We start from the raw sequence: 144,179 nt of genomic DNA on the forward strand, positions 1-144,179 counted from the left end.
TCTCCCCCATGTTCTGTCCCTGTCACTGTTTCACCCCCCCCCCTTCCCGTGTTCTATCCCAGTCACTGTTTCAACCCCCGTGTTCTATCCCACTGTGTCACGCTTCCACCCCCAGCACCCCCTGTGTTCTGTCCCAGTCACTGTGTGATCATGCACAGATTCTGCCAAAAACCTTCTATTCATACTGGGAGGGCTGGATTCCCCTCCATACTTTCTGCTGCCGCTATAGTGCATTATCTAAGTAGGTAAGCACGCACAAAGGTGTGATATATTTTACAGACAGTCGGGATGCCGGCGGTCACATGACTGACCACGGCATCCCGACAATGAGAATGCCGACAGGGGACAGGGTAATTGTTTTACTCCTCCCCTGTCCCCTACCCTAACCCACCTGGGGTGGCAGCTAGGGCTAATAGTCAGGGGGTTGCGGCTACAGCTAACCCCCCTCTAGTGCCTAAACATAACCCCTATCCCTAGCAGTGACCCCGATACCCATGGGGATATCGGCGGTCGGTGTTCTGGCGGCGGGATTCCGAGTGGTGTCTGCATCCTGCGCATTGCTAACCGTATCCCTGGCACAATCCCTCATTCTTTAAGTGGATAGTGTTATACACCTCTACTTCCCAATTATCCCCCTCCCTCACACCTGAGTAGTTGCCCTTCCCTACACTCACACTTTTTCCTCACTTTCATCCTCTAACATTTTGGTTGCTTGTAAAGAAATAATGACATGACACTTCTATTTGGAAAATCAGTTGTTTTAATTTTTTAATTAATTTAAAATCAGTTGTTGTTTTTTTTTTCATTAATTGAAAATCAGATGTTTCTTTTTTATAATTTTTTGAAAATCCGTTGTTTTGGTTTTTTTTTTTTACATTTTTTTGATTAGTAGAGTAAATCGTTGTTTTTAATCATTTATTTTTCGTTTTTTAATTACTGGAGTCTCCTCTGTAAAAGGATATTTTCTCTTCCTCGAAGGAGCTTGTATGGTGCTTGATGCCTGCGATTCCTCTCTAAGATACAAGTACTGTAGCTGTAAGTATTTGGCAAAGCATTCACCCTACTAAATACATTAGTATAGCATTTACCTAAACTAGAACGGGAGCCACACATCACAGCCAGTGCCACTGAGCACCCGCAGTGTTTAGTGTGCGTGTCACTGATAACTGTGCAACAAATCAGCATCTTCAGTAGTAACATTTCTCCTTCACCAAGGCACAGCCTAAATACTCTAGAAAGTCCGTTTTATCATACGTTCACAGCATGTTCGAAATGGGAATTAAATACGCTTTAATGCTATACAGTATGTCAAAAGATAATGGGCCTTATTCAGTAAGGCCCGCAGATTACGGTAAACCGCAAACGAGTGATTTTTGGCAATCTGCACATGCGCTGCGGCTGCACAGCACATGTGTAACACCTCACAGTGCGATTGCATCCCTGAAGGATGCGATTGTGTTGTGATTGACAGCAGCGGCTGTTGTGGAGGCATGATCCAGACAACGGAGGCGCGTCTAGACTGTTTTTAGGGAGGATACTTGACATCACATGCCGCCGTTCCAAGGAGAAAGATGGCGGTGGTGCGACTGCATATTTAGGGGGACATCCTTAAATTCCAGTACAGCAATGCGATCGCAAGTACATTGTGATCGCAATACTGGGCAGGACTCTGCATGCTGTGCAACCTTGCCCTGTGCTGGGCGGCCCCCAGCATGCAATCGTACTCAGTAGCAGATTCTGCCCTTTTTCACCCCAAAAATTGCATGTCATTATTGTCCAATTAATAATAATAAAAAACTTCTAAGTGCTCAATTAGCTATTCAGGGGGTGTCGCAGGGGTTCAGAACCAAGGGGGTAATTCAGACCTGATTGTAGCAGCAAATTTGTTAGCAGTTGGGCAAAACCATTGGGGTCATTCCGAGTTGATTGCTCGCTAGCAACTTTTTGCAGCGCTGCGATCAGGTTAAAACTCAGCTAAATTCCGGGGGCGTGGCCACGGCAGCACAGGAGTAGGAAGCAGATCCCGGGAGCTCCCTGGATTAAACATCCTCCTGTAATATCCTGGCCCCTTTGGTGTGCCTGAATACCCTGCTTTTCTTCCCTACGCTGCAGGGCACCGGCAGGCGATTTCCCCGCTCTCCCCGGGGTCTGTACGGCCGAGGAGACATACTTCCGGATTTGCGGCCTATACCTCCTCCGCATCCCCGGCCTCAATTTTGGAGATTCCCGGCCGTGCTGTGCACGGGGCCTCAGAGACGGGCCGCTGTCGCTGCTGGACGCCGCGGGGCAGTGTGGGGACGACGGCTGGTCACCCTCCTACTTGTGGGCTGCAGATCGGAGCCCTGACCCTTCGGAACGTACCCAGCAAATCCTGGAGGGAAGAAAAGGGCACTGTGTGTGGCGGCCATTTCGTGGATAGCTGCATGTACGGCCCCACTGCTCTGGACTGCTGCTTCCAGTCATAGAGGGAACACTCTCACTTAAAGGCTGCCTGATATGTAACTGGTGAGTGACTTCTACCTCCTGGGATCAAATTACACTTTGACTTCAGTTGCTGTCTTATTTTACATACTAAATAACTGCATCGCTCCTGCTCTCACCTATATTCTGGGACGCTGCCAGTACTTTCTTTTACATTTGCCTACTACTTTGGAGACCAGCTGCGGATGTGTTTCTGCTTATTACAACCCTAAAATTCACTCATTGCTGAAGTCTCCTTCTACGCTTTTGACCTGAGATTATACCGGAGTGTCTGTTACTACCTATTGTCCGTCATGGTTCGGGACGGCCAGCGCACGGCTGCGGCGAAGCTGGAGAAATTTGCCAGACAACCTAACCCACTAAACCAACGGGCCTCGCAGGCCGCTTCGCAGGGGGCCTCTCCGTCCCACTCCTACTCCCCATCTGCAACAGCTGCTGAATCCCCTAACACACCCGCAGCTCCATCTCTTCAACAAGTGCTGGAGGCAATAGCTGGATCGGAACAGCGTCTTTCAGATAAGATGGAGAAAGTGCAGAGTGATCTCTCACTGCTTCGGCAGGACGTCCAGCGCATACGAGAGAGAGTGGGAGAGGCAGAAACCCGTGTCTCGAATCTGGAGGATATGTGCGGTCCTATGAAACAATCTATTTCCACGGTAACCCAGCAAGTAACATCCCTTCAATCCAAATTACTAGACATGGAGGGTCGGCTGCGTAGAAATAATGTGCGATTTGTGGGCCTGCCGGAGAAGGAGGAGGGTTCCCAGCCTGAGGTCTTCCTGGAGTCATGGCTTAAGGAACTGTACGGCGCTGAATCCTTCACGGCACAGTTTACGGTGGAGCGTGCACACCGGATACCATCTCGTCCTCTACCTCCTGGCGCCCCTCCGCGCACCTTCATCGCCAAATTTCTGCATTATAAGGACCGTGACTCGGTCCTCTGGTTGGGACGCACAAAAGGCCCCCTTACCAGAAACGGGGTTACCGTGTCTGCTTTTCCTGATTTTTCCGCGGAAGTCCAGAAGGATCGAGCCCAGTTTATGCCTATCAAGAGGCGCCTCAGAGACCTGAACGTCTCCTACTCTATGCTATTCCCCTCCCGACTCCGGGTGGTAGCGGACGGGGAAACCAAATTCTTCAATTCCCCTAGAGAGGCGGCCCAATGGCTGGACAGATATGCTCCGGGAGCGCGCCAGATGGCCCCGGATTGAGGCCCTGCACTGTCAGGTTCGGTTTTGCTTGTGTCCCCGGAGGGGGCGCTAGTGGGTCAGTGGAGGTAGGATGGAAGAAGTGAGGAGGCTGGATTGGGTTTCTGCGCATCAGCGCAATGGTGTTTTATTAACATAAAAGTTCACACAATATGGCAGCAGAATAACGTGCAGGAATAAACAAATAAAAGTATGCAATGGAAATGGTGCAGCTTGGAAGCTGAGAGTCTATGGAGGAAATGGTAATGATGGATAAGTTCACTGGTGTGAGAACCAGAATGGTTTAAAACGTGGAGCCAGCAGAGATGGTATTAAATGTGTAGCAAACCTGGTAGCAGATGCAGGAGACTCAGGTGGAAGTTCACAGAGCAGTTCATTAAACTCCGGCAGCTAGCAAGCTGCTTCACAGGTGAGGTGATGGAATGCACCTGGAGAGAGTCTCTACTGCAGAGGCTGAAGCACACTGCGGTTGTAGTTATGTGTGGAGCCAAATACCAATGCAGGGGTTGCTGATGCTTGTAGTTCCACGGAGATGTAGGAAGGTAACCAGGAACACGGAGGATCCAGGAAGGTAACCAGGAACACGGAGGAATCCAGGCACATGGGTCGCAGGAGTGACACAAAGTTCAGGACAACCACAGGCTCACCCTGCAGCTCCTGATATACCCCCTGGTGTGCAGACATTGGTTGGAGTGGGAAAAGGAGGTGCGGCCAAGCTCCGGATTGGCCGCCGTACTCTGACCGATGGAGACTGTCATGGCGGCGCCCATGCCGCGGCCCGGCGGGAACGCGGCGTGCTCACACGCCCGCTGTTACAGGAGCGTTCCTAGGCCCAGGATGACGTCTGGCGGCAGAGGAGCGGACGACAGCAGAACGCAGGGACCCCGGACGGAGTCCGCACCAACGGACAGATGTGGCTGTGGTGAGTCGATTCCTGACAGTACCCCCTCCTTTATGGGTGGGCACTGAACACCCACGTGGCTTGGAAGGATGAGTTCTGTGGAAGACACGGACCAACCTTGGAGCATGGACATCTAACGAATTCACCCAACTTCTCTCCTCAGGACCATAACCGGACCAGTCGATAAGGTATTGTAGACGACCGTACCGGCAACGGGAATCCAGAATCTTCTCAATCTCGAACTCCACGCCCCGCTGAGTTCGCACTTTGGGGCCGACTGGAAGAGCTCTTTGGAAGCGATTCAGGACTAACGGTCTGAGGAGAGAGACATGAAAGGCATTAGGTATTCGTAGAGAAGGTGGTAACTTGAGCTTGTAGGCCACAGGACTGATGACTCTTTCGATGGAAAAGGGACCGATGAAACGTGGTGCAAATTTCATCGACGGGACTCTAAGACGGAGGTTCCGGGTGGAAAGCCAAACCTTGTCACCAGGTTTCAGGCTAGGAACTGCACGTCTTTTGCGGTCAGCAAAGAACTTATACCGGCTAGAAGCCTTCTTGAGAGAAGCATGAATCTTCCTCCAGGTTGAAGAGAACTGACTCAAGACAGCAGTGGCAGCAGGAACATCAATGTGAGGAAGTTCTTGAAAATCTGGAACACGGGGATGTTGTCCATATACAGCAAAGAACGGAGTTGTTTCTGTAGCAGTATGGTAGCGGAAATTGTGGGCAAATTCAGCCCATGGGAGCAGATCCAACCAGTCATCTTGAGAAGACGAAACATAAAGTCTTAAAAAGTTTTCTAACTCTTGGTTTACCCTCTCCGTCTGCCCATTCGTCTGAGGGTGGTAGGCTGACGAAAACTTGAGATTGACTTGCATGGCAGAACAAAGGGCTCTCCAAAATCTTGCCACAAACTGAACTCCACGGTCAGATATAATTTCAGTGGGTAGTCCATGTAAGCGGAAAATCTCCCGTAGGAAGATTTGGGCAAGCTTCGGTGCGGAAGGAAGACCCTGGAGTGGTACAAAATGGGCCATTTTGGTAAACCTGTCAACCACAACCCAGATGGTATTGAATCCTTGAGAAGAGGGAAGGTCAGAGATGAAATCCATGGACAAATGTGACCAGGGACGGCTGGGAACAGATAATGGTTGTAACTGACCTGCTGGAGATTGTCGAGGAGTCTTGTGCTGCGCACACTTCGGGCAGGATGCCACGAAATCTTTGATGTCAACTTTCATCTTCGGCCACCAGTATGTCTCAGAGAGGAACTTGAAAGTTTTCAGGACACCAGGATGCCCAGTAAATTTGGACTGATGAGCCCAAGACAGCAACTTGGAACGGAGTTCTGGGGAAACAAAAGTCTTACCAGGAGGTGGAGCAGGAGAAACTTGAGACGAAGCAAATACCACTGGACTCAGGATGGAATGCGGAACCGAGTCGGACGTCTCCTCTTCGGACTCCATAGATCGGGATAAAGCGTCTGCCTTGATATTCTGAGAACCTGGGCGGAAATGAAGCTTAAAGTTAAAACGAGAGAAGAACATAGCCCACCGGGACTGGCGAGGATTGAGGCACTGGGCTGCCTTCAAATAAAGCAGATTTTTATGATCCGTATAGATGTTGAACGGAAATTTGGCCCCTTCCAGGAGATACCTCCATTCCTCAAGGGCCAGCTTGATCGCCAGTAGTTCTTGATCTCCAATAGAATAGTTAGCTTCTGCAGGGAGGAATTTACGAGAATAAAATCCACAAGGGTGAATCTTCCCATCAGTTCCCTTCTGGGAGAGAACAGCTCCAACTCCTACTGTGGAGGCATCCACCTCCAACTCGAATGGCTTGTTTACATCCGGCTGAGACAGAACTGGAGCAGACATAAAGGCCAGCTTGATCTTTTGAAATGCCACTAAAGCTACTTCTGACCAGTTGGAATGATCTGCCCCTTTCCGAGTTAAGTTAGTAATAGGAGCGATGAGAGTTGAAAATCCTCGGATAAACTTCCTATAATAATTGGTGAATCCCAGGAATCGCTGAATAGACTTGAGACTACTTGGAATGGACCAATTGGCAATGGCTTCCAACTTTGTCGGGTCCATCTGGAGATCCGATCCGGAAATTATATACCCCAGGAAGGGTATGGAGGGAACTTCGAAGGTACACTTGGATAATTTGCCGTAGAGACGGTTCTCACGAAGACGTCGGAGGACCTCACGGACTTGCAGACGATGAGAAGAGAGATCTTGGGAGAAGATGAGGATATCATCCAGGTAAACTACGAGGTATTTGTACAGAACGTCACGGAAGATTTCGTTAACAAAGTGCTGGAACACTGCTGGGGCATTGCTCAACCCGAATGGCATTACCAGGTACTCGTAATGACCATCTCGAGTATTAAAAGCTGTCTTCCATTCGTCACCACTACGGATTCTGATGAGGTTGTAGGCACCGCGGAGATCTAACTTGGTGAAGATGCGGGCTCCCTTAACTCTATCAAACAATTCAGTGATGAGTGGTAATGGATAACTGTTTGTGATGGTAATGTCATTGAGACTCCGGTAGTCAATGCATGGACGTAATCCTCCATCCTTTTTTTTAACAAAGAAGAAGCCCGCACCAGCGGGTGAAGATGAGGGACGGATAAATCCTTTCTGTAAGTTCTCCCTGATGTAGTCGCTCATCGCCTCAGTTTCAGGAACGGATAACGGATAGGTACGCCCCCTTGGTGGTTTCTTGCCGGGAATGAGGTCAATGGGGCAATCCCACTCTCTATGGGACGGCAGAACATCAGCGGCCTTTTCACTGAAGACGTCAGAGAAATCTTGGTAAGCCGCAGGAAGATTTGACTGGGTTTTGACTTCAGAAGACTTGATAGGACAAACTTGGGCTAAGCAGGACTGGCGACAATGTGACCCCCAGGAAGTGAGTTGTAACGTAGACCAATCAATCTGCGGATTATGTAGTTGGAGCCAGGGCATTCCCAACACGATCTCCTGGGTTGCCTGAGGAATAACTAAAAACTTTATTAATTCAGAATGCAGGAACCCGACTCCCAGAACCACTGGTCTGGTTTGGTGAGAGATATTCCCCTTGGAGATTCGGCTACCATCTACTGCAGTGATGTAGACTGGATATGAGAGTTCGCAGATGGGCAAACGAAACTTATCTACCGCAGCTTGAGTGATGAAGTTTCCTGCGGCTCCACAGTCCACCAACGCAGATGCAGACTGAAGACCATCTGTAGTCTCTAAAGTCACAGGAAGAATGAGGTCTTGGTTTGAAGGAGCTTGTCTAGAAGATCCCAACTTGACTCCTCCTTTACAAGTCAGGATCTGGCGTTTCCCGAACGCACTGTACAAGAATTGATCTGGTGACCTGCAGCCGCACAATAAAGACACAGTCTCTCACGGAGTCTTCTTGACCGCTCCTCAGGAGTTAAGCGGGACCTATTAACTTGCATAGGCTCATCAGAAGGTGGAGGCTGAAATTGTACTGAAGGTACAATTCTTGACTTGCGCGGCTCACTACGAGCACGCTCACTGTTGCGTTCGCGGATGCGAGAGTCCAACTTGATACATAGAGAAATCAGTTCAGGCAATTGCTCAGGGACATCGCGGGTTGCCAGTTCATCCTTGATCCGATCTGAAAATCCATGCCAGAAGGCTGCTACCAAGGCTTGATTATTCCACTGAATCTCTGCGGCTAACGTCTGGAACTGGATGACATATTGTCCCATACTCTGGGTACCTTGACGAAGCTGAATAAGGTCTGCAGAGGCTGATGTTGCACGACCTGGCTCGTCAAAGATACGTCTGAAGGTTGACACGAATTCAGCGTAGTTGTTCATCAGAGGGTCAGCACGTTCCCACAGAGGAGACACCCAACTCAAGGCAGAACCAGAGAGCAGTGAGATAATGTAGGCAACCTTGGATCTTGACGTGGGGAAATTGTGTGATAATAATTCAAACTGGATTTCACATTGGTTAAGGAACCCGCGACATAACTTCGGACTGCCATCATATTTGCTAGGCACGGGTAGGTGCAAGCGTGACACTGGAGCTGATGCAGCCGGCGTAGAAGAACTCACAGCACTTGCAGGTGCTGGGGTAACTGGAACTGGAGTAGCAAGTACACTAGGCAGGGTTTGCTGTAGTGTATCAATCCGGGAGGACATCCCTTGCAGAAACTGGAACATCTGCTGCTGCACAGCCTCTTGACCATCCAAACGGGAGACCAGATTTTGTAAGGCCCCTGACCCCACACTCTGACCACCGTCCGAGTCCATCGGTCCTGAACTTACTGTCAGGTTCGGTTTTGCTTGTGTCCCCGGAGGGGGCGCTAGTGGGTCAGTGGAGGTAGGATGGAAGAAGTGAGGAGGCTGGATTGGGTTTCTGCGCATCAGCGCAATGGTGTTTTATTAACATAAAAGTTCACACAATATGGCAGCAGAATAACGTGCAGGAATAAACAAATAAAAGTATGCAATGGAAATGGTGCAGCTTGGAAGCTGAGAGTCTATGGAGGAAATGGTAATGATGGATAAGTTCACTGGTGTGAGAACCAGAATGGTTTAAAACGTGGAGCCAGCAGAGATGGTATTAAATGTGTAGCAAACCTGGTAGCAGATGCAGGAGACTCAGGTGGAAGTTCACAGAGCAGTTCGTTAAACTCCGGCAGCTAGCAAGCTGCTTCACAGGTGAGGTGATGGAATGCACCTGGAGAGAGTCTCTACTGCAGAGGCTGAAGCACACTGCGGTTGTAGTTAGGTGTGGAGCCAAATACCAATGCAGGGGTTGCTGATGCTTGTAGTTCCACGGAGATGTAGGAAGGTAACCAGGAACACAGAGGAACGGGTAGGTAACCAGGAACACGGAGGATCCAGGAAGGTAACCAGGAACACGGAGGAATCCAGGCACATGGGTCGCAGGAGTGACACAAAGTTCAGGACAACCACAGGCTCACCCTGCAGCTCCTGATATACCCCCTGGTGTGCAGACATTGGTTGGAGTGGGAAAAGGAGGTGCGGCCAAGCTCCGGATTGGCCGCCGTACTCTGACCGATGGAGACTGGCCCGGCGGGAACGCGGCGTGCTCACACGCCCGCTGTTACAGGAGCGTTCCTAGGCCCAGGATGACGTCTGGCGGCAGAGGAGCGGACGACAGCAGAACGCAGGGACCCCGGACGGAGTCCGCACCGACGGACAGATGTGGCTGTGGTGAGTCGATTCCTGACATGCACTGTCTAATGATCGGTTGGGACCACCAGAGGCATCTACCCATTGTCCAGGGAGCCCCCCCTTGGCTTTGGTGGCTCAGGACTTTTCTTTTCTTTCTCTTGATCGCTTGACTTTGGTTAAGGGTTTTGTTTAGTATTTAGCCCTTGAGAGATAGAAACGGTAGTTTGGGATTTAAGTATGCCGAAGTTAGGGGTGGTATACGGGGAGGGGGGGAGAGTTCAGCGAACAGCTTGTTGCTGTGCCTTACACAAGTTTTTTTCTTTCTATAGTTTGTTATTTTTCTCATGCTTAAATTTGTTTTGGAGTACATTCATTTTGATGTGGGAAGTATGTCTGATGCATTGGATACTGTCGATTAAGAATCAGGGATTGAGTAGTATAGCACTGTTATTACCCTCACTAACAATTTCCAGGAATATTTGCTGGACTGTATCTTTAGGTTACTACATAGAATATTACCAGATCTATGGCTAATTTGAAATTTCTGACATGGAATGTTCGAAGTTTAAATAATAAGATAAAGCGTTCCTTAGTATTAACTACACTTCGGAAATATGGCCCGGATGTTGCATGTCTCTGCGAGACTCACTTGGAGGGGAATAGGTTACTGTCACTTAGAAGACCCTGGGTGGGCTGGGCCTATCACGCTTCTCACTCCTCTTCCTCCAGGGGTGTGTCAATCCTGATAAAGAAATCGGTCCAATTTGAGCTGGTATCGGTCAAGACTGACAAATACAGTCGATTTGTGTTCCTTGAATGTAGACTAAGTTCCCAACCCTACTACATACTGGCGGTTTATATCCCCCCCCCCCCCCCCCCCCATTCTCGTACGATGTACTACAGCAAGCCGCTTCATTCATAGCCTCCTCTCCGGACACCCCGGTAATCTGCTTGGGTGACTTTAACAATGTCATGAATTTAGCTTTAGACAGATGGCGCTCTCCGCAGGCTGCTGGGGTCCGCTCTAGTCCTACTAAATTTGCTGATTTTCTGAATAATTTGCAGTGGGTGGATGTGTGGAGAGCTCGGCACCCTACGACTAGACAGTTTTCATGCTTCTCTGGCACGCATGGTTCGTTCTCCAGGATCGATCTGACCCTACTCTCCCCCGTTCTTCTCCCTAGGGTGGTTGACGTCCAGTACGAGGCCCGGGGTATATCTGATCACTCCCCTATGGTGTTGACTCTCGCTATGGTGAGCCAGAGGGGTCAATCTTATTGGAAACTGCATCCTTCCTGGCTGCTGCAAATAGGTGACTGCTCTGACCAGGTGACTCAGTGGGAGGGATACTTTACTGACAATGTAGGCTCGGCCCCCGGAACAGTGGTTTGGGATTCATTTAAGGCATTCCTAAGGGGAACGTATATTAGACGTATTTCTGCCCTCAAAATGTCCTGCAGGGAGAGAGAGCGAGCCCTTGAGAGTGACGCCAGGGATTTGGAATCTAGATACTTGGTGGAAGGCACCCCTGCGCTAAAGGTACGCTGGCTGGCGGCCCAGTCGGCATGGGTGGCTCATCTGTCTGATAAAAACTCGCACTCGCTTCTATTTCAGGCTACTAATATTTACATGCAGGGCGATAGGCCAGGTGGCCTGTTGGCTCGATTGGTGCACAGTGACCGCCCAGGTTCTACAATTGCTCAGATGACCGGTAGCGATGGCGCCCTTGTGAACACCACGCCGGAAATTGCGCAGCTATTCCGCTCCTACTATGCTGAGGTCTACAGTTCACAACTGGTAGACTCGACATCAGACCTCTCCGCTTATTTAAGTAATATTCCCCTACCCACACTCCCCCCGGAGGCCTCTGAGATGCTGGAGGCACCCTTAACTCTGGAAGAGGTAACGGCGGCTATTGGCTTGTCTCCCGGCGGCAAGGCACCGGGCTATGACGGCATCCCCTCAGAGGTATACAAGACCCACATTGATTTCTTCGGTCCTAGGCTTCATGCCCTGTATTCTGATATTTTTGTTAATGATCAACTTCCCCCCTCTATGGCGGAGGCGATTATTATAGTGATCCCGAAGCCCGGAAAAGACCCTAGATCCCCAGAATCCTATAGACCGATATAATTGATTCCCACTGACGCTAAGATCCTGGCAAAGATTTTAGCAGTTCGACTCAACACCGTAATTACTTCCATTATCCACTCCGACCAGACCGGCTTTATGCCAGGGATGTCCACTTCTATTAACCTACGTAGATTATATACCATTTTACAAATCCCATATGACTTCCCCTCTGACTCGGTAGTGGTCTCACTGGATGCCGCCAAGGCATTTGACAGTATCGAGTGGTCCTATCTATGGGAGGTCATGACAGCTATGGGTTTCGGGCCTAATTTTATAAAATGGATTAAATTGCTTTATCAGCACCCGACTGCCAGGATCTCAGTGAATGGCTATTTCTCTCCCTCGTTCCGCCTGTTTCGCGGGACCAGGCAGGGATGTCCTCTGTCCCCAACCTTGTTTGCCCTGGCCATCGAACCCTTGGCCTGTCTAATAAGGTCCCACCCAGGCGTGGTGGGCATTCATACCGGCCCTCGTGAGGATAGGATTGCCCTTTACGATGACGACATGCTGTTGTTTCTGCAGGATTACACCAGGTCTATGCCTACAGTGTTGCAATTGATTGAGGAGTTCGGTGTATATTCAGGCCTTCATATTAACTGGTCTAAGTCCTCTATTATGCCTGTGATTGCCCCCCCCCCCCTGCTGCTCCTAAAATCTCCCTACCGCTATGTTGGACGGCGAAATTTAAATATCTTGGGATTCAGGTAACCAATGACCCCTCTGACTTTACACCTTTGAACCTTGATCCGATCATGCAACAAATTACTCGTAAATCCAAGACTTGGTGTAAGCTTCCATTGACTGTATCTGGCAGGGTCAGCCTCGTAAAAATGATAATACTACCTAAGATTCTATATGTGGTTCTGCAATCCCCTGTATATATTCATCCATCCTTCTTTAGAAAATTGAATAGTGTCCTGTCTTCTTTAATATGGGCTAGCAAACGTCCTAGAATACAACTGAACACTCTCACCAGGCTGCGCAGCGACGGAGGTCTTGCCTTGCCAAACTTTCAGATGTACTACTATGCCGCTCAGCTGTCTCATATTAGTGCATGGGTGCAGGATACTGGCGTCACTTCTCTACACTGGGTATTTGTCCAATGCTACTTCCCCGACTTATCCCCCCTGCAGGTGTTGCTGAGTGGGAGCTTGGCCCGGTTCCTCCCTCCTCTTATATACCAAGCCATGAAGGTGTGGCAGGCACTAAAAATTCTTTTGAGGGGCGTGGCTTGGATGCTGTCCTGCACAGTCATACTGAACTGGAGCTCCTGCACATAAAGGCTTTAAATTAGCCACAATCTATTCAAATTAGCCTCCACTGGCTCCTAATTTCCCTCAGCGAGCTGATATCTGCAGTGAATACCCCGGAGAGGCCTCCCGCACCGCTGAGAGACGATTTAAGCTAGTACGAGATTGGGGCCTACGGGACTTCCAGAAGCCGGGGCCTCGAGTTTGAAGTCGACCCGACGTCGAGCTCCGGGACTCACCCGCGGCCGCGGCGGGACCCGGCGGACCTCCTGTGGACACCCCACACATCCCCTGGCCGGCAGACACCCTCCCCAGACTCCCAGGTACCTGTAGTGGGCCGACAGCTCTCTCCCTGTGCCTGCAATAGCAAGGGGAAGAAGAGTCTCTGCCCTGATTACTCTGGCGGCGGCCATCTTGGAAAGCCTATCACAGCTTCTGACATAACATGCATGCAGTATAGTTAAGAAGCAGAGCTGCACTAACCTCTCAGTACACACACCCTGTATGCTGTATGTCTGCAAGTACCCTCTACCACTGCCACCAGTGCTGCGGGCCGCTACGGGGTCACGGTAAATAACTTGATCCCAGAGGCCCTGTTGGAGAAGCTGGCGCCGCCATATTGGTTGTGGGCTATATGCCCACTCAGCTCCCTATAAGTGCTGGGCTACCTCAAAACCATCCTGCCACACACCATTAAAGTGTAATTGCACAGAGACTGGATATATTAGTGCAGCCACTGTCCTTCATCCCCTGTCTCTGCATACTGACGTTGCTTTCATTTGCTGAGTGAAACACAGTCAGCTTTACCTCTCCATACCATTGCTGGGACTGGATCTCCCTCTTGTGGCGAACTCTTGAATTGCACCCCTCTCCTCAGTTTTTCTTATATTGCATTGCACTTTTGGAAATTAGGCAAGGAGTACACCAAGATGGATGTCCGATACGCCGACACTCTCCAGCTACGATACTCAACCCTTCACACTATGGAGCTCGGGCTTTAAACCATAATGATCTGATCAAGCCACGCTGGGGGGAACGCGTGATATGACACCCATACCTATACGTGGATACTCAGTTCGACGATAACCCCCTCTGATCACGCCTAGCATCGTGCCTCATGCCGGGCAGACGGTCTGCCAAGAAAAGGTCATCCGCCTCAACCACCTCATCCTGTACCAAGGCCTTTCAGACGCTATTCCGACCGCCGATAACTGTCACAACCTCAGCCACCCCTTCTTCGCCCTCCTTGCCGTCCAGAGTCATGGCGGGCAAGACAGTTGGGGAGCAACCTGCTCTCCCTCCGCCATCTTCTCCTGTGGGGGAGTCCTCGGACCTATCTACCATTCTCTCTGCACTGCGGTCCCTGCCTACCCGCCAAGACCTGCAGCAAGAGCTTCAATCTATGGAACAACGAATACAGGATTCTATTCAGACCCGTCTCTCTTCCTTACAATCGGACATCACGCAAGTTGCAGAGAGAGTAGTAACACTAGAAGGTTGCTCTGAAAAGACGGATACAAAAATTTCTGATCTCCATGATCTCATCTCTCGGCAGTCGTGTTCTCTGGTAGCCATGGGTCGGCGACTCGATGACGTAGACAACAGAGGTCGCCGGAATAACCTACGAATACGGGGTTTATCTGAGGACGTCACGCCCCAAAATCTTGAGTCTGCCCTAGCCAAAATATTTAATGAACTTTTGGAGATGGATTCTGAATACCAGATGGTGTTTGACAGAGCACATCGGGCTTTACGCCCTAGGGGAGCGCCGACGGAACGACCCCGAGACGTAATCTGCAGACTCCACTACTTTCAAGAGAAGGAGGAGATTCTCAGAGCAGCCAGACGGGCACCGAACATTACTTTTGAGGGCCAGAGGATACAAATCTTCCCGGACATTTCGTGGTCTACCTTACAGCAGAGGCGTATACTCCGCCCCATCACAGATGAACTCAAAAGTCGTAACATCAAATTCCGGTGGGGTTTTCCAATATCTATCCAGGTGACCTATAAAGGATCCCTTTATGTTCTGCAGGAATATGAAGGCGTCAAGGACTTTTGCTTAGCTTTGGATATCCCGGCCCCGAGCCTCCCTAACTGGCTAGACCCGTTTGAACTCTCACTAGCTCCACCACCCCAAAGGGAACGGTGGCAAAAAGTCCACAATCCTCGAAGGCGGCGACGGCGGAACGATACGTCCAGAGAACCCCCATCTGTGCCTGATGATGCGGGTACCACAGATGGCACGGGGTGATGGAGACGGACAGAAATTCCGGCTATAAATCACAAAGACACGTGACTATTAGAGATGTTTACTAAGTGATGATATGTTGTATGTTGTTTTCTCTTCTACGATGTTCTTTCAATGCAGGTTGAATGGTCTACTCTGGTGACTGCTTCAGTACTCGACTGCCATTCATGGATGCCTACGTACTGATACCTCCTGCCAAATTACATACCTAGGTCTCTGTGTTTGTTTCCTGGTTTCTAGGTTGTCACCCTTATACTAGACTAACACTCCCTGTTACGTTGTCCTGCCTCCATGTACCTACTGCCATACGGGGTTTTTGCAGTTTACTGATTTAGTTTCTCCCTTGCTAGAACTGTTATATCCACTGAACAATTTTGAACAGTATTGTTTATACCTCAATGTTACCTGTAGGGGTGTATCCCGGTTCCCCCCAGACCCCCCCTTGCTCTGCTATACATTTGTAGATCATGGGCCGTTGCTGGTCTCCCATGACTAACGATGCAGAGTATTGCTGTTGCATTGACAGCTGTTTTCTTTATCTCTTTTTGTCTATGTCACTCCCCTCCCCCCCCCCCCCTCTTGTGTTCTCCTACTCCTCTCCCCTTACTCAGACAAGGTGTACTGGGCGGCTGCTCTTTTAGTAAGGCTATATGGGTCCCACAGCGAATTAGCAAAGCTGGTACTCGCGAATATTAGATCTCTATGGCTACTTTAAAGTTAATATCGTTTAACGTAAAAGGCCTCAATATCCCCGAGAAGAGGTCCCGGCTCCTACACTCTTTACACACCGACAAGGCAGACGTGGTGTTCCTTCAGGAGACGCACTTTAAAAAGGGTGCCTCCCCGAAGCTGCACTCTCGTCATTTTCCTCAGGGGTATTACAATGATTTCTCTGGGGCTAAGGCTAAGGGAGTTGCAATACTGTTTGCCAAACATATTAGACTACATGACGTGTTAGAAATCCCTATTGGAGACGGGAGGGGTCTGATGGTGAAGGCTACCATCGCTGACCAAATTTTTACATTTGTTAACCTTTATCTTCCTAATCTGGGTCAGATTCGCTTTGTGAGGGAGGCTTTGGAGTTGATAGAGCAGTCTCTGGCGGGAGTAATAGTGGTAGGAGGCGACCTCAACTGGGCGTTGGAGCCTCTTCTAGATACTTCAACAGGAGCACCAAGATCCTCTAGGAATGATATTAGACGCTTTAAGTCAATCTTACATGACTTTCAGTTAATAGACACCTGGCGCCTGCTCCATCCCAAAGATAGGGACTACACGTTTTACTCCCACCCACACAACTCATACACCCGTATTGATTATCTCTTTGTAGACCATAACTCCCTCGATATTCTAGTTGATGCCACAATAGGTCAAATAGTCGGCTCTGACCATGCCCCAACTACAGTTACCCTGTCCTTGCGCTGCCCCCCCCCGCGTCAGTGGCGCTGGCGCTTTAACGAACATTTCCTCAGAGACCCAGACTGCCGGGCCCAACTGGACAGTGCCATTGAGGACTATATAGCTCTTAACATGACTAGTGAAGTCTCCCCAGTGACAATATGGGAAGCCCATAAATGTGTGATTAGGGGCAAATGCATCCAACTAGGCTCCCTCCTTAAGAAACAAAAAAATGAATGTCGGGAAGCGCTACTTGCTAAAATTAAACGGTTAGAACTTATTCATAAATCCACACTGACCTCAGACGTGTTAGCAGAACTGCAAGACGCTCGACAATCTCTTAACGGCTTGCTGGATGAGGGCACCCGTAGGGCGTTCCGCTGCTGTCGACACAAGTTCCACAGATGGGGTAATAAACCCGGGAAACTTCTTGCCCGCGCCCTCCGTGCCCAAAGATCCCTGACTTATATCAGAGAGATTAAGGACTCCTCTGGTGTCCCCCATGCTTCTGACGGTAAGATGGCTGAGATCTTTCAGTCGTATTATACGAAACTCTACAATCTGACGTCTCAGCGCTCCCATTGCGAGCAGTCATTACATGGGAAGGCAGTGGAGGATTACCTAGAAGAGATTAAATTCCCGTCCCTCTCCCCTGCTATAGTTGAGGCCCTTGACGTCCCTTTTACAGCTGACGAATTGCAGTCCGCTCTGAAGTCCTCCCCGTCTGGAAAAAGCCCGGGCCCCGACGGTTTTCCCATATCCTATTACAAAGCATTTCAGGATAAACTTCTCCCCCTCCTGCTCCATACATGCAACACTATCTCTCCACAGGCCCCCTTTTCCAACCAGTCCCTGGAGGCCCATGTCACGGTCATCCCTAAAGATGGAAAAGACCCATCATTGCCATCCAGCTACAGGCCAATCTCCCTCCTTAACGTCGACCTTAAATTATATGCTAAACTCTTAGCGAACCGCCTATGTCAGCTGCTTCCAACAGTAATACACCCGGACCAGGTTGGTTTCGTACGTGGCAGAGAAGCGAGAGACAACACCATACGAGTGATTGACTTGATTGCCCATGCGAACACCGCTAAGGTTCCCATGATGCTTCTCTCCATAGATGCTGAGAAAGCCTTTGACCGAATCGACTGGGTCTTTATGGAGGTCGCGCTGCGCCGGCTGGGCATGGGAGAGATGTTCTTGCAAAAAATCTTGGCACTATATCGAGCACCCTCAGCACGAGTGCGGGTAAACGGAATACTCTCTGACCCGATAACCATCTCCAATGGGACTAGACAGGGATGCCCGCTGTCGCCATTGATATATGTTATCTGCATGGAGGCTCTGGCTAGAGCCATTAGGCAGAACCCGGATATCACTGGCCTGAAGGTGGGAAACGAACATAAACTTGCATTATTCGCGGACGACCTTCTGGCGATCGTCACAAATCCTGCTGTTTCCCTGTCTGAGCTTATGAAAGAATTTGCACGCTTCGGAGCATTGTCCAATTTCAAGATTAACCATGCTAAATCAACGGCCCTTAGTATCTCCCTCACCACAGACTTAGTTTCGTCCCTAAAGATTACATTCCCATTTGCCTGGCACCCCTCACATATTAAATACTTAGGCATTCTGATCCCCTCCTCCCTCTCGAACACTGTCGCTCTGAACCACATTCCTTTACTGCGAAAACTGCGTAAGGAAATGTCGCAGTGGCTCCAACAGAAGTTCTCCTGGCTAGGCCGTATGAACATTGTGAAAATGAATGTCCTGCCACGACTGCTTTATCTTTTTCAGACTATCCCCTTAAAGCTCCCCCATCAGTTCTTGGCAAATGCGCACAAGGCGATCAGCCATTTTGTTTGGAACGGCAGAAAACCCAGGTTTAAACACTGCTACCTATTTTTAAGGAAAGCTCAGGGGGGCCAACAACTGCCCATGGTCTCGGCGTACTATCAGGCTACAATTTTGAACAGGGTCCTAGATTGGTCACGGCCTGGTGCCGGCTCTAAGCAGTGGGTTGACTTGGAGAAACGGTCCTCGGGTCTACACTTACAGGCAGTACCCTGGCTTGGAACCATTGGCCGCTCCTCACATCTGACGGTTGGGCCCACCTTGGTTCTATGGAGAACACTGAGATTTAAAATGGGCCTTTCCTCATCAACTTCCTTGCTTCTCCCGCTCCTTGACAACCCGCTGTTTGGACCAGGTATGGGTGGTGGTGTGGCCGCTAGGTGGAATAGGGTAGGCTTGACTAGAATTACACATTTACTCTCTGGAGGGAAGATCAAAGCTTTCAATGACATTAGGGAGGGAACTGATATTCCTGCGACTGACTTCTGGTTTTATCTTCAAGCTCGCCATTTCATTTTATCTCACAGGACAGCTGCTGCATTGACTGGTAGTCTTACCCCTTTTGAAACAATGTGCTCCCAATCTTCAGAACCCTCACATGTCGTGTCTGGTATTTATAAGATATTACTACAGGGTCGCTATCCTGGCGACCCCGCTTTCTGCGCAAAATGGGACGCAGATCTCAGACCCAGAGGGATACACATCAATTGGCAGAAGCACTATGAAGTTATGTCCCGTTGCTCCACAAGCTTAGAAGTTATTGAAACACAGTATAAAGTGCTTACTAGATGGTATCGCTGTCCCTCCCTTCTACATAAGTTTTATCCCTCAGTATCCCCCTTATGTTGGAGATGTGGAAAAGAATATGGCACCCTTCTTCATATATGGTGGGACTGTCCCCTGATCACTACCTTCTGGAACCAAATAATCCAAATATCCTCCAAGATCTTGGGGTTTCAGGTGCCTACTGGAATTGACTTCTGGCTGCTCTCCCACACTACACTTCCACTGGCAAAGTATAAACACTCCCTTCTCAAACACCTCAATAACGCAGCAAGAGCTGTGGTACCAGTCCATTGGAAGTCCCGGGCCCCCCCTCAAATATGGGAATGGTTTCAGCGCATAGAATTTTATAGATCAATGGAAGATATTTTTCATTCAGTCCTTGACTCACGTGCCGATTATGTCGCCACGTGGTTCTCTTGGATGGAGTTTAAATCTACCTCTACTTACAAAGACCAGATCCCACTAGATTCAACATGATGCCGCTTATATGTGTAACTCGCTTTACTATGTGGAACCCAAACTAATATCCAATTTAGATTGATTAGCTCGCTCACCCCCCCCACCCCCCTGATTCTGTTCCCATTTCCCCCCTCTAACCTCTGTCTTGTTTTTTGTGTAGATTTTGGATGTTGTATATTTTACAGATATATTAACCCATGTATTTCTGCACTACACGTCTAGTTGTACTTTTGATAACGTCCTTACTTTCTCTGTAAAACCAAAATAAAGAATATATAAAAAAAATTCTTTTGAAATTTGATGGATTGGACCCGGACACCCCCCTCTGGTATTCTAAATGGCTCCCTGAACTGTATGCGCTCGAGGGGAGGGAAGTTTGGGCCCCTAAATCAGTGATTTCCATAAATCACCTTTATACGGATAATACGCTCAAATCCTTCCAACAACTAAAAGATGAGTTTAATTTGCCTAACTCCTATTTTTTTAGATACCTCCAGCTCAGACATGCCTTGCAGTCCCAATTCACCAATTCCCCCCCTAAAATTATACCATTTCCCATTAAGACCTTTGTAAGTATGCTGGGTCGAGTTAAGATGATTTCCCATGCTTATGGTTATCTACTCGCCAAACTCCATATAGATCCTTTGACACGTCTCCGTGTCAAATGGGAGCAGGATCTGGGCCCCATAGATGAAGAGAACTGGGCCCTTGCTTTGGAAACTCCGTGCACGGTTACCAAATCCATCAGGTATCAACAGATACAATACTTCCTTTTGCATAGAATATATATGACCCCGGCCAGACTGGCCAAATTCGGGACGGGTCGTGTGGGTGACTGCCCTAAGTGTGGGATGACTGCAGGTACTTTTTGGCACCTCATTTGGGATTGTCCGGTGTTGCGGGCTTTCTGGGCGGGGGTCGGATCGATTCTGGGGAACACAGGGGTGGACGAGGCCATGCTTACTCCGCAATTTTGCATCCTGGGAATGGGTAGCTCTGACTTTGTGTCTGGTCCAGAGGGCCTATATGCTCGCAACATATGTGCAATGGCGAAGGTGAGCATTGCGAGGCTATGGATGGCCCCTAAGGGCCCTACACTCCCCGCTCTTAAGGCACTAATAAACGACACTGTTTTTAAGGAACGATACATTTATATGAAACACAATGCCTCCGCTAAATTTGAAAGAATTTGGTCTCCATGGCTGGAATCCATATACTCCGTCCCAGACCCTACAACTTAATGGTGATAGGGTTACTAACAGGTCCTGGATTTGCCAAGTTATGATCTTCTGGGGCCATAGGCTTCCCTCTCACCCAATGGGTTGTGAATGAGAGAGTGGCTCTGTGCCCATCTGGACAGGGTAGGATTTAGAGTGCTAGTATCCCCCAATGCGTCCTCTTCCCCATAATGTTTTTTGTCTCTTTGTTTTTTTATTTTTTTTATTTCTGGGGTTCTCTGTGTTTGGTTTCTGATTGTTTTCTTCTCTTTTAAAGGGTTTTACTCGGACGGGTTGTCCGTAAGTGTTATATTTGAGGGGGGGGGGAAACAAAACAAAAGTATAATGTGATTTCATGAATACTAGAGTGTACGGATAATGCAAAATAATGGTATATATAACTGTACATTCCTATGCGCCTATGAGCAAATGACATAGTTTGAAAATAAGTCGAAAGTGAATGCTGTTCCCCGATGAGGACATGTCATTACGTGTTTAATGTGTTCCTGTTATGCAATGTCTGTATGCAAACTACTCTCCTTCGAAATAAAAATACTTTATTTAAAAAAAAAAAACTCAGCTAAATTCCGCATGCATATGAACCGCAATGCGCAGGCGCATCATGCGGGTACACAGAGGATTTGTGCTGGGCGATGGATTTAACGAAGAATCCATTCGCACAGCCTATCGCAAGGTGATTGACAGAAAGAGGGCGTTCATTGGTGTCAACTGACCATTTTCTGGGAGTGTTTGGAAAAACGCAGGCGTGTCCAAGCGTTTGCAGGGCGGGTGTGTGACGTCAATTCCAGGACCAAAAAGTCTGAAGTGATCGCAGCGGCTGAGTAAGTCCAGAGCTGCTCAAAAACTGCAAAAAACTTTTTTGTGCCGTCGGCTGCAAAAGCGTTTGCACACTTGCAAAGCGAAAATACACTCCCCCCATAGGCGACGACTATCTGATCGCAGTGCTGCAAAAAATTGCTAGCGAGCGATCAACTCGGAATGACCCCCTATGTGCACTGCATGGGGGGCAGATTTAACATGTGCAGAGACAGTTAAGGGCCCCATACACTTATACGACATGACGGTCCATCATGTCGTATAAAATTTCATCCAACCTCCCGGCAGCCTCCCCGCTGGTAAGATAGTATTAGATATATCGTATGCAGTTTTTTTTGCATACGATGTATCTCTTACTATCCTATCTATTTACTGCGGGATCCGACATATCACGAGTGCAGCACTCATGATATGTCGGATCTAGGGGGATCTGATCCAATACCCACGGGAAAGCGCATCGAATTGGGGGAAAAGCACCCCGAAAATGCCCGATTTCACCCAATATATTGGGCCGAAATCGGGCATAATCGGCCTAGTGTATGGGGCCCTTTAGATTTGGGTGTGGTGTGTTTAAACTGAAATCTAAATTGCAGTGTAAAGGGCCCCATATATCTGAGGCTGAAGTCGGATGCAGTTCCCCTGAACTCCCCCGGAACATTCTCGGGAATGATCCCATACAATTTTGTACTTTTCTGCTATTTTTGCATAAGATATATCGCATGCGATTGATGAAGCCGCTATAAATTGCATATGATATCTCGTATGGCATACAATTTTACCATAAGATATATCTGATTGGCTGAATTAGAGGGCTAGGTGGGCTGGGAGTGTCCTGAGAATGCCAGTCAAACTTCCCTGTGATATATCACATGCACAAAAAACGCACTTTTTCCATCCAATTCCGATATATCATTAGTGCAGCAACAACAACCTAGGGGCTCCAATCTGATGCTCACGGGGCCGCGCAGTGGATCGGATTGGATGTAAAACACTTACAATTTGACACCCAAAAGGTCGAAATTGCATGAAATTGTGCAAAATCGTTGTAGTGTATGGGGCCCTTAAAAATAAAGCAGGCAGTATTTACTCTGCACAGAAACAGAATAACCCGCCCCTTCCCACCCAGTGACCGCCTCTGCCTGTCAATCAGGCAGAGGCGATCGCAGGGCTAAGAAAGCCGTCAGCTGTCTGGCATGCGCCGCATGCGCAGTTCATACCTGATCGCTGCTGTGCGACCACTAAACAAATTAGAGGCACTTACAAAACCAGGGAGTAGCAGGCTAACCAGGTTTACCACAGTCTGTCTCCCTGCTACACATTTTAGAGTAGTCTCCTTCCACAAGCAATATAGAATACTCTACTCTAGTCATACTGATCATCTTTGTACCAGATGTGTCCTTTATAACAATGCAACCCAACTAGTTACAAATAAACACAATACGTACATTAAGCTAAAGCCTACAGTATGATGGTCTATTAAGCAGCAGTGAGCAGTAATGTATAGCTTTTACCTGACTTTCTGTCCTTGTGGCTCATCCACAGATTTAGGCATTTTTCTATGCTACAAATAGATAATGTAAGTTAGCATTTCATATACAGCCTTAGGGACACTTAAGAAACACTGTGCTGAATACAATGACTGAATTAGTTTATCCGCCACAAGACCAAAATTATTACCTGCATGCCCATCAGGGAACTATTGGAGCTGGAGATGATGTTGTGCGATCTCCGGAATGCCTCAATGAATCGTGGCAACAATCTATCAGTAGCAGAAAGAATATTAATTAATTACCAAAAACAAAGTTCATAATGACTGAGCTAAGAAACACCTGTGGCTGATCACTGGACTTCAGCACAGTATATGCTGCTAGTAACAAGAACCAAATAATATGTATAAATATATATATATATATATATATATATATACTGCATATATAAAACTATACATAGCAAATAACTCCCCTCCCCCCCATGGCTCTCATTGATCATTTAGCTTAGAGGTAGGGCTGTAACACACTACCCAGTTTTCCCTGGATGGCAAAAAGCCTTTTTGCCATCCGGCAGAGTCTTTCACACACAACGGCTTTGAGCCGTGTGTAATGCTGTGCGTATGCGCAGCAGCAGACATGGCTTTAAAAAAAAAAACGTTGTGTGTGAAAGCTCCCCTTCACACACGCGGTTCTCTGCCTTCAAAGACGGCACGGCCCCGGCACGGCAGCCGGACCTTCCAGTGGATATTTCCGGCTGCAACCCGGCAGCCGGGCCGGGTCCGTGCAGTGTGAAAGGACCCTACCCCTCACACTGTTAATTACAATACCGGCACAGGAAAAAGCCATCCGGCTTTATCCCGCCGGCGCGTGTGTTACAGCTCGTATAGTGTTCTGTTTTGCACCACAGTTTGGCTTCAGACTAATGGAAGTATATAGAATGCACAGCACTGCTGCACTCTCTGGTACAGTTACCAACAAGAAAAGGGACTGTGGTCGTCCGCACAGGATTAGTAGCCGATTACCGTTGTATATATGATAGTTATTCAGCCCATATGTTCATGAATATTACTATATAGATGGGCTACCACTTATACTCTTAAATGTTACATACTAGGACCAGAAAAGGAAAAAGAAACATTTGCTGTGTGGTAGTGTACCAGGGGTATTTACATGAGAATTAAATAGTTGTTAAAATTAAAATGTCTTCATTAGTGTCAAGTTTAAAAAAAATGCCAGCGGCCCTATGAAAATTCTAAAGCAAAAACAAATCAAAATAAATAAATAAGTAAAAAAATGATATAAGATATTAAAAAAAAAGCTATGTACTTAACTGCTGTCAGTAAATACAGAAGGACCAGTCATATCTTAATATGTAACTTACACATGTTCACATAATAAGGAAAAGGAACATACAACATATATCATTGATTGAGTAAAACTATGAAGGTTCAAGTTGGCATTTACTGAATTACCTCCCATCAGACCTGCCCATATGTCCCTTTCATCATGCTCTTCAGATGTCCCCTCATGCACCCATCCATACCTGCCCACATGTTCCTAAGACCTACCCACGTGACATTCATGTGCCCCTCTGATTTCCCTACATGCCCCTTAGACCTCCAGACATGCCTCTTACGTGCCCCTCCATCCTCAACATAACATGCTCCTCAGACTTCCCCACATGCCCCATACATGCATGGACATAAAATGAAAGAGACCACCACACACTCACCTGAGGCTCTCAAATGCAGAGGGTCCCCTCTGCATGGGCCGACTTAATTTTTGGCGCAGATCTTGTGGCTGCCTTAATTTCTGGCGCAGATCTTGTGGCCAAATTAATTTCTGCCGCAGATCTTGTGGCCGACTTAATTTCTGGCGCAGATCTTGTGGCCAACTTAATTTCTGGCGCAGATCTTGTGGGCCGTGAACCATTCCCCCTGCAGGGGGCTCAAGTGTGCTCACACCATTGTGTGGCTGTGAGGGAGATTTGGGGTACTCAGCGCTGGCTCCCTCTGCACAATGTGCATATCCAGCTCTGCGCTTTCTCCATTTCCCCATGCTGTACTCCTTGTCTAGGAGAAGCACAGGACAGGAGGGGTTAATATAAGTTTAGCAGGATCTCGTGTAGCTACAATCAAAGCTGCTGCCAGCACCTTCCTATCTGTCCAACGAAAGACAAGATACACTGGAACAGGCAAGGCATCATGTCCCATAAGCATTATGATGTCACAGCAGCCTCCAACTGTCATTATGGCATCTGCAGGCCATGGTGTGCTGTTGCTGTGATGTGTGAAATTCAGTTTAAAATGTCTTATACATCCAGTATTAAAGTCGTTTTACAATATAGCAGCTTGATGCCAGTTACGGCATTGTTACATTGTATCACATACAATTACACAATAGTGTTCCTAAGGGGTGTATTCAGTAAGTGTCGGAAGCTGCCGTCTTGTCGGAAAGACGGCAGCTTCCGACAGTGTTAGATCGAAAGGGGTTCCGACCTATTCAATGCCTGCTGATTTTTCCTGACAAGTCGGGAATTCCCGACTTGTCGGAAACCACGTGGATTGGCGGAATATCCGTGGATCCACAAGCTTTTGTCGGAAATGCGGCCAAATCCGCAAAAGAGACAGCGGGCGGGTGAGGAGAATGGAAGAGGAGATGGAGCAGGACGTGAGACAGATGAGGAGGAGACGGGTTGTGACCTACAGTGCCGGAACCTCGCATGCTGGAGCCGGGTGGAAGTGCCGTGAAGTCTGGCAGCGGCGCCCCATCCTCCTGCTACGCTGCTGCATAGGTGTTCCCTGCTCTCCCCACTGGAGACGCCTGTGAATATGTCCTTTCCGACAATGTTATTTCGACTTTTAAAAAATTCGGATTGGCATTATCAAGAATGGGCAAATCCGACGTTGGCCGTTCATTGAATCGAATTTGGCCGTTCATTGAATACTGCTTTGCCGGATCCTTTCCAACAATGCTTGTCGGAAAGGATCCGACAAGCATTGAATATACCCCTTAGTATCACACACATAATCATACATCAGTGTTACATGGTATCACATACACATTTAACATCGGTGTTACACATTATTATCAAAGTACAGTCATTTTATTATTTACCAAAATAGGGATTGTGATGAAGTGCATCAGCATATTATACATAGTTGTGGATTGTTTTCAAAGGTTTAATTTTATCATTTGCCGTTTAGCGTATATTCAATGTTATAGAAAATACATTTACTTTTAAAATAATTTATACCAACATTAGGGGCCTACGTCAGACCTGATCATAGCAGCAAAGGTTGTTCTCTAATGGGCAAAACCATGTGCACTGCAGTGGGGCAGATATAACATGTGCAGAGAAATTGAGATTTGGGTGAGTTATTTTGTTTCTGTGCAGGGTAAATACTGTCTGCTTTATTTTTACACTGCAACTTAGATTTCTATTTAAACACACCCCACCCAAATCTAACTCTCTCTGCACATGTTATATTTGCCCTACCTACAGTGCACATGGGGGGTCATTCCGAGTTGTTCGCTCGGTAAAAATCTTCGCATCGCAGTGATTTTCTGCTTAATGCGCATGCGCAATGTCCGCACTGCGACTGCGCCAAGTAAATTTGCTATGCACTTAGGAATTTTACTCACGGCTTTTTTATCGTTCTGGCGATGGTAATGTGATTGACAGGAAATGGGTGTTACTGGGCGGAAACAGGCCGTTTTATGGGCGTGTGGGAAAAAACGCTACCGTTTCCGGAAAAAACGCAGGAGTGGCCGGAGAAACGGAGGAGTGTCTGGGCGAACGCTGGGTGTGTTTGTGACGTCAAACCAGGAACGACAAGCACTGAAATGATCGCAGATGCCGAGTAAGTCTGGAGCTACTCAGAAACTGCTACGAGGTGTGTAATCGCAATATTGCGAATACATCGTTCGCAATTTTAAGATGCTAAGATTCACTCCCAGTAGGCGGCGGCTTAGCATGAGCAAATCTGCTAAAATTCACTTGCGAGCGAACAACTCGGAATGACCCCCATGATTTTGCACTTTAGAGAACAATTTTGCTGCTGCGATCAGGTCTGAATTAGGCCCTAGGTCTTTTAGCAATAGGCTTTCCCATAGATTAGTTTTCTCACTTGGCAAGGTGCCATCATTTTTGTATATTAAATTATAGCTTTAGTTTTACACACGCTAGCCAGTATGTAAAAGTAAAGTTAAAAATCTTTTTCATCATTTTCTTAGAAAGATGAAATGTGTGTGTCAGGTGCCGCGCGTCTGTGTGTGTGTGTGTGTGTCAGGTGCCGCTCGTGTACGTACGAGTGTGTGTGTTAGGTGCCACACGGGTGTGTCAGGTGCCGTGCGTGTTTGTCTGGTGTTGCACGTCTACATATGTGTGTGTGTGTGTGTGTGTCAGAAGCCACTCATGTACTCATGTGTGTGTCAGGTGCTGCGTGTGTACATGTGTGTGTCAGGTGCCACGCGTGTACGTACGTGTGTGTGTCAGGTGCCACATACATACGTACGTACGTACGTACGTATGTGTGTGTGTCAGGAGCCACGCGTGTACGTACTTGTATGTCAGGTGTCGCTCATGTGCGTACGTACTTGTTGTGTCAGGAGCCACGCATGTACATACTTGTGTGTGTGTGTGTGTGTGTGTGTCAGGTGCCACGCGTGTGTGTGTGTCAGGTACATGTGTGTGTTAGGTGCTGCGCGTGTACGTACCTGTGTGTGTCAGGTGCCGCGCGTGTACGTACGTGTGTGTGTCAGGTACCACGCGTCTACGTACATGTGTGTGTCAGGTGGCGCGTGTACGTACGTGTGTGTGTCAGGTGCCGCGCGCGTACTTACGTGTGTGTGTGTCAGGTGCCGCGCGTGTACGTACGTACGTGTGTGTGTGTGTGTGTCAGGAGCCACGCTTGAAACGTACTTGTGTGTGTGTGTGTATGTGAGGAGCCACGCTTGTATGTATGTGTGTGTGTGTCAGGTGACGCGTGCGTACGTACACGTGTGTGTCAAGTTCCGCACGTGTACGTACACATATGTGTGTCAGGTGTCACGCATGTACGTAGACGTGTGTTTCATGTGTCGTGTGTGTATGTACACGTGTGTATGTGTCAGGTGTCGTGCGTCTACGCACATGTGTGTTCCTGTATGTGTGTGTGACTGTCACGTGCTGCACGTGTATATGTGTGTGTCAAGTGCTGCGCATGTATATGTGTGTGAGTGGCAGGTGCTGCGCATGTGTGTGTGAAATTGCAGGTGCTGCGCGTGTATGTGTTTGTTAGGTGCTGTGAGTGTATATGACTGTGTTTCAGGTGCTGTGTGTGTTAAATGCCACGTGTATATATGTGTGTCAGGTGCTGCATGTGTATGTGTGTGTGTGTCAGGTGCTGCATGTGTATATGTGTTTCAGGCGCTGCATGTGTATATTAGTGTGTCAGATGTTGCGCGTGTATGTGTGTGTGTCAGGTGTTACAAGTCTACAGTATGTGTGTGTGTCATGTGCTGCGCGTGTATGTGACAGGTGTTGTATGTGTTAGGTGCTGCGCATGTATATGAGTGTGTGTCAGGTGCTGTGAGTGTCAAGTGTTGCGAGTGTATATGTGTGTGAGTGTCAGGTGCTGCGAGTGTATGTGTGTGTTAGGTGCTGTGCGTGTATATGCGTGTGTGTTAAACGCCATGTGTGTGTGTGTGTGTGTATCAGTTGCTGCATGTGTATATTAGTGTGTCTGATGTTGTGCTTGTGTGCATATATGTGTGTCAGTGCTGCCTCTGTTTGTCAACTGTTGCACGTGTATATGTGTGTCAGGTGCTGCATGTGTGTTGCCCCATGTTATCCCCCTACACACATACCGAGCATTCTGGATCTGCTCTCACTCCTGAGGAGCGCTGTCTTCCACAGATGCTGGAAGGTTGTCTTTTGCTGGAAGAGTTCTTTGACGACTCCTGTCAGCATGCATTGCTTGTCTGACTGCAGGTCAGTGGTTCCCCTCACACCCCTATATAAAAAAAAATATATTTTATATATATATATATATATATATATATATACCAAACAGAAGAGGCGGCACTCGAAGTCAGTAAACAAACGTGAAGTGTATTGTCATAAGAGCGTTGACGTTTCGGGGACGTGCTCCCCTTCCTCAGAACAATTTAACAATGTGCAAAAACAGAAATAAATACCCACTTACCCCATGGGCCTCCCCCACCGCCGTACGTCCCCTGTCACGATCTCCCGCACACTCCGGTGTGTCTTCCTCGTTTCCGGCGGAGGGGCGGAAGTGACATCGTCCGGCCTGGCGTGGTCACCATGGCAACCTGTTGTCATGGTACTGCGCTGGACTCTCGCGATGCCTCCTGCTCCCTCCCGCCTACTCGAAATGTCACAGCTTTACTGGTTCTATTACTCGCAGAATTGAATTCATTGACCCACGTGACAGCGGTATTAACCAAACTGAATTTCTGTTTTTTGCTGGACTTGAGCAGCCTATTTCTATCCTGTGCTACAGCTTTTTTTCTGGCATTCCCCAACAGTGAGGATGGATATCCCCGCTGTCTAAACTTCTCCTCCATCTCGTCTAACTGTTTATCCCTCTCATCCTCGTTACTATTCACCCTACACACTCTTAAGAACTGTGAGTAGGGTAAACCTTTCAGAGTGGGGACCAGGTGAAAACTGTCATGGCACAGGAGAGTATTGCCATGATTTTTAATACTAAATATAGCTGAGTGGTTATATGCTTATTTTACACTATACCTGTTCTTAAGTTTGTTTTGTCAGAACAGCCTAACTGATATTGCACATGTTTTATTTAATGTGTTTAACTAAATGTTTGTATTTTTATGTTTATTTACACAGCGTCACCCTGGTTACGAGCCGAGCCCCCGCTGTGACATTTCGAGTAGGCGGGAGGGAGCAGGAGGCATCGCGAGAGTCCAGCGCAGTACCATGACAACAGGTTGCCATGGTGACCACGCCAGGCCGGACGATGTCACTTCCGCCCCTCCGCCGGAAACGAGGAAGACACACCGGAGTGTGCGGGAGATCGTGACAGGGGACGTACGGCGGTGGGGGAGGCCCATGGGGTAAGTGGGTATTTATTTCTGTTTTTGCACATTGTTAAATTGTTCTGAGGAAGGGGAGCACGTCCCCGAAACGTCAACGCTCTTATGACAATACACTTCACGTTTGTTTACTGACTTCGAGTGCCGCCTCTTCTGTTTGGTATTATCCTGGGGGAATCCCCCGGTGGGAAGGCACAGGAGCAAGTATTTCGTTGTTGAGCTGTCTCAGCGGAGTGCCGGAGTCACCATCTTTGTGTATATATATATATATATATATATATATATATATATATATATATAATAATAATTTACTTACCGATAATTCTATTTCTCATAGTCTGTAGTGGATGCTGGGGACTCCGTAAGGACCATGGGGAATAGCGGCTCCGCAGGAGACTGGGCACATCTAAAGAAAGCTTTAGGACTAACTGGTGTGCACTGGCTCCTCCCCCTATGACCCTCCTCCAAGCCTCAGTTAGGATACTGTGCCCGGACGAGCGTACACAATAAGGAAGGATCTTGAATCCCGGGTAAGACTCATACCAGCCACACCAATCACACTGTATAACTTGTGATCTGAACCCAGTTAACAGTATGATAACAGAGGAGCCTCTGAAAAGATGGCTCCCAACAATAATAACCCGATTTTTGTAACAATAACTATGTACAAGTATTGCAGACAATCCGCACTTGGGATGGGCGCCCAGCATCCACTACGGACTATGAGAAATAGAATTATCGGTAAGTAAATTCTTATTTTCTCTAACGTCCTAAGTGGATGCTGGGGACTCCGTAAGGACCATGGGGATTATACCAAAGCTCCCAAACGGGCGGGAGAGTGCGGATGACTCTGCAGCACCGAATGAGAGAACTCCAGGTCCTCCTCAGCCAGGGTATCAAATTTGTAGAATTTGGCAAACGTGTTTGCCCCTGACCAAGTAGCTGCTCGGCAAAGTTGTAAAGCCGAGACCCCTCGGGCAGCCGCCCAAGATGAGCCCACTTTCCTTGTGGAACGGGCTTTTACAGATTTTAGCTGTGGCAGGCCTGCCACAGAATGTGCAAGCTGAATTGTACTACAAATCCAACGAGCAATAGTCTGCTTAGAAGCAGGAGCACCCAGCTTGTTGGGTGCATACAGGATAAACAGCGAGTCAGATTTCCTGACTCCAGCCGTCCTGGAAACATATTTTCAGGGCCCTGACAACATCCAGCAACTTGGATTCCTCCAAGTCCCTAGTAGCCGCAGGCACCACAATAGGTTGGTTCAGGTGAAAACGCTGGAACCACCTTAGGGAGGAACTGAGGATGAGTCCTCAATTCCGCCCTGTTCGAATGGAAAATCAGATAAGGGCTTTTACAGGATAAAGCCGCCAATTCTGACACGCGCCTGGCCCAGGCCAGGGCCAACAGCATGACCACTTTCCATGTGAGATATTTTAACTCCACAGATTTAAGTGGTTCAAACCAATGTGACTTTTGGAACCCAAACTACATTGAGATCCCAAATTGCCACTGGAGGCACAAAAGGAGGCTGTATATGCAGTACCCCTTTTACAAACGTCTAAACTTCAGGGACTGAAGCTAGTTCTTTTTTGGAAGAAAATTGACAGGGCCGAAATCTGAACCTTAATGGACCCCAATTTCAGGCCCATAGACACTCCTGTTTGCAGGAAATGTAGGAATCGACCCAGTTGAATTTCCTCCGTCTGGCCTTACTGGCCTCGCACTACGCAACATATTTTCGCCAATTGCGGTGATAATGTTTTTGCGGTTACATCCTTCCTGGCTTTAGATCAGGATATGGATGACTTCATCCGGAATGCCTTTTTTCCTTCAGGATCCGGTGTTCAACCGGCATGCCGTCAAAAGCAGCCGCGGTAAGTCTTGGAACAGACAGGGTCCTTGCTGGAGCAGGTCCCTTCTTAGAGGTAGAGGCCCCGAATCCTCCGTGAGCATCTCTTGAAGTTCCGGTTACCAAGTCCTTCTTGGCCAATCCGGAGCCACGAATATAGTGCTTTCTCCTCTCCATCTTATCAATCTCAGTACCTTGGGTATGAGAGGCAGAGGAGGGAACACATACACTGACTGGTACACCCACGGTGTTACCAGAGCGTCTACAACTATTGCCTGAGGGTCTCTTGACCTGGCGCAATACCTGTCGAGTTTTTTAATCATGTGGACGACTTCTGGGTGAAGTCCCCACTCTCCCGGGTGGAGGTCGTGCTGAGGAAGTCTGCTTCCCAGTTGTCCACTCCCGGAATGAATACTGTTGACAGTGCTATCACATGATTTTCCGCCCAGCGAAGAATCCCTGCAGCTTCTGCCATTGCCCTCCTGCTTCTTGTGCCACCCTGTCTGTTTACGTGGGTGACTGCCATGATGTTGTCCGACTGGATCAACACCGGCTGACCTTGAAGCAGAGGTCTTGCTAAGCTTAGAGCATTGTAAATGGCCCTTAGCTTCAGGATATTTATGTGAAGTGATGTATCCAGGCTTGACCCTAAGCCCTGGATATTCCTTCCCTGTGTGACTGCTCCCCAGCCTCGCAGGCTGGCATCCGTGGTCACCAGGACCCAGTCCTGAATGCCGAATCTGCGGCCCTCTAGAAGATGAGCACTCTGCAACCACCACAGGATGGATACCCTTGTCCTTGGTGACAGGGTTATCCGCTGATGCATCTGAAAATGCGACCCGGACCATTTGTCCAGTAGGTTCCACTGGAAAGTTCTTGCGTGGAATCTAACGAATGGGATTGCTTCGTAGGAAGCCACCATTTTTACCCAGAACCCTTGTGCATTGATGCACTGAGACTTGGTTCGGTTTTAGGAGGTTCCTGACTAGCTCGGATAACTCCCTGGCTTTCTCTTCCGGGAGAAACACCTTTTTTCTGGACTGTGTCCAGGAAACAGAAGACAAGTCGTCGGAACCAGCTGCGATTTTGGAATATTGAGAATCCAATCGTGCTGCCGCAACACTACCTGAGATAGTGCTACACCGACTTCCAACTGTTCCCTGGATCTTACCCTTATCAGGGAATCGTCCAAGTAAGGGATAACTAAAATTCCCTTCCTTCGAAGGGATATCATTTCGGCCATTACCTTGGTAAAGACCCGGGGTGCCGTGGACCATCCCTACGGCAGCGTCTGAACTGATAGTGACAGTTCTGTACCATAACCTGAGGTACCCTTGGTGAGAAGGGTAAATTTTGACATGAAGGTAAGCATCCTTGATGTCCCGAGACATCATGTAGTCCCCTTCTTCCAGGTTCGCAATCACTGCTCTGAGTGACTCAATCTTGAATTTGAACCTCTGTATGTAAGTGTTCAAAGATTTTAGATTTTAGATTTAGAATCGGTCTCACCGAGCCGTCTGGCTTCGGTACCACAATAGTGTGGAATAATACCCCGTTCCCTGTTGCAGGAGGGGTACCTTGATTATCACCTGCTGGGAATACAGCTTGTGAATGGCTCCCAAAACTGCCTCCCTGTCAGAGGGAGACGTCGGTAAAGCCGACTTTTGGAAACGGCGAGGGGGAGACGTCTCGAATTCCAATATGTACCCTTGAGATATTACCTGAAGGATCCAGGGGTCTACTTGCGAGTGAGCCCACTGCGCACTGAAATTAATTGAGAACGGGCCCCCACCGTGCCTGAGCTTGTAAGGCCCTAGCGTCATACTGAGGGCTTGGCAGAGGCGGGAAAGGGTTTTCTGTTCCTGGGAACTGGCTAATCTCTTCAGCCTTTTTCCTCTCCCTCTGTCACGAGCAGAAAAGAGGAACCTTTTGTCCGCTTGCCAACAAAGGACTGCGCCTGATAATACGGCGTCTTATTTTGAGAGGCGACCTGGGGTACAAACGTGGATTTCCCAGTTGTTGCCGTGGCCACCAGGTCTAAAAGACCGACCCCAAATGTCCCCTTTCAAAGGCAATACTTCCAAACGCCGTTTGGAATCCGCATCACCTGACCATTTTACTGGTAGAATTGGACAACGCACTTATTCTTGATGCCAGTCGGCAATATTCCGCTGTGCATCATGCATATATAGAAATGCATCTTTTAAATGCTCTATAGGCAATAATATACTATCCTTATCTAGGATATCAATATTTCCAGTCAGGGAATCCGACCATGCCAACCCAGCACTGCACCTCCAGGCTGAGGCGATTGCTGGTCGCAGTATAACACCAGTATGTGTGTGAATACATTTTTGGATACCCTCCTGCTTTCTATCAGCAGGATCCTTAAGGGCGACCATCTCATGAGAGGGTAGAGCCCTTGTTCTTACAAGCGTGTGAGCGCCTTATCCCCCCTAGGGGGTGTTTCCCAACGCACCCTAACCTCTGGCGGGAAAGGGTATACAGCCAATACTTTTTAAGAAATTATCAATTGTTATCGGGGGGAAACCCACGCATCATCACACACCTCATTTTATTTCTCAAATTCAGGAAAACTACAGGTAGTTTTTCCCTCACCCTTTTTGGTGGTACTCGTATTATCAGAAATGTATAAAACATTTTCCATTGTCTCAATCATGTAACGTGTGGCCCTACTGGAAATCACGGTTGTCTCTTCACCGTCGACACAGGAGTCAGTATCCGTGTCGGCGTCTGTATCTGCCATCTGAGGTAACGGGCGCTTTAGAGCCCCTGACGGCCTATGAGACGTCTGGACAGGCACAAGCTGAGTAGCCGGCTGTCTCATGTCAACCACTGTTTTTTTTTTTTTTTTTTTATACAGAGCTGACACTGTCACGTAATTTTCAACAGTACATCCACTCAGGTGTCGACCCCCTAGGTGGTGACATCACTGTTACAGACACTCTGCTCCGTCTCCACATCATTTTTCTCCTCATACATGTCGACACAAACGTACCGACACACAGCACACACACAGGGAATGCTCTGATAGAGGACAGGACCCCACTAGCCCTTTGGGGAGACAGAGGGAGAGTATGCCAGCACACACCAGAGCGCTATATATATATATATATACAGGGATAACCTTATATAAGTGTTTTTCCCCTTATAGCTGCTGTATGTTTTAATACTGCGCCTAATTAGTGCCCCCCTCTCTTTTTTTAACCCTTTCTGTAGTGTAGTGACTGCAGGGAAGAGCCAGGGAGCTTCCCTCCAACTGAGCTGTGAGGGAAAATGGCGCCAGTGTGCTGAGGAGATAGGCTCCGCCCCCTTTTCGGCGGCCTTATCTCCTGTTTTTCTGTATATTCTGGCAGGGGTTAAATGCATCCATATAGCCCAGGAGCTATATGTGATGTATTTTTTGCCATGTAAGGTATTTTTATCATGTTTTATTGCGTCTCAGGGCGCCCCCCCCAGCGCCCTGCACCCTCAGTGACCGGAGTATGAAGTGTGCTGAGAGCAATGGCGCACAGCTGCAGTGCTGTGCGCTACCTTATTGAAGACAGGAACGTCTTCTGCCGCCGATTTTTCCGGACCTCTTCGCTCTTCTGGCTCTGTAAGGGGGCCGGCGGCGCGGCTCCGGGACCCATCCAGGCTGGGCCTGTGATCGTCCCTCTGGAGCTAATGTCCAGTAGCCAAGAAGCCCAATCCACTCTGCACGCAGGTGAGTTCGCTTCTTCTCCCCTTAGTCCCTCGATGCAGTGAGCCTGTTGCCAGCAGGTCTCACTGAAAATAACAAACCTAAACTAAAACTTTCACTAAGAAGCTCAGGAGAGCCCCTAGTGTGCACCCTTCTCGTCGGGCACAGAAATCTAACTGAGGCTTGGAGGAGGGTCATAGGGGGAGGAGCCAGTGCACACCAGTTAGTCCTAAAGCTTTCTTTAGATGTGCCCAGTCTCCTGCGGAGCCGCTATTCCCCATGGTCCTTACGGAGTCCCCAGCATCCACTTAGGACGTTAGAGAAATATATATTGTGGAAAGCGACATTCAGGGCACAGGGGACTGTACTGAAGGGAACAACAAGCAAGGCGCACAGGACTGGACGGGGGATCGACACTCAGGGCACAGGGGACTATACGGGCAGACGACACAAAGGGCGCAGGGGACTATACAGGGGGGCAACACACAGGGTGCAGGGGACTGTTAGGGAAGGGTGACACGCAAGGTGTAGGGGACTGTACGGGGGCAACATGTAGGGTGCAGGGACTTACGGGGGGACGACACGCAGAGGACTGTAAGGGTGGGGGCGTTCTGCAGGGTGCAGGGGACTGTATAGGGGGGGCAACACGTGCGACACTGGGGACTGTATGGGGGGGTGACACGCAGGACGCAGGGGACTGTATAGGGGTGACATGCAGGGCACTGTGCAATGGAGCAACACGCAGGGTGCAGGGGATTGTACGGGGTGCGACACGCAGGTGCAGGGGACAGTACCGGGTGTAAGCGACACACCGGGTGCAGGGGACTGTACTGAATGGGTCGACACGCAGGGTGCAGGGGCCTGTACAGTAAAGGCAACATGTAGGGTACTGTAAGTGGGACAACATGCAGGGCGCAGAGGACTGTACGGGGGGGGCGACAGGCTGGGTGCAGGTGACTATACAAGTGGAGGGGCAACACGCACGGGAATCTACAGGGGTAAGGCGACATGCAGGATGCAGGGGACTGTACGGGGGTGTGTGTGACTTGAAGGGCGCAGGGGACAGTACTGAAGGGGCGACATGCAGGGGGAGCGGCATGCAGGATGCAGGGGAATGTGCAGGGGGTGACACGCAGGGGCTGTACATGGGGCAACATGGAGGGCGCAGGGGATCTTACAGGGAATAGGAAAGGCAGGGAACATGGGGACTATACGGGGGAGGTGACATGCAGAGCACAGGGGACTGTTCGGGAGTTGACACACAGGGCTCAGGGTAATGTAGGGGGGGGGGGGGGGGTAACATGCATGGCACAGGGGACAGTACCAGAGGATAGCAACACGCAGTGTGCAGGGGACTGTACTGAAGAGGGCGACACGCAGAGTGCAAGGGACTGTACTGAAGGGGGCGACACGCAGGGTGCAGGTGACTGACTGTACAGTGGTGGGCAACACGCAGGGGACTGTATGCGCAGGGGATTTTACCATCGGAAAGCGACATGCAGGGCACAGGACTGGGTGAAAGCGACACGCATGGCGCAGTGGACTCTACGGGGGCAACAAGCAGGGTACAGAGTACTATATGGGGGGGGGGGCAACACGCTGGGGACTGTCCAGGGGTAGGGTGACAGTCAGGACGCAGGGGACTGTATGTGTAGGGGGTGTGGCACGCAGGGGGCAGTGCCGGGAAAGCGATGCGCAGGGCATAGGATATGGTGGGGTAGAGTGGTGGTGGAGCAGGGTAGCGAGCACACAGCACAGGGGAGGTGCGGGGGAGCCAGGCACACAGAACAGGGGGGAGCGGGGGATCCGAGCACACAGCACGGGGGTGGAGCGAGGGGGGTTGGAGCGGAGGTGCCGAGCACACAGCACACGGTGGGGGCGGTGGAGCTGTTGTGCCAGTCACACAGCACGGGGGGGCGGAACAGGGGAGCCGAGCACACAGCACGGGGTGGGGGGGTGGAGCAGAGAAGCCGAGCACACAGCATGGGGGTCTGGAGCGGAGGAGCCAGGCACACAGCACGGGGGGGAGTGGGGGAGCAGAGAACACAGCACAGGGGGAGGAGCGGGGGAGCTGGGCACACAGAACAGTGGGGGGGGGTAGAGTGGGGAAGTCGGGCACACAGCATGGGGGGGAGCGAGGCACACAGAACGGAGTGGGGGAGCCGGGCACAATGAACGGAGGGGGGTACCGGGCACATAGCACGGGGGAGGCGTGGGGGAGCCAGGCACACAGCACGGGGAGGAGCAGGGGATAAAAAAGAACACCGCACAGGGGGAGGAGCGGGGGTGCCGGGTACACAGAACAGGAAGGAGCGGAGGAGCAAAGAACACCGCACAGGGGGAGGAGCGGGACAGTCGGGCACACAGAACGGGGGGAGTTGGGGGGTTGCGGGGGAGCCGGGCACACAGCATGGGGGGAGGAGCAGGGAAGCAAGGCACAGCACAGGGGGAGGAGTGTGGGAGCTGGGCACACAGCACGGGGGAGGAGCCGGGCACACAGCACGGGGGAGGTGCGGGGGAGCCGGGCACACAGAACGGGGGGGGTTGCGGGGGAGCCGGGCACACAGCATGGGGGGAGGAGCAGGGAAGCAAGGCACAGCACAGGGGGAGGAGTGTGGGAGCTGGGCACACAGCACGGGGGAGGAGCCGGGCACACAGCACGGGGGAGGTGCGGGGGAGCCGGGCACACAGAACGGGGGGGGAGCCGGGCAGACAAAACGGGAAGGGGGGGGAGCCGGGCACACACAACAGGGTGGGAGCCAGGCACGCAGAACTGGGGGGGAGCCCGGCACACAGAACTGGGGGGGATTGAGGGAGCCAGTCACACATCACGGGGGGAGGAGCGGGGGAGCCAGGCACACAGCACAGGGGGAGGAGTGGGGGAGCCAGGCACACAGCACGGAGGGGGGAGCCAGGCACACAGAAAGGAAGGAGGAGCGGGGGAGCCGGGTACACAGCGCGGGGGAGCAAGGCACACAGAACGGAGGGAGGAGCGGGGGAGCCGGGCACACAGCACAGGGGGAGCCAGGTACACAGCGGGAGGGGGGGGGGGTTAGCCGAGCACACAGGGGGAGAGCCGGGCACACAGAATGGGGGGGGAGCCAGGCACACAGCATGGGGGGAGGAGTGGGGGAGCCAGGCCCACAGCACGGCGGGAGGAGTGGGGGAACCAGGCACACAGCACGGAGGGGGGGGCTAGACACACAGAACTGAGGGAGGAGTGGGGGAGCCGGGTACACAGCGCGGGGGAGCCAGGCACACAGAATGGAGGGAGGAGCGGGGGAGCCAGGCACACAGCACGGGGGGAGCCGGGCACACAGCACGGGGGGAGCTGGGCACACAGTGGGAGGGTGGGGGTACACAGTGCAGGGCAGTCAGAACTCACCCAGCGCTGCACTGGGGGGGATGTCTCCTGATGCTTGATCTTAATTTGACCTCTACCCTGAGTTATGCCTTCCCAAAAATCCCTCCATAGACTTCATTGGAAAACGGTCCAAAAAAGCCATACAGGAAGTAGCAGAAAAAAACTGATCGTTTAAACTTTAGATTGCTCCCAATTACTCATTTTTAATTATTTTGCCTTGGCATGCAGCACCGGGTGAAGATTCTACACATTCATGCCAAATTTCAGCTCGGTATGTCCAATCACTTTTGAGGTGCAGCCCCTCAAACACCATGCCCCAAACTTTTGATCAGGGTCATTTGGGTAGTTTCTGTTGTCATTATGATTTAAAAAGAGTAAACACAGTTGTTTGACAATAAATGGCTTCACCCAACCACTAACCATGAGTGAAAGAAAAGTTTGTGAGTTATCATTCATATTCTCTGACAAATGGCCAGAAAATCACAAATTCTGCTAGGGTATGTAAGCTTATGAGCACAACTGTATATTTCTGCTGCGGGGTACACTGGGCTCCACAAGGAATAGACATAGGGGTGTAGAGTAGGATCTTGATCCGAGGCACCAACAGGCTCAAAGCTTTGACTGTTCCCAGAATGCATAGCGCCGCCTCCTCTATAACCCCGCCTCCCTGCACAGGAGCTCAGTTTTGTAGTTGGTGCTGCAGTAAGCAGGCACATAACAGAGGGGCTGCTCCAGGCATCCCTAAGAAGAGCTTTTTTTGAAGAAAAAAGTGAAGACTTCAAGGGCAGCAGCGGTGGTAAATGTCAGAAGACATTCACTGCTGCAGCTCCAGCTCTCCCAGCGGCGATGTACACTCCCGAGCCCTGGTTTCCGGGTAACTACAGCAGGAGGCTCCGGTTTTCTTCACTTCAGGCACACACGACTGGGGCTCTCCGGGATCGCGTGGCAGCGCTTCTGGAGGTGGTGAGTGGGTCCCGCTTGCGGGACCCGGTCTTTATCACGATCCGGCGCGGTCAGTGGGAGGGGGTCCGCTGCGCTGGCGGTGGACACTGTGGCAGTACAGGCGATCCCACTAGATCACCAGGGCATGGGTGCAGGCCAGGTTTTCTCTCTAAACCATTTTCAGTAGCCCACAGTACCCGGTGGTTTTGCCAGCACGGGGATAAGGCTTAGACCTTGAGCGCCTCCCCCAGCCCCAGGGCGCCATTTCCCGCAAATGTTCCCGCCCTGGAGCTGCATATCTGTCTCTCCCTCACTCCCTGTCAGTGTCTGCGGCGCCATTATCCCTCAGCTTCACTGTTCCTGGGACTGCTTGGGCAAATCCTCCTGTGTAAAGCCGCCTGGTTGTCAGTGCTGTGCCTTTACATGACACTTAAGTATTCTACCTGCCTTTTTAGACAGTGCTAGTTAAGAAAGAGTGCATTTAGTCAGGGGTTTATAGTACAATTACCCTGTGATATACATCCAGTTCTTACTGTGTAGTGTTATATCTATTGACTATATAGCTATATATATATAATATAGTATAATATAGAATAGAGAGAGAGTCCTGTACTCGCATCAAAATTCCAGGATGGGTGCTATCCCAACAGAACAAGTCTGCTGAATCTATAGATGTCCACGAAGGTGGCGGGCGCACTCTCACACATATTAATGTTCACAAACTTTGTTTAATATCCAATGTTCTTTATAGCAGCCTTCATAAATCGACGTTTCGATCCTTCCACAGGATCTTTTTCAAGAAAGGCAGTACGATATCATATTTCAAAATGTGCAATCGTTAAACAATGCCTAAAAAGAATACAAGAAAGAGAAGAGACTCAGCCTCCCAGGCCCCTTGATGATGGCAGAAAAACTATGTGGACCGGGCTTCAATTACCCTGTGCACATAGTGACTATAATCAATCTAGTTAAAATGTTGCTTAATGAAACACCTTCAACCATAGTGTAATAAAACACCCACGTGTTCAAGACAGCCATGTTAGTCCCTAAAGGTATGCACAGTTCTTTACAACCAAAGGTATCTCAATCCACCATGTGACACACTGGTGAAAATGCTGTATATAAAAAACTCACACCGGAGACTCACATAGGACCAGCGGTTACTTAAACGCAGCTTTAAAATCGGAATAACAATGTTCAAAGCCGAAAACATGCCAGTTTCGTAGGTAGTCCTAAGGAGACTGCATGTATATAATAACAATGGTTAAACAACTTACACGTTCCTTACAGTCAAAACAGAAAGTGGGCAAGATCGACATAACTGTTACCTATAGTCATCATGCTCAAGATGTGATGTATCCTGAGGTCATGGAAGTCAGCTGCTCAGCGCAACCTGCTGGAACAATATTAACTATTCAGTGTGCGGGCTCTAAGCATAAGCACAAAGCGTGTCCAAGAGGTTTACACAAACATATCAACAACGTGTGGATAAAAACATGGGGAGGCAAAACTAAGAAACCAGGTTTACCGTGTGCTGTGATCTGCCGCGTGTTCCCAGGATGCATGCTCTGTCTAGCAATGCCCCTGATGCCTATATACCCCTAAACCGGAAGTGCGCTCTTTCTGGGAAAACAACTCAGCAGATATCAATTCTAGAGTGGCTGCATACGCTCACCGTGAAGCACTCTACATAGATGGTCCGCGCGGCTGACATTCTAAGTGGCCCGTTATTCGGGCTCTGACGGTTCTGGTGTAGCCGCATTCAACAGTCCAGACGTGGAACGCAATGCGTTCCAAAATACCGGAAGCGGAAGTGATGCGCGGAGTCCTAACCCGTCGTACAAGCCGAAGAGGAGTACAGCCGCATTCAATGGTCCGGGCATGGAACGCAAATGCGTTCCAGAGAACCAGAAGTCAAAGCGCTCATAGCCCGTTGCTCAAGCCCTGATGGAATACTATTGAATAACGTCTTGCGTTCCATTCACCCGCAGTGGAACGCACTCGTGATCTCCAAGGTCCTAGCGGCAATCCTCACTACTAGGTGTACGCATATGTCCATCCTCTGTGAAAAACTTACTCAAATGTTTAATAAGGGGCTGGACATCTCCCAGCTCTCTGCTCCACTGGTTCAACTGGTATATCTTAAAGTGCCTGTGTATGGCCTTAATGTGATACTATCTGGCTCTCGTGCCTAACTGGTCTGTCTGAAACACTAGGATGTCTCTGAAAAGACATGCTAAAACCATATAATCTTAAATGATCCTAACTTGATCCCTTTGTTTCAGCCTCTTGGTCCGGTCTCCACCGGTAACACTCGGCAAGAGGCTGAAACAAAGGGAGTGCTATTGGATCAGCCGCTTGGATACGGTATCACCGAGAGGATTAAACGAAAATAACCCCTACGGGGTGTTCCTGTAGAAATCTGAGTCATATATATTGTGTTCTATTTATTGTGTTTGTTTGTTGTTTGTATATATTTTGTTGTTTGTGTGTTATTTTTGTTAGCCCATTCTTCCAGGTCCCTGATGGCATGGATTGAAAGTATTACGATCAAGTTAGGATCATTTAAGATTATATGGTTTTAGCATGTCTTTTCAGAGACATCCTAGTGTTTCAGACAGACCAGTTAGGCACGAGAGCCAGATAGTATCACATTAAGGCCATACACAGGCACTTTAAGATATACCAGTTGAACCAGTGGAGCAGAGAGCTGGGAGATGTCCAGCCCCTTATTAAACATTTGAGTAAGTTTTTCACAGAGGATGGACATATGCGTACACCTAGTAGTGAGGATTGCCGCTAGGACCTTGGAGATCACGAGTGCGTTCCACTGCGGGTGAATGGAACGCAAGACGTTATTCAATAGTATTCCATCAGGGCTTGAGCAACGGGCTATGAGCGCTTTGACTTCTGGTTCTCTGGAACGCATTTGCGTTCCATGCCCGGACCATTGAATGCGGCTGTACTCCTCTTCGGCTTGTACGACGGGTTAGGACTCCGCGCATCACTTCCGCTTCCGGTATTTTGGAACGCATTGCGTTCCACGTCTGGACTGTTGAATGCGGCTACACCAGAACCGTCAGAGCCCGAATAACGGGCCACTTAGAATGTCAGCCGCGCGGACCATCTATGTAGAGTGCTTCACGGTGAGCGTATGCAGCCACTCTAGAATTGATATCTGCTGAGTTGTTTTCCCAGAAAGAGCGCACTTCCGGTTTAGGGGTATATAGGCATCAGGGGCATTGCTAGACAGAGCATGCATCCTGGGAACACGCGGCAGATCACAGCACACGGTAAACCTGGTTTCTTAGTTTTGCCTCCCCATGTTTTTATCCACACGTTGTTGATATGTTTGTGTAAACCTCTTGGACACGCTTTGTGCTTATGCTTAGAGCCCGCACACTGAATAGTTAATATTGTTCCAGCAGGTTGCGCTGAGCAGCTGACTTCCATGACCTCAGGATACATCACATCTTGAGCATGATGACTATAGGTAACAGTTATGTCGATCTTGCCCACTTTCTGTTTTGACTGTAAGGAACGTGTAAGTTGTTTAACCATTGTTATTATATACATGCAGTCTCCTTAGGACTACCTACGAAACTGGCATGTTTTCGGCTTTGAACATTGTTATTCCGATTTTAAAGCTGCGTTTAAGTAACCGCTGGTCCTATGTGAGTCTCCGGTGTGAGTTTTTTATATACAGCATTTTCACCAGTGTGTCACATGGTGGATTGAGATACCTTTGGTTGTAAAGAACTGTGCATACCTTTAGGGACTAACATGGCTGTCTTGAACACGTGGGTGTTTTATTACACTATGGTTGAAGGTGTTTCATTAAGCAACATTTTAACTAGATTGATTATAGTCACTATGTGCACAGGGTAATTGAAGCCCGGTCCACATAGTTTTTCTGCCATCATCAAGGGGCCTGGGAGGCTGAGTCTCTTCTCTTTCTTGTATTCTTTTTAGGCATTGTTTAACGATTGCACATTTTGAAATATGATATCGTACTGCCTTTCTTGAAAAAGATCCTGTGGAAGGATCGAAACGTCGATTTATGAAGGCTGCTATAAAGAACATTGGATATTAAACAAAGTTTGTGAACATTAATATGTGTGAGAGTGCGCCCGCTATATATATATATATATATATATATATATATATATATATATATATAAAAGCTAGTCCAGTGCAGTATTATTGTTAGTAGTAACCTCTGCATTGTACAAACTGTGACTATATGTGTGTGCATTAGATAGCTGAGTGGTGTCCATTTCGTGTCTTTCACTCAACTTGCTATCCCTATATTCTATAACCTGAGGGGGCTTGGTGCATCAGGTTTTATATTGATATAGGATTTTCACAAGATATACTTTAATACGTATTTTTCTCTGTGATTTAGTCACCATATCTCTCCTTTATCTCTGCTAGTGCTGACTACACTGCACAGAGGTTTGGGTAAGAGGTATTGTGCTGCTGCCAATTGTACTGTGTTACCTGATACTGCAAGTTATATCATGTCTGCTTCTGAGGGTAACGCAGACCTGGGCAAAGTACGGCCCGCGGGCCACAAGCTGCCCTTTGACCATCCCTGTCCGGCCCCTCTCCGTCCACAGGCTCCCTGCACCATGGATGCTCGGGTCCTGCAGGATGCGCTGTGAATCGCAGTCCTGTGTGTGCCTCAGCCAATACTGAAATGCTATTGGCTGAGGCGCACACATGACGAGTGACTCACAGCGCATCCTGCAGGACACAATCGTTCCCCATTGCCCGCCTCCCCTGTCAGTCACCGCCAGCATGTTCCCAAGGCGCCTCCTGATATGTTCGTTGTCCTTCCTTGCCTGACAGCGCGACGCTCAGTCAGCACCACAAGTACTGCTTGTGGAACTACAAGTCCCAGGTTTAGATTGTCTCTTAATTTTCTCCTACAAATACCCAGCGCTGGATCTGGTGCACTTAAGACCTTCTTAATTAGGTTGGCGTCTTCCCCTTATTCCCGTATCCACCGTCAGGTAATGTGTGCAACTCAATTAAAAAGAAGGAGTGTGCACCACAGTGCATAAAACCACAAATTTATTAGGACAACCACATACAATTAAGTATAGAATCACGTACTAACAGTGGCGGTATAAACCACCGTAAGTAACATCAGCATCATTGGTTCGGCCCTCCAACACAGTTCAAATTTTTCATGTGGCCCCCTATAGAAATTAATTGCCCACCCCTGGGGTAACGGTTCTGGGGCTGAACACACTGCCGGTGTTGCTGAAGCCACAGATCACTATGAGGGGAATATAACGGCTGTGGGCTCTGGTTCGGGGGGCTCCTTTCCCCCAGTGGGACTGTGGCAACGGAGGTACATAATGACCCACCGTGGGCCGCTTTTTCCACGCTTCTGCATACGCTAGTTCATAAACTAACACCCCCTATGGGACCCCCAATGCCGGTACAACCGTATGTGGTCCCTGCAGCTAACCCGCCGTGGGCGGACGATTTATCTGCTCAATTGAAGAAGTTGAACCAGTCCCTGACTACAAGAAAGTCTGACCATCGCTCGCCTAAGTCCAAGAGGTCCTCTAAGCGAGCGCTTTTCTCCTCACAATCCACTGCTGTCGCTGACACCTTGTCTGATGAAGACGGCACTTACACTGATCCCACAGGTTCTGACTCAGATACTGCTGATGGGGAGGGTAGTTCACTTGTGGATGTTCCTGATCTTTTGGAGGCTATTAAATTAATTCTACAGATTACGGATGATCCCGAGCCATCCGTCCCTCCTAAGAAACCAGATAGGTTCAAGCATCAGAAGGTGGTTAAACAAGTTTTACCTCACTCTGATCACCTAGTGGATACACGTCAGGAACCCTGGGAAAACCCGGGTACGAAGTTTGTGCCTCAAAAGAAGATACTGGATCGCTAACCCCTCGCGCCAGAGCTGTCTAAGAATTGGGAAACGCCTCCTCCAGTAGACTCACATGTGGCTAGGATGGTGATTTCCTCAGCTCTGCCTGTCACTACCGTCACGTCTCTAAAAGAGCCTACGGATAAACATGTGGAGGATTGTCTTAAAGCGATCTACACCCTCACGGGTGCTGCACAAAGGCCCACTATTGCAGCAACGTGGGCTGCAGAGGCCATTGAAGCATGGGCCTTGGAGTTAGAAGCTGAAATCTCTTCTGACCATGCTAGACAATGCTTATCATATGTTGTCACAGCTTCTCGCTATATTAAAGAGGCGGCTTCTGATGCGGTATCCTAGCAGCCAAGGCCTCTACTACGTCAGTCCTGCCTCGCCGGATATTGTGGCTGAGATCCTGGTCTGTAGATCTGGACTCTAGAAAAACCCTGGAGGTACTCCATTTCAAGGGAGATATTCTGTTTGGGGAGGACTTAAATAAGATAGTGGCTGACTTGGCTACTGCCAAAACTGCCTGTCTGCCAAGTACCACTCCTTCTGTGTCGAAGTCTAAAGGTACTTCCTTTCGCCCCTTTCGTCCTTCAGGTAAAGCAAAAGGTCAGGCGTACAACAAGCAGGTCCGCACTTCCAAACCTGGTAAGCCAAAGCCAAAAAGAGCCTGGGCGGCCCGTCAGCCAGCTTCCAAGGCCGATAAGCCTGCCGCATGACGGGGCGGGCCTCCCCCTGGGGGATCCCAGGGTGGGGGGCCGGCTTCTAGGGTATACCCAGGAATGGTTGAAGACCACTTCAGATGCCTGGGTACGGGAAGTCGTCACTCAAGGTTACGCCATAGCCTTCAAAAACCGACCCCCCTCATCGATTTTGCCAGACAAAGGCAAACCAGACAAAGGCAAACACTCTGCAATCGGTGGTACAGACCCTCCTGGATACAGAAGTCGTAGTACAGGTGCCTCTTGCGCAGAGGGGCCGGGGGTACTATTCTCCGCTGTTTCTAGTCCCGAAACCGAATGGGTCCTCCCGGACCATTCTCAACCTCAAGGCATTGAACAGGTTTGTGAAGGTTTCCAAGTTCCGTATGGAAACCCTTCGCTCTGTAGTTCTGGCCTTGGAACCTGGGGACTACATGGTCTCCCTAGACATACAGGATGCTTACCTGCATATTCCTATAGCAGCGTCACATCAGCAATACCGGAGGTTTGCTATTGGCAACCTCCATTACCAGTTTCGGGCGTTACCTTTTGGTTTAACAACGGCTCCGCGAGTCTTCACAAAAGTTATGGCGGTGATGACGGTGATACTCCGCGGTCAAGGGGTCAGGATACTGCCGTATCTGGACGACTTGTTAATCCTGGCAAATTCACCAGAACTTCTCCTGCGTCATCTGGATATGACGGTCCGGTTTCTACAAGCCCACGGGTGGCTCATCAACTGGAAGAAATCCTCCCTGATCCCTGCTCAGAGCATGGTGCATCTGGGAGCGCTATTGGACACTCACAACCAGAGGTTGTCTTGTGTCAGGAGAAAGTCCTGAAGTTTCAGGACAGGATTCGTTGCTTCCTTTCTCGTCCGCAAGTGTCGATACATTCGGCGATGCAGGTGCTGGGCCTCATGGTATCAGCATTCGACATGGTGGAGTATGCTCAATTCCATTCTCGTCCCCTCCAGAGGCTGATTCTAGCCAAGTGGGACGGCCTGCCTCACCGGATCAGGTCTCAAATGATCTCATTGACTCCGGAGGTCCATCTGTCGCTGCTCTGGTGGCTCCGGGACCAACAATTGTGCAGGGGCCGTCCCTTCTGGATATCAAACTGGGTCCTGTTGACGACAGATGCCAGTCTAAGAGGTTGGGGCGCGGTGCTGGAGCAACACTCCCTTCAGGGTCGGTGGACCAAGGAGGAGTCCCTCCTCTCAATCAACATTCTGGAATTGCGGGCGGTCTTCAATGCATTGAACCTAGCCCAGCATTTAATTCAGAACCGTCCTGTTCAAGTGCAGTCGGACAACGCCACCACAGTGGCTTACATAAATCATCAAGGCGGCACTCTAAGCCGTTTGGCAATGAAGGAAGTCTCACGGATTCTACATTGGGCAGAACGCCATCTACCGGCCATATCGGCAATATTCATTCCGGGAGTCCTGAATTGGGAAGTGGACTTTCTCAGTCGTCAGGATGTACATGCCGGCGAGTGGGGCCTCCATCCAGAAGTGTTTCAACTCCTAGTGGAAAAGTGGGGCCTTCCAGACGTGGGTCTGATGGCGTCTCGACACAATCACGAGGTTCCGGTCTTCGGAGCAAGGACAAAGGATCCTCAAGCAGCATTCGTGGATGCGCTGGCGGTACCGTGGAGGATTCAACTGCCGTACGTGTTCCCTCCGGTGTCACTCCTGCCCAGGGTAATTCGGAAGTTCAAACAAGAAAGAGGAATTCTGCTTCTCATAGCTCCAGCGGGGCCCAGATGGCATTGGTTCTCAGACCTGCAGGGCCTATCGTCAGAGCGTCCAATTCTACTTCCACAATGCCCAGACCTCCTCGTGCAGGGCTCCTGTGTCTACCAGGACCTAGCCCGGCTGTCTTTGACGGCGTGGCTCTTGAAGCTTCCGTCTTAAGGGCTAAAGGGTTTTCTGAGGCGGTCATTAAAACTATGTTGCGGGCCCGGAAACCATTATGATGCTTCCAAGTTTAGTATAGCCAAGTTGTTGGCTTTTCTTCAGCAGGGACTGGACTTAGGCCTGCGTCTGGCCTCCCTCAAGGTTCAAATATCTGCTTTGTCGGTGTGGTTTCAGAGGAAAATTGTGACCTTACCTGATGTGCATACCTTTACTCAGGGCGTGTTGCGTATCCAGCCTCCCTATGTCCCGCCTGTGGTTCCTTGGGACTTGTCGGTGGTTTTGGAGGCGTTACAAGAGTCTCCGTTTGAACCTCTTGGTTCAGCTGACCTTAAGTGGCTTTCCCTTAAGGTGGTGTTTCTGCTGGTTATAGCTTCAGCTACAAGAGTGTCGGATTTGAGTGCCTTGTCCTGTAGTTCCCCATATCTGATATTTCACCGTGACCGGGCGGTTCTTAGGACTCGTCCCGGATATTTACCTAAGGTGGTTTCTTCGTTCCACCTTAACCAGGAGATTGTGGTTCCGGCACTTGTTTCTCCTGATCTGTCTCCCAAAGAGCGGTCTTTGGATGTGGTACGGGCTCTCCGTATCTATATGAAGAGAACTGCTTCTATTAGGAAATTGGATTCTCTCTTTGTGCTGTTTGGATTTCACAAACGGGGCTGGCCTGCTCACAAGCAAACTTTGGCCAGATGGATTAGAATGGTGATTGCACATGCTTATGTGAGGGCTGGTCTGTCAGCTCCTGGTCACATTACGGCCCATTCTACTCGGTCTGTTGGACCTTCTTGGGCGGCCCGCCGTGGTGCGACCCTTGAACAATTGTGCAAGGCGGCTACGTGGTCCTCTGTGAATACGTTTATAAGGTTCTATGCCTTCCATACTGCCGCTTCCCAGGATTCTTCCTTTGGACGCCGGGTTTTTGTGCCCGCTACAGTGCGTCCCCTCCCATAAGGAACTGCTTTAGGACATCCCCTATGTCTATTCCTTGTGGAGCCCAGTGTACCCCGCAGCAGAAAATGAGTTTTATGGTAAGAACTTACCTTTATTAAAACTCTTTCTGCGAGGTACACTGGGCTCCACAAGGCGCCCACCCTGACGCACTTAGGTTCTTTGGGTTGGTATGGCGTTAGCCGCTGACACTTCTGTCGTGAGAGTGTGGTGTATGTGGCTACTAACCGTTGTCGTCTCTTTTCCTGCTACTGCATTGGGCTGGTTAACTAAAACTGAGCTCCTGTGTAGGGAGGCGGGGTTATAGAGGAGGCGGCGCTGTGCATTCTGAGAACGGTCAAAGCTTTGAGCCTGTTGGTGCCTCGGATCAAGATCCTACTCTACACCCCTATGTCTATTCCTTGTGGAGCCCAGTGTACCTCGCAGAAAGAGTTTTAACAAAGGTAAGTTCTTACCATAAAACTCGTTATATACATACACACACATATACAGGTTGATTCAAAAGCCGCAGTACACCCTTTTGTTTCAAAAACTGTGCAGGAAATGGGAAAACTGAATACTCCAGTAAGGTATGGGTGAGGTAGGCTATATAAATATATATATATATATATATATATATATATATATAAAATATATTTTCTAGAAAGTCTTCGCTGGGTGTCAAACATGTGCAGTAGGAACAAGTACAGTATGTTTTGGGACAGGCAGGTGCCCGCACGCCCCCCATTTCCACCCACTAATGACTCCCACTGCAGGGACACGGAGAGAAGGGGCTGCAGGAAAGTGAGGCCAGGGTAAGTTAGTGGGGAAGGGGCTCATTATACTAAAAGATGCATAAATACGTAAAATGGCACACAAATTAACAAATACATAATTATATACTTACAACCTGCAAATTACTTCGTAAAAACAGAAGAGGAGAGGGGCCAGTTTGCAAGAGCTTGCACTCTGAAGTAAATGGGGAGACACAAAGATGGTGGTTAGCAGATGCAGGAGAGATAGGAGGAGGGATGGCAGGCTAAAGTGAAAAGGGATTAAAAGGTACATGTTAAGGCTGGGAAGCTAGGCATAAGTCTGTATGAGCGTGGGAGGGCATTTAAGAGAATGGTAGCAGCTTGGGATGAGTCCTGAAAGTTGGGATTTTTGACCTTTCGTATCCCACCCACATCACTAGGATACGAGAGGGTGACCTACTTTCCCAGCAGTCCATTGGGCTTTCCTGAAAATCGTGAATTTCCCGGATATTCCAGGAGAGCAGTAGGCACATATCTTTAGATGGCCTCTTATTAATTTTGTATTCTTTAGGTATTGTACCTTTTACATATATCCAATTCCATTGCTATCCTTATTGCTGTAAAATAATTCATAACCTGTTAGTAGTGACAGCTTGGCTATGATAACTCTATAAATGTGTGTGTGCACAGAGGGGCTGATTCTGAGTCGGACACAAAATGGCTATATTTGCGGGATGCATTGGAAGCCAGAATTACTACCTTATGCTTATGTGAGTTTCTACAATGTTAATGCACGGATCTGTGTTCTTCTGTTCACAGCCGCAACTGTCATTCATTAGTATTGGCAAGAGATCCTTGAGAAACAGGCTTCCCTTCTCTTTATGCACGACTCTCAACAGCATGGCAGTCAAGCTACAGGTCCGCGATTCTCCCACAAGACAGGATGCGTAAATTTGCATCCGCGTATGCGCTGTATGGTAAACATCGCCAGCTGCATCCACCCGACGCAGAGTCAGACCCAGAGTGTGCACATTACTTCTAACTCTTAAACAGATCAGTAAATAAGTTACTACAACTCATAATTGCATTGTTTTCATGGTCCAGTAAGTATATTGCACCGCAGTCATTAGGTATATCTTGACATCAGCCTCATGTCATCTCAGCCTGTACGTGTGATTTACGTGTGAACTGCAGAGAAGATGCCTCTTATGACGGTGGGACATGGGCTCAGTCATGCTTCGAGCACATAAAGGACAACAGTAAATGCAAGTCAAACGATTAAATATATTTTCTCTGACGTCCTAGTGGATGCTGGGGACTCCGTAAGGACCATGGGGAATAGCGGCTCCGCAGGAGACTGTGCACAAAAGTAAAGCTTTAGAACTACCTGGTGTGCACTGGCTCCTCCCCCCATGACCCTCCTCCAAGCCTCAGTTAGATTTTTGTGCCCGAACGAGAAGGGTGCACACTAGGTGGCTCTCCTGAGCTGCTTAGTGAAAAGTTTAGTTTTAGGTTTTTTATGTTCAGTGAGACCTGCTGGCAACAGGCTCACTGCATCGAGGGACTAAGGGGAGAAGAAGCGAACTCACCTGCGTGCAGAGTGGATTGGGCTTCTTAGGCTACTGGACATTAGCTCCAGAGGGACCGATCACAGGCCCAGCCATGGATAGGTCCCAGAGCCGCGCCGCCGGCCCCCTTACAGAGCCAGAAGACAGAAGAGGTCCGGAAAATCGGCGGCAGAAGACGTCCTGTCTTCAACAAGGTAGCGCACAGCACTGCAGCTGTGCGCCATTGCTCTCAGCACACTTCACACTCCGGTCACTGAGGGTGCAGGGCGCTGGGGGGGGGCGCCCTGAGACGCAATAAAAACACCTTGGATGGCAAAAAATGCATCACATATAGCTCCTGGGCTATATGGATGAATTTAACCCCTGCCAGAATACACAGAAAAACGGGAGATAAGGCCGCCGAGAAGGGGGCGGAGCCTATCTCCTCAGCACACTGGCGCCATTTTCCCTCACAGCTCCGTTGGAGGGAAGCTCCCTGGCTCTCCCCTGCAGTCACTACACTACAGAAAGGGTTAAAAAAGAGAGGGGGCCACTAATTACGCGCAGTATTAAAAATACAGCAGCTATAAGGGGAAAAACACTTATATAAGGTTATCCCTGTATATATATAGCGCTCTGGTGTGTGCTGGCAAACTCTCCCTCTGTCTCCCCAAAGGGCTAGTGGGGTCCTGTCCTCTATCAGAGCATTCCCTGTGTGTGTGCTGTGTGTCGGTACGTTTGTGTCGACATGTATGAGGAGAAAAATGATGTGGAGACGGAGCAGATTGCCTGTAATAGTGATGTCACCCCCTAGGGGGTCGACACCTGAGTGGATGAACTGTTGGAAGGAATTACGTGACAGTGTCAGCTCTGTATAAAAGACAGTGGTTGACATGAGACAGCCGGCTACTCAGCTTGTGCCTGTCCAGACGTCTCATAGGCCGTCAGGGGCTCTAAAGCGCCCGTTACCTCAGATGGCAGATATAGACGCCGACACGGATACTGACTCCAGTGTCGACGGTGAAGAGACAAATGTGACTTCCAGTAGGGCCACACGTTACATGATTGAGGCAATGAAAAATGTTTTACACATTTCTGATAATACGAGTACCACCAAAAAGGGGTATTATGTTCGGTGAGGAAAAACTACCTGTAGTTTTCCTGAATCTGAGAAATTAAATGAGGTGTGTGATGATGCGTGGGTTTCCCCCGATAACAACTGATAATTTCTAAAATGTAATTGGCATTATATCCTTTCCCGCCAGAGGTTAGGGTGCGTTGGGAAACACCCCCTAGGGTGGATAAAGCGCTCACACGCTTGTAAGAACAAGGGCTCTACCCTCTCCTGAGATGGCCGCCCTTAAGGATCCTGCTGATAGAAAGCAGGAGGGTATCCTAAAATGTATTTACACACATACTGGTGTTATACTGCGACCAGCAATCGCCTCAGCCTGGATGTGCAGTGCTGGGTTGGCGTGGTCGGATTCCCTGACTGAAAATATTGATACCCTAGATAGGGACAGTATATTATTGCCTATAGAGCATTTAAAAGATGCATTTCTATATATGCGTGATGCACAGCGGAATATTTGCCGACTGGCATCAAGTCTAAGTGCGTTGTCCATTTCTGCCAGTAGAGGGTTATGGACACGACAGTGGTCAGGTGATGCGGATTCCAAACGGCATTTGGAAGTATTGCCTTATTAAGGGGAGGAGTTATTTGGGGTCGGTCTTTCAGAACTGGTGGCCACGGCAACAGCTGGGAAATCCACGTTTGTACCCCAGGTCGCCTCTCAACATAAGAAGACGCCGTATTATCAGGCGCAGTCTTTTCGTGGGCAAGCGGGCAAAAGGTTCCTCATTTCTGCCCCGTGACAGAGGGAGAGGAAAAAGGCTGCAGAAATCAGCCAGTTCCCAGGAACAGAAGCCCTCTCCCGCCTCTGCCAAGCCCTCAGTATGACGCTGGGGCTTTACAAGCAGAATCAGGCACGGTGGGGGCCCGTCTCAATGAATTTCAGCGCGCAGTGGGCTCACTCGCAAGTAGACCCCTGGATCCTTCAGGTGATATCTCAGGGGTACAAATTGGAATTCGAGACGTCTCCCCCTCGCCGTTTCCTAAAGTCGGCTTTACCGATGTCTCCTTCTGACAGGGAGGCAGTTTTGGAAGCCATTCACAAGCTGTATTCCCAGCAGGTGATAATCAAGGTACCCCTCCTGCAACAGGGAACGGGGTATTATTCCACACTGTTGTGGTACCGAAGCCGGACGGCTCGGTGAGACCGATTCTAAATCTAAAATCTTGAACACTTACATACGGAGGTTCAAATTCAAAATTGAGTCACTCAGAGCAGTGATTGCGAACCTGGAAGAAGGGGACTACATGATGTCTCGGGACATCAAGGATGCTTACCTTCATGTCCCAATTTACCCTTCTCACCAAGTGTACCTCAGGTTTATGGTACAGAACTGTCACTATCAGTTTCAGACGCTGCCGTATGGATGGTCCACGGCACCCCGGGTCTTTACCAAGGTAATGGCCGAAATGATGATACTCCTTCGAAGGAAGGGAATTTTAGTTATCCCTTACTTGGACGATTCCCTGATAAGGGTAAGATCCAGGGAACAGTTGGAGGTCGGTGTAGCACTATCTCAGGTAGTGTTGCGGCAGCACGATTGGATTCTCAATATTCCAAAATCGCAGCTGATTCCGACGACTCGTCGTCTGTTCCTAGGGATGATCCGGGACACAGTCCAGAAAAAGGTGTTTCTCCCGGAGGAGAAAGTCAGGGAGTTATCCGAGCTAGTCGGGAACCTCCTATAACCGAGCCAAGTCTCAGTACATCAATGAAAGGGTTCTGGGAAAAATGGTGGCTTCCTACGAAGCAATCCCATTCGGCAGATTCCACGCAAGAACTTTCCAGTTCCAGGGACCTGCTGGACAAATGGTCCGGGTCGCATCTTCAGATGCATCAGCGGATAACCCTGTCACCAAGCACAAGGGTGTCTCTCCTGTGGTGGTTGCAGAGTGCTCATCTTCTAGAGGGCCGCAGATTCGACATTCAGGACTGGGTCCTGGTGACCACGGATGCCAGCCTGCGAGGCTGGGGAGCAGTCACACAGGGAAGGAATTTCCAGAGCTTATGGTCAAGCCTGGAGACATCACTTCACATAAATATCCTGAAGTTAAGGGCCATTTACAATGCTCTAAGCTCAGCAAGACCTCTGCTTCAAGGTCACCCGGAGTTGATCCATTCGGACAACATCACGGCAGTCACCCACGTAAACAGACAGGGTGACACAAGAAGCAGGAGGGCAATGGCAGAAGCTGCAAGGATTCTTCGCTGGGCGGAAAATCATGTGATAGCACTGTCAGCAAGTGGGGACTTCACCCAGAAGTCTTCCACATGTTTATAAAACTCGACAAGTATTGCGCCGGGTCAAGGGACCCTCCGGCAATAGCTGTAGACGCTCTGGTAACACAGTGGGTGTACCAGTCAGTGTATGTGTTCCCTCCTCTGCCTCTCATACCCAAGGTACTGAGAATTATAAGATGGAGAGGAGTAAGCACTATATTCGGGCTCCGGATTGGCCAAGAAGGACTTGGTAACCGGAACTTCAAGAGATGCTCACGGAAGGATCCGTGGCCTCTACCTCTAAGAAGGGACCTGCTCCAGCAAGGACCCTGTCTGTTCCAAGACTTACCGCGACTGCGTTTGACGGCATGGCGGTTGAACGCCGGATCCTGAAGGAGAAAGGCATTCCGGATGAAGTCATTCCTATCCTGATCAAAGCCAGGAAAGATATAACCGCAAAACATTATCACCGCAATTGGCGAAAATATGTTGCGTGGTGCGAGGCCAGTAAGGCCCCGACGGAGGAATTTTCAACTAGGTCGATTCCTACATTTCCTGCAAACAGGAGTGTCTATGGGCCTGAAATGGGGGTCCATTAAGGTTCAAATTTCGGCCCTGTCAATTTTCTTCCAAAAAGAACTAGCTTCAGTCCCTGAAGTTCAGACGTTGTGAAAGGGGTACTGTATATACAGCCTCCTTTTGTGCCTCCAGTGGCACCTTGGGATCTAAATGTAGTTTTTGGGTTCCAAAAGTCACATTGGTTTGAACCACTTAAATATGTGGAGTTAAAATATCTCACATGGAAAGTGGTCATGCTGTTGGCCCTGGCCTGGGCCAGGTGCGTGTCAGAATTGGCGGCTTTATCCTGTAAAAGCCCTCATCTGATTTTCCATTCGGACAGGGCGGAATTGAGGACTTGTCCTCAGTTTCTCCCTAAGGTGGTTTTCAGCGTTTCACCTGAATCAACCTATTGTGGTGCCTGCGGCTACTAGGGACTTGGAGGACTCCAAGTTGCTAGACGTTGTCAGGGCCCTGGAAATATAGGTTTCCAAGACGGCTGGAGTCAGAAAATCTGACTCGTTGTTTATTCTGTATGCACCCAACAAGCTGGGTGCTCCTGCTTCTAAGCAGACTATTGCTCGTTGGATTTGTAGTACAATTCAGCTTGCACATTCTGTGGCAGGCCTGCCACAGACAAAATCTGTAAAAGCCCATTCCACAAGGAAGGTGGGCTCATCTTGGGCGGCTGCCCGAGGGGTCTCGGCTTTACAACTTTGCCGAGCAGCTACTTGGTCAGGAGCAAATACGTTTGTAAAATTCTACAAATTTGATACCCTGGCTGAGGAGGACCTGGAGTTCTCTCATTTGGTGCTGCAGAGTCATCCGCACTCTCCCGCCCGTTTGGGAGCTTTGGTATAATCCCCATGGTCCTTACGGAGTCCCCAGCATCCACTAGGACGTCAGAGAAAATAAGAATTTACTTACCGATAATTCTATTTCTCGTAGTCCGTAGTGGATGCTGGGCGCCCATCCCAAGTGCGGATTGTCTGCAATACTGGTACATAGTTATTGTTACCAAAAAAATCGGGTTATTGCTGTAGTGAGCCATCTTTTCTAGAGGCTCCTCTGTTATCATGCTGTTAACTGGGTTTAGATCACAAGTTATATGGTGTGATTGGTGAGTCTTACCCGGGATTCAAAATCCTTCCTTATTGTGTACGCTCGTCCGGGCACAGTATCCTAACTGAGGCTTGGAGGAGGGTCATGGGGGGAGGAGCCAGTGCACACCAGATAGTCCTAAAGCTTTACTTTTGTGCCCAGTCTCCTGCGGAGCCGCTATTCCCCATGGTCCTTACGGAGTCCCCAGCATCCACTACGGACTACGAGAAATAGAATTATCGGTAAGTAAATTCTTATTATATGTTACCAATTGGACAAGATGTGGCCTTGCCACTCCGATTTACATTGGCATAAGTGTAATCCACAGGTAATATTGTGTACATTTTATTACATTCCCGATTATGTAACTGCTCTGGCGAAACATTTCCAGTCTGATAACCATAAAGATCTATTTATACCACTTGGTTTCTCCCCAGTAGTGCTTTTGCATCTCTATCCATCATGAATCCCCAAACACGATCGATATGCACTGGGTCACATACTGATTGCAATCCAGGCTGCTGTAGCTCTGAATTGGAAAAGCCCCCCACCCCAACTACTTCTAATGAGATCAAATCTAAACATCAGTTTTTTCTTAGAGATTAAGGAGATCATTCAGATCTGATCGCTGGGCTGCGTTTTTTGCTGTCCTGTGTTCAGATAATCGCCGCCTATTTTTGCCGTGCAAGTGTGAGATTGCATGTGCAGCTGAGCTGCTAAAAGTCAGTTTGTGTAGTCTCTGTGCAGCTCAGAACTTACTCTTCCAGTGCGATTGATTTCTGCTGATCGGGGCCGGAGCTGACGTCCGACACCCTCCCTGAAAACGCTTGGGCACGTCTGCGTTTTTCCGGACACTCCCTGTAAACAGTCAGTTGCCACCCACAAACGGCCTCTTCCTGCCAATCACCTTGCGAACGCCCGTGCGATTGGCTTTTTCGCACCATCCCGTCGCTGGCCGGCAATGCCTGTTGCCCGACGTGCCTGCGCATTGCGATGCATACGCATGCGCACTTAGGATCTGATCGCCCGCTGTGCGAAAACCCACAGCAGCGATCAGATCTAAATGACCCCCTAAGACCTTTGGCATGTCTTATTCCTCTGGGTCTAAAACACAATAATTAGAAAATATTCCCCATTGTCCTTTAGTTTATTTACTTGAAATTACTGATTTGTTGAAATGCTTTGTTGATGGGTTCAATATGTTTTCCCGGTGGACGGGATGTTGGTGGTCACAATACCGATGCCGGCATCTCGATCTTTGAAATCCCGACAGGAGCAAGGTGAATATGGTAACTCCTCTCCCCTACACCCTAACCATCCCTTCCCGCAGCCTAACACTAACCTCCCCCCATAGTGCCTAACCCTAACCTCCCTTCAGTGGTGCCTAACCCTAACCTCCCCTCGGTGGTGCCTAACCCCCCTCCTCACAGCCTAACCCTAACCTCCACCCCCCCCATAGTGCCTAACCCTAACCTCCCCTCGGTGGTGCCTAACCCTAACCCCCCTCCTCACAGCCTAACCCTAACCTCCACCCCCCCCATAGTGCCTAACCCTAACCTCCCCTCGGTGGTGCCTAACCCTAACCCCCCTCCTCACAGCCTAACCCTAACCTCCACCCCCCCATAGTGCCTAACCCTAACCTCCCCTCAGTGGTGCCTAACCCTAACCTCCCCTCTGTGGTGCCTAACCCTAACCCCTCCTCCTCGCAGCCTAGCCCTAAGCTCACCCCCAATAGTGCCTAACCCTAACCTCCCCTCAGTGGTGCCTAACCCTAACCTCCCCTTGGTGGTGCCTAACCCTAACCTCCCCTCCTCACAGCCTAACCCTAACCTCCACCGCCCCATAGTGCCTAACCCTAACCTCCCCTCAGTGGTGCCTAACCCTAACCTCCCCTCGGTGGTGCCTAACCCTAACCCCCCTCCTCACAGCCTAACCCTAACCTCCACCCCCCCCCATAGTGCCTAACCCTAACCTCCCCTCGGTGGTGCCTAACCCTAACCCCTCCTTTTCGCAGCCTAACCCTAAGCTCACCCCAATAGTGCCTAACACTAACCTCCCCTCGGTGGTGCCTAACCCTAACCTCCCCTCGGTGGTGCCTAACCCTAACCTCCCCTCGGTGGTGCCTAACCCTAACCTCCCCTCAGTGGTGCCTAACCCTAACCTCCCCTCCTCACAGCCTAGCCCTAACCTCACCCCCATAGTACCTAACCCTAACCTCCCCTCAGTGGTGCCTAATCCTAACCCCTCCTCCTCGCAGCCTAGCCCTAACCTCACCCCCCATAGTGCCTAACCCTAACCTCCCCTCGGTGGTGCCTAACCCTAACCTCCCATCGGTGATGCCTTACCCTAACCCCCCCTTCTCTGCAGCCTAACCATAACCCTCCCCCTTAGGTGGTCATTCCGAGTTTGTTCGCTCGCTAGCTGCTTTTAGCAGCATTGCAAACGCTAAGCCGCCGCCCTCTGGGAGTGTATCTTAGCTTAGCAGAATAGCGAACGAAAGAGTAGCAGAACTGCTACAAAATATTTTCTTGCAATTTCTGAGTAGCTCCAGACCTACTCCTAGATTGCGATCAGCTCGGTCCGTTTAGTTCCTGGTTTGACGTCACAAACACGTCCTGCGTTCGGCCAGCCACTCCCCCGTTTCTCCAGACACTCCCGCGTTTTTGCCTGACACGCCTGTGTTTTTTTGCACACTCCCAGAAAACGCTCAGTTACCACCCAGAAACGCCCCTTTCCTGTCAATCACTCACCGATCAGCAGTGTGACTGAAAAGCGCCGCACAAACAACAGCAAAACTGCTAAGTTTTTAGTAAAATAACTAAGCGCATGTGCGCTGCGTACCATGCGCATGCGCGTTTAGCAACAAATCGCAGCATAGCGAAAATCGGCAACGTGCGAACAACTCGGAATGACCCCCTTAGTTCCTACACCTAACCTCCCTCTGGTGGTGCCTAACCCCACACTCCCCGCAGCCTAGCCCTAACCTCCCCCCACCCACGCAACCTAACCCTCCCGGATGTCAGCTAGACTTCCTGTACTTGTCCTGTTCCCCCAGTTTTTGAAAACCTTTAATAAAAAAAAGATTGGAAAAAAGATTGGAAAGCTCTGGTTGAAATGCATGCCATGTGAATTATGAGATACAGCAAATGCTTATATACAAACCATATTATAATTCAGAATATGTGACAGCAAGCAATCTGAAGATCAGTTATTAGTTGTCCAGTACCCAGTCACTATTAGTGTCATCGCTGACAGCTAGCAATTATATAAAGTGTGCTATTAAAGTCTGAAATTGCCTGCAGCGAAATAAACAATAAACATATGCTCTTGAAAATGCGTAAAGCATACCAAGTGTTGGAAATCCAGATGAACCAGATCTGGTGAAGGTATAGACTACGTGGGTAGTCCTGTTTACAGGTGTAACAGTGAAAACACTACATGATAAGCATACAATATGCAGCTAATATGTATACAGTTGCTTAATAACAGTGATTACTGTATTACATTTTCAAAATTAATTAGGAACATTTGTGCATACAAAGACATATAACATAGTTCCACTGTATAATTTACATGGACAGCATTTGGGTCGTGAATTTGCCCAGAACTCAGACCTTTTAGGGGTCCCTCAATCAAATTGCTGCTTAACAAGATTGTGTCTTTGCCTTCAGCCACATCACAAGTATATACAATTCAATAATATTTCTCATTAGCTTTCCTTATTTTCTCAATGTAGAAACACTACAGGGATATAACATAGGGAAGGCAATATTTCAGGGGGTAATCTGAAACTGAAGATAAAATCCCAACTTTTCTAAAGTCCTGGTCACTGGTAGATGGCACAAGAGACAGAGCACCCCATGGGTAGGCACTTGTCAATGTAGTAGGACCCATCCAGCCTAAACCCCATGAACCTAAAGGAACCGGGATGTAAAGGGATGTCTAACTTAGCCCGCAGGGCACGCTCACCAAATCCCCGAACCAGCTCAAGTGCTACTGCTTCGTCGAAGAGTTGATAACGTAACCTGCAACACTCCGCAGGGATGGTGTCATTAACGGAACCGCCCCGGGGGTAGGACAAATGCTGGATCAAACGGAACTTGCCCGGAACCCAGGAAAAAGGGCTGCACATCCGGCCCAATCTCACTTCTGCATCCACCTTTTGCCTAACCACGTGCGGCGAATCCAGAGTAGACTGCAAATTCCTGCGGGACACTACCAAAACCGAGTCGGGGATGGGTAACCGGAAACCAAAACGAAAACCATCAAGGAAAAACCCGGAATCCGCAGAATGTGGGTAACGTGCCAGCCACTTTGACAGCTCTGGAACGAGTATGGGTGAAGGGGCCTTACTGAGCACTAGTGGAGGGGTCCCCGTGATCAGCCCGCCGGGTGTGGACTTACAGTCCTTGGCAGGGTGGCCTGCTCCGCAAATTCGACAGGAGTGGCGAAAATTACATTTCGCCCCCCTGTCGCACTTGGAATCCTTAAACGCGAAACACTTACCCTTACCCAGGGGCCCCGCAGGAACCCCGCAGCAGCATCCACCCGGCTCCCGCAAGCGAGGTCCCGCTTGCTGGAGCCGGGTGGACGCCGCTGTGAGCCTCCAGTTACGCTGCTGCAGCCGCTACTGCACCCCGTCTCCTCTCTGTCTCTTCCTCCTCCGCTGCTTTCAGCTGCTGCCCCCACCGCTGCAGACAATTCTCCCATGGCTGCCAGTGACAGCTCCCCGCACCGCTGCTGTCAGCGCACCCGGCAGCCGCTGACAGCAGCGGCAGGACAAGACACCGGGAGCGGCCAAATCCGACAGTCAGATTTGGCCGCTCTTTGAAAAGGGGTTGTCGGGTCTATTCCGACAACTGCATGTCGGAATGGACCCGACTTTTATTGAATATACCTCTATGTGTGTGTCTCAGTCACATCTCACTGCTGCATGCGTGTTTTAAAGGCTTGGTACATGCACTGCTATAATATTTGTTTCATTATCTCATTTTCAGGATGGAGGGAACATATGAAATCTACTGAAAAAAATGCTTTAATCTTTGAGTAATCAATGTTTTTTGTTTTGTTTTTTAAATCTAACAATATTGTTTATTTATTTGTTAATTTATTTTATGTCAGTGGAACTGAAAGGATTATTGACCCCTATTAGAACAAGCATCACCTGTGCACACAGCCTCTTCACATAATGGGGGTAATTCCAAGTTGATCGCAGCAGGATTTTTTTTAGCAGTTGGGCAAAACCATGTGCAGTGCAGGGTAGGCAGATATAACATGTGCAGAGAGAGTTAGATTTGGGTGTGGTGTGTTCAATCTAATTTGCAGCGTAAAAATAAAGCAGCCAGTATTTACCCTGCACAGAAACAATATTACCCACCCAAATCTAACTCTTTCTGCACATGTTATATCTGCCCTACCTACAGTGCACATGGCTTTACACTTTAGAGAACAATTTTGCTGCTGCGATCAGGTCTGAATTAGGCCCTAGGTCTTTTAGCAATAGGCTTTCCCATAGATTAGTTTTCTCACTTGGCAAGGTGCCATCATTTTTGTATATTAAATTATAGCTTTAGTTTTACACACGCTAGCCAGTATGTAAAAGTAAAGTTAAAAATCTTTTTCAGCATTTTCTTAGAAAGATGAAATGTGTGTGTCAGGTGCCGCGCGTCTGTGTGTGTGTGTGTGTGTGTGTGTGTGTGTGTGTGTGTGTGTCAGGTGCCGCGCGTGTTCGTACGAGTGTGTGTGTTAGGTGCCACACGCGTGTGTCAGGTGCCGTGCGTGTTTGTCTGGTGTTGCACGTCTACATATGTGTGTGTGTGTGTGTGTGTCAGAAGCCACTCATGTACGTACGTGTGTGTGTCAGGTGCTGCGTGTGTACATGTGTGTGTCAGGTGCCACGCGTGTACGTATGTGTGTGTCTCAGGTGCCACGTACGTACGTACGTACGTACGTACGTACGTACGTACGTACGTGTGTGTGTCAGGAGCCACGCGTGTACGTACTTGTATGTCCTGCTGCGATCAACTTGGAATTACCCCCAATGTAGGACAGATGTGGATACAGGAAAGGACATATCATGTTTGTCTGCCTGCCTTCATATGAAGATCTTTGGGGGTCATTCCGACCTGTTCGAACGCTGCTGTTTTTCGCAGCGCAGCGATCAGGTCACTACTGTGCATGCGTATGCACCGCAATGCGCAGGCGCATCGTACGGATACAAGCGGATCGTTGCTGAGCGATGGATTTAACGAAGAATCCATTTGCACAGCCGATCGCAAGGAGATTGACAGGAAGAAGGCGTTTATGGGTATCAACTGACTGTTTTCTGGGAGTGTTTGGAAAAACACAGGCGTGTCCAAGTGTTTGCAGGGCGGGTGTCTGACGTCAATTCCGGGACCAGACAGGCTGAAGTGGTCGCAAGGACTAAGTTCAGACCTACTCAGAAACTGCACAAAATATTTTTGCAGACCTCGGCTGCACAGGCGTTCGCACACTTGCAAAGCGAAAATACACTCCCCTATAGGCGGCGACTATCTGATCGCAGCGCTGCAAAAAGTAGCTAGCGAGTGATCAACTCGGAATGACCCCTTTGTGTGCAGAGAGAATGCTTATTCTCCTATAACTCGCAGCTGAGTGGTATCTTTCATATGCCATAGGAGTGACAGGAAAACTGGGAAATAACTATTGGTGTGTAAAACACCTATTCAATGGTTTTGTGCTCATTCTAGATATGACAAGGAGTTTTAGATTCACATTACAAGGAAACACTAGATGGTGCTATTGATCTCTATGTGAGGCAGTGTTGGACCTGTTCATGGTGTATACACCGTACAGCATGTAGCATTAGGTCACTATGGTGCTGATCACACTGCTCCTATTTACTGAGACAGTGGGGCTCATTCAGATCATGCGCAGCTGCAATTTCTCGGATTTACATGTGTGAAAATGTGCAAAAGTCATCTTGAGCATTCCTCTTGTGTACTTTTGTGCGACGGACTGAGCAACCCCTTTGCCTGCTTTACTGCACTGGGAGATCCGATTATTTCACCATCAAAACACAGTCACTCGCTACATTGACTTCTCAAGCTGGTGGATCTGATCATTTCGCCATTGACGCACCATCAATTCCAACATCGACTCCTCGGGCAGCCCCTGCCTGTCACAAAGCCTCCCTTGTAACTTTTACAAAGTATAGGGCCTAATTCAGACCTGATCACTGTTGTGTGAAATCACACAGCAGGTGATTATAGAATGACTGCGCATGTGTACGGATCGTAGTGCGCAGGCGCGAGGCCAAACTGCAAAAAAATCCTGCGTTTTTTTTAATGTCTAGGCGAATACAGGCTGATTGTCAGGAAGCGAACGTTTGTGGGTGCTAACTGGCCAATTTCTGGGAGTGTAAGGAAAATCGCAGGCATGCCCAATCGTTTTCAGGGCGGGTGTGTGACGTCCGCTCCGGCCCCGAACAGCCTGTTTGTATCGCACTGTAGGAGTAGGTCCTCGGCTACGCATAGACTGGAAAAATCATTCGATAGTGAGTTGCGAACGGATTTGCAGATGTCCACTGTCTGGCGAAGTTTACGCATGGCGTATGCATGCATTCACAAACTTGCACGGGGCGGGCTTTCACTGTCTATGGGCGTCGGCTATCTGATTGCAGACCTCTGCAAAATCGCAGAGGAGCGATCTGGTCTGAATTAGGGCCATAGACACTGCGGCTGTGGTGCTGTGAAAGAGATTGCAGCCGATACATACCCATAATATACCTATGACACCTCCTCTTTTTGCGTTCACTTTAGGTCAACTCCCATTCTATACCCTGAACCACCCATGGATTGCAGTTGTTGTCTCTAGTGATAGTGATGTAGAGGGTACTTCAGCGTCCTTAGCAAAAACTGCTAAGGATGAAATCGTATGCTGGGAGCTGCCCAGCACAGGGCAAGGCCGCCCAGCATGTATAATGCCGTTCTGCATTGTGATCGCAAGTACATTGTGATCACTTTGCAGATTCAGGAATAGAGGACTATACCTGTATACACAGCCAGGCTCCATATACAGGCACACCGCCGCCATGTTTCCGGTTGCGGGACACGCAGGCGACGTCGTAGGGCTGTCCCAAAAAAAAAGCCATGTCACATGCGTTTCCTGCTCCACTACCCCCCCCCCCCCCATTTCTACCACCGAACGGCCGCTGCCTGTCCTTCATAGTGCGATCGCATAATGAAAGCCTGTGCATACGCAGTGCGGCCACACACTAGCAAGTAATAGTTATGCACGAACATTAGAACTCTGAGTACACCTCTGAATTAGGTCCTGAGCTGCTAACTCCAACACATACGCCCCAGGAAAGCTGGACAAGTACAGTTAATGATTAGTGTTTATTAGGGAGGGAGAGTAGGAGGCTTGCTAACTATTTACCACATACTGGGATGTATTAGAGATCTTGTTAGTAGCCATCAGGGTGAGCAACATAGCCAAAATTGACCTGCGTGTACGGCTGACAGAGGGTGCCGTTAATGACCCCCCGGAAAAGAGCATCGGCCATCGTTTGTGGCATACACACTGTGCGATATTTTAGCCCTTATCACTCAGAAGGGGAAAAGGGGAAAAAATTGCAATATTGACTAAAATATTGCACGGTGTGTATACTTACACCTTTACTCAAAACAATTACGAGATCTCCAGTCCCTACAGTCCAGCTAATTAGAGCTACTGCTATAGGCTTTTCTGTAAATAGTCCACTGAATGAGACTTTAGTAATAGAACTAAAATGCAGCAATACATTCATTCATATAAATGAGCCATTGGAATGTCAGTGTTTCTATTGTGTGTGTCTGGACTGGGTATAGATTTACAATAGGCCTTTATATCCCGTTTAGAGGGAGGTTTAGCAGGTCCAGTTGCTCAGAAGTTATGATAATTTCACTTGGCCAGGAGTTGTTTTATTTACTAGGATTTTGGTTGTATACTTTAGTGTTTCTACCCAGGGGTGCCACAGAGCACTGTGCAATGGTTACACGGATTGATGGTCCTGGACCAAATCAAATCATTTCTGATCAATGTGATATACAAATTCAGTGCTAGTGGCTGACCATTATAAACTATGTGGACAAACAGAAGTGTAACCCACCACCACATAACTGCACTGAAGGGTGATGGGTAAGCGCAATTTACTTAATTTACATTTCATTTGTACATTTCTCAATAAGATACATTTGGCCTAGGAGAACCACTGGCTTAGGTTATTCTCACTGCATAGTGCTGTTATGAAAACTCTGTGCTCAGGTCTGACACATCTTTCCCGCATGTCACTGGATTCTCTCACAACAACACTCTGGGTCCTGGCTCTCACTCTCTTAATCATTTGTTTTATCCTTCCCAGTTCTCTCCTCGGCTCTCTGCTACCCAGAGCCAGATTAACACTGGGGCAGATGGGACTACAGCTCCAGGCCCCCACATAAAAATAGGCCCATTATCATGACAACATGATGATCACTAGCCAAACATTGTTGCAGAACTGCGGTACAGCAAGCTCCATATAATTCTACGGGGCTGTGATGTGCCCATATGCAGCAAGCTCTGGAAAGCATAACGGCATCAAAAGATGGCATTGCCTATAGAAGCAAAGACGGATTATCAAAAACCGGAAGATCGGGCGCTGTTGGGTCTAGTGTCTCTAATGCTGCTGCTAATGACGTTTGGGGTAGTCACGCCCAAACCATACAAGAAACACAACAATACAAGAAATAGCAGCGCTAATATACAAATAAGTTTAAAAATTCAATGGGAAGGATTGAGTGAAAATTTCATTTAATAAAAATGTTAGATTAAAAACTAAATAAAACCATATATGGTAATAACTGATATTAGCTGGTAAAACTGGGGTCACAATAATTAATGCCAATAACAATGTATCACGTTCCTATATGCAGTATCCTGTAAAGCAGAGTAATAGAGACAGACTGACGGCGCAGTCTCACCCTTAACTGTAACCAACCAACCGCTAGAGGTAAAGTCCCATGTGAAGGTCTCTTACATCAAATTGAGAACCAGCCTGGTTCTGAAAGTCCTCAATAGGTGCGGTGTCCTCCTTGAATTTGAAGGTTTGGTGGTGGTCCAAGAGGGTTTGAATGTCTCATTTGTTCCTCACTGCAGAGTGCAAAGTTCTGGTGTAGGTCCGGATACAGTTTGGCAATGTGAAGAGTGCAAATAGTGACCCCAGAAGAGATCTCCTGACGCGTTTCGCTGCAAGCACTGCAGCTTTATCAAAGGTGATCTGTATAGGCCCACTGACCAAATATTTATACCATTACTAATTGCTCAACAATCAACAGCTGTTCACTCAATCCTTCAAATTAACATGAAAAATCTTTAAAAACAATATATTTTCACCTTGCTTACAATAGGGATATAATCCTAGGACAGACTCAGCTAAGCGAATATTATTTTATGTAAAAATAAACCATAACACTTTGTATTTTTGGTAATGACCTTCAGTATTTACTTCTACTGTTTCCGGGTCAGGGGGGTCATGTGGTTAGATCTTATATACTGTATACTATATTTCATATTGTCCCGGATGTATTAAACAAAAATCACACAGCCATGCTTAACAACACTGACCGACAGATGTCTCAGCCGTAGAATCTCTAACTCCCCCGGGACAACTGAAGAATAGATACCCGATCTCCACAGATCACGATATCGCCGCCACTTGGAACGCATCCTGCGTTCCACACGATGGAAACAGGAAGCGAAGTCACTTCCTGACTGTGTGGTGCCGGTCACGTGACCGCCATCTTTTTTACAGATAGCGCGAGAATCTAAACGTGGGAACGTGTTCTAATCATTGTCAGTGACACAATATAAACAATGTCTGGTTGGCATAGAGACCATAGAACAAAGGAGTTTATCTTTATTATTCCATCATAGAAGTATTAATAGCGTGAGAATATATGTCTTTAGACTCACATTGCCTTTATTTCATTAGTACTTTAAACAGAAAAAAACCTACTTATATTATTATCCTCCCTTATGAAAAGAATATATCACAAAGATGTATAAAAAATCCTAAGCAAATAAACATTTTTTCTTTTTCCGTCTTCCTTTGTTAATGAAAATGAGAAGAGTGAATGAAAATAAAAAAATAAAAAAATATATTAATAAAATAAATTAAAAATAAAAATAAATAAAAATACAAATAAAAAGGTAAAAAATGTTGAATGAAAATTGAACAAATTGAGAAAGTGTATATACTACTGTTCAGTATCGTTTTTTTAGGCTAACAGATTATTGGGTCTAGAGCTCTTATCTTTATTTGACCTCCAACTCTTTATCTATAAAAAAGAAAGCGAAATAAAAAGGGAGAAAAAAGGGGAGAAATGAGGGGCAACTCTGTTTGGTGAATAAATGGGAAGGTCCTCAGATGACTGTGTTTAGTTCTACTGATTCATTGAGGCCATCGGGAAAAATGCTGTTCATCTGGTACATCCAGAAGACCTCCTGTCTGCATAGTCTTCTGTATCTGTCACCACCCCGTATGGTTTGTGATATGAATTCTAAACCTGTAAGTCTCAAACATTTGGGATCTCCATTGTGGACATCCCCATTGTGTTTGGATACACTGTGTGTCTGGATCTTTTTGATAATATTTCTCCTATGTTCTAGGAAACGTACTTTTAGTGCCCGAGTCGTACGTCCTATGTATCTCTTTCTACATCCACATTCTAACATGTATATAACATATGTTGAGTCACAGTTAATGAAGCTTTTAATTACAAAAACTTTCATGGTATTAACTAAAGTAATTTTCTTTATGCGATTCAAAATGTGGTTACACGTTATGCATCTGTTTTTACCACATTTATAACAGCCTTTCAAGCTATCTTGATGGTGTTGTAACCAGCCTTGATCTTTGTCTCCATCTTTATTATGTTCTTTAGGGTTTTTCAAATGGCTTGGGGCTAGCATGTTTTTGAGGGATTTGCTCTTCCTCAAGATGAATCTGGGCTCTTGTTTCAGTAGGGGGAGGAGTAAGGGGTCTTGTCTTAGAATACCGTAATTTTTTGAAACGATTTGTTTAATTTCAATATGGCAATTGTTAAATGTGGAGATAAAGGCTATCTCCTCCTTAGGGGCTGTCTTAGTTTCATTGTCTCTTTTTTTAGATGTTAGTAAGGTTCCTCTTTCTTTTTTCCTTACCTCTTCTCGTGCTGAGTTGACAAGGGATTTGGGATATCCTCTAACTAGAAAGGCCTCAGACATATCTTTGGCCTGGAGGTCAAAGGAGGTGAGTTCCGAGCAGTTTCTGCGAAGTCGTAGAAACTGACTTTTGGGAATGCCCTTCTTCCAGGGCATATAATGACCACTTTTAAAATGCAGGTAGGCATCTGTACCAACTTCTTTCATGAAGTTGGAAGTGGAGATTTTGTTGTTCCTGATCTCCAAGGAAATGTCCAGAAAATTGATTTTGTGAGGGTGAAAAGTGTGGGTAAAGGTCAAATTAAAAGAATTTGAATTTAAATAGGAAGTGAATAGTGCAGCTGACTCAGCATCTCCATCCCAAATAATAAAAAAGGTCATCTATATACCGGCCATAGAGAACCAGACTCGCGCCGAAGTCGCCCCCCCCACACGAGCTGGTCCTCGACCTCGCCCATGTAGAGATTGGCATAACTGGGCGCGAATCTGGTTCCCATGGCCGTTCCCATTGTCTGTAAATAAAATGTGTCAAGAAATGTGAAATAGTTGTGCCGTAATATGAATAAAATGGAATCCAAAATAAATTGTTGATGTGCCTGTGTAAGATCTCCATCTTCTCTCAATTTCTTCGCTATTGTATTTGTGCCCAAATCGTGAGGAATATTGGTGTAAAGGCTTTGGACGTCAAGTGTGAGGAATCCATATGTGTTCCTCCACTCGACGCCTCTAATTAGATTAAGGAAATGAGTTGTGTCTTTAATGTGCGATTTGAGCCCCAAAACTCGTGACTGTAAATAAACATCAACATAATGTGAAAGGTTAGATGTGAGGGAACCAACACCAGAAATTATTGGACGACCAGGTGGTGATGTTAGTGATTTGTGAATTTTGGGGAGGTGGTAATAAATTGAAACCCTGGGGTGTGCATTAAATAAAAAATGGAATTCTTCCTTGGAGATCAGGTCATCATGCAAAGCTTGATCCAAAAGATCACGAAGTTCTAGCAGAAAAACGGGAGTGGGATCTTTAGGTAAGATCTTATAAAAATCATGGTTGTCTAGTTGTCTTTTGGCTTCCATGATATAGTCAGATCTATCTTGTATAATGAGTCCTCCTCCCTTATCTGCCTGTTTGATTATGATTGAACTGTCTTTCATCAATTTTTGGATGGCCTGTCTTTCCCATTTATTCAGATTGTCAGTTTTATGTGAATTGAAGGGTCTAGAACATAGGTTTTTAAAGTCTTCTAAAGTAGTTTTATAAAAGCTGTCAATGCTAGCCCCCTTTGTTTTAATAGGGTAAAATTCTGACTTATTTTTCAACTTCAATTTCTCATTTATGTCAAAAAGTTTGAGGGGTATAGTTCTTTCTTAGGTCCAGTCGCTGAAGATCAGGTAGATTTTGGCTATCTGGCTACCTGATCTTCAGCGACTGGACCTAAGAAAGAACTCTGACTGCTTATTCATCTGACATCGACCCGTGGTAAAACTTGGGAGCCAGAGCAGGGTGAAGTCTGGACCACCCTGCTTTTTATAAACACCTGCGGCTCCTCAGCTACCCTACCGGTACGTTTTCAGCTTTGTTTGAATAACATTACACAAGTATTATCATCCATCCGGGGACATCGATCCACAGATAAGCTTAGGGGCCAGAGCAGGGTGAAGGTTTTTGACCACCCTGCCCCATTATAACACCTGCGGCTCCTAGCTTACCTTATTGGTACGCTTTTAATTGTTTTATGAAAATTTGTATTAAACTATGTGTTAATTTTAGTATTACCCTGTATGTTATCAGTTCTGCAAAATCACACCCACACAAATATTTGCATTGTGAGGTGACCATTGTTTTGGCTCTGCCATAAGTCCACAGAAAGGTCAGGCGCCCAAGGTACATCACCATCCCTTGACATTTGTATTCTCTTGGGGGTAAGAAGGAAAACCCCGTAGGTGTATCCTAGGCTGCCCGTTTTCCTTTCAGCGCCCAATACGTTTTCCAACACCTGGCAAGCACACGCCAATTATAGTACTCACCGAACCCCATACACTCTAATGAAGGTCAGACCATTGTGAACCACAAATCAGCAGATTCTCATGTCACCCTCAGCATGCTCCACCAACCATAAACATTTTCCCTCTCCCTCTCATGGCTGTTATAATGGCCATGAAACAGGTATATGGTGGACTCCACTGTGCATGTGATATACTATGCTTCTATAAATTGGAGACCCTGAGGGTGGCATTACTGGAATGGAAGCATTAAAATCAGGTTATTGTCGGTTAACTGAGAAATGTGTGTGTTTTAATTTCATAAGCTGGACCAGTCATTCCCAAACGTGGTCCTCAAGGCACACCAACAGTGCAGGTTTTAGTGATATACAAGCTTCAGCACAGATGGTTAAATCAAAATAACTGAGGTACTAATTAAGTCACCTGTGTTCAAGCCTGGATATCACTAAAACCAGGACTGTTAGTGTGCCTTGAGGACTGAGGTTGGGAAACACTGGGCTGGACAGTAAAAGAATGACAGTGTAACTTTTTTTGTGTTTTCAGGGCCTCTGAAAAGCTCTAGGCAGCCGTCTTCGGTCACCTAATGGTTGGCACCATACAGTACCTACCCGTGGGGTCTCAGTTTGTAAATAATATTCTCTTTGAGAACTGAACTGATAAAAATTGGAGATTGACTTTAAATTAAAAGCACAATTACTGTACTACTTTATATGCTAAATAGCCCCTTATTGTGATTTTGTGGTTTATTGTTTGGTATGTATTGTATTCCAGAGGTTTGACAGCAAAACCGACATTGATGCATCCTGCTCCAAATGAGATGCAGAATGCGGTTAGCAATGCAGGAGACTGATGAGTGGATCAGATACAGAATACTGTTAACAATGCAGGGATGGATGCAAATGAAACCATGAGTCATGGTTCTCTATGGAGAAGACTTATTCTGGTCATGAGCAGAGTGCAGGTCAAGGTTTAAATAGGGCGCTCCCAGTGCAGATAGGCTAAATGGGGTATGTGACCATGATCGCTGGAATCCGGTTGGCTATAACACTGAGGTGAGCACAAACAAGATGTCAGTGCCCATGACCCACAGTTGTGGGAACTGTTGCGCAAGAACACCAACCACACATGCTGATAAGCAAGCAAAGCCTTCAATAATGCTACATGCAGCCTAGAGGCCATGAGAATACACTGCAAGACCCGGCAGGGGACTTGGTCCCTGATGTGTGACATTACCGAATTTGGGCTAGTTCTCTCACATCTGGCCCACTTCAATGAGGATATGACTCGCAATTAATTGTAAGTCACTTCCTCATAACCTGCCCCTGCAATGTAATAATTTTAATTTCCTTGTTACAGTACATGCCTTGTTACATGCCCCTGGTCTGCAGTTTACTCCCTGTATAGAGTATATTGCATACCAATCACAAAAGAGCTTGGTTACATCACAATATAATACTATTACATTCAGATAAAAAGTATTCTTTTATGATCACAATTCATAATTACTGATATTTGTACTTGCATACCTCTCAACCTATAGCAAAGTGCAATTGGGACCCGAAATGGGGCATGACCTTGTGTCAGGAGGCATGGCTTCATTGGAAATGATGCTACAGTGAGCCATGCCCTGTTTTCACCACTGTGGTGGCATGCCCAGCGCTTGGGGCCTGCTGACCATGCCCCTGTGGCATCCCGGAAAGTTATGTGTGTGTGTGTGTCTGCCCCTTTAAGAAGAGACTTACAGTGTCTGAAGTCTGGTGAAGCGTCATGCTGATACAGCAAGGGTTAAGGTCGGACCAGAGTCTAGTTACATGGTCTAACTGGTGAGCACTGATTGGACAGAGGAGTCTGGGAGCAGAGGAGCCATGTGGGGCGAAGAAGGTGGAGTTGAGAGGAAGCCATTGTGGTGCTGGACACGCTGAGAGGAGCAGAGCAGAAGTTGACAAGACTGAGCAAACCGGGTGGTCACGCTGGGTGTTGGAGAACAGCACCGCAGACCTGAGGTAGCGAAGTGCTACCAGAGTACAGAGAACCGGAGAGCATTCATAAGACATCGCAGCCTATTGAAAGGTGTGGACACCGCTGCCATCTTGAAACGCTGAGAACCGCTGAGACGCGTCCAGTCAGTGGAAGTAGCTACCAAAGAGGATCGGAGTGAGTACACAGACTGTTGGTGTGTTCATTTGCAAGAAGGCAAGTGCCAGGCCTAATTATCCTTTGGTAAAATGCACTGTACAGTGTTGTTGGAAGAGAAGGGTTGTCTTCAGGCCCTATATTAACAGCTTACAAACCAGCCCACATTTTAATACAATTGTCAGGACAGAGATGCACTTTCTAAGAGCTTGACAGACCTTTAGTCATTTAAGGTGTACAGAGACTGAGTTATTTACCCAAGGAATATTGAGTAAGCTGCTTTTGTTAGAGACACTAGGATATCTTTGCAATTTACATTATCTTTGCATAATTGACTCTCAGTGACATTCTTAATTTGCTTTGCAAGTGCCATAAACACTCCATTGCAACACTGTGGCACGTAAGGATCAAATAGAGCACCAACGTAATTTACATATGAAGACTAAAACATCGTTATTAGAGAAAGTTAAGAATTTAGCAACAGTCATTGAAAATTGTATTTTTCATCATCACCCTCATTATTGTTTATTACTGAAATATGCATATATCGGTGATTAAATTGATTGACACATTTAATTACTAAATATTCCAGTGCATTGTATACTATAGTCAATTGTGATTTGCAAATCTTCTTCTTCTTCTTCTTATTATTATCCTTTATTTATATGGCGCCACAAGGGTTCCGCAGCGCCCAATTACAGAGTACATAAATAATCAAACAGGAAAACAGCAACTTACAGTTGATGACAGTATAGGACAAGTACAGGGTAAATAAACATAGTTACATCAGCAGATGACACTGGAATAAGTATCAGGTGGCAGAAGACTGCTGGATTTAAGTGCAGTTGAATATTATTAAAGTAAGACAAAGGATAAGCACATGAGGGAAGAGGGCCCTGCTCGTGAGAGCTTACATTCTAAAGGGGAGGGGTAGACAGACAGGGGTGACACAGATGGGGTACATGGAGAGTGTAGAACAGAGGGTTAGGATGAGATTTGGCTGGGTTTGGTGAAGAAGTGGGTCTTGAGAGCCCGTTTGAAGTTTTGTAGAGAGGTGGAGAGTCTGAGGGGGAGAGGTAGAGAATTCCAGAGAAGTGGTGCAGCACGTGAAAATTCTTGGAGGTAGGAGTGGGAGGAGGTAATCCGTAGGCAGGAAAGTCGTCGTGCATTAGCAGAGCGAAGAGGACGTGTGGGAATGTAAAGGGAGATAAGATCAGAGATGTAGATAGGAGAGGAGTGGGTGAGGGCTTTGTAAGCGAGTGTGAGAAGCTTGAAATGGATTATGAAAGGGAAGGGGAGCCAGTGAATGTCTAGTAAGAGAGGAGAGGTAGACGTAGTGCGTTTGGTGAGGAAAATGAGCCGGGCAGCAGCATTGAGGATAGATTGGAGTGGAGAGAGGTGTTTGTCAGGAATGCCAATCAGGAGGAGATTACAGTAATCCAGTCTGGAGATGACCAGTGAGTGGATAAGAGTCTTAGTAGCATCCTGGGTCAGAAAGGGTCTGATCCTGGAAATATTTTTTAGATGAAAACGGCAGGTTTGTGAGAGGTGCTGAATGTGTGGTTTGAAGGAGAGGGAGGAGTCAAGGATTACTCCAATACAGCGCACTTGGGGGCTAGAGGAGATAGTAGTTCCATCAATAGATAATGAGATTGTAGGAGGTGAGGTTATGCGGGAGGGAGGAAAGATGATCAGTTCGGTCTTAGACATGTTAAGTTAAGAAAGTGCTGGGACATCCAGGAAGAGGTAGCAGAGAGACAGTTGGAGATACGAGTGAGGAGAGCAGGGGAGAGGTCTGGAGAGGAAAGATAGATTTGGGTGTCATCAGCATAGAGATGTTATTGGAAACTAAAAGAACTAATGAGCTTACCTAGTGAGGATGTATAGAGGGAGAAGAGGAGAGGACCAAGGACAGAACCTTGGGGTACACCTACAGTTAGTGGAAGTGAGGGGGAGGTGGAGTCATGAGAAGAGACAGAGAATGAACGGTCAGAGAGGTAGGAAGACAGCCAAGAGAGGGCAGCGTCACGCAGACCAATGGAATGAAGGATTTGCAGTAGGAGAGGATGGTCCACAGTGTCAAAAGCAGCAGAGAGATCAAGTAGAATAAGTAGAGAGTAGTGTCCCTTAGATTTAGCAGTATGGAGGTCATTGCATACTTTTGTAAGGGCAGTTTCAGTGGAGTGGAGAGGATTGAAGCCAGACTGGAATGGGTCAAGTAGTGAGTGTGAGGAAAGAAAGGAAGTAAGGAGGTTGTAGACAATATGCTCAAGGAGTTTGGAGGCAAAAGGGAGGAGAGAGATGGGTCGGTAGTTGGAGAGAGTGTTTGGATCAAGGGTAGGTTTTTTAAGAATAGGAGAGATGAGTGCATGCTTGAAGGCAGAGGGGACAGTGACTGATGAGAGGGAGAGATTGAGAAGGTGGGAAAGATGGGAACAAGCAGAAGGAGAGAGGTAGCGGAGGAGGCGGGATGGTAAAGGGTCAAGTGGGGAGGTGGTGAGGGGACAGGAACGAATGAGGGCCATGACTTCCTCTCCAGTTGCATGGGAGAAAGAGGTCAGAGTAGGTGGGAGGGATGGGGAGCGGTGGTAAGGGATGGGGGAAAGCTGGTTACTGATGGTCTGGTGTGATGTGATGTCCTTACATATGGAGTCAATTTTGGATGTGAAGTAAGTGGCAAAGTCAAGAGCAGAGAGTGAGGAATGGAGACGAGGTGGGCAGAGGAGTGAGTTGAGAGTGCCAAAGAGGCGCCGGGGGTTGGAAGACTGGGAAGAGATGAGGTTCTTGAAGTAGGACTGTTTAGCAAGAGAAAGGGCAGCACTGAAGGATGAGAGCATAAGTTTGAAATGGAGGAAGTCTGCCTTAGAGCGTGATTTCCTCCAGTGTCGCTCAGCAGTACGTGAGCATTTTTGCAGATATCTAGTGCATTTGGTGTGCCAGGGTTGAGGTGTTAATTTACGAGGGTGAATAGTGGTTGGTGGAGCAACAGAGTCAAGAGCAGAAGTAAGGGATGCATTGTATATGGAAGTGGCTTGTTCAGGGCATGAGAGAGAGAGAATAGGAGAGAGAAGTGAGTCAAACAGGGAGGAAAGGAATGTGGTGTCAATAGCCTCAATGTTACGCTTAGTGATGGTAGCCTTGGGAGGTAGAGATGGGGAAGTCGAGAGAGATAGGTTAAAGGAGAGCAGGTGGTGGTCAGAGAGGGGAAATGGGGAATTGGAAAATCAGAAATATCACAGCGGTGAGTGAAAACCAGATCCAGTGAGCTCCCATTCACATGGGAGGGTGAGGAGGTCCACTGGGAGAGACCAAGTGAAGAGGTGAGGTTAAGGAGTTTAGAGGCAGGGGATTGTGTGGGGATATCAATAGGGATGTTGAAATCGCCTAGGATAATGGAAGGAATGTCAGAAGAGAGGAAGTGAGGAAGCCAGGAAGCAAAGTTGTCGATGAATTTGGAAGCAACGCCAGGGGGGCGGTAAATGACAGCTACTCTAAGATGGACTGGTTGGAAGAGGCGTATAGTATGGACCTCAAATGTAGAGAATGTAAGGGATGGTTCTGGTGGTAGGAGTAACTAGAAGGTAAAAGGACCCCAACACCACCCCCATGGCGACCCCCAGGTCGGGGTGTGTGTGGGAATGTGAGGCCCCCAGCAGAGAGAGCAGCAGGAGAAGTAGTGTCAGAGGGCGTAATCCAAGTTTCAGTAATGGCTAGTAGGTGTAGGGAGTTGGAAATGAAAAGGTCATGAGTGGGGACCAGTTTGTTACAAACAGATCTGGCATTCCACAGGGCACAGGATAGGGGGTATGAGTTTGTGGGAGAGATGTGAATGAGATTATCAGGGTTGCTGTAGCGATGAGGAGAGATTAACTTTGAGGGCAGGGATGATGAGAGAGTGGTAATGATGCGGGTGCCTGAGCTAGGAGGGGAAACTGCAGGAGGTGGGCAGGGAGGGAGGTCAGTGTGATGTGGATGGGGGTGTGGGGAGGTGACAGGGAAGGGAGAGAGGGAGCAGTGTTGAGTTGTGGGGTAGCAGGACCATGGGGTAGACGTGAGTGAAAGTGGGGTAACAGGAAAGGAGGGGAAAGTATACAGAGAGATGGAGGGGAGACAGAGGAGGGGAGGGAGCAGGAGGTGTAGGAGACTAGGGGGGAAGGATAAAGACGCATGATTAGGTAGACACTGAGTAATGTGGGGAGTATAAGAAAGCCTTGACATAGTGTTTAGTAGGTAAATAGGTTGAGGGAAAGTGGAAGTAGGAGTGGATGCTGTAAGGAATTCAGAGTTGAAGAATTGCAGAAATGCAGATTAGAAAAGCAGTGTCGGCTGAATGGGTGTAGATTTAGTATGAAATGAATCAGAAGCGTAGATAAAGTGGGTGTTAAAATGTATTTGGACAGTATGTAATGAAAAGATTGTGAGGTTTAAGAAGCAATGGTGGTTATGTTAGATTTTTTAGGTGTTTGTAGGTAAAGGCCAGTACTCACGAGTCACGGCCCGATGCTGGAGAGATGTGTGCTGAGCGAACCGCTCAGCACACATCTCTCCCGGCGCTCAGCACAGCGCGATCTGTGCTGAGCGTGCGGGGGGAGACGGGGGGCCGCTCACTTCACCCAGCGGGTGAAGTGAGCGACCCGCTAGATTGGCCTGCATGCAGGCCAATCTAGCAGCAGCGATAGCGATGCGCGGGGCTGCGCATCGCTATCGCTGTTAGGGCTACACACGGAGCGATCTTGCTCTTGTGTACTCCCCTTAAGATTGCATTGGTGCAGCTGTGCATGAAAAACAAAATTCCAATAATATAGATAGAAGCATTTGTTGGTAAAATGGATGGTTTATGAAATGTCCAAGTAAGGTAGTTCCGTGCTATTTAATCAGATGCAACAATCAGGAGGTGAGTGGTCTGAAGAGTAAGTGACTCACATTTATTAGTTCCTCTGGTTTCTTTGTTTTGTTAGATTGGTGTGCTTCTGTTTTCCTTCTTTTTCACTTCATATGAACGCTGTTGGAACGCTGCAGTTGTGTGTCAATTTTATCACGCTTTGCTAAAAATGCACGCTTAGATATTAAATGCACAGCCTACACCATTGGATTTAAGTAGAGGACTAATACAAGTGAAACCAATAATTGAAATCTGTAACCACACCCCACCCCCTCAAATGCCAGGCAATAAATTAACTTAGAAAAACAACCAGGCATTCCACAAAGATTAAACTGGGTCTATATCATTCTAAACTAAAAAAAAGTACTTCAGAATCACATACTATGCAATAATGTTTCAATTTGCATTACCTAGCAGAATCAGCTTGGCCTATACAAATATATATTCTTCAATCATCTTAGTCTTGTGATTGTCTACTTTTTGCCAAACAACCAATCGTCCTCTTTAAATCCAGAATTAATTGCAGCTCAATAAAAAGACCTCCTCTTGGAATTTCTGTCTATACATTCTATGGGGGTCATTCCGAGTTGTTCGCTCGGTATTTTTTTCTCGCAACGGAGCGATTAGTCGCTAATGCGCATGCGCAATGTCCGCAGTGCGACTTCGCCAACTAAATTTGCTATGCAGTTAGGTATTTTACTCACGGCATTACAAGGTTTTTTTCTTCGTTCTGGTGATCGTAATGTGATTTGACAGGAAGTGGGTGTTTCTGGGCGGAAACTGGCCGTTTTATGGGTGTGTGCGAAAAAACACTACCGTTTCTGGGAAAAACGCGGGAGTGGCTGGAGAAACGGAGGAGTGTCTGGGCGAACGCTGGGTGTGTTTGTGACGTCAAACCAGGAACGACAAGCACTGAACTGATCGCAGATGCCGAGTAAGTGTGGAGCTACTCAGAAACTGCTAAGAAGTGTCTATTCGCAATTTTGCTAATCTTTCGTTCGCAATTTTGATAAGCTAAGATTCACTCCCAGTAGGCGGCGGCTTAGTGTGTGCAAACCTGCTAAAATCAGCTTGCGAGCGAACAACTCGGAATGAGGGCCTATATTCCTGTTGCGCCTCAGTCTATCCTACCTCTCTGAGCACAGTACTATGGACAAGGTATGGGGGAGCACACTGTTTATGGAAAAGTATGTCACACAGAGTAGAGTGCACAGCATTTATTCACTACTGCTCTTCTAAGCAGAACAGTGAGGGGGAGGCCTCCCAACTCTGCCCCCATTGCGGAACACTGTGGGCCGCTCGTGGGGATGGCAGGACAGTGTCGAAAAACGTGACTTTCCGCCATAATTAGGACAGGTGGGAGGTATGGTAATTGTGTAGTATACAAAGAAGTTACACCTGTACATTTTAACATAGTGACCGTTTCCGCAGGTGACCTCTCCACTGACAGTAGGTTTCCAAATGTATACAAAGGTTAAGACTTATTGTATCTACAGTGACTATGGCATCCTCATAATAGCAAGACCTTACTTGGAGTAGCATTCAGTAAGCATGGTAAGCTGTACGAGTTGTGCTTTTTTTCCTTAGAAGTTTCTGTTTATTTTTTATTTATTATGCATTGAGCGCCCTCTAGTGATAACACCTTTTTGTTGCACCTCTTGCTGTAAGTAAACATCAGTAATTATTAATGTTGTTTATATATTAATATATTAATATATGTTAAGTCATTGAGCTTGTGCATATTTTCATTTTCAGCCTGAGTTGTGTTTGATCAGCATTAAAATGACTGGTTACTCAGGGCATGATTCAGCATGGATCGCAAAGCAAAAACTTTCTCCAATGGGCAAAACCATGCGCAGTGCAGGTGGGGCGGATATAACACGTGCAGGGAGAGTTAGATTTGGGCGGGGTGTGTTCAAACGGAAATCTAAACTGCAGTGTAAAAGTAAAGCAGCCAGTATTTACCCTGCACAGAAACAAAATAACCCACCCAAATCTAACACTCTCTACACATGTTATATCTGCCCCCCCCCCCTGCACTGCACATGGTTTTGCCCATTAGAGAAATATTTTGCTTTTGCGATCCATGCTGAATCAGGCCCTCAGATCACTGGTCTGTGCTGTTCAGAGACCATGATCCTTACGCAGTCTAATTTGGGTGTAATTCAGACTGGATCGCTGCAGCGATTGCAGTCTGAATTTCTATGTGGAGTGTGCACGCACACCCTGGGACCCAAGTGTGATGCTAAAAGCATCTCAGGGCTGTGATTGACAGGCAGAGACAATTGCGGGGTGGGAGGGGGCTTGCCAATGGCTTTAGAATGCTGTTTGGATGGGGCGGTCCAGACATTGCAGGCGTGTTCGGACCATTTTGGGGATGGGCCGCGGTGGCTGTGTGACATCACGCCGGGACGCAGCGGCTAGTTCCCTGCCGGCGCGCAGGAGCTGCGCAGGCAGGTAGCTACTCAGTGGGTGCAAAATCATCGCCACTGTGCGAGGGGGTAGGGCCTGACATGCGGGGCGGACTAGCCCTGTGCTGGGCGCCCCCCCGCATGTCTGAGAAATGATTGTAGATGTGCTAAATTTAGCATATCTACAATCCAATTTTAATTAGGCCCTTTGCCCACGGCTTCCTGCTTGCCTCCTCTCTCATGGTGCCCATACACTAGGGCGATATTGGGTTCTATCACTGCCCACCAATGCAATATTATGCTGGCTGCACCTTGCCCACCAATACAATATTATGCTGGCCCACCAATGCAATATTATGCTGGCCCACTGCCCACCAATGCAATATTATGCTGGCTGCACCCTGCCCACCAGTACAATATTATGCTGGCCCACTGCCCACCAATGCAATATTATGCTGGCCCACTGCCCACCAATGCAATATGCTGGCTGCACCCTGCCCCATAGGCAAACGCGGGGGGGGGGGGGGGGGGTTCCAGTTGCATGGAAACCCCTCACCTTTTGGCAAGTGGCTCACATTATGACAACAATAGCAATGGTATATAATATAATTACTAGAGCTGCTGCCACATCATGCAGTTTAAGGGACCGAGCTGAGCTGCTGCACATGCCCAGTGGTAGAAGCTTGCTGAGCGTGTGGTTCTCAGTCCTCAAACAGTGCACTGGACCAGAGAGTAGCTGCCAGGAAGAAGTGCCAGGAGCCTTACCATGAGGTGGGAGAATGTGTGCTTAGAAAGTGCAGTACTGGTTCTATTATGTTTGTGTATGTATTTACTATTGTATGTTTAACCTTTTCCTGGCTACTTTGTTTTATATAGCCTATACTAGAGACCATCTATAGTGACAAATATTATTACAGTACTCAATACAGTATGCAGTGTATAAAAAGACCAATATTTACATTAATGTCCAGGGTCGGTACCAGGTTCTTCTGCTGCTCCCCAGACTCCCGCAATTGCTCCAACGTTTCGCAGAGTGGGAGATTGTGTTCTGACATTTGGAAACCCCTCTCTAGAAATCCTGCGTTTGCCACTGTGCCCACCAATACAATATTATGCTGGCCCACTGCCCACCAATGCAATATTATGCTGGCCCACTGCCCACCAATGCAATATTATGCTAGCCCACCAATGAAATATTATGCTGTGAAAGTAACACCTATCAGTGCGGACGTGTACTGCTACATCTGAGAGGCGTGTCATAAAATTTACTTACATCCAAATGTAAATGAGCCCCAAAGTTAGTAAGATCTTCTTGTTGAAGAAAAGACACATAAATATTTTGCAGGATTTGTTTGTGTATTGTGCTTTACAAGAGGATCCATGTACTGTAAGTGGCCACGATAAACTTTATTTAAAATGCATGTAGCCATAGGAATTATTGTGTCTTATAACCAATGCAGGAAAATAGCACTGATGTTCCCATTTGAATGAATGTATCTGTGATTTATTTTTCCCCTCAAGAATGTAACTGCTGCATAATGGGGTTAAGGTGCAATCAGGGAGATTGCTGGACTATTCAGGGAGTCAGGGAGATTGCTGCTATTTCAGGGAGTCTACTGCAGAATGAGGGAGCGTAGGCAAGTATCCGTGACGTGCAGTGAGGTCATTGGCTGGGGAGGCACTGAGATTTTATGTGGAAATTTTGAAGTGGGGGTAAGGAAAAGTGAAGGTTGCAATTATACGCATGCCTCCGGAAAAGGGGGTGTGGCCACTCAACAGGGGTGTGTCCTTCAGTGTAGTAGGACCCCTTATACTATCTAGTACTGGTGCCCCTTGACATTACAGCACACGGAATGAGCCAAAATTCACATTACAGCACACGGTATGAGCCAAAATTCATATGAGCCGAAATTCACATTTCAGCACACGGTATGAGCCGAAATTCACGTTTCAGCACACGGTATGAGCCGAAATTCACGTTTCAGCACACGGTATGAGCCGAAATTCACGTTTCAGCACACGGTATGAGCCGAAATTCACGTTTCAGCACACGGTATGAGCCGATATTCACATTTCAGCACACGGTATGAGCCGAAATTCACATTTCAGCACACGGTATGAGCCGGAATTCACATTTTACCACACGGTATGAGCCGAAATTCACATTATAGCACACGGTATGAGCCAAAATTCACATTATGCCACATGGAATTAGACAAAATTCAGGGAGAGTGACAGCAGGTACAGAGAGAGAGAGAGGGAAAGTGATAGCAGGGACATAGGGACGGGGAAAGTGACAGCAAGGACATAGGGACAGAGAGAGGGACAGCAAGGGCATACAGTAGGGACTAGGGACAGAGAAAGGCAGCAGGGTAAGATTGCCTTTTTAGCAGCGGTGGTGCTGTGGGCTGCGGTGCGGTGGATGAGGATTCTGTGGTCTGCGGTGCGGTGGATGAGGAGGCTGTGGTCGGCATGGTGCAGAGGAGGCGGAGGTGCAGAGAAGAACTGAGGGCGGCGGCGAAGTGGCTGAGGGCGGCGGGGTGCGGATGAGGGTAGTGGCGGTGCAGTGAGGAGGAGGCAGAGGGCGGTGGTGGTGCAAGGAGGAGGAGGCTGTGGTCGGCGGCACTGCGGCTCCTATGACCGAGGCGCTATTATTTCATATCTGCTGCGGTCCGGCAGCCAATCAGGAACGACTGCCTCCCCCCTGTATCTCCCTAAGACTGCCTCCCCCCTGTACCGCCCCAAGACTGCCTCCCCCCTGTCTATCCCCAAGCTGCCTCCCCCCCTTTATGTCCCCATGGCTGCCTCCCCCCTTAAGGTCCCCAATGCTGCTTCCCCTCCTTTATATCCCTATGGCTGCCTCCACCCTTAAGGTCCCCAATGCTGCTTCCCCCCTATGTATTCCCAAGGTTGCCCCCGTCACCACCGTGTGTCCGCCCCCCCCTGAGTCCCCACATGCTGCCTCTCTCCCCTGTCTCCCCATGGCTGATTCCCCCCCGCGCCCATGTCTGGTCTCCGGCCCCCCTTGCTTGCCTGGGGTCACTGCTGGGGAGAGCATTCATTCATGCCTCCCGTCCCGCAGCGCGGCCACCGAGCTACTGCTACAGCTACTAGCAGGCGGGACTGCGGCGCCCTTGCCCGAGAGAGGCGCCTGGCTGGAGCATGAGCTCCACTGACGCCGCCCTGGCTATGCCGCTGGGAGTCAAGTAGGGAGTAAAGCAGGCCGGTGGTCGGACGGTAGCGTCTAGTTTCTGAAAGTAGGCTGGACTCCAGGGTGGGCTCAGGATCTGGTGCCCAATCATATTTGCATCAGTGACAGGGGCGTGCTTTCATATGTGCTGAAAGCACGCCCCTGTCACTGAGGCACTCATACTAGTACCGCTTATACTTATTTTTTAATGGACTTTTACAGCCCTCTCCTTGGCCCCGCCCCCCGCTTCCAACCCTTTGTAATTAGCCGCAGGAGACACAGCTATCGGTTCCTCTAACACAGATCGAAACCTGTTTTCTCATGTAAAAATGATTACAATCATATAAAGCTTATACTTATGACACAGAATATGTGTCATAAGTATCTTCTTTATATTATTATAATCATTAATGACAGGGGAGAATGACAGGGGAAGCACTGCCTCCCCTGCCTCCCCTGACTGCACGTCCCTGGCAAGTATGATGCAGAATTATGCTGGCCACTGCCCACCAATGCAATATTATGCTGGCCGCACCCTACCCACCAATGCAATCATTATGCTGGCCCACTGCCTACCAATGCAATATTATACACTAATTTGGCAATACATTTTAAATAATTGACACCAGTAACAAAAAACTTTAATTAAGCAGAACAATGCAACTATTTATATATTAAAATGTTTCCATTTTCTTTTTCTTTCTGCAGATGTCTGTGGAAAGCCGCGACTTTATCAGCCTTTACAGAGATGAGGAGTGCCTGTGGCTGACATCCTCTACAGACTATAGCAATAAACAGAGGAGAGAGGATACTTGCAACCGCCTGGTCCTCTACAGCAAGCCAACTTTCTTCGCTGCCAGTGTCGCTTGGGTACGCAAGAAGATCGCGAACCTCAGGACCGTGTTTGTGATAGAGACCAAGAAGGTGGAAAAGTCGAAGCGGTCTTGGGCGCGTGCTGCGGACGTATATACCCCTTCACTGTGGTATTACAAGGATCTCACATTCCTCATGCAAAGCCCTCATTTGTGGTCATGGCGGAGTCCGTGGTGGATGTGGAGGAGGCTGCAGTGGTAAGTTCATAAACATTTACATGTAGTTTGTTATTACCTAATGGAAGCCGCCTGCCATGTCACAGCTCCTATCCCATTGAAAAAGTCCATGTAATTACATCTTCCTCCTCTGGCTGGTTGGGGTCTTCCGGTCCTGCTGGGAGTAAATTAATTTTCCTCGTGGCCTTGCGTCGTAGTAAGTTGTGCAGTATACAACATGCACTTACTACCAGGTTAATTTTATCCAGCCTCATGTTGGGTTGGTGGAATATTTGGAATCGGTTGCTGAGAATTCCAAATGCATTTTCAACAACTCGACGGGCCCTGGAAAGGCGGAAATTAAAAATACGCCTATCATGTTTGAGGACTCTATACGGGTAGGGCATCATTATGTGTTCGTGCAGCGCGAATGCCTCATCAAATCCCAGGCCATTTTTTGTTTCCTCCACAGGTGGCAGATTAATGGTGTTGGAGGTGAGCCTCTCATAGAATGGTGTATTCCTCAAGGAACCACCATCAGAACAACGACCATTCTTCCCAACATCCAGGAAAATAAATGTACCGTTTTCTTTCACCACCGCCATGAGAACTATAATAAAGTGGCCCTTGTAGTTGAAGTAGTCCGATCCGCTGTTGGTGGGTTTGGTTATGCGCGCGTTTCCCGTCTATGGCACCCTAACAGTTTGGGAAATTCTACCGCCTCTAGAAGTGATCTGCAATACTTTTCCATTCTTCGGCACTTGTAGGGAACTGTAAAATAAAAAAAAATTATGATATTATATTTTTTTTTTTTTTTTTTTTTTTTTTTTTTTTTATGTAGTTATTTTTTTTTTTTTTTTTTTTTTTTTAAATGTTTTTATTAAGGATTTTCCACATACAGAAAGGAAAACGAAAATAGTATACAATAAGACAATAAAAGCATAATCCCAAATATCATATCATAGTTGTTATTATCTATCCACATAATCTCACTATGAGGTAATGAGACATAATAGATTAAGGCGATACAGGGATAACAGTATAATGATAAAAAGAAAAATTAAAAAGGACACAAGACATAGACAAAGGAAGGAGGTGAGGAAAGAGGGGAATGGGAAGGAAAATATATACCTAATATTCATCTTATATTTTGACACAGTATCTAGATTCCAAAAGAAAACAACTTAAAATAGCTGACTCTCAGTATGCACCCAATACCAAGTTCACGTAACATAAAATGCCATATGCTCCTCAAAGTTAAAATTTTCAAAAGATTTGTATATATGTAATCGGGTCTCTTTTTCCAAAGTACTGATAAATGGAGCCCATTTACAATAAAACTTTTGAGCTCCTAATAGTAAATCTACCTCTGCGTATTTTCGCTCATAATATAATATTTGAAGTAATTTTTGTTTAACTTCCATTAGGCTAGGTACCGATTTCTTGATCCAATGACACAAAATACATTTTTTGCATACTGCTAGAATTGTGATCAATAATGGCAAAGTGTATTTTTTCCCCCCTGTTATAGTCCAGTTTTTAAAACTGAACCCCAAACAAGCCATAGGATCAGGTTGTAAAGCGAGACCAAACATTGTATTAATAAAACTCAGTATTTTGCACCAAAATTTACGTAACTTAAAACAATCCCATATACAGTGGTAAAAATCAGCAACTACAGTTCCGCATTTAATACAATATCCCATCTCATCCTTAACCATATACCGTCTTTGATATGGAGTTATATATGCTCTATGCAATGTGCGTATGTGAACTTCTTGTAAGTACGCTGATTGTAACACCTTAAGTGAATATGAATATAATTCAGTTAAATCATGAATCTCAGTTAACATTGGAATATCTTTAGTCCATTTCTGTAACAATATCTGCCATTGTACATGTTCTGTAGAACTGATTATAACATTATATAAATATTTCACTCTATAATCCTTCTCACGGAGAAAAAATAACAATGTATCGATAGATTTAACCTGAGCGATATTAAATTTTTGGGTCTGAATAGGGGGTTTAGGTGCATTAATAGAAAGTAAAAAATGCCGCATTTGAAAATACATAAATCTCTGTGAGCTTGGTATTGCATATCTAAGACATAACTCTTGAAAGGTATATAAGGAGCCTCCTGGATCAAAAACCTTACATGATAAATCCAATCCCTTTGCCCTCCAAGTATCAAACAATGAGTTAGAAAGCGATGGGGGGAACGATGGATTCCCCCATAAAGGAATAAAAGGTGTAACAAAGGGATTGGACTTACATCTTTTATTTAATTCAAGCCATGCTTTATATGTATCTGTAAACAAAATATGGTTCCGAATATTTAGTGGGATAGAAAGCCATTTAGTTTGTAAAAGTGCACTTGGGGAGTAGGGGGAAAAAATAGCTAAATCTAAAGATAAATCTATGTATTGGTCCTTATTAAGTATCCAAGCACTTATGTAACGAAAAAAAACTGCTTGAGAGTATGTTTCCAAATCAGGATATCCCAGACCACCTGCAGTTTTAGGAGTAATTAATTTAACCCTTGATATTCTCGGGCGTTTATTTTGCCATACAAATTTAGAAAATAATGCATCCAATCTCTTAATATCCGATTTAAGTATAGCAACTGGTAATTGTTGCATGCAATAAAATATTTTCGGAAAAATAATAGATCGAATTATTGCTAAGCGTCCCAATAAAGAGAGAGGTAGGTCCCTCCATGACTCAAGTTTTGTAGCAATTTTGGTTATTGTAGTAGAGAAATTTGTCGGGTATATTTTGGATAAGTCTGAACATATATGGACCCCCAAATATTTAAATCTCGATGGAGCTATAGAAAACGGCATTTGTATGGATCTCAAAAGGTCTGGACTAGAGTTTCCCAGCAATAAAACCTCCGATTTGGATCTATTAATTTTATATCCGGAAACCACCCCAAAAGAGTCAAGTAGATGTAACAAAGAAGGCAAAGAGTGAGTAGGGTTAGAAAGAAATAAAAGGGTATCATCTGCAAATAGTCCTATCTTCAGCTCCTCCCCTCCAATTTTAATCCCCTGAATCAAGGGGGAAGCACGTATAGCCACAGCAAGGGGTTCTATGGCAATGGCGAAAAGAAGAGGGGACAAGGGACACCCTTGACGGGTCCCCCTCTCTAGTTTAAAAGCAGATGAAAGAAGTCCATTGCATGCTAATTGTGACTGTGGAGAAGAATATAAGGTACGTAAAATATTAATAAAATGGGTAGGAAAGCCAAATTTCTCTAGGGTACGAAATAAATGGGGCCATAAAACTAAATCAAACGCTTTTTCAGCGTCCAACGTTACTATCATATGAGGGGCTACCCGCAAGGTATGATTAGATGTTACCTGTGATATAGCTGCGAGAACCCTCCGTACATTCACCACCGAATGCCGTCCTGTTATAAAGCCAGTTTGATCTTTATGTATCAAAACCGGAAGAATGGGCTTTAATCTTTCCGCTAAAATTTTTGTAAAAATTTTATAATCAGTATTAAGAAGTGAAATTGGTCTATAAGACCCCGGAAGACTAAGATCACGTCCCTCTTTCGGTAAGACTTTAATGACGGCATCCGAGAAGTGAGCAGGGAGAGTTCCCTCAGCTATAATTGAATTAAAACATGCGGCCAAAGGTTCAGCAATTTGGGTAGATAACAAACGAAAAAATTCATTAGAAAACCCATCAGGGCCTGGCGATTTAAATAATTTCAACTGCTTAATAACCCCAACAACCTCCAACGGAGTCACAGGAGCCATCAAAACAGGTAGAAAGGATACTGGGAGTTGTGGCAATGAAAGTAAATCCCAAAAGGTAGAAGAAGAAGAGGGAAGAGATACAGGGGTAGGAGAGGTGGTTTCCAGATTACCAGAAGCAACGGAAGCATTTACTGAGTATGTAGGCACAGAATAAAGCTCCTCATAAAATGATCTCATCACTTCGATTATATGAGAGTCGGAGTCCGTAAAAGTTCCGTCTGATTTCAATAAGGGCCTGATCACTGTACGCTTTCTAGATCCATGTAGTAAATTTGTAAGGAGTCTACCATTTTTATTACCAAATTTATAATATTTTGAGTTTACATTAAAATAATATTTATCCCCACTGGTCTGTAAAAGCTCTGAGAAGTGAGTCTTAGCTGTGTTATAACGTATTTTATTTTCCAAGGAGGGGGCCTGTTTAAATAGTTGGAAAGCATTAGAAAGCTTACCTTGCAGGTCTAAGTAAGAAGCATTTCGTAGCTTATTAATTCGAGAAGAGTATTCTATCAATTCACCACGTAACACGGCCTTGGCCGCCATCCAAAAATTAGAGGGATTGGATACAGCACAGCCAGAATTATGCGTCTGATATTTTCCCCACGTCTTTTCTAAGAAGACTTTAAAGCCTTTCGCTTTTACAAGATGTAGGGGAAATTTCCACAAAGGTTTAGTCTCCACAGATCTCTTGAGTTCTAAGTTAATCCATACCATACCGTGATCTGATAATATAGGGGGTTCAATATTTACAGTAGAGATTTTAGTAAATAAAGGTTCTGCCAGAAAAATATAGTCTATTCTAGAACAGGTGTTATGAGTCATGGAAAAGCATGTAAACTCTCTCTCAACCGGGTAAACTGCTCGCCAAGTATCTACTAGATTGAGGGATTTAACAAAAAATGGGACCCCTATTTTTGGAAGGGTAATCGGGAGTTTCGGAGCAGGGGAACGGTCAAGAAAAGAAGATGAAATTAAATTAAAATCCCCGCAAACTATTAAAGAGGCAGGATCATACGTATGGAGTTTAGCCAATAATGATGTAAAAAAGGTTTTCTTATATTGATTGGGGGCATACACATTACATATATTGAATACGATTCCTTGTATATCCACTGTAAGCACCACAAATCTACCATCTGGATCAGGGAAAACAGATAAAACATGACTATTTAATGACTTTTTCCCTAAAATAATTACTCCTCGTGATTTAGTATTGTATGAGGCTACAGCTAGTAAATCCCAACCCAGCATTTTTAACTTATTCGCTTCCAAAGCTTTTAGATGGGTCTCCTGTAAACATATCAATTCTATAGATAGCTTATTGAGGTATACAAGTAGTTTACGTCTTTTCGCAGGTGTATGTATGCCTCTAATATTAAGTGAACCTATTCTGAGAGGCATTATCACATACAAGTCTCTTAATCATCTGATACTGTTCATATCCATAAAGAAGGGGTAAGGGAGGGTGGAAAAAACATAAGGGAAAGACAAACAGAAAATGGACAGACATATATAACCAAATAATTTGAGCAGTACTAATTTAACCAAACTGGACTTCCAGCAACTGACTGCTCTCTGAGACACAAAGATCCCAAATAGCAGACCTAATAACGTATTTATTAACAAAAATAAAAAGAAAAAATGGCGCAGCTCCGCTCCTCGATATTACAGTGATTGGCTGAAAATATTTCAACACCTACGAAATATACTCTAAATGAAGATGTAAGCAATATTAAGGCTTAATAACTTCTTAAGGCTTAAAAGCTTCTTAACGTGCCTCAGAAATGCAGTAAGACATATAGCACCCCTTAAGCATAGAGTATACCCCATATATACTTATTTAAACTCAAATATATACGGCAGTCCCAGTTCTCACTCATCCACAACATCAGCAATGTCCCCGTGTTCCTTTGCAGAGGCCTCTTCTTTAAGAAATGCTGCAGCATCTTCAGGATTTGTAAACTCCGAGTACGATGTACCAGAAAAGATGCGGAGACGTGCAGGAAAAAACATAATAAATTTTCTATTTGCTCGTACCAAGGTGGTACAAATTTCCGAAAAAGAACGACGCAGTCTTGAGAGTTCAACTGAAAAATCTTGATAGATACGGATGTTATGTCCTTCCCACTGAATCGGATATAATTTGCGAGATGCTTTCCAAATAACTTGCTTATGCAAAAAATTTAAGGTTTTAAAAACCACCACTCTTGGTTTCTGTGCAGTGGCTTTCGAGATATCTCCCACTCTATGGACTCTCTCTATGGAAATATCAGCACATGCTTCTTCCACATGTAACAGCTTAGGGAGAATAATGCGAACAAAATGATCCAAGTGATTTCCTTTAAGTGACTCAGGAAGGCCTGTGATTCTCAAATTCTTCCGTCTGGCCCTGTTTTCAAAACTATCTAGCTTTTCTGCCAAGCGCTTATTATCTATTTCCAGAGCCCGTACAGATTTTTGTAAGATACTGACATCGTCCATAGTGTCACTTACATGTTTTTCTACGTCAGTAACACGGCCAGATAGAGTTTGCAATTGTGAGGTAATATCAGAAACTGCCTTTTGCAATAGAGGCGCCATGGTGGAGTGAATTGCCAAAACCATATCCTCATAAGAGGAAGAGAGAGTACCTGTACCGCCCGGAGCCGGAGCAAGGTCCAACATAGGATCCGCTATGGGTTTCTTCTGTACTGGCGTCCCTGGAGCATTATCACCGTCCGGCGCCATGTTGTGGTCTCCCCGGCGCTTCTCTAGTCGCGGTGGCTGAGGTGGCGGGGGTACTCCTGAGACGGAGGACACACTCAAAAACTTGTCCATCGTTCCCTCTATCCTCCGTGGGGAACGGGAACGGTGTCTGCCTTTGGTAAACAGGGTTACTGCAATGTCGAGTGAGTTGGGGAGCGGAGCTGTCGGAAGAGGCTGCTCACTCTCCCATTGCCGGAACCGGAAGTCTATGATATTATATTTAATTAATATTTTTTCCCCCATATAGATGCAAGACGACTTAAACAGTACACCAGATCTTGTAGCCAATACCCTACCAGTTAGCCACAACCCCCGCCCCCACCTACCTACCCGACCACGACAAGCCATCCTCCTCCTTAATCCAGCTACCCTTCCATTTATCCGCAACCTCCGCCCCCACCAACCTACCCTACCACCTCAATCCATCCTCCTCCTCATCCCAGCTACCCTTACCAACCCACCCACACATCCCCCGTCCCCTCCGGAATTTTGTCATCCTTGCTTGCAGAGGAGGAGCAGGAGGAGGAGACCAGTTAGATCCAAATTTGAGTCTCATATACTGCGTTTGAATGTGGTACCAATGACACAGTTGTGGTGTAATGCTGGCCTGGTCATATATTGCAACAGATGTGCTGCATTCTGATATACGGCGTTAGGAATGACACCGCTTTCAGGGGGACAATGCACACATGCAGCTTGGGGCAGGTTGAGGGTACCGAGGACCCATCTTCCTGCCCCTAGCTGCATGTGTGCATTGTCCCCCTGACAGCGGTGCCACTGGAATTAGAATGCACCATATCTGTTGCTATATATAAAATTTTCTTTTAAGTTAATAAATGTAATACTGGCCTGGTCATATATTGCGATAGATAAGGTGCAGTGTGATATACGGTGTTTGAGTGGCAGCGCTTTCACGTGGACAATGCACACATGCTGCTAGGGGCAGGTTGATGGTATCGGGCAGAGGCGGAACTACCATTGGGGCAGCAGGTGCATTGCACCGAGGCCCCTGAGGACTGAGGGGCCCACTGCTGCCCACACCAGAAATTATTTATCCCCTACCCACTAGTGCAGACCATTTTGAGCAATGTCTGATGAATGGCCCAATACAGAAAGCAGGGTGGACCACACCTGCCTTTTATCTTAAGGAGGCAGGGCTAACCTTGTGTATGCCGGACAGATACAGGAGTCCTGCCACCTATCAGCACTGATGATCACAGCCACATACTGCCTCTTAGTAACAGGCAAATGTACATTATTTCTGATTCACTGCTGTCTGTGGCTGTGACTTACAGGCAGCTCCCAGACGTGTAACTAGCACTGTCAGAGTCTGCCTGACCGAGTGCCAAACTGAGGAAAGCACAAAGGGCGGGGGTCCCCATAGGCAAACGCAGGGGAGTTTCCGGTTGCACTGAAACCCCCTTCCTCTTTGCAAGTGGCTCAAATCATGACGACAATAGTAATGGTAAATAATACTATTACTAGAACTGCCACCACATCATGCTGTTTTTGGGACAGCAGAGCTGCTGCACATACCCAGATGCCCAGTGGTAGCAGCTTCTTCTACCAAGTTTGCTGTGTGTGTGGATCTGAGTCCTCAATCAGTGCACTGGACCAAAGAGTAGCTACCAGGAAGAAAAGACAGGAGCATTACCATACGGTGGAAGAATGTGTTCTTAGAAAGTGCAGTACTGGTTCTATTGTTTGTGTATTTATTTATTATGGTATGTTTAACCTTTTTCTGACCACTTATTTCTATTATTTAAGTATGTTTGATAAAGCCTATACTAGTATAGACCATCTATAGTTTTTAATATAAATACTGTATTCCATACGGTATACAGTGTATAAAAAGACGAATGTTCAGAGTCGTTACTAGGTTCTTCTACCGCTCCCCCAAACTCCTGCACTTGCTCCAATGTTCCGCAGAGTGGGAGATTGTGGGATTGCATTTGGAAACCCTCCTCAAGAAATCCTGCGTTTGCCACTGGTCTTTGTGTTCCTGCCCTCATCAAGGGCAGCATTTGGGAAAACCAGATTGCATTGCCCCCATTTTCTGGACATGCTGAAGCCAGTGGCTGTGTCCATAAACACATCTTCACTGGCTTCAGCTGCATGAATATCCTGGCCTGAGGGAAACTCAGATGTCCGACATACACAGAAATGATCCAGTGCTGCATCCCTGAATGCAGCAGTGGATCACAGAAGCTGACATGAGGCGTCAATTTACATCTGACACCTCCTGAGAAATTTAGCATAATTTTGCAGTAGTGACTGCTACAGCATAGCGTCCATCTTGCATTGGGTTCTAAGCATACTTACCTAGTGGAGACTCTGTGGGCCACTGTGGGGGGCGGGTCCAGACTGTCACCTCCCTAGACCCAGCCCCTGTTGTGGCAAAACGCTGCAATTCACAGGGCAGGCAGGAGGTGGGGCTAAATGATGCAATTGTGCATCATTTAGCCCCATCCCCTCATATAGAGTCACAGTTACCGGTAGAATGTCTTCATCTTTCCTTCTTCACTAAGAAGTGGGTGGGATGCAGACGATCAGGCCACTTTCCATGGATGCGGGGGACTAACCAAAAAATCGTGAGTCTCCTGCAACTTGCACGAGAGTAAGCAAGTATGGTCCTAAGGGGGTAATTCAGACTGCATCGCTGCAGCCGCAAGTCTGAATTACTTTGTAGAGTGCATCTCTGGGCGGCGATTGTCTCTGCCTGATTGACAGGTAGAGGCGGCTGCGGTGCAGGAGGGGGCGTGCCAACTACGTTAGAACGCCGTTGGCGGGGCGCGGTCCTGACAATGGAGGCGTGTCCAGACCACTGGGGGTTTAAGCCGCGGCGGCTGCGTGACGTCACTCGCAGCCGCTGCGAACTGGGATGCGATGAGTAGCGGCTTGCCAGCGCGCAGGCGATGCTTTTGTACCTCTGATGGGGAAGGGGGGGGGGGGGGTTGTAGGGCCTGACATGCCGGACTAGCCCTGTGCTGGGCGTCCTCCCGCATGTCTGTGAAACTGATCGGAGAAGTGCTAAATTTGGCACATCTATGATCAGATCAGAATTAGGCCCTAAGTCTGGTAAAACTAAGATCAGCAACTGTTTTTATAAGTTTTCCAGCCCAAAAATTAGTTATTTATTTGTAGTTATTCTGTGAGATGTTGTTTTCCCATTGACAGGCAACTACTTGTTTTATTCAACAAGGTTATCAATGCAAAATGTAAACAAAATGTATACTGTTGCATGAAATCATGGTTATGTAGTGCCCTAGTAATTTGACGCTCTGGGGAAGGGTAACTCATAGTTAAAGGGGTCAGCCCCTATAATGAGGCAAATCAAATAATGACCGTGTATATAGTTTTATATATATATAGATAGATAGATGGATATTTACTGCAAAATAGCTGTAGCAAACTGAGGTATAACACTATAAGGGATAATACGGATCTGCCGTTGGATCTGAATCTGTATATTGTAATAATGCATGTTATGGTGTTGTAATACTGAAGGGGTAGGGTGAGGAAAGGTGACGGTGCGTGCGTGGGGAGCATGGAAAATCTGCCAGAGGCACCATGCGCAGAGAGTGTTGGCGGGCGCGGAGAGTGGCGGTTAGCTGTCTGAGGGGTCTAGTCATGAAGTAGTGAAAAGTGTGGAGAAGTGAACTAGTGGAGAAGTTGCCCATGGCAACCTATCAGCATTGACGTAGCAGTTATAATTTGCATACTTTAAAATTATACAGAGCAGCTGATTGGTTGCCATGGGCAACTTCTCCACTGGCTCACTTCTCTACTCTTTTCACTGCTTCATGAATAGACCCCTGAAAGAGGCTCCGGAGGAGAGAGAGGCAGGCGGCAGCGGTAGAGACCGGGGATCCTAAGGAGGGATGGGAGTGGCGCACTGAAGCTGGTGAGCGGAAGCAGTACGAGCCGCGACTGACTATTAGGCAGTGCAGCCAGCCAGACCTAGACAGGGAAGTGGAGGTAGAGCAGTGTGAGCGGCTGAGGCGGCTAAGCGAGAATCTTACTCCGGAAAAGAGCAGCAGTGGCAACAGGTACTGTCGCCCCCCCAGCTAGGTGTCTGTTGACTGAGGAAGGACGAGGTTGTGGGGACCCAAGCAGAGGCCGAGGACCGGCTGCTCACAACATAGGAGGAGTCAGGAGTCGGGAGTGTCAGAGCCATAGCACATATCATTGGTGGTGCAAGTGAATTGGCCAACCATATGCCCCCATAAGCAGAGTACTGTTAGCACAGTATACATAAATACTGTATAAAGCTATACATTGGATTAGCTGGAAGTTTGGTATAAAAGTAGTGGCCATAGGCAGAGGTCCTACATCTGACAAATGTGCAATTGCTTCAAAGTTGCTGCTGTAGAATAGCTCGGGTAGCTGGTATATAATAGCCGCTGTTGCATGCAGTCTCAGCTGGTCTGTGTACTGATTAGTCAGTGCTGGGACAGGAGCTCCCGGTGACAACATTGGATAGAGACGTACAGCTTGAGTATAGTGATATACAGGTATCTTATTATTAAGAGCCGAATGGACAGCCTGTCAGTTCAACAAATACATACCACCAGTAAGGACTAATTGATACAACTGATTAATCCCGGTACCCGATATATGGCAGGCTGTAAATTAAAGAGAGGACACCATTGTTCATTATAACAAAAGGACCTAAGTGATACAGAAGAGGCAGCAGAGCAGCTGATAGTGCTAGTGATATTGTATTATCTTTCTATACTGTACATTGCAGGATTGATCTGGTACTACCGACACAATATATAGTCAATCGGATACAATCTACAAGGACAAATGATCATAAATATCAGTCCCCTTGGTATTGTTGGAGTCCCACTGACTAGGCCACCCACCCTCTAGAGACAGTCTGCTCGCGGACCACCCTATTTCCAACAGGATATTCAGACACTGCGGATAGGAGTTGCTGGCTTCTATTACATAGCCAATAGGCGTGTTTATCAACGGAACAAGAATATTTCCCACTACTGTTGCAGGTTGCTCCATCCCGAGGGGATCCTCTGGTGACGGGGGTTCAAATTGCACCTGGACAGCATCCCCCTCTACTGCTGTCATCGGATCACAACTCGATCACTAACTGAACTGTGGGGGAGAGAAAACTACCCCTGCCCCGCGCAAAACCTGGTAAGGGTCTGGCAATTTTTTGGTGACTCAGACTGTGCCGTATAATATCGGTTAGCCCTGGTCTATAGAGACTTGGCTATAGCAGTGGTACCAAACTAAAAATGTTTGTGTTGCATGCATTCTGAAAATGTACAATAGACCTATGTTAGAGGGGGTTAGAGGCATAGGCGTGCGCAGCTTATTTTATTAGGGTGTGCACCGCCAGAGGGGCTTGTCTAGCACTATTTTACATTCTCTCAGTAAAATCACATGGCTTAATCTAATTTATCCCTAGTTCCTAATAGTACATGTAGATATAATACACCTCAGAGAAATAAAATTAATAAAATGAAGCATTATGGCGAGACCACTGGGCAGTATTCCACTATGGCATAACCCTGAGCCCCAGCTGCCACTGCACCCTGTCGCTGCTTACACTTCCCTGACCCAGTGGCAGAACTAGAGTGTGGTGGGCCTAGGTGCATATGCATTCTCTTGCACCCCCAGCACTTACACCCTGATTTTGAGTGGGACACTCTGAAAAGTATGTAAGATTTAGGGTGGCGAACATTTGAGTTATTCACATTATGTCACACAGTATGAGCCAAAATTTACATTATGCTGCACAGTATGAGCCAAAATTCACATTATGCCGCACAGTATGAGACAAAATTCACATTATGCCGCACAGTATGAGACGAAATTGACATTATGCCACACAGTATGAACCAAAATTGACTTTATGCAGCACAGTATGAGACAAAATTGACATTATGCAACACAGTATGAGCCAAAATTCACATTATGCCACACAGATTGAGCTGAAATTCACATTGTGCCACAAGGCATGAGCCAAAATTCAGAATATGCCACACGGTATGAGCCGAAATTCACAATATGCCACACGGTATGAGCCGAAATTCACATTACGCCACAAGGCATGAGCCGAAATTCACAATATGCAACATGGTATGAGCCGAAATTCACAATATGCCACACGGTATGAGCCGAAATTCACATTATGCCACAAGGCATGAGACGAAATTCACATTATGCCACAAGGCATGAGCCGAAATTCACAATATGCTGCACGGTATGAGCCAAAATTCACATTACGCCACAAAGCATGAGACGAAATTCTGAATATGCCACATGGTATGAGCCGAAATTCAGAATATGCCACACAGTATGAGCCAAAATTCACATTACGCCACAAGGCATGAGCCGAAATTCATATTCTGGTTTTCATATTCAGAGGATGACACTGGGGTGAGGCAGAGGGTCACAGCCATGAGGGTGACACTGGGGTGATGCATTTGGAGAAAAGCAGAGGGTGACATGTAGTGGGATACAGAGGGTGATACTGGGGTAATGTGATACCTCGTATCTGCCCCGGCCCCTCGTAACTATCACTGTAGCTGCTACCCGGTTGCTAGGCAACTAACGTGGTCCCACGTACCTGGAGGACACTAGGACCCAGGAGAAAAAAGCCTGGAGGCTCAAGGGGATGGGCAGCCCAGAGAGCGGGAGAAGAGGAGGCGGGACTGGCGCCGAAAAGGAGAAGAGAGGAGGGGAGAGAGTGCGCCCGGCAGCGGTGAAGAGAGGAGACGGAGTGCGCCCGGCAGCGGTGAGCAGAGGAGACGGAGTGTGCCCCACCGCTGAGCAGAGGGGACGGAGTGCGCCCGGCAGCGGAACGAAGGGGACAGACGGACGGAGAGTGACGCGAGGAGAGCGCGTCGGAGCAGAAAGCCGCGGGCAGGAAAACTGGAAGAGCGGGAGCCGCTAGCAGCAGAGCGGACCACGCTGCCACCTCAGGGAAGCACCAGACATCGAGTGAGGAGATTAGGTGCGGCTGCAAAGGACGTCCTCGTGCCAGTTGGGGAAGGAAAAACAGGTACTGACAAAACTGCCCAGCCTTTCCCCATTGACCCTAACAGTGAGAGACACCCTACAGGGGTCCAGAGACCGTCAGTCCCATTCACCTCGACCCTGACTGGTCGCATCGGTTGCCTCTCATATTATAGCCCCCTTAACAGACCTACTGTGGGACCATTACGGAAAGAGCCCCCTGAGCCACAGCAAGCCTGACCGCGTGGCCTCATTTGGGGCCAAAGCACCACCTGCCACCAGTCCCCGCGACTATACTTCAGGACACGGGCCGGCCCTAAGTGAACAATGTCATTAACCGGACTCCCCTCCCCATGAAGTACTTAAGGGGGTGTACCCAGCAAGGCGACTGACACTGTTTGATTTGTCCCCCAGCGGAGGTAATTATCCGTACTCCCAGGGCTCTCCGTTTCAAGGCTGATAACCCCGCGTACTTTGTGCAGGACTTGCCAACCCTTTTTTCCATTTGGAGAATAAACGTAATTTCAGTGACATTCCCGTGCAAGCGCACATTTGAACTTCTCCGGATTATATGGTTATTGGGCCAGGGACCCCTCTATTGAGTGCATAGTGAGACCTAGTGGCGTTTTCAACGTACTGTCTGCGTATTTATGCAATCCATTCTCCTAAAAGCCACTTTTGAATGTTAGAGTGCTAAGAATGCATTTGTGTAGTTATTATGCTATGTTCATATTACTTTTGTGAATGATAGGTGATAAATACTAAGGATCTTAACCGAACTGTGTTAGGTTTACTACCCGCAGACCCAGTTGCTCCCTACGCGGGGACTAGTCTTGTTATAATAAATCTTTGTCACCGTGCCTCACCATAGTTATTCTTATACGTCTAAGGGGGTGTTGTTCGTATTGGGGGTATCTCCGTCCTTCTGCCCAGGTCCCGAGCAGCCGTTCTACACAGACCCCGGCTGACCCCGCGACAAGTAAGAACAGAACCACCAAGGAGGCCGCCCCGGACAAGCGTGAGACCTCAGGTACGCTACACCATATATCACACTTGGCGTCCGCGAACAGGATACGAACAAGATGACGGATCCACAGGTTCCTGCTTCTCCCATGCTACCACCGCCATCCGCACAGGGAAACACGACCACTATGGCGGCATCACCGTTGACTATGCCATACTATTTTGGAGCGCCATGGTTACCAACGTTTGCAGGAAAACAAGTGCCGGGTTCAAGTACGTTTAAAGAATTCAAAGATAAGATGTACTCCATGTTCCGCCTGTACTCGCTAACTGAGGAACAGAAAATAGAGATCGTGATGGGTCAATTGACGGATTCGGCGCTCCGGGAAGTGAAGGCATGGGAAGACAGCGAAAAGAAGACTGTCGAATGCATCTTCAAGAAGCTAGTCACCATATTCGACTGCCAGACCATAGCGGAATTAAAGAGCCGCCTTTATGCGAGGAAGCAAAGACCCGATGAATCATTGCGCGATTTTGCGCTGGCCCTACAAGAAGCTGCAAAGACTATACGGGCTCTAGATGAACGAGAGGTTGAAGGGATAGACAAAACATTAACAGACCTGTTTGTGGAAGGGGCAAGAGGAGAGACGATTCGTTCCCAAATGCGCATGGAGAGACGACGACAACCAGAAAGCTCCTTCTCCGAATTCAAAGAAACGATGCTGCAGATCCTGGGGAAGAAGCAGAGTAATAATGTAGAGAAAGACGCGTCTTTGGAGTGGAGTGAAGAAGATAACTATAGGGAAACCACACCGCTCAGGAAATCGGACGGACCAACCCAAGGAGGAACGGTCCTCCAACAAGCACAAGCCTCACCAAGTCCAGATTCTATGGAAACGCTCAACCAAAAGCTGGCGGAGATGACGGCGACTCTCTCCCGAATTAACCGAAGGATGGACGAGTTCGACAGGGACCAAGGGAGGAATAGGCGCCAAGAATGGCGTCAAGAACGAAGTGGGCGAAGTCGTCCTCGCTGGGATGTGGTAAAAGAATATGGCCGAAGACCCACCGACCAGTTCGACTCGCAGGGGAGCCCGATATGCAGAAGGTGTCGACAAAGTGGCCATATCGAAAGGAACTGTCCTGCGGCTGATTTAAACGAAGAACTCCCGAGGCAGCGGACCGACCTTCGGGAGAGGAACCAGTAAGTGGGCCGCTGCCCCATGAATGGTCCAGATACGTCGGGGAGTGCCCGCACCTGAAGATCTGTATCGATGGAATTGAAATTCCAGCTCTGTTGTATACTGGGTCGCAAGTCTCCACCATCCGGATCACCGAGTTCCTTCAGTACTGGGACGAAGCCGCCATTGTGTCCCCGCCAACCACATGGCTCCATCTGCTGGCCAGCAATGGGCAACCCATAACGTATCAGGGTTACTGGGAAGCGGACACAAAAATTGGAAACGCGACGTTACCCCGGCAAGGGTATCTTATCACCATGGCTCCTAACACCCATCTACCTCCCGTCATCCTGGGGATGAACGTCTTGAAAAACTGCCCTGACGAGCTAGTAGAAGCCCTTCGGCAAGAGATGCAGATAGCCACCCCAGTGGAGCGGAGAGCCTTGCAGCAGACGGTGCACCTGCTGGAGAAGGAGAAGAAATTCGCCAACCATCAAGGGGAGGTGGGGAAGGCCAGAATCGCCGACCACCGGGCCACTCTCTTGAGGCCGAACTCCGAAAAATGTAGTTTGGTGTAGAGCAAGAATCGGTCCAGGAGGAAGAGACTATGAAGCCTTGGTGGGACCCTGTGACTCGGAGGGCCAACAACCCTTCGCTGTGGCAAGAACACTAGCAAAGGTGAAACACGGAAGAGTGCCTGTACGCATATTGAACCCGCACCCCTATGCTATCAGACTACACAAGCGCTGCCTGGTGGCAAAAATAAGCTCAATCGACTTCCAAGACGTCGTAGGCCAAGAGGTAATCACAGCGGCCCAAGAGACGGCGACCGAGGGGCCGTCAACGACTGGTCAAGAGCCCCCGTGGTGGGCTGATATTCAGATCGGCAACGCAGATACCCCCGATGAACAGAAAGCGGGAGTGTTACGAGTAGTGCGGCGGAATGCAGCAGATTTTAGCCAACACCCTTCTGACTTCGGCAGAGCCGACAAAGTGTATCATCACATCCCCACAGGGACGACCCCTCCTATTAAGGAAAGACACCGACCCCTTCCCCCAGCCCTGTACCAGCCCGTGAGGAAAATGATAGCAGAAATGAAAGACGCAGGAGTTATCAAAGAAAGTCACAGTCCATGGGCAGCTCCGCTAGTGATCGTTAAGAAGAAGGACGGCAGCCTACGCTTCTGCGTTGATTACCGCAAGCTCAGTGCGGCTACCCATAAGGACGCCTACCCGCTCCCCCGGATTGAAGAGTCCCTGACGGCCCTGAAGACTGCTGCATACTTTTCGACCCTCGACCTCACCAGTGGATACTGGCAGATTCAGATGGCCCCGGAAGACATAGAAAAGACAGCCTTCACAACGCCAATGGGTCTGTTTGAATTCGAAAGGATGCCTTTTGGGCTTTGTAAAGCGCCCGCCACATTCCAGCGCGTCATGGAACACTGTCTTGGACAACACAACTTTGAGATGGCCTTGCTGTACCTCGATGACGTAATAATCTTCTCGAAGAGTTACGAAGACCACTTGCAGCATCTAGAAGAAGTGTTCCAACAACTGACAAAATGTGGTCTGAAACTTAAACCCACGAAATGCCACCTGCTCAAACCCAAGGTCCAGTACTTAGGCCATGTCGTCAGCGCGGAAGGCGTGATGCCCGACCCCGAGAAGGTCCGAGTGGTTCGGGACTGGCCGGTGCCAAAGACCGTGAAAGATGTCCGAAGCTACCTCGGGTTCGTGGGCTACTACAGGCGTTTCGTGGAACACTTTGCCAAGGTGGCAGCTCCGCTGCATGAACTGCTGAGAGGTCAGTCTGGCCGTGAAAGGAGGGGATCGTCACCGGTGCAGTGGGGCGAAGAACAACAGCAGGCCTTCCACCAGTTGAAGACTTCCTTGACGGAAGCCCCGCTACTGGCTTACCCTGACTACGAGCAGCCATTCCAAGTCTACACAGACGCCAGTCATCATGGATTAGGAGCCGTATTGTCCCAGGTGCAGAATGGGCGCGAGAGGGTCATCGCATATGCCAGTAGAGGATTACGCAAGACAGAATGGAATTGCGAAAATTACAGTGCTTTCAAACTGGAACTGCTCGCCCTAGTCTGGGCTGTCACGGAAAAATTCAAACACTATCTCGCTGCGACGCCATTTATCGTCATGACAGACAACAACCCCTTGGCGCACCTGTCCTCGGCCCGACTCGGCGACCTTGAACAGCGATGGGTATCACGGCTCGCCAATTTCCAATATACTGTGTCCTACAGGAGTGGGAAGTCCAACGGCAACGCCGACGCTCTGTCCCGGTTACCCACCACCGATGTAGCGGAAGAAGAAAGGGATGTCGCGGAAGAAATAGAAACCCCTGTCTTCAAAGCCTCGAAGAAAAGATGGACGGTCACCTCAGACCCATTAGCCGTCGCGGACCAACGACGGTCGGAATTGTCCGAAGTCCCTGCTGTGGACTGGGAAGCGATCCAGCAACAGAACCCAGTACTGAAGGAACTTACAGCCCTCCTCCGAAGTAACCATCAACTGACCCGGGTACAACGTGCTGAAGCGGACCCGGAGCTGGTAAAGCTATTGCGACATCGGAGACAATTTCGCCTGAAACAGGGCATCTTGGTACGCACCAGCATTGACCCTGGTACTCACCAGACAGTGAACCAAGTGGTTGTCCCCCGGAAACAGGCAAATTTCCTACTTACCGCCTACCACGACAAGTCAGGGCATTTCGGTACACAGAAAACAGAAGCTATCTTACGTACCCGGTACTTCTGGATAGGTCTGCATGAAGACGTAGAACGATGGTGTCGGGACTGCATCCCCTGCAACCTGAAAAGATGCCCGGATGCACACCAGAAAGACTATTTGCACCCCATCAAGAGTCACCGGCCGCTGCAAATAGTCGCTCTCGACCACGTGAAACTAACCCAGCACCAGTGGACACAACTATGCCTTAACAATGACCGACCACTATAGCAAGCTCTTAGTGGCGGTCCCTGCGAAAGACTTAACTGCTAAGACTACGGCCGAACTATTCCTAAAACACTTCGCCAGACCCTACGGGTACCCCGAGTGCATACTAACCGACCAAGGGCCTGCCTTCGAGTCGCAGCTATTCTATGAGCTATGCTCCTATTATGGCTGCCAGAAAGCAAGGACGACAGCATACCACCCCCAGGGGAATGGTTTGTGCGAGAGAGCTAACCAGACCCTCATTGGAATGCTCAGAAGCCTACCAGCTGGAGACCGCGCCCGCTGGCCGACCTTGCTGCCCGAACTCGTCTATCTCTACAATAATGCGGAACATTCCTCCACCGGCTTTACACCATACTATCTTATGTTTGGTCGACAAGGTAAACTGCCTCAAGACCTAGAGCTTGCCCCCACGCTAACACCGTCTGCCACTCCACAAACCGACTGGGTCCGTGAGCATCAGCGGAGAATGGAGGCAGCCAGAGAGCTGGTGGAAATGCGGATGGGAACCGTCCGACATCGCCAAGAAAAGAATTACAATGCAACCATCCGTCCTACGCCTCTGTATGTGGGCGACCTTGTTTGGAAGAAACGGAACCACCGCACCAGTAAGTTGGACACTATGTGGGAAAACGTACCCTATGTCGTCGTCAGCGTCCCGGAGGGGGAACGGTTCACCTATAAGATCCGCCGAGGTCAAGATGGGCCCATCAGTGTTGTGTCCAGGGAGCAACTCAAGCCTTACACCTCCGAAGTATCACCAGGAGCAGCAAACTCACCTGCGGCAGAAGGGCGGGGGTCCCCCGGCGGCATACCCTTACTTGACCCCATGGAGCTCTTACTCTTTATGTGCGGTCCACCCGCATCGAGCTCAGCGACTCACGACACCCTCGCCCCCGTGGTTAATGAGCCCACGGAGGGTCAGAGTCATCCCAATCCCGTAAGCACCCGTGGTGAGAACCGAGCCCCCAGTATAGAAATTAGGAGGTCGGACCGTAGCACAAAAGGCGTCCCACCCTCTAGGTACAGTGAATAAACTAATGTTTGACCTGTAAATATGTTGTTCAGAAATGTCTAGGTGTGTTGGTACCCAACTTGATTGTATTCACCCATGTACTATTATTCGCATCTTGAAAGACTGAAACATTGACTTTGGGCATGTTGCTTAATGCGTGAGGACACGCAATCTTCCAGAGGGGGAAAATGTGATACCTCGTATCTGCCCCGGCCCCTCGTAACTATCACTGTAGCTGCTACCCGGTTGCTAGGCAACTAACGTGGTCCCACGTACCTGGAGGACACTAGGACCCAGGAGAAAAGAGCCTGGAGGCTCAAGGGGATGGGCAGCCCAGAGAGCGGGAGAAGAGGAGGCGGGACTGGCGCCGAAAAGGAGAAGAGAGGAGGGGAGAGAGTGCGCCCGGCAGCGGTGAAGAGAGGAGACGGAGTGCGCCCGGCAGCGGTGAGCAGAGGAGACGGAGTGTGCCCCACCGCTGAGCAGAGGGGACGGAGTGCGCCCGGCAGCGGAACGAAGGGGACAGACGGACGGAGAGTGACGCGAGGAGAGCGCGTCGGAGCAGAAAGCCGCGGGCAGGAGAACTGGAAGAGCGGGAGCCGCTAGCAGCAGAGCGGACCACGCTGCCACCTCAGGGAAGCACCAGACATCGAGTGAGGAGATTAGGTGCGGCTGCAAAGGACGTCCTCGTGCCAGTTGGGGAAGGAAAAACAGGTACTGACAAAACTGCCCAGCCTTTCCCCATTGACCCTAACAGTGAGAGACACCCTACAGGGGTCCAGAGACCGTCAGCCCCATTCACCTCGACCCTGACTGGTCGCACCGGTTGCCTCTCATATTATAGCCCCCTTAACACACCTACTGTGGGACCATTACGGAAAGAGCCCCCTGAGCCACAGCAAGCCTGACCGCGTGGCCTCATTTGGGGCCAAAGCACCACCTGCCACCAGTCCCCGCGACTATACTTCAGGACACGGGCCGGCCCTAAGTGAACAATGTCATTAACCGGACTCCCCTCCCCATGAAGTACTTAAGGGGGTGTACCCAGCAAGGCGACTGACACTGTTTGATTTGTCCCCCAGCGGAGGTAATTATCCGTACTCCCAGGGCTCTCCGTTTCAAGGCTGATAACCCCGCGTACTTTGTGCAGGACTTGCCAACCCTTTTTTCCATTTGGAGAATAAACGTAATTTCAGTGACATTCCCGTGCAAGCGCACATTTGAACTTCTCCGGATTATATGGTTATTGGGCCAGGGACCCCTCTATTGAGTGCATAGTGACACCTAGTGGCGTTTTCAACGTACTGTCTGAGTATTTATGCAATCCATTCTCCTAAAAGCCACTTTTGAATGTTAGAGTGCTAAGAATGCATTTGTGTAGTTATTATGCTATGTTCATATTACTTTTGTGACTGATAGGTGATAAATACTAAGGATCTTAACCGAACTGTGTTAGGTTTACTACCCGCAGACCCAGTTGCTCCCTACGCGGGGACTAGTCTCGTTATAATAAATCTTTGTCACCGTGCCTCACCATAGTTATTCTTATACGTCTAAGGGGGTGTTGTTCGTATTGGGGGTATCTCCGTCCTTCTGCCCAGGTCCCGAGCAGCCGTTCTACACAGACCCCGGCTGACCCCGCGACAAGTAAGAACAGAACCACCAAGGAGGCCGCCCCGGACAAGCGTGAGACCTCAGGTACGCTACAACATATATCACAGTAACACAGTGGGTGACAGGCAAATGGTAACACTGGGGACATGTAGTGGGTGACAGGCAGAGAGAGTAACAGCCATGAGGGTAGCACTGGGGTGAGGCAGTGGGAGAAAGGCAGAGGGTGACACTGAGTATACTTAGTAGATGACAGGCAGAGGGTGACACTGGGGAGATGTAGTGGGGACAGGCAATGGGAGATAGACAGAGGGGCACACTATGGACAAGTAGTGGGTGACATGCATAGGGAGACACTAGTGATACGTACTGGGTGACATGGAGGAAGTTTGGGGGTGCAGCAGATGGACATTTGGAGCTGTGAGGGGAGAGCGGGGCATGTGTGGGCAGCAAGTGGGACTGTATTGAGAACGCTCCTAATGAAAAAGCTGAGAGAACCACATCCATTAATGTGGAGCACTTACAGACACGGGGAAGAGCCAGCATGAAGCAGAGAGTTGGGTAAGTGGGACAAACCTTGGCTGCGGGCGGCTACTCTCTCCAGTACCACCAGCTGGCTCCGCTCCACCGACACCTTGCCCTGCAGACGCTCTGAGTCCTGTACCCTCAGCAGCTCTTTCAGTGTGCACTCTGCTCCGTCCATCACCTCCGCGGGTCCCGCAGCCACGGCATCCTGTAAACAGAATCTGTCAAACAAGTCACGTCACACAAGCGCAGGGGCCACTGGGGGGAGTACAGATGGCACCTGCGGAGTAGAAACTTGCCCGCTTCTCCACGATCCTTAGTGGACCCGCTTCACCATGACTATGGAGCTGGTATATGTAATAGGCTAACACTAAGGGGTACCTGACATTAGGGTATGCCTGTGCAATACCCCCCATGCGCACGCCTATGCATAGAACACATACATATACCTACACATAGAACATATACATATAAACACACATATGGGTTTGGCATGCATGACAGCCGGAAGGGATGCCGGCAGTCAAAATACCGACGCCAGCATCCAGAGGAATGAAATCCTGACAGGGGTGATTTAACTAATATAACCCCTGTCCCCTACCCCCTAAGCCTAACCCTCCCTTCCCGCAGCCTAACCCTAACCTCCCCTCTTAGTGCCTAACCCTAACCTCCACCCGGTGGTACCTTATCTTAACAACCCCTGTCCGCAGCATAACCCTAACCTCCCACCTCCTGTAGCCTAACCCTATCCCCTCCAGTGTCGGCTAAATCTACCCCCCTCTCCCCCCTTCTCCGGCAGTAGTCAAAGTTCTGTGGATATACTTACAATGGCCAGCATCCTAACACATACACAGACATAGTACACACACTGTACATATACACACAAATACAAAACATACATATACACATAGGGGGTCATTCCGAGTTGTTCGCTCGCAAGTGAATTTTAGCAGATTTGCTCATGCTAAGCCGCCGCCTACTGGGAGTGAATCTTAGCATCTTAAAATTGCGAACGATGTATTCGCAATATTGCGATTACACACCTCGTAGCAGTTTCTGAGTAGCTTCAGACTTACTCTACATCTGCGATCAGTTCAATGCTTGTCGTTCCTGGTTTGACGTCACAAACACACCCAGCGTTTGCCTAGACACTCCCCCGTTTCTCCGGCCACTCCTGCGTTTTTTCCGGAAACGGTAGCGTTTTTTCCCACACGCCCATAAAACGGCCTGTTTCCGCCCAGTAACACCCATTTCCTGTCAATCACATTACGATCGCCAGAACGATGAAAATGCCGTGAGTAAAATTCCTAAGTGCATAGCAAATTTACTTGGCGCAGTCGCAGTGCGGACATTGCGCATTAAGCGGAAAATCGCTGCGATGCGAAGATTTTTACCGAGCGTACAACTCGGAATGACCCCCATATATAGAACACCTACACATGCAGTACATATAAACACACACACACAGACCACATACATATGCACATATATAGACTAGAGTATACACACAAACCCACTGACACCTGGAGTATGGAGCCTGGCGCTCAGGGGCGGATCCAGAAAAAAATTACAGGGGGGGGGGGCACCATAAGGGGCGTGGCTTCGTTGGAACGGGCGTGGCTTCATTGGAATGGGCGTGGTATTGCAGGAAAAGACTACCTTATACCCCAGTTTTGCAACCTGCACGCCCAGACGTTGGCCACCACAGGAAAGAAAAATAATCCTGATTCATGCCCCTTACATTATTTGTCATTTTTCCTCCTTATAGTAATGTCCAGTATACATTATGCCACATACTGCAATGGCCCTTAGACATTATGCCACACACAATAATGCACAGGACACAGTATGCACACACCGTAATGCCCCCGACACATTATGCCACACACCGTAATGCCCCCGACACATTATGCCACACACTATAATGCCTGTGACACATTATGACAGGAATTGCAATGCCCGTTATACATTATGCTACACACTGCACTGCCCCTGATACATTATAGCACATACAATGTCTGTGACACATTATGACACACACTGCAATGTCCGTGGTACATTATACCACACACTGCAATGCCCGATACATTATAGCACATACAATGCCTGTGACACATTATGCCACACACTGCAATGACCTTGAGACATTATACCACAATGCCCGTGATATAGTATACCATACACCGTAATGCCTGTGACACATACCGCAATGCCCGTTACACCCTATGCCACACACCGCAATGCCCGTTATATATTATGCCACACTGCAATGACCCTGAGACATTATACCACATACCACAATGCCCGTGATATAGTATACCACACACCGTAATGCCTGACACATTATGACACACACCGCAATGTCCGTGATACATTATGCCACACACTGCAATGACCCTGAGACATTATACCACATATCACAATGCCAGCGATATAGTATACCATACACCGTAATGCCTGTGACACATTATGACACACACCGCAATGTCCGTGATACATTATGCCACACACCGTAATGCCCATTACACATTAAGTCCTACAGTAAGGCTTCTAATTACTTTTCAAATACCTGCTCGTTGTCAGGGGTTTCATGCACTTGGTGTCATGCTCGTTGCCAGGGGTTTCATGCTCTTGGTTCCATGCACGGTGCCAGGGGTTTTCATGCTCAGGGTGTCATGCTCGTTGCCAGGGGTTTCATGCACTGGGTGTCATGCTCGTTGCCAGGGGTTTCATGCACTGGGTGTCATGCTCGTTGCCAGGGGTTTCATGCACTGGGTGTCATGCTCGTTGCTAGGAGGTAGTCCTTGTTGCTAGGGCTGTGCTCCCAGTGCCACATATGTCCCCAGTGCCAGATATTCCCCCACGGTGCCAGGTACTCACATGCCCCCAGTGCCAAATATAGCCCCCCCCCATGTGCCAGGTACACATATACCCCCCCAGTGCCACATATGCCCCCAGTGCCAGATATTCCCCCACGGTGCCAGGTACTCACATGCCCCCAGTGCCAAATATAGCCCCCCCCCATGTGCCAGGTACACATATACCCCCCCAGTGCCACATATGCCCCCAGTGCCAGATATTCCCCGACAGTGCCACATATGCCCCCAGTGCCAGATATCCCCCCCAGTGCTATATATGCCCCCAGTGCCACATATGCCCCAGTGCCAGATATTCCCCCCCAGTGCCACATATGCCCCCAGTGCCAGATATTCCCCCCCCCCAGTGCCACATATGCCCCCAGTGCCAGATATCCCCCCCCCAGTGCCAGATATTCCGCCCAGTGCCATATATGTCCCCAGTGCCATATATGTCCCCAGTGCCAGATATTCTCCCCCCCCCCTGCCAAATATGCCCCCAGTGCCAGATATTCCCCCCCAGTGCCAGATATGCCCCCTCAGTGCATCCCCCCCGCTTCCTCCGCTGCCGCCGCCACTCCCCCCGCTCCCCTGCTGTTAGGAGGGACACGGAGGGCACAGTGCACGCCTCCCTGTGTCCCTCCTGTGTCTCCGGCGGCCGCGGGTCACTCTAATAAAGGAAGTGCTCACGAACGGCACTTCCTTTATGAGACCCGCGGCCGCCGGAGACCCAGGAGGGACACAGGGAGGCGTGCACTGTGCCCTCCGTGTCCCTCCTAACAGCAGGGGAGGAAACGAGACCGCAGACTGACATGCGGACGCTCGTCCGCATGTCAGTCTGCACTAAATCAGTGGCGCCCCCGCAGCCCCTCGCCCCCAAGCCACCGCGAGGGCTGCGGCGTGCGCACAAAATAAAATAAAAATAAAAATACAAAAATCCACTAAAAATGACAGGGGGGGCACGTGCCTTGGTGCCCCCCCCCCTAAATCCGCCACTGCTGGCGCTAGTTGCAGGAATCAGGAACAGATCAGTGCTGGGGGTTGTGCAGGGCACTTTTCATCATTAAGCTCCGCCCTCTAGCGGCTATATGCCGCGATTCGTGGGTCGGTGGGGGCGGAGCCAATATGACACAATTCAAGGAGAACCATGTCATAATGGCTCCGCCCCTCACCACCGACCCGCAAATCGCGGCATATAGCCGCGAGGGGGCCGGGCTTCAATCGCCGGGACAGGGACCCACTAGAAAAAAAAAATACATTTGGTCCATGGTGGGGGGAACTCGCAGGTCCTTCCATTGCCAACGTTTAAGTGAGCCAGCTCTGGCATGCCCCTAGGCACTGCAAATGCCCTAGGCATTTGCCTATAGATAGGGCCGGCTCTGGCTGCCCGCTTACGTTCTCCACTGCCACCTGTCAAATGTCGGGGTTGCCGGACATTAGGGGGTGCCTGTGCGCACCAGGCACCCCCCGTGCGCACGCCTATGGTTAGAGGGGTACTAGCGGGTATTTAAACGAAATGGCATGTGTTATAAAGTAAAGTGTTATTGTTATGTGTGCTGAGTTATAAAGTAAAATAGTCACCTGATAGAGTCCATTTCCTTTGTCTGGGACACGTGGAGAGTCCTAGGAGAGGAGAATCAGCAGCGTATGAGCAGGTGAACAATCCCAACTGTACCTATGGTAATAAGGGACTCTGGGGCAGATGTATTAACCTGGAGAAGGCATAAGGAAGTGATAAACCAGTGATGAGTGCAAGGTGATAAACGCACCAGCCAATAAGCTCCAGTATGTAAATTAACAGTTAGAAGCTGATTGGCTGGTGCGTTTATCACCTTGCACTTATCACTGGTTTATCACTTCCTTATGCCTTCTCCAGGCTTAATACATCTGCCCCTTGAGCTAGGTATACTGAATAAAACCTACATCCGAGTCATTCTTACTGATCATAGCATAGTTACAACCCATTAATATCAACCCATATTCCCAAACCGGTACATCTTACCTAAGTGAGCCAGGGTATAATAGCTTGGGTGGAGGCACTAGCGTAGAGGTATATTACAACCTTAGGTAAGGAGGGGTTACAGTTATCTGTATGGTATTCTGTATTATATCTACAAAACGTGATTATTTTTAAAATTCGAAGTATGATTTGTTGTTTACTAGGATCTGCTTGTTTGCTGGCTATAATTCCCCTTGCTTCTCATTAGTAATGCTGTGTGGCTGCGGTTCTGGGTAATAGGCTTCGGGTCCCCTGAACTCCATTCTAGCACTGTGCTGCTGGTATATCTGACACACTGTGTTTGTTTGTCTACTTCCAAATGTGCTACAGTATGTGACAAAAGAAAGAGGCAGAAGAGCTGCTGGATTCCAGACAGGCGCTGTTTATCACTGTTCTCAGACGATAACAGCAAGTTCACAGTCTATAAACAATTCTGGCATACAGCCTAAGCTGCATGTGTGTCTGCTGTTATCTTCTCATCTGCAGTATAGCCCTCTGTTTGCTGCAGTTTCCTATCACTCCTCACCAGTGACGGACTGTGCCAGATGACCAGTCCGGCCCTGCTCCTCACCATGTGCTTTCCTGCATTTGAGACTTCAGCTCTTATCCCAAACTTTTGATCAGGTGTCAGAAAACTAACTGATAGAAGAAATGAGACGTTGCTTTCATAGTCAAAATAAAAGCAGAGGTCAGAAAACTCATGTCTGTGTCCAATCCTCTATCAGATCTTGTTTTAACTTTTCTATAGTATACAGACTCCTGTGTGTAATAGGTGGTCAGATGCAGTCTAATCCCGTGGTGCCACTGGTGAGTCAAGAGGGCACCGCCACCATGTTTTTCTTCAGAGCGGCTGCTTAGGATGCCCTGTAGCCGTCCTGAAAACGGTGCAGACACACCTCCTTTGTTTGGACCACTCCCCTAAAATGCTGTGTCTGCGCCCCCCCTGACGGCCACTGCTGTCAATCATAGTGCGATCGCATCCTTCCGTTATATGATCGCACTGTGAAGGTTCATGCATGCGCGTATGAAAATCGCTTGATTTTCGGATTCACGCAGCTGGCCAATGGTGTTGCAGGTGATCTGATGCCTGAGTCCTACGGTGCAGCACAGATAACTAATGCAAGCAGGAGGCATCTCCTTATATCAGACGTCTCTTGCATTAAAATACTAGTGCATCGCTGTGGCTTCCATGGGGTGCGTGGCCGTGTGTCACCTTGGGGGCAAGCCAAGCAGTCCAGCCTCTCCCAGCACTATTCACCACTGCTCTTCAGCTAGAGCAGCAGTGCCAGAGTGTCCCCCAAACTTCCCGACAGTGGGACAGTCCCAAAAAGCAGGTCTGTCCCTCTGAATTTGGGACAGTTGGAAGGTTTTAGTGTTCTATTCAAGATTGTACAGGGTGATTCAAAAGTCGCAGTACACCCTTTTGTTTCAAAAACTATGCAGGAAATGGGAAAACTGAATACTCCAGTAAGGTATGGGTGAGGTGGGCTATCTTTTTAGAGTATGTACTGAACATGGGAGCCATCTTGAAATCGGCCATCTTGAGTTTTTTCAAATGGAAAGGGGGTCATGTAACATGTCAAACAACATTAGAATTTGCTGAAAAGTGTACTGCTGCAAACAGATTTGAAATAGCAGTTATGGTTCAAAAATTACAACACTTTTTTTTGTTGTAATTACATGCTGAACTGTTCTCCATAAAGGGGGTCATTCTTTCCCGTTTGCACGCAGCGGTTCCTCGCTGCGAACAGGTCTGGAATGTGCATGCGTGGCGTGCGCATTGCGCATGCACGTCGTTGCTCTGTCGCCAGGCAACAACGCTAACAGAGAAGAAAGCGGTCGCAGCGGCGACCGCAAGAAGATGGACAGCAAGAGGGCGTTCCGGGGCATCAACTTACCGTTTGCTGCCATTTTCGGGGAGTGGTAAGTAAAACGCAGACGTGTCCAGGAGGGCGGAGGTGTGACGTCAAAGCCGGCCCCATCATTGCTGGATTCATCGCACAGGGTATGTATGTCCAGGGCTGGTCTTGTTTTGAGTGAAACTTTTTAGCATAGCAGGGCTGCACAAGCGATCGCAGCCCTGCTATGCTAAAATGCACTCCCCCATAGGCGGAGATTAGTTGATCGCACCAGCAGCAAAAAGTTGCTTGGATCGATCAACTCGAAATGACCCCCAAAGGACAGTCATTTAATGTGTTCAACATGTTGTCCCTCTTGGTCAACACAAATTTAACCATTGTTGAGGTTGTCTCGTCTGTAGCACTTTTTGGACGACCACTCCGTGACTTGTCAGCCACAGTCCTAGTTTCTTGGAATTTGGAAATTACGCACCTGACAGTGTTATGTGAAATTGGAGGTCTTTCTGGGTGCCATTTGTTAACATTTGCAGCTATGACATGGAAACTTCATTCTCCAGACATCAAAATGACCTTGATTCTCTCCTCTTTTGTCAAAGCCATGTTCAGTTACCTGCAACAAAAAAAGTGTTGTAACTTCTAAACCATAACTGCTATTTCAAATCTGTTTGCAGCGATACACTTTTCAGCAAATTCTAATGTTGTTTGACATGTTACATGACCCCCTTTCCATTTGAAAAAACTGACTTAGATTCAAGATGTCCGATTTCAAGATGGCGCTCATGTTTGGAACATACCCTAGAAGATAGCCCACCTCACCCATACCTTAATGGAGTGTTCCGTTTTCCCATTTCTTGCTCAGTTTTTGAAACAAAAGGGTGTACTGCGACTTTTGAAACAGCCTGTATATTGTGTTATCCTAGTTTGCTTAGCTAGGGATTGTGCACAAACATAGTCTGTAGTTTGTGCTCGACACTATGGGTTAGTTGTAGGGCTTGTGTGTTCTTAGGCTAGTGTGGGTGGGATACACTATACTGTTTAATAGTATTGTTCAGCTGTATAAGTAGTTTGTGCAGCCATGGAGACTAATGATGCATCCATCAAGATGACTAGAGAGGCCCAGTTTGTGTTGTGTGTTTGTCCTTTCATAGATATGGTCTGTTGGATGCATGTGGGTGCAAGGACGGACATCTGTGTACCTCTATTACTGCAGCGGGGTACACTGGTATTCCACAGGGAATAACATCGGGGTGTAGAGTAGGATCACGATCCGAGGCACCAACAGGCTAAAAGCTTTGACTGTTCCCAAGATGCTCAGCGCCGCCTCCTCTATAACCCCGTCTCCGTGCACAGGAGCTCAGTTTGTAAGTTGGTGCCTGCAGTGCAGGCAGCTAACAGGCAGGGCTGCTCCAGCAGCCCTAAGAAGAGCTATTTTAAAGAAGATAGAATACTTCAAGGGCTGCAGCAGAGGCACTCTAGTGCTAGATATCATTCTGATTTCTCCTGCTGCAGCTCCATCACCTCCCTCAGCGGCGCTGTATACTCCCGCGTCCCTGGTTGCCGGGTACTTACAGCGGAGGCTCCGGTTCTTCACCCAGGGCACATACACTAACCGAAGTTCTCTGAGATGGTGTGGCCTCTCAGGGAGGAGGTAATGGGGTCCCCCAGGCGGGCCGCGCGCGCTGGCGTGGACACTGTGGCAGTACAGGGACCCCACTAGACCACCAGGGCAAGGGCACAGGTCGGATTAGGCTATAATCCATTTTATTAAGGCCCGCAGCACCTAGTGGTGAAGTCCAGCAAGGGGATAAGGCTCTGGCCTGTAGCCCCTCCCCCAGCCCCATGGCGCCATTTAGAGTAAATGTTCCCACCCTGGAGCTGCATCTCTCTGTCTCTCTCACTCCCTGTCAGCGTTTGGGTGCCATTACACACAGCTGCGCTGATTCTGGGACTGCTGGGTGATGCCTCCTCTGTAAAGCCGCCTGCATCATCAGCGCTGTGCATTTACAGGACACTTAAGTATTCTACATCTCGTTTAGACAGTGTTAGTTAAGAGCAAGTGCATACTTCAGGGTTTTTTAGTACAAGCACCCTCTGATATTCATCCAGTTTTTACTGTGCATTGATATATCTGTTTATATAGATAGCTTTACTCAGTAATAGTATTGCTAGTCCAGTGCAGTTTTATTGTTTGTCATCATTCCTGCATTGTACATGTGACTGTGTGTGTGTGCATATAGCTGCTGGGTGATCTCTGTTCCGTGTATCTCACTCCTACTGCTATCCCTATATTCTGTAACCTGTGGGGGCTCCATGCGTCAGGGTTATTAGATAATATAGGTATTTCACAGGATATACGTATTTTGTATATTTCTGTGTTTTTCAGTCACATTTTACCTCAGAAATCCTCTGTTTGTGCTGTCATACTGCACGGGGGTTTTTATGTTAGGTATTATATTTTCTGATATTGTACTGTGTCGCAGTGGTTTATGCTTTCATATCATGTCAGCTACAGGGGGCGATGGGTCTGGGACTGCGCGGTTATGATGTCCCAGATGCATTTGAGGATAATATGGCTGCGTAGGGTTCAGGTTTTGGGGGTTCTGTACCCCCCAGTCAGTTTGTAACAACGGGGGCACATCAGGGCCCGCCTTGGTCTGCCTTTTCTAATTTACTGACTGCTGGTAACTAGACTTGCGCTCCCTATGGGACCTCCTGGGCCTTATCAGCCTTATATGGTCCCTGTGGTTAATCCGCCATGGACAGATGCTCTGTCAACTCAATTACAGCAATTGAATAACTCTGGATAAACGTATTCCTGACCCTCGCCCGCCTAAGACTAAACCCCAGAAGTCCTCTAAGCGGGCTGTTACTTCCTCTCAATCCACGCATGTTCCGGATACCTCTTCCGATGAAGATGGCATGAATACTGACCCCACAGACTCTGATCATGACGTTTCTGATGGGGAATCTGTTTCTCAGGTGGATATTCCTGATCTGTTAGAGGCTATCAGGATCATTCTTCAGATTGATGATGATCCTGAGCCTGCTACTCCATCTAAGAAACCGGACAGGTTCAAACATCAGTAGGTTACTAAATTGGTTTTACCTCATTCTGACCACTTGGTTGACATATGTCAGGAATCCTGGGAGAAACCAGGAAAGAAATTCACCCAGCACAAGAAGATGCTAGCCCGCTAGCCCCTTGCGGCAGAATTGAGTAAAAATTGGGAAACACCACCACCAGTGGATTCGCAAATCGCTCGGCTGGTGGTGTCATCTGCTCTGCCTGTCACTACCGTCACTTCTCTCAAGGAACCGATGGATAAGCGGGTGGAGGGCTGCTTAAAAGCTATCTATACCCTTGCAGGGTCTGCGCATAGGCCCACAATTGCGGCCACTTGGGCCGCAGAAGCTATTGAGGTGTGGGCTCAGGAAATAGAGGCTGAGTTTCAGTCCAATTTTTCTGAACATGCCATACAATGTCTCTCTTATATTGTCACGGCATCTCATTACATTAAAGAAGCAGCTTCAGATGCAGGTGTTCTGGCGGCCAAGGCTGCTACGACATCCATTTTGGCTCGCCATATTCTCTGGTTGCGGTCCTGGTCGGTGGACTTGGACTCTAAGAAAACCCTGGTGGTGCTCTCGTTTAAAGGAAACATCCTCTTTGGTGAGGATCTCAACAAGATTGTCGCTGACTTGGCGTCTGCTAAGACTGCATGTCTACCTAGTACTACTCCTTCTTCCCCGAAGGCTAAGCGTTTTTCCTTTCGCACTCCGGGTAAAGCAAACCGTCAGGTTTACCCAAAACCGTCTCGCATTTCCAAAACCACCAAGCCCAAGCCTAAACGTGCCTAGGCTGACCATCAGCCGGCTTCCAAATCTGACAAGCCTGCGGCATGACGGGGCGTTCCTCACCCAGGTATGGTTGAAGACCATTTCAGATGCTTGGGTACGGGAAGTCGTCACTCACAGATACACTATATCCTTCAAGACACGTCCCCCCCTCCTCGTTGTTGCCTGACAGACATCCCTACGGATCAGGGGAAGGCAACAGCTCTCCATTCAGTGGTACAATCCCTCCTGGACACCGGAGTGGTAGTGCCGTTGCCTCTGGCTCAGAGGGGCAGGGGGTACTATTGAACGCTGTTCCTAGTCCCCAAACCGAATGGTTCCTCCCGGGCCATTCTCAACCTCAAATCTTTGAACAAGTTTGTGAGGGTCTTCAAGTTTCGTATGGAGACCCTTCGCTCTATTTTCCTGGCTTTAGAACCAGGGGACTTTATGGTATCACTGGATATACAGGATGCTTACATGCATTCCCTATTGCCATGTCACATCAGCAATACCTGCGGTTTGCTATTGGCAATCTCCATTACCAAGTCTGGGCCTTACCGTTTGGTCAGACCACGGCTCCGCGTATTTTTACCAAGGTCATGGCAGTTATGACAGCTTCACTCTGCCATCGGGGCATCCGGATTCTGCCGTATCTGGACGATCTGCTGATCCTGGCCAATTCCCCAGAAGTTCTCCTCCGTCATTTGGTTTCTGCAAGCCCACGGGTGGCTCATCAACTGGAAGAAATCATCCCTGGTCCCTGCCCAGAGCATGGTGCATCTGGGAGCATTGTTGGACGCACACAACCAGAGGTTGTTTTTGTCACAGGAGAAAGTTCTGAAGCTTTAGGACAAGATACATTGCTTCCTTTCTCGTCCGCGTGTGTCGATACACTTGGCGATGCAAGTACTAGGCCTCATGGGGTCAGCTTTCGACATGGTGGAGTATGCTCAATTTCATTCCCGCCCTCTGCGGAAACTGATTCTTGCAAAGTGGGACGGCCTGCCTCACCGGATCAGGTCTCAAATGATCTACTTGTCTCCGGAGGTCTGTCTGTCACTGACCTGGTGGCTGCAGGACCAACAATTGAGCAGGGGTCGTCCCTTCTGGATCTCCAACTGGGTCCTTCTAACGACGGATGCCAGTCTGAGGGGTGAGGGGTTGGGGAGCGGTGCTTGAGCAACTCTCTCTCTCTCTTCAGGGTCGGTGGACCGAGGAGGAGTCTCTCCTCCCGATAAACATTCTAGAATTGCGGGCAGTGTTCAATGCTCTGAAACTGGCCCGGCATCTGGTACTGAACAGGCCTGTTCAAGTACAGTCAGACAACGCCACCATGGTGGCGTACATAAATCATCAAGGCGGCACTCGAAGGCGCACAGCAATGATGGAAGTGTCAAAGATTCTTCAATGGGCTACCGCCATCTGCCAGCCACATCAGCAGTGTTCATTCCGGGGGTCCTCAACTGGGAAGCGAACATCCTCAGTTGTCAGGACGTACACGTCGGAGAGTGGAGCCTTCATCCAGAAGTATTTCAACTCCTAGTGGACATGTGGAGCTTACCAGATGTAGACTTGATGGCGTCTCGACACAATCACAAAGTTCCGGTCTTCGGAGCAAGAACAAGGGATCCTCAAGCGGCGTTCGTGGACACACTGGCAATTCCATGAAACTTTCGTCTGCCGTACGTGTTCCCTCCGGTGTCACTCCTGCCCAAAGTAGTGAGGACATTCAAGCAAGAAGGAGGAATCTTTCTTCTAATAGTTCCAGCGTGGCCCAGACTGCATTGGTTGTCAGACCTACAGGGTCTCTTGCTAGAGCGTCCTCTTCTGCTTCCGCAACGACTAGACCTCCTCATTCAGGGCCCTTGTGTCTACCAGGATTTGGCCTGAGTGGCTTTGATGGCGTTGCTCTTGAAACTTCCGTACTGAGGGCCAAAGTATTTTCTTAGGCGGTCATTCAAACTATGTTGAACTATGTTGAACTATGTAAGCCGGCTTCTGCTCGGATTTACCATAGGGTCTGGAATTCTTACTTTGCTTTGTGTGCATCTAACAATCATGACGTTTACAAGTTTAGTACGGCCAAACTTTTGGCCTTCCTACAACAGGACCTGGATTTGGGCCTTCGGCTGGCCTCCCTCAAGGTTCATATTTCTGCCTTGTTGGTATGGTTTTAGAGAAAAATTGCGACTCTGCCTGATGTTCATACATTCACTCAGGGTGTTTTACGGATTCAACCTCCCTATGTCCCGCCTATGGTTCCTTGGGATTTGTCGGTGGTTCTGGAGGCTTTGCAAGACTCTCCGTTTGAACCTCTTGAATCTGCGGACTTTAAGTGGCATTCCCTCAAGGTCTTGTTTTTGCTTGCGATTGCCTCTGCTAGATGGGTATCAGGTTTGGGTGCCTTGTAGGTCTCTCTATCTGATTTTTCACCGTGACCGGGCGGTTCTTCAAATGCGCCCTGGTGATCTGCCTAAGGTGGTATCGTCTTTCCACCTTAACCAAGAGATTGTGGTTCCGGCCTTTGCCTCTCCAGGTTTGTCCTCCAAAGAGTGGTCTTTGGATGTGGTACGGGCTCTCCGTATCTATGTGAAGAGGACAGCCTCCGTTAGGAAGTCTGATTCTCTCTTTGTACTGTTTGGTTTTCACAAAAGTGGCTGGCCTGCTAACAAGCAGACCTTGGCTAGATGGATTAGAATGGTGATGTACAGGCTGGCCTTCCAGCTCCTGCTACCATCAAAGCCCATTCTACTCGGTCTGTTGGACTTTCTTCGGCGGCCCGCCGTGGTGCGACCCTTGAACAATTGCAAGGCGGCTACGTGGTCCTCAGTGAACACGTTCATAAGGTTCTATGCCTTTGAAACTTCCGCCATCCAGAATGCTTCCTTTGGACGCCGAGTTCTTGTGCCTGCTACAGTGCGTCCCCTCCCATAAGGAACTGCTTTAGGACATCCCCGATGTTATTCCCTGTGGAATACCAGTGTACCCCGCTGCAGAAAAGGAGATTTATGGTAAGACCTTACCCTTGTTAAATCTTTCTGCGATGTACACTGGATTCCACAGGGCGCACACCCTGAACTACTTAGCTTCTTTGGGTTGGTGTGGCATTAGCCACTGATACCTTCTCCTGTCGTGAGAATGTGGTGTCTGTGGCTACTAACTAGAGATGTGCGGTTGGCACTTTTCGTGTTTCGTGTTTTGGCTTGGTTTTGACAAAACCACCCTTCCGTGTTTTGGTTTTGGATCTGGATGATTTAAAAAAAAACCCATAAAAACGGCTAAAATCACAGAATTTGGGGGTCATTTTGTTCCTATGGTATTAACCTCAATAACAATCATTTCCACTCATTTCCAGTCTATTCTGAACATCTCACACCTCACAATATTGTTTTTAGGACAAAAGGTTACACCGAGGTTGCTGGATGACTAAGCTAAGCGACACAAGTGGACAACACAAACACCTGACCCATCTAGGAGTTGCACTGCAGTGTCAGACAGGAGGGCAGATATAAAAAAAAAAAGGCCCCAAACAGCACATCATGCAAAGAAGAAAAATAATTGCAATGAGGTAGTTGTATGACTAAGCCAAGCGACACAACCACCTGGTCCATCCAGTAGTTTCACGCAGTGGCTGAATGTCGAGAGTCGCAATTGTTCGGTCCACTGACAGCATCTCCAGCATGCTCCAGTCATTTTTTTTTAAATTCTGCAATTGGTTGACTTATATGGCAGTACCCCAGGACTAATACAGCAGTACCCCTGGACTCAAACGGCAGTGTCACACAGGATGGCACTTTTCAAAAACTATGCCCCAAACAGCACCTCATGCAAAGATGTCGAAGAGGTGCAATGAGGTAGCTGTATGACTAAGCCAAGCGACACAAACAATTCCAACTGGAATTATACATCCAACTCGCTGGAATTATACGTCCAACTCACTGGAATTATACGTCCAAATCACTGGAATTATACGTCCAAATCACTGGAATTATACGTCCAAATTACTGGAATTATACGTCCAAATCACTGGAATTATACGTCCAAATTACTGGAATTATACGTCCAAATCACTGGAATTAATTAGCAAGATCACTGTAATTATACGTCCAAATCACTGGAATTAATTGGCAAGATCACTGTAATTAATAATTATACGTCCAAATCACTGGAATTAACTGGCAAAATCACTGTAATAATTATACATCCAAATCACTGGAATTAATTGGCAAAATCACTGTAATAATTATACATCCAAATCACTGGAATTAATTGGCAAAATCACTGGAATTAATAATTATACGTCCAAATCACTGGAATTAATTGGCAAAATCACTGTAATTATGCATCCAAATCACTGGAATTAATTGGCAAAATCACTGTAATTATACGTCCAAATCACTGGAATTATGCTGCAAAATCACTGTAATTAATAGTTATACGTCCAAATCACTGGAATTATGCTGCAAAATCACTGAAATTATACATCCAAATCACTGGAATTAATTGGCAAAATCACTGGAATTATACTTCCAAATCACTGGAATTGGCAAAATCACTGGAATTATACGTCCAAATCACTGGAATTAAATGGCAAAATCACTGTAATTAATAATTATACGTCCAAATCACTGGAGCTAATTGGCAAAATCACTGGAATTATACGTACAAATCACTGGAATTAATTGGCAAAATCACTGTAATTAATAATTATACGTCCAAATCACTGGAATTAAATGGCAAAATCTCAGTATCGCCTGCCTAGTGAAGTGGAATCTAGATGGGATTTGGTACCGGGGACACAATCCCTCAATCAATTGTCTAAATCCCACTGCACTAATGGCAGATACCGGATGCACGTCTAACACCAACATAAGTGTCAAGGCCTCAGTTCTGAGGGCTTCCATCGTCATGTGAAGCTGAACCACTAGTCATGAACATAGGCCAGGGCCTCAGCCGTTCCTTGCCACTCCATGTCGTAAATGGCATATAGGCAAGTTTTCGTTTCTCCTCAGACCATTTAAATTTCTTTTTTTTGGGTCTTTTTACTGAACTTTGGCTTTTTGGATTGTACATGCCCTCTACTATCACATTGGGCATCGGCCTTGGCAGACGACGATGGCATTTCATCATCTATGTCACGGCTAGTGGCAGCAGCTTCAGCACTAGGAGGAAATGGTTCTTGATCTTTCCCTATTTTATCCTCAAATTTTTGTTCTCCATTATGTTTCTGGAATTATATAACATAATATGCGGCACAGGAATGACTGATGGCTGATGGCCAGTACACTACCACTGGTCTGATACAGCACAATACAGAAACACTGTGAGGGACTTGTTGTTGTTGTTGTTGTTATTATTATTATAATACTGTAGCAGTGGACATATAGCAGCAGCGTATACCACTGTGACTGTCTGGTCACTGGAATGACTGATGGCCAGGACACTACCACTGGTCTGATGCAGCACAACACAGCAACACTATGAGGGACTTGTGGTGGTTGTTGGTTGTTTTTTATTATTATTATAATAATAATAATAACAACCACCACCACCACCACCACCACAAGTCCCTCACAGTGTTGCTGTGTTGTGCTGCATCAGACCAGTGGTAGTGTCCTGGCCAGTCAGTCCAGTGACCATTCAGTGGTGGTCTCATCTGCTGCCATATTCCCAGTGCTGCTGTATAATTATCTGTGTTGTCCTGCATCAGACTAGTGCTAGTGTCCTGTGCATCAGTCAGTCCAGTGACCATTCACATTGGTGGTGTCCTCTGCTGCCATATGTCCAGTGCTGCTGCATAATAAGTCCCTTACAGTGTTGCTGTGTTGTGCTGCATCAGACCAGTGGTAGTTTCCTGGCCATCAGTCATTCCAGTGACCAGGCAGTGATCCCAGCGTCCGTGACAAACAACTTGACATTATGACATCCAAATTTCTTGAGAGGGGATATCCCATTGAGTTGTTACAACAAGCCCACCATAAAGCACTAAATAAGCCTCGGCATTTACTGCTTGAAACTAAAGAGAAGAATCTCAAGGAAGATATCCTTCCCTGGGTCAATCAATTCAACACCGTTAGCAGACACACTACTAAAAAAGCGAAAGAGCTATGGCCCATCATTCAATCAGATCCAGAACTTTGGATGTTTAAAAATAGCAGGCTAATGCCTAGTTACACTAGGAGTAAAAACCTTAGGAGTCTGCTAGTGAAGTCAGATGTGTCACAAAAAGCTGCCAATACTTCACATTTCCTGAGACTGTTACAAATGTGGATGCATCACATGCAATTTCCTGATACCTGGAGATTCGTTCCAGCACCCATATACCGGTATAAAGATCAATGGTGGTCATTCTGAGTTGTTCGCTCGTTGACGATTTTCGCTATGCTGCGATTTGTTGCTAATTGCGCATGCGCAGGGCACATGCGCTTAGTTATTTAACTAAAAACTTAGCAGTTTTGCTGTGGATCCTGCGGCGCTTTTCAGTCGCACTGTTGATCGGTGAGTGATTGACAGGAAAGGGGCGTTTCTGGGTGGTAACTGAGCGTTTTCTGGGAGTGTGCTGAAAAATGCAGGCGTGCCAGGGAAAAACGCGTGAGTGTCTGGAGAAACGGGGGAGTGGCTGGCCGAACGCAGGGCGTGTTTGTGACGTCAAACCAGGAACTAAACGGACTGAGCTGATCGCAATCTGTGAGTAGGTCTGGAGCTACTCAGAAACTGCAAAGAATTATTTAGTAGCAATTCTGCTAATCTTTCGTTCGCTATTCTGCTAAGCTAAGATACACTCCCAGAGGGTGGCGGCCTAGCGTGTGCAATGCTGCTAAAAGCAGCTAGCAAGCGAACAACTCGGAATGAGGGCCAATATCCGGGTATCGGTCAATTGCAATTCTAAGTTTTTGTGTACCTACTTAAATGTCCCTGCGGGCAACACTACGTAGGGAAAACATAATGTAGTTTCAAAGTCAGAATGACACAACACAGGTCAGCCATCAGGGCGGCCCTGATCACAGGTACATGCGAACAACCTATAGCTAGGCATTTCGCCTTAGCCAAACATAGTCTGGCGACATTACGGTACCGTATTATAGACCAGGCCCCCTTATCATTAAGGTGTGGGGATAGGGCTAAACAGTTGCTACAGCTTGAAACAAGATGGATCCTGACTCTGAATACACTCAGCCCGAAGGGTTTGAATGAATCCCTGGGCATGAGTAATTTTATATAAAGGTTACTTGTCAATGTGAGTCTCATTACTGCATAAAATTTTGTATTATCTTCAGGTTATTTAGATAAGCATTGTTATTAATGTTTAGATAATATACACCACTCATGGTACAGAGGCTGTCCTAAATTAGACATGCCCATAGTCTGTGTCTAGTTGTTTAATATACACTAGTTGCATCAGTAGTTAATTAGGTTGAGAATTAGACCCTTGGGTCACTATTCTGGCAAGATAAGATTTTTTGCCATGGGGCATTGTGCAACGGTTTTTCATTGTTTTTAATTGTATATCGTCTTTAGTATAGTTGTTATCAGTATTTTTTAGCACTGTCATCTTTTGCACATATTTATATTTATATTTATGATATTGGATTGTTTAGGCAGTGAGATTGCTAGCCTGTCTTACACAATTTTATAAGATCCACATTTGTTGTTCACTCATTCGTGTGATGTTATTGTTGTTGTCAGGTGTATCCTGGCAACATTCCCCTACGCCCCCGTGTGACGGCCTGGTCAGCGGGTATCCGGTCATGTGACCGCACACGAGACCGGAAGCCTGGATCCCGGAAGCTGAACGGAGGCACGGTGAGGACGGCCAGAGAAGCGCCAGGTAAGGTATTTAAACTTTTGTTTTGCACTTTGTCACTGTGTGTGTCCTGAAGACGGGGTCTTGAACCCCGAAACGTTGATAAAAGCACCCGTTGGTTTCACCACGATATTGTCTCCTGAGTGCCGCCTCATTTCTACTTTTATTTATTTATATATATATATATATATATATATATATATATATATATATATATATATATATAGTTCCATCATGCGGCACTCGGAGACTTCAATCAGGGTCAATCAACAAGCCCCGCCTGGCACACAGACCAGACATTGTATACAAACAAAGGGCCTAATTCAGATCTAATTGCAGCAGCAAATTTGTTAGCTATTGGGCAAAACCATGGCCCTCATTCTGAGTTGATCGCACCTGCCAACTTTTTGCTGCTGGTGCAATCAACTAATCTCCGCCTATGGAGGAGTGTATTTTAGCATAGCAGGGCTGCGAATGCTTGTGCAGCCCTGGTATGCTAAAAAAGTTTCCTGCAAAACAAGACCAGCCCTGGACATACTTACCCTGTGCGACGGATCCAGCGATGATGGTCACGGCTTTGACGTCAGACATCCGCCCTCCGTTCGCCTGGATACGCCTGCATCTTCCTTACGACTCCCAGAAAACGGCTCCAAACGGAGAGTTGTCGCCCCGGAATGCCTTCCTGCAGTCAATCTTCTTGCGGTTGCCGCTGCAACCGCTTTCTTTGTAGTAAGCGACGTTGCCCGGCGACGGCGAACGTGCGCAGTACGGCCCCCGCGTGTGCGCAGTAGTGACCCAGTTGCAGCTGTGCGAATGAAAGCACGCTGCGATCGGGTCGGAATGACCCCCCCATGTGCAGTGCAGGATGGGCAGATATAAAATGTGCAGAGAGAGTTAGATTTGGGTGGGTTATTTTGTTGCTCTGCAGGGTAAATACTGGCTGCTTTATTTTTACACTGCAATTTAGATTTCATTTTGAACACATGGGGCCTAATTCAGACCTGATCGCTAGGCTGCGTTTTCTCACAGCCTGCGATCAAATATGAACTGCGCATTCGTATGCATCACAATGTGCAGGCGTGACAGACTGCAGCGACGGGATGGTGCAAAATTTCTTAACGCACGGGCGATCGCATGGAGATTGAAAAGAAGAGGGCGTTTGTGGGTGGCAACTGAAGGAATTTTCGGAAAAACACAAGGGACCAGGCGTTTGGAGGAAGGGTTTCTGACGTCCGCTCCGGCCCCGATCATCACAGCGGCTGAGTAAGTCCTGGGCTGAGCGGAAACTGCAGAAACTGATGTTTGTGCGGTTCTGCTACAAATGCGATCGCACAGCTGCACACACACCATACCTTTCCCCTGTATGCGGCAATTACCTGATCGCAGGGATGCAAAAAAACACACCCTAGCGATCAAGTCTGAATTAGGCCCATGGCTTTGCCCATTAGCTAACAAATTTGCTGCTGCGATCAGATCTGAATTAGGACCAAAATGAGGGCAATTGCCCATATAAGAAATCTGTCACTCAATATTATAACAATGATGCAAAAAACAAACATACATAATATATTAGTGTCAGTTTGTATCTTAAAACTTAGTGTAAAAATGTTACAATAACAACTTAATATTGTGTACTGTGTCTTATTCAATGAAACATTACATTAGTGCAACAATGTAACCAAATGGTTACTAATGCAGCAGCATAAAGTGACATATACAAAAACATCTAAACGTACTGCAAGTGCGGCCACGTTTACCCACTTAAGGTGGTTACTGCTAGCGACAAAGTAGTGATACATATTTTTCTGCAGCGGGGTACACTGGGGTTCCACAGGGAATAACATTGGAGGTGTAGAGTTGGATCTTGATCCGAGGCACCCACAGGCTAAAAGCTTTGACTGTTCCGAAGATGCTCAGCGCCGCCTCCTCTATAACCCTGCCTCGGTGCACTCCAGGAGCTCAGTTTGTAAGTTGATGCCTGCAGTGCAGGCTGTCAACGGTGAGGGCTGCTCTGAGCAGCCCTGAAAAGAGCTTTCAAATGAAGAAAGAAGACTTCAAGGGCCGCAGCATAGGCACTTAAAAGTGCTATGTGTCATGCTGACACATCATGCTGCTGCTCCCTCGCCTCCCAGCTGCGCTGTACACTCCCGTGCCCTGGTTGCCGGGTAAATACAGCGGAGGCTCCGGTTCTCTCTTTAGGGCACACACACTTCACCGCTGCTCTTCGGGATCATGTGGCCGCTGACAGGAGGAGGTGAGAAGGTCCCCTAGGCCAGACCCACTGCAAACCGCGATCCGGCGGGGAATTTAAGAGGCGGACTGCACGCACTTGCGTGGACACTGTGGCCATGCAGGGACCCCACTAGACCACCAGGGCATGGGAACAAGTCGGATTTTACAATAAGTCCGTTTCTTTAAGGCCCGCAGTACCGGTGGTGAAGTCCAGCAAGGGGATAAAGCTCTGACCTGTAGCCCTTCCCCCAGCCCCAGGCCGCCACTTACTGCTAATGTTCCTGCCCTGGAGCTGCATCTCTCTCCCTCACTCCCTGTCAGCGCTTGGGCGCCATTACACACATGCTGCGCTGATCTGGGACTGCTGGGCAATGCCTCCTCTGTAAAGTCGCCTGCATTATCAGCGCTGTGCTTTTACAGGACACTTAAGTATTCTACATGTCTTTAGACAGTGTTAGTTAAGAATAAGTGCATACTGTCAGCAGGGCCGGTCCGAGCGCCCTCTGCGCCCCGAGCAGGAAATGGGGGCGTGGCATAATACAGGGGTGTGGTCAGTTACGCCCCCTGTACAGTAGTAGCGCCGCTTAAATGCTGAGCGGTGCGCGATGACGTCATCGCGCACCGCACAGCAAAAGGTCCTCTCCACGAAGGGAAACTAGACGCGTAGCGTCTAGTTCCCTTCACAGGGGACACAGCCGCACAGCCGGGGGACACAGCGGGCAGCGGAGGGCACAGCAGTGGCGGATCTTGCCATGGTGCGGCGCCCTCCGGAAGGCGCCAGCGCCCTCCGGAAGGCGGCGCCCCGGGCAAAAGTCCTGCTTGCCCGTGGCAAGATCCGCTACTGACTGTCAGGGTTATTTAGTACAAGTACCCTGTGATATACATCCAGTGTTTACTGTGCATTGTTATATCTACTGTATATACCTAATTAGCTTTACTTGTGTAGTGCAGTTACTACAGTATTGCTAGTCCAGTGCAGTCTTATTGTTATCTGTGATAATTTCTGCATTGTACATGTGACTGTGTGTGTGTGTGCCAATAGCTGCTATGTGATTTCCATTCCGTGTATCTCACATCTACTGCTATCCCTATATTCTGTACCCTGAAGGGGGCTATGGCCCTCATTCCGAGTTGATCGCTCGCTAGCTGCTTTTAGCAGCAGTGCACACGCTAGGCCGCCGCCCTCTGGGAGTGTATCTTAGCTTAGCAGAAGTGCGATCGAAAGGTTAGCAGAACTGCTCGTAAAAATTTTCATGCAGTTTCTGAGCAGCTCCAGACCTACTCCTACCTTGCGATCAGCTCAGTCAGTTTAGTTCCTGCTTTGACGTCACAAACATGCCCTGCGTTCGGGCAGCCACTCCTCCGTTTCCCCAGGCACGCCTGCGTTTTTACCTGACACGCCTGCGTTTTTTAGCACACTACCGGAAAACGGTCAGTTACCACCTAGAAACACCCACTTCCTGTCAATCACTCACCGATCAACAGAGCGACAGAAAAGCGTTGCTCGCCCTTGTGTAAAACGGCATAGTTTTGTGTGAAAGTACTTCGCGCGTGCGTACTGCGGCCCGTACGCATGCGCAGAAATGCCTCCTTTTTCACCTAATCGCCATGCTGCGAACGAAAGCAGCTAGCGATCAACTCGGAATGAGGGCCTATGTGCGTCAGGATTTTCATATAATATAGTGGTTTTCACAGGATATACCTTTGTTGGTATTTTCTCTGTGTTTTACAGTCACCATTTACCTCTTAATCCTCCGTGTGTGCTTTGCCTGTAGTCACACTATCCGGGGGGATTTTTGTTAGGTATTCTGTCTGCTTTTATTGTACTATTCCACCCTACGGTGAAGCTTTCATATAATGTCTGCTCATCAGGGTGAGGGTTCGGTGGCAGACCCTGCGTCTGGCAGTGCCCATGCCCCGGATGTCTCTAAGGAAAATATTGCAGCTGAGGGTGCAGGTGCTGGGGACTTTGAACCCTTTAGTCAGTTTCCTGCAACGGGGGTAACTACTGACCCACCGTGGGCTACATTTTCTAATTTACGGACTACGCTGGTAACTAGACTTGCGCCCCCTGTGGGACCTCCTGTGCCATTACAGCCACATATTGTCCTGCTGTTAATCCACCTTGGGCAGATGCTCTGTCCTCTCAGTTAAAGCAATTAAATCAGTCTTTGGCCAAGCAAAATCCTAACCCTCGCCCGCCTAAGACCAAAGTGTCCTCTAAGCAGGCCCTTACATCCTCACAGTCCACTCATGTTACAGATACTTCGTCTGACAAAGATACACTGACCCCTCAGACACTGACGCATGTGCTTCTGATGGGGAATCCCTGACCCAAGTGGATGTTCCTGACCTCTTGGAGGCTATACGGCTGTTTCTTCAAATTGATGACGATGAAGAACCCCCAGCTACCTCTAAGAAACCAGATAAGTTTAAACTTCAGAAGGTTACTAAGTTAGTTTTACCACATTCTGAGCATTTAGTTGACATACGTCAAGAATCCTGGGAATATACAGTAAAGAAATTTTCTCTTACGTCCTAGAGGATGCTGGGGACTCCGTAAGGACCATGGGGTATAGATGGGCTCCGCAGGAGACATGGGCACTATAAAGAACTTTAGAATGGGTGTGCACTGGCTCCTCCCTCTATGCCCCTCCTCCAGACCAGGGCCGTGTTAACAGCAGTGTGGGCCCCTGGGCACAACAATGCACTGGGGCCCCTACCTATCCTCCAGCGGTAGGGGTTGTGGGTGCTATCAGCGGCATCTTTGATGTCCCGTGGGCGGCAGGGGGTGTTCTATCTGTCGCTCAGCATGTACTGTAGGACCTGGAGCAATGATTTCTGTTAATTAATCCTTTTCTGCACAGATGGGGTGGAAGTGAGAACACTAAACTGTAGAAGGGGGCATTGGGCTGAATAAAGGGGCCCTGGTACATAACTTCCAGGATGGTAGGGGTTTTTTAATGTGCAGGGGAGGGGTGGATAGTGGAGTTGGCTTAATGTTCATCATTTTCCGGTGGGAGGACAGCTTGCTTGACTGCAGATATCTCCAGTACATGGAAATAGATTTCTTAGCTTTCAATGGGATAAAAACACTAGAGAGTCCCACCTTTCAGGAGGTACTGAGGACTTGGGGATCAGAATTCAGGAGCCAGATCATTCCACCAACGAAAATATAAAACTGTATACCAGGCGTGTGGAGCTGGAGCAGGGACCAGCTGCTGGAAGGCTGATATCTCTAGTTCTGGGCATAGTAGAGACAAGCTGCCAGTGTTCACCAAAAGGGGAGAGTCCCAGCTTTTGGAGTATACCATCAGAAAAAACTGTAAGTCAAACAGAATCTGAGATATCTGGCTGGGTAGAGCAATTAACAGGCTTGGATGGAGACCACTGCTTTGAAGTCGGATATCTCTGGTTCCCCTGGCCCGATTTTCACAAATCTGTTACCCCTGGAAAGAGGGGACCCTCAGCTATCAGCCTAGGGCCCATATACTCCTGGGGCCCTTGGGCAAGAGCCCATTGAGCCCATACGGAAAGACGGCCCTGCTCCAGACCTCAGTTAGATCCTGTGCCCAGAGGAGACTGGGTGCATTACAGGGAGCTCTCCTGAGTTTCTCTGAAATTATAATTTTGTTAGGTTTTTTATTTTCAGGGAGCATCTGCTGCATTAGCTCCAGAAGGAGTCGGAACGCAGGTCTACCCTCGCCGTTCGTCCCAGAGCCGCGCCGCCATCCTCCTCACAGAGCCGGAAGATAGAAGCCGGGTGAGTATAAGAAGAAAGAAGACTTCAAAGGCGGCAGAAGACTTCAGATCTTCTCTGAGGTAACGCGCAGTGGTAATGCTGCGCGCCATTGCTCCCACACACAACACACACGGCAGGCACTGAAGGGTGCAGGGCGCAGGGGGGCGCCCTTGGCAGCAATTTTAAACCTCTAGGACTGGTTAAAATGAATATATAAGCTCCGAGGGCTGTATATAGTAAATCCCCCGCCAGTATTGAAAAAAATCGAGCGGGACCGAAGCCCGCCGCTGAGGGGGCGGAGCTTGATCCCTCAGCACTAACCAGCGCCATTTTCTCCAGACACTGCAGAGAAGCTGGCTCCCCGGACTCTCCCCTGCTGAAAACGGTGGTACAGGGCAGAAAAGAGGGGGGGCACTTGTAAGGCGCAGTGGGTGTATTATATGCACATAATTATATAAAAGCGCTATTTATCTGGGAATTGTTTTTCCAGTGTCAGTTGGCGCTGGGTGTGTGCTGGCATACTCTCTCTCTGTCTCTCCAAAGGGCCTTATTGGGGATCTGTCTCCATATAAATATCCCTGTGTGTGTGTGGGTGTCGGTACGAGTGCGTCGGCATGTCTGAAGCGGAAGGCTCTTCTAAGGAGGAGGTCAAGCAGATGATTGTGGTGTCCGTCGGCAACGCCGACACCTGATTGGTTGGATATGTGTGGAATGTTTTAAATGCAAATGTGACATTATTACATAAAAGGATGGACAAAGCAGAGTCCAGGGAAAAAGCAGGGAGTCAATCCATGGGTTTGACTGTGTCACAGGGCCCTTCAGGGTTTCAAAAACGTCCCCTATCCCAAATAGCAGACACTGATACCGACACGGATTCTGACTCCAGTGTCGACTACGATGATGCAAGGTTACACCCAAGTGTGGCAAAAAGTATTCATTATATGATTATTGCAATAAAAGATGTTTTGCATATCACAGATGACCCCTCTGTCCCTGACACGAGGGTACACATGTTTAAGGAAAAGAAACCTGAGGTGACATTTCCCCCATCTCATGAGCTGAACGCATTATTTGAAAAAGCTTGGGAAACTCCAGACAAAAAACTGCAGATTCCCAAAAGAATTCTTATGGCGTATCCTTTCCCGGCACAGGACAGGTTACGGTGGGAATCCTCGCCCAGGGTAGACAAGGCGCTTATCCAAGAAGGTGGCGCTACCGTCTCCAGACACGGCAGCCCTCAAGGATCCTGCTTATCGCAGACAGGAAACGACTTTAAAATCAATTTATACACATACGGGTGCTTTGCTCAGACCGGCAATAGCGTCGGCTTGGGTTTGTAGCGCGGTAGCAGCTTGGACAGATAGCTTGTCAGCTGATATTGATACCATAGATAGGGATACCATTTTATTGACCTTAGGTTACATCAAAGATGCAGTCTTATATATGAGAGACACTCAGAGAGACGTCGGCCTACTTGGTTCAAGGGCCAACGCCATGGCGATTTCTGCTAGGCGAGCACTGTGGACCCGCCAGTGGACGGGTGATGCCGACTCAAAGAGGCATATGGAAGTTTTACCTTACAAGGGTGAGGTTTTATTTGGGGAAGGTCTCGCGGACCTGGTTTCCACAGCTTCCGTGGGTAAATCTACTTTTTTGCCTTATGTTCCCCCACAACAAAAGAAATCGCCACAGTATCAGATGCAGTCCTTTCGGTCGCATAAGTCCAGAAGAGGTCGGGGCTCTTCCTTCCTCGCCAGAGGTAAGGGTAGAGGGAAAATAATGCCTGCTACGGCCAGTTCCCAAGAACAGAAGTCCACCCCGACTTCTACTAAATCCACCGCATGACGCTGGGGCTCCACTGAGAGAGTCCGCTCCGGTGGGGGCACGTCTTCGACTCTTCAGCCACGTCTGGGTTCAGTCGGACGTGGATCCTTGGGCGATGGAAATTGTATCCCAAGGCTTCAAGCTGGAATTCGAAGACGTGCCTCCCCGCCGATTCTTCAAATCGGCTTTACCAACGTCTCCCTTAGAGAGGGAGATAGTTTTAGCTGCAATTCAAAAAGCTGTGTCTACAGCAAGTGATTATCAAGGTTCCCTTAATACAACAGGGAAAAGGGTACTATTCAACCCTATTTGTGGTCCCGAAACCGGATGGCTCGGTCAGACCCATTCTAAACTTAAAATCCCTGAACCTGTACTTAAAAAGGTTCAAGTTCAAGATGGAATCGCTCAGGGCAGTGATCTCCAGCCTGGAAGGGGAGGATTTGATGGTGTCACTAGACATAAAGGATGCATACCTTCATGTCCCCATTTATATTCCTCATCAGGCGTACCTGAGATTCGCTGTACAGGACTGTCATTACCAATTTCAGACGTTGCCGTTTGGGCTTTCCATGGCCCGAGGGTTTTCACCAAGGTAATGGCGGAAATGATGGTACTCCTGCGCAGGCAAGGAGTCACAATTATCCCGTACTTGGACGATCTCCTGATAAAAGTGAGATCAAAGGAACAGTTACAGAAAAGCGTGTCGCTATCCCTGAGAGTGCTGCAGCAACATGGCTGGATTCTAAATCTACCAAAGTCACAGTTGGTTCCAACAACTCGGCTGTCTTTCTTAGGCATGATTCTGGACACAGAACAAAAGAGGGTTTTTCTCCCAATGGAAAAAGCCCAGGAACTCCAGAACATGGTCAGAGACCTGTTAAAACCAAAAAGAGTATCAGTCCATCAATGCACTCGAGTACTGGGGAAAATGGTGGCGACCTACGAAGCCATCCCCTTCGGCAGGTTTCATGCGAGGACTTTTCAGTGGGACCTTCTGGACAAGTGGTCCGGGTCCCACCTTCAAATACATCAGAAAAGCCAGGGTGTCTCTCCTGTGGTGGCTGCAGAGTGCTCACATTCTAGAAGGTCGCAGGTTCGGCATTCAGGACTGGTTTCTGGTGACCACGGATGCGAGCCTCCGAGGATGGGGAGCAGTCACACAAGGAAGGAATTTTCAGGGACTGTGGTCATGCCAGGAGGCTTGTCTACACATCAACATACTGGAATTAAGGGCCATATACAATGGCCTACGACAAGCGGAGACTCTTCTTCGCGACCTTCCGGTTCTGATTCAATCAGACAACGTCACAGCCGTGGCTCATGTAAATCGCCAAGGCGGGACAAGGAGCAGAGTGGCAATGGCGGAAGCCACCAGGATTCTGCGCTGGGCAGAAAATCACGTAAGCGCTCTGTCAGTGGTATTCATTCCGGGAGTGGACAACTGGGAAGCAGACTTCCTCAGCAGACACGATCTCCATCCAGGAGAGTGGGGACTTCATCAAGAAGTCTTTGCAGAGATAACAAGTCTTTGGGGACTTCCTCAAATAGACATGATGGCATCACGCATCAACAAGAAGCTTCGGAGGTATTGTGCCAGGTCAAGGGACCCTCAGGCAGTAGCGGTGGACGCCCTGGTGACACCATGGGTATTTCAGTCGGTCTATGTGTTCCCTCCTCTTCCTCTCATCTCAAAAATATTGAGAATCATAAGACGAAAAAGAGTACAGACAATACTCATTGTTCCAGATTGGCCTCGAAGGGCCTGGTATTCAGATCTTCAGGAGATGCTCACAGAAGATCTGTGGCCTCTTCCTCTCAGGGAGGACCTGTTGCAGCAGGGACCCTGTGTTTTCCAAGACTTAGCGCGGTTTCGTTTGACGGCATGGCGGTTGAACACTGAATCCTAGCGGAGAAGGGTATTCCGGAAGAAGTCATCCCTACTCTGATAAAGGCTAGGAAGGAAGTGACGGCGAAACATTATCACCGTATCTGGAGGAAGTATGTATCTTGGTGTGAAGCCAAGAATGCTCCTACGGAAGATTTCCACTTGGGCCGTTTTCTCCACTTTCTACAGACAGGAGTGGATATGGGCCTAAAGTTAGGGCCGAAATCTGTACCTTAATGGAGCCTATCTATATTCTTCCAGAAGGAATTGGCTTCTCTCCCAGAAGTCCAAACTTTTGTAAAGGGAGTGCTACACATCCAGCCTCCTTTTGTGCCCCCCAGTGGCATCATGGGACCTTAACGTGGTGTTACAGTTCCTAAAATCTCACTGGTTTGAACCTCTTCAAACAGTTGAATTAAAGTTTCTCACTTGGAAAGTGGTCATGTTGTTGGCCTTGGCATCTGCAAGGCGGGTGTCCGAATTGGCGGCCTTATCTCATAAGAGCCCCTATCTCATTTTCCATGAGGATAGAGCAGAGTTGAGGACTCGTCCTCAATTTTTGCCTAAGGCGGTGTCATCGTTTCATATGAACCAACCTATTGTGGTGCCCGTGGCTACGGGAGACTTGGAGGATTCCAAATCCCTTGATGTAGTCAGGGCCTTAAAAATTTACGTAGCCAGGACGGCTCGGGTTAGGAAAATAGAGGCACTGTTTGTCCTGTATGCAGCCAACAAGGTTGGCACTCCTGCTTCTAAGCAGACAATTGCTCGCTGTATCTGTAACATGATTCAGCAGGCTCATTCTATGGCTGGATTGCCGTTACCAAATTCAGTAAAGGCCCATTCCACTAGGAAGGCGGGCTCTTCTTGGGCGGCTGCCCGAGGCGTCTCGGTCTTAGAGCTTTGCCGAGCAGCTACTTGGTCGGCTTCAAACACTTTTGCAAAATTCTACAAGTTTGATACCCTGGCTGTGGAGGGCCTCATGTTTGCTCAATCGGTGCTGCAGAGTCATCCGCACTCTCCCGCCCGGTTTGGAGCTTTGGTATAATCCCCATGGTCCTTACGGAGTCTCCAGCATCCTCTAGGACGTAAGATAAAATAAGATTTTAAACCTACCGGTAAATCTTTTTCTCCTAGTCCGTAGAGGATGCTGGGCGCCCGTCCCAGTGCGGACATATTTCTGCATGACTTGTATATAGTTATTGCTTACATAAGGGTTATGTTACAGTTAGGATCAGTCGTTGGCTGATACTGTTTTGTTCATACTGTTAACTGGTTGCGTATATTCCAGGTTATACGGTGTGGATGGTGTGGGCTGGTATGAATCTTGCCCTTGGATTAACAAAAATCCTTTCCTCATACTGTCCGTCTCCTCTGGGCACAGTTTCTCTAACTGAGGTCTGGAGGAGGGGCATAGAGGGAGGAGCCAGTGCACACCCATTCTAAAGTTCTTTATAGTGCCCATGTCTCCTGCGGAGCCCGTCTATACCCCATGGTCCTTATGGAGTCCCCAGCATCCTCTACGGACTAGGAGAAAAAGATGTACCGGTAGGTTTAAATCTTATTCTCTCTGTCTAGGAACATGCTGGCTCATTATCCCCTCGTTGCAGAGTTAAGCAAACATTGGGAAACACTGCCGCCGGTGGACTCTCAGGTCGCACGTCTGGTGGTTTCATCAGCTCTGCCTGCCACTACCGTCACCTCTGTGTAGGAACCGACGGATAAGCGTGTGGAGGGTTGCTTAAAGTCCATTTACACTCTGGCTGGAGCTGTGCATAAGCCAACTATTGCGGCCTCTTGGGCTGCTAAAGCTATTTCTATAGAGGCCTGGGTTCAGGAAGTTGAAGCGGAACTACCGTCTAATTTTCCTGATAATGAAAGACAGTGTCTTTCTTATATTATTACGGCCTCTCATTATATACAAGAGGCGGCATCGGATGCAGGTATCCTAGCTGCCAAAGCGTCTACCACATCTATTCTGGCTTGCCGGATCCTCTGGTTGTGGTCCTGGTCGGTTGATCTGGACTCGAAAAAGACCTTGGAGGTTATCCCTTTTAAGGGAAACATTCTTTTTGGGGAAGATCTCAACAAGATTGTCGCTGATTTAGCGTCTGCTAAGACTGCATGTCTGCCTAGTACTTCTCCTTCAGCCCTGAAGGCTAAGAGTACTTCCTTTCGTTCCTTTCGACCTCCAGGTAAAGCAAAGGGTCAGGCGTACCCAAAACAAGCTCGCACTTCCAAATCTAATAAGCCCAAACCTAAATGTGCCTGGGCTGCCTGTCAGCCTGCAACCAAAACAGACAAGCCTTCTGCATGACGGGGCGGGCCAACCTTTGGGGGATCCCAGGGTGGGAGGCCGACTTCTATGATTTGCTCAGGTATGGTTATAGACCTCTTCGGACGCCTGGGTAAGGGAAGTCGTCAGTCACGGATACACCATCTCTTTCACGAAACGTCCCCCTCGACAGTTTTGCTCAACAACTATCCCTTCGGATCCGGTAAGAGCAATGACTCTCCATCTGGTGGTACAATCTCTCCTGGACACGAGAGTGGTAGTGCCAGTGCCTCTGGCTCAGAGAGGCAGGGGGTACTATTCAACGCTGTTCCTAGTCCCGAAACCAAATGTATCTTCTCGGCCCATTCTCAATCTCAAGTCTTTGAACAAATTTGTGAAAGTCTCCAAATTCCGTATGGAAACTCTTCGCTCTGTTGTTCTTGCCTTGGAGTCCAAGGACTACATGGTATCCCTGGACATACAGGATGCTTACCTGCTGCATATACCTATTGCAGTGTCGCATCAGCAATACCTGCGGTTTGCTATTGGCAGCCTGCATTTTCAACTCCAGGCCTTGCCTTTTGGTCTGACCCATGGCTCCTCGAGTTTTCACAAAGATCATGGCAGTCATGACGGCCTTATTATGCCGTCAGGGTATCAGGATCCTGCCGTATTTCGATGACTTGTTGATCCTGGCAAACTCACCAGAGGTTCTCCTTCGTCACTGGAACTGATGGTCCAAAACCTGCAAGCCCACGGGTGTCTAATCAACTGGAAGAAGTCTTACCCGGTTCCTGCTCAGAGCATGGTGCACCTGGGAGCACTTTTGGACACTCACAACCAGCGGTTGTTTTTGTCCCAGGAGAAGATCCTGAAACTTCGGGACATGATAAGATGCTTCCTTTCTCGGCCACGTGTGTCGATACACTCGGCGATGCAAGTACTAGGCCTCATAGTGTCGGCTTTCGACATGGTGGAGTACGCTCAATTTCATTCCCACCCTCTACAGAGGTTAATTCTCTCCGGGTGGGACGGCCTGCCTCACTGGATCAGGTCTCACATGATATCCTTGACACCGGAGGTCCGTCTGTCACTGTCTTGGTGGCTGCGGGACCAACAATTGAGCAGGGGTCATCCATTCTGGATCCCCAACTGGGTCCTTCTGACGACGGACACCAGTCTGCGGGTTTGGGGAGCGGTGTTGGAGCAACTCTCTTCAGGGTCCTGTGGACCAGGGGGAAGTCTCTCCCGATAAACATTCTGGAATTGCGGGCATTGTTCAATGCATTAATACTGGCCCTGCCTCTAGTACAGAACAGGCCTGTTCAGGTACAGTCGGACAATGCCACCACGGTGGCATACATAAATCATCAAGGCGGCACCCGAAGCCGCAAAGCAATGATGGAAGTGTCAAAGATTCTTCATTGGGCGGAACGCCATGTGCCGGCCCTATCGGCAGTGTCCATTCCGGGGGTCCTGAACTGGGAAGCGGACTTTCTCAGTCATCAGGGCGTACATGCCGGAGAGTGTAGCCTTCATCCAGAAGTCTTTCAACTCCTAGTGGACAAGTGGGGCCTACCAGACGTAGACCTGATGGCATCTCGACACAATCACAATGTTCCGGTCTTTGGAGTAAGGACAAGGGATCCTCAAGCGGCGTTCGTGGACGCACTAGCAATTCCATGGAACTTTCGGCTGCCGTACATGTTCCCTCCGGTGTCACTTCTGCCCAGGGTGATAGGGAAGTTCAAGCAAGAAGGAGGAATACTACTTCTACTCGCTCCGGCGTGGCCCAGACGGCTCAGACCATTGGTTTTCAGACCTGCAGGGCCTATCGATAGAGCATCCTCTTCTGCTTCCGCAACGCCCAGACCTCCTTGTTCAGGGCCCTTTGTGTCTACCAGGATTTGGCCCGGCTCGCTTTGACGGTGTGGCTCTTGAAGCTTCTGTACTGAGGGCCAAAGGATTTTCAGAAGCGGTCATTCAATCTATGTTGAATGCCTGTAAATCGGCTTCTGCCCGGATATATCATAGGGTCTGGAATTCTTATTTTGTTTGGTGTGCAATCAGAGCCGGCGCTACCCGCTCAGCAAGGGTATGCAATGCAGGGAGGCGCTGAGGTGAAGAGGCGCTCTCCCTGCTCTGCTACCCTGCCGCTGCGCCTGTCAGTCTGGATGACAGGTAGCGGCGCTGGCAGCGGGTAGCGCGGCTCCCTCCCCCTCCTCCTCCCCAGTGAGACTGCAGGCACTGTGCAGACTCACCCCTCACACTGCTCCGCTGCCACCGCCATAACGCCCCCCTCCCTGTTTTGTTCATATGTTTGTAAATCCAGTCGTAAGGACACAGAGACATGTGAGTTCACTGCTGTGCTGTTTATTCCACCACCAACTACAGGCACACTGCACACTGGACCACCCACTTCCCAGCATCCCCCTGGTCCCAGGGACCATCACTGAAGATTCAGGCTTACACATATTCAGAATCAGAATCAGCTTTATTGGCAGGTATACTTGCTTATACTAGGAATTTGTCTTCGGTTTGCTAAACAACAGCCAAGTAAGTAACAGTTAAGCAGAGGGGGGGGGGGGGGGCAAGTAAAGTCACATAGATAGGTATACTGTAGGGACACAAGTTGGTTATATGTACGTCTAGTCAGTCAATGTTCAGGAGCTCAGCAGGCGGACCGCTTGGGGAAAGAAACTTTTGAGGCTTCTGGTGGACCTGACGGGGACAGCCCTGTAACACCTGCCCGAAGGAAGCAAGTTAAACATGCTGTGGCCGGGGTGTAGCTGGTCTTTTACTATCTTCATTGCCCGCTTTTTAGCTCTGGACAGGTACAGGTCCTGGACTGAGGGAAGGTCGGCCCCGATGATCTGCATCTGTCCCTCGCGCTTGCGGAGCTGTACCATACGAGTATCGAGGAGCACAGTACTGACTCCACAATCGCGAAGTAGAAGAGGAGCAGAAGCTTCTGTGGGATGTTGAACTTCCTTAGTTGCCTGAGGAAGAACAACCTCTGCTGCGCTTTCCCAACAGTGGCGTCAGCGTTGGACCCCCATTTAAGGTCCCGGGAGATTGTGGTCCCTAGAAACATGAAGGAGTCCACTAGGGATACCACACTGTCAGCAATCGTTAGCGGAGGTGCACTAGATGACTTCTTCCTGAAGTCCACTATCATCTCTACAGTTTTGAGGGGGTTGAGCTCAAGGTTGTTGTGGATGCACCACTGGGCCAGCTGGTCTACTTCCCGTCTATAGGCCGATTCGTCCCCGTCCTTGATGAGGGCGATGACGGTGGTGTCATCGGCGAAGTTGATGATCTTTACTGATTGCGCCTTTGAGGTACAGTCATTTGTGTATAGGGAGAAGAGCAGGGTTGAGACGACACAGCCCTGAGGGGCCCCTGTACTAATGGACCGCGCTTGAGAGGTGAATTCCCCCGCTTTCACCACCTGTGTCCTATCTGTCAGGAAGTGTCTACAAATATTAAGCATTCTAATACACTAACATCACATCCTCTTTTCTTTAAAGATAAGCCCTGTACGCTTCAATGCAACAATTAACAACGTCATATTAAGAACATCATCTAACACATTTCAATGAGTCTCTCAGGTCTGCGTATTTCCCTTTTGGGTCTTTCATACACAGTCTGTGTTTCATCTACCATGTTGGACCTTTCTAGAATCGTGGTTTGTTCACCATTATGAGGATCATCATACATGTCAGATGAAGGGTATTCTTCAGTCATGTTGTCTTCATTATGGTTAGGTTGAGATCTTAAATCCACCCGATTTCTTCTTACTTCCGTTCCACGCTCTGTACGTATAGTATAAGATCTTGGTGCTACTTGTGCTTGCACAATACCTTTCTGCACCCAAATACCTTTCTCACGATCCCTGAGATGGACTTGGTCACCTGATTTTAGATCAGATAAGCTTTTTGTTTGCCTGTCATGGAACAATTTCTGTTTCGCCTGTTGACGTTCCTTACTCAGTCTGACCAACGCTGAGTTATGTGTATTAAGCAGTTCATCATGTATCGGGAGATTTTCTCTAATCCTCCTTCCCATCAGCATTTGTGCAGGAGAAGGTCCATTCTGTAAAGGTGTACTGCGGTAGATTAAAAGACTTTTGTCGAAATCTTCTTTACCTTCTTGAGCTTTTTTCATGAGACTCTTTACAGTTTTTACTGAACTTTCCACCAACCCATTTGAGCGTGGATAGTGGGGACTTGACGTAGTATGGACAAATTTCCACTCATCAGCAAATTGTCTAAATTCAGCACTGGAAAACTGAGGACCATTGTCAGTGAACACTTCCATAGGAACACCATGCCTTGCAAAGATTGACTTCATGCAATTGATTACGGCTTTACTAGTAGTTGTATGTAGTGTGTTCACCTCAGGGTAGTTAGAGTAATAATCAGTCACGACAATGTACGTTTTCCCATTACAATCAAACAAATCTGCGCCAACTTTCTGGTACGGTCTCTCTGGCACTGCGTGGCTCGACTTGTTGTTTCGTGCTATACGTAAGACATAATTCACATATAGCTGTAGTCTGTGCTATGTCTTGGTTCATTCTTGGCCAATACACGCGCTCTCCGCTTAAATTTTTCTTCTCCTAAGTGGCCTTCATGTATCTTGCACAGCATAGTTTTTCTTAGTCGTGCAGGTATGACAAACCTATTGCCTTTGTAAATAATACCATCAACAACTGTAAGGTCACTGCAGTACATCCAATAATCATGGATAGACAGCGGCCACGCATGTTTTTCTGCTGGCCAACCTTTCAGAATATCTTTCAACACTTTCATTGTGTCATCTGTCTCAGTTTCTTTCCTAATCTGTTCTTGTCTTGCAAGAGACACTGGTAGAGAAGCTACGATCAAATTAACATAGGCTTCTATCTCTTCATCCATCAGACTTTTGGAACCTTCACTTTTGTCCACAGCACGAAAAAGTGTATCAGCAATGTACATGTATTTGCTGGGACAGTACAGCAAGTGTACATCATATTTCTGTAGTCTGATAAGCATTCGTTGAATTATCATGGGGCAGTCATGTAATGATTTAGTCATGATAGCTACCAATGGCTTGTGGTCAGTTTCCTCTGTAAATGTTTGAACACACACAAACTGATGAAATCGCTCACATGCATATGTGATCGCTAGAAGTTCTTTTTCTATCTGAGCATACCTTGTTTCAGCACTTGTCAGTGCTCTTGATGCATAGATTACTGGTTGCCATGTATCCTAATGTTCTTGTAAGAGCACTGAGCCTTGGCCAAATTGCGAAGCATTTTCTTAAATCTTATTCTTTTTGCAGGATCAAAGAATTTTAGCACTGGTTGCTCTGTAATGATCTGTTTCAAATTTTGCCAACTTTCTTCTTGTTCATGTGACCACATCCACTTGTTATCTTTGTCCAACAACCATCTAAGAGAGGCTGTTCGTTCAGAGAGTTGAGAAATAAACTTTCCTAAGTTAAGTAATCATCCCTAGGAATCTTCTGACGTTGTCTTTGTTGTTAGGACGTTCCATGTTTACTATGGCTGATATTTTCCTTGGGTCTGGTTTTACACCTTGATCCGAGACCATGTTGCCCATAAAGGTAAGTGTATTTACGCCAAATTCACTTTTGTCCTTGTTTAGCTTTAGATTCACTTTCTTGACAAGTTCCATTACTTGTCTCAATCTAGAATCATGTTCTTCCTTTGTAGATCCCCAGACAATAATGTCATCCATCATTGTTTCCACACCTGGAATATGTTCAAAATCATGTGTATCTTTTTGTGATATACTTCTGGAGCAGACAATATTCCATATGGTAGTCGAAGAAATCTGAATCTACCTTCTGGTGTATTAAATGTACAAAGCTTTGAGCTGGCCTCATCCAGCTTTATTTGCCAGAATCCTGAAGATGCGTCCAATTTACTGAACCATTTTGCTCCCGCAAATTGCGACATGATTTCATCTCTGGTTGGTAGTTTGAAATGTTCTCGTTTAATAGCTTTGTTTAAATCTCTGGGGTCTAGACATATTCTGAGTTGTCCATTTTTCTTTTCAACAATTACTAAGGAGCTTACCCATTCAGTAGGCTCATCAACTTTCTGTATCACACCCAAGGCTTCCATCCGATTTAACTCTTGTTTCAGTTTTTCTCTCAGCGCAAATGGCACTTTTCTACAGGGGTGTATCACTGAAGAAACTTGCGTGTCTATATTTATTTTATGCTCTCCAGGCAAACAACCTAGACCTTCAAACAAGTCTCTTTATTCTGTAAACATCGATTTGCAGTCATCTTCTACTTGTGATGTCACCATAAAAACTTTCTTTAGCAAGCTTAGTTTCTCACAGGAACTTAATCCTAGAATCGGTTGCACATTTTTATCCACAATCAGTAGAGATGTTTTAAACTGTTGTCCCTTATATTTCAGTGTCACTAAGCATGTACCTTTCACAGGAATTTCCTCCCCAGTGTACCCTGTAACTTTCACTTTGGCTGGATGAATTTTAGGTTTTACTCTAAAAGTCTTATAGTCTTGAAATTATATTAAATTCACCTGCGCGCCAGTATCAAGCTTAAAGGGAATGACAATCTCGTTCACAGTTAAAGGGACAATCCATACTTTCTTATCTGCACTGCAAAGTTCAATGCAATCCACAAAGAATTCCTCTGTTTGTTTAACAGCATGCACGTTGGTTGTTTCACTTTTCATTTTACAGCATTTGGCAAAGTGATTTAGTCTACCACATTTCATGCAGGTTTTACCATAAGCAGTGCACATTTTAGGATTGTGAGCATTTCCACATCTACTACACATTTCCTTATTAGACTGTGGCTTAGACTGCTTCATTCTTAAGAATGGAGGTTTGCTTGGCTCTGTTTTCTGCACTACATATACAGCAGCATCAGCGTCCTTGTGTAACTTTTTGGCTTGAAATCTAGTTATTTCTGCAGATCTACACATAGTCACTGCCTTTTCTAGTGTTAGGTCTTGCTCTCTCAACAGTCTCTCTCTGAGTCCATTATCAGGTATTCCACAGACAATACGATCTCTAATCAGTGAATCCTTTAAATCACCAAACTCACAGGTTTTACTGAGTGATTG

General features: G+C 48.0%; 1 long non-coding RNA gene across 2 annotated transcripts; it reads right to left on the reverse strand.

The window, feature by feature from the left end:
* Window positions 1-828: 828 nt before the first annotated feature.
* On the reverse strand, window positions 829-111,309 carry LOC134935115 (uncharacterized). Of its 2 annotated transcripts, XR_010179910.1 has the most exons (5): window positions 111,193-111,309; window positions 106,808-106,964; window positions 23,629-23,710; window positions 23,463-23,512; window positions 829-1,013 (listed from the first exon to the last, which is right to left on the reverse strand). It is a non-coding gene; the product is annotated as an uncharacterized LOC134935115 (long non-coding RNA). The 2 variants fall into 2 exon arrangements; XR_010179911.1 differs by lacking the exons at window positions 106,808-106,964; window positions 111,193-111,309 and adding an exon at window positions 29,292-29,422.
* Between the last annotated feature and the right edge of the window lie 32,870 nt (window positions 111,310-144,179).

Source organism: Pseudophryne corroboree, chromosome 6, assembly GCF_028390025.1.
Source record: "Pseudophryne corroboree isolate aPseCor3 chromosome 6, aPseCor3.hap2, whole genome shotgun sequence".
NCBI classification, from domain to species: domain Eukaryota; kingdom Metazoa; phylum Chordata; class Amphibia; order Anura; family Myobatrachidae; genus Pseudophryne; species Pseudophryne corroboree.